Source organism: Astyanax mexicanus, chromosome 11 (genome assembly GCF_023375975.1).
Source record: "Astyanax mexicanus isolate ESR-SI-001 chromosome 11, AstMex3_surface, whole genome shotgun sequence".
In the NCBI taxonomy this organism is placed as follows: Eukaryota; Metazoa; Chordata; class Actinopteri; order Characiformes; family Acestrorhamphidae; genus Astyanax; species Astyanax mexicanus.
Genome location: NC_064418.1, coordinates 24,213,958 through 24,354,446, shown reverse-complemented (window position 1 = coordinate 24,354,446; position 140,489 = coordinate 24,213,958). Strand labels below are relative to the sequence as shown.

The window sequence follows — 140,489 nt, the reverse complement described above, 5'->3', positions numbered from 1 at the left end:
GCTAAAATTTCTCAACGCTACTCCTCCTACAGTTTTCGAGCTAGAACCACCAAACTTCACAGGATGGTAGATCCCATAGCCACTTAAGTTGCTTGTGCTTTTCTAAGCGATCGGAGAACCAGGGTTCTAGCACGGTTCCGTCAAAGTCACTTTTTTCCCCATAGACTTCCATTCACACTTTTTTCAAACTGCTGTAAAAGTCACAATTTTCGAGCTAGAACCACGAAATTCACAAGACATACAGAACTTGCAGAGACGTTTCAGACGATATGCTGATCTCACCGATACGATTTACGGTTTTCGTAAAATTATCGTACGAACTTTCCCCATAGGAATGAATGGGCGGAATGTTGGCCATCTCACACACACCAGCCGATCCTGCGCACGGCCCCCCTCTCTGCCCTGCTCCTCAGTACTGTATCTGTATGGAGAAGAGACTGCTGAACACAACCCACACCAGAACCAATACAACACTACACACACCACACACCACACACACGCACACACCACACACACGCACACACCACACACACTTCAAACCACACATACCCCACACCACACACACACCCCACACTCACCACACGACACACAGTCCACTCCCCACACTCACTCCACACCACACATACTCCACACCACACACACACCCCACACCACACAGTCTACACCCCACACTACACACACTCCACACCACACCCTACACACATTCCACACCACACATACCCCACACCAAACACACTCCACCCCACACACTCCACACCACACATACCCCACACCAAACACATTCCACACCACACACACCCCACACCACACACAGTCTACACCCCACACTACACACACTCCACACCACACCCTACACACATTCCACACCACACATACCCCACACCAAACACACTCCACCCCACACACCACACATACCCCACACCACACACACTTCAAACCACACATACCCCACACCACACACAATCCACACCACACAAACCCCACACCACACACACTTTAAACCACACACACTCCACAGCTCACATACCCCACACCACACACACTCCACCCCACACATACCACACACAATTCACACAACACCACACACTCCACACCACACATACCCCACACCACACACACTTCAAACCACACATACCCCACACCACACACACTCCACATCACACATACCCCACACCACACACTTCACACCCCACACCACACACACTCCACTCACTCACCACACGACACACAGTCCACTCCCCACACTCACTCCACACCACACATACTCCACACCACACAATCTCCACAGTCCACACCACACACACACCCGACACCACACACAGTCTACACCCCACACTACACACACTCCACACCACACCCTACACACATTCCACACCACACATACCCCACACCAAACACACTCCACCCCACACACTCCACACCACACATACCCCACACCAAACACACTCCACACCACACACACCCCACACCACACACAGTCTACACCCCACACTACACACACTCCACACCACACCCTACACACATTCCACACCACACATACCCCACACCAAACACACTCCACCCCACACACACTACACACCACACACCCCACACCACACACAGTCTACACCCCACACTACACACACTCCACACCACACCCTACACACATTCCACACCACACATACCCCACACCAAACACACTCCACCCCACACACTCCACACCACACATACCCCACACCAAACACACTCCACACCACACACACCCCACACCACACACAGTCTACACCCCACACTACACACACTCCACACCACACCCTACACACATTCCACACCACACATACCCCACACCAAACACACTCCACCCCACACACACTACACACCACACACCCCACACCACACACAGTCTACACCCCACACTACACACACTCCACACCACACCCTACACACATTCCACACCACACATACCCCACACCACACACACTTCAAACTACACATACCCCACACCACACACAATCCACACCACACAAACCCCACACCACACACACTTTAAACCACACACACTCCACAGCTCACATACCCCACACCACACACACTCCACCCCACACATACCACACACAATTCACACAACACCACACACTCCACACCACACATACCCCACACCACACACACTTCAAACCACACATACCCCACACCACACACACTCCACATCACACATACCCCACACCACACACTTCACATACCCCACACCACACACACTCCACTCACTCACCACACGACACACAGTCCACTCCCCACACTCACTCCACACCACACATACTCCACACCACACAAACTCCACAGTCCACACCACACACACACCCCACACCACACACAGTCTACACCCCACACTACACACACTCCACACCACACCCTACACACATTCCACACCACACATACCCCACACCAAACACACTCCACCCCACACACTCCACACCACACATACCCCACACCAAACACACTCCACACCACACACACCCCACACCACACACAGTCTACACCCCACACTACACACACTCCACACCACACCCTACACACATTCCACACCACACATACCCCACACCAAACACACTCCACCCCACACACACTACACACCACACACCCCACACCACACACAGTCTACACCCCACACTACACACACTCCACACCACACCCTACACACATTCCACACCACACATACCCCACACCACACACACACTTCAAACTACACATACCCCACACCACACACAATCCACACCACACAAACCCCACACCACACACACTTTAAACCACACACACTCCACAGCTCACATACCCCACACCACACACACTCCACCCCACACATACCACACACAATTCACACAACACCACACACTCCACACCACACATACCCCACACCACACACACTTTAAACCACACACACACTCGATAGCTCATATACCCCACACCACACACACTTCACACCACACATACCCCACACCCCACACACTCCATACCACACACACACTCCACAGCTCACATACCTCACACCACGCACACTCCACCCCAAACATACCACACACTTCACACCCCACAACACACATACCCCACACTCTCCATACCACACACACACTCCACAGCTCACATACCCCACACCATACACACTCCACCCCCACACATACCACACACACTTCACACCCCACACCACACAAACCCCACACTCTCCATACCCCGCACACACTCCACAGCTCACATACCCCACACCATACACACTCCACCCCACACACACTTCACACCACACATACCCCACACCACACACACTCCACACCTGACACAAACCCCACACTCCACCACACATACACCACACCACACACACTCCACACCACACATACTCCACACACCACACCACACTCTCTACACACCACACCACACACTCCACAACACACACACTCCACACCTGATACACACAACTCACCCCACACTCCACCACACTCCACACCACATTCCAAACACACCACACCAAACACACTCCACAACCCACTCCACACCCCACACACTCCACACCACACACACACTACACAACTTAGTAACTATTTGACAAGCCAACTTAAAGTTCGTTCACGAACTTTGCCTTTTCTAGTTATTCTATTATTATTATTCTATTATTATTTATATCTAGGTTACAGCTTGTCTTCGTTTTTTCTACATGTCTGTATTAGTTTTAAACATTTCATGTTATTCAGGCAAATAGAATAAGCCTGCTCGTTGTGCGTTGGGAAACTTGCACATTGTCAACCAGTGTTGGGCTTACTTTGAAAAATCAGTTATATTTACTAGTTACTAATGGAGTTACCTCACTATAAATGTAACTAGTAAAAGTAATTGACTTACTTTAAATTATGTAAATTCTATTATTTTTATTTGAAAAATAACAAACGAAAAGAACCCAAAATGTTGACAAAAATATAATCTAACGAATTTCAAAACATAGAAACGAAAAACTTTAAAATGGTATTGATATAACATAATATAATATAACAGCTGGATCAAACAGTTTAGCGTCAGTCACAAGGAAAGCGCACACGGCATTGCATTTAAAAAAAAAAAAAATAAGATCTTATCAAGTGAAGTAAAATATAATGGTAGTAAAAAATATTAAATTCACATATTTATTGATATTTAAACAAGAGAAATCAGGCAAAATGCGCCGCACCGCACTGCGCTGCCCGCACGCTCTCTCTCTCTCTCTCTCTCCCGCAGTGCGGAGCTGAATTCAGCGCGAGGCTAGAAATAATTTGAAAACTCAGTTTAGTTAAATAAATTAAGATGAGTGAGGACCTGTAAAGTTAATCAAATATTGTCAAATATAAAGGATAGGTTGAGGTTTTGGGGAGCTGTTTCAATTATTTGAAACTGAAACTAACTGAAACTGATATTATTCTGCGCACTATTAGATAGCTTTTGATTGTGTTTTAAATGAGTTTTTATTTTATATTAATTATTTTTTATTCATTTTAAATATTTTTAGTATTTTATTGATCAATTTTTTTTTTATTGATGGGCCCCCAAGCTAAATTCGCCTTGAGCCCCCAAATTGCTCAGTCCGCCACTGCTCAGCGGCCACCCTCTTTCTGTTGTTGGGGTTACTAAGGAGGTTTTAAGAGGTTTTATGTTGCCTGGGAGGTTTAAGCTTGCCTGGGAGGCGGGTTATGTATGTGTTATGGGTTTATTTGTGTTTATCTAGTTGGTAAGTAGCCGTTGTCCTGGTGTTGGTGTGGAGAGTGAATAAGGGTCCCTATCAGTGATCTGCTATTTTAAGATGGAACTGTTGCTCATTGCAGGTATTCCTATCTCTTTTTTTCTGTTTTGCCTGTTATATTCTGCCCTGTTGATGCTACAATACATAATAGCACCTTCCTTTTGCATCAGTAGTCGACAAACATCAACAGATATTACTTCAAGAGCAGTGGTGGGAATAACAGGGTTAAAATAAACAGTTACAGTTACTTTTTTTTAGTAAGGAGTAATCTAACTAATTACTCTGACTGTCACTATAACGCTGTTACCATTTCCAACACCCCGTTACTGCACGTACCTTAGCCGCTCAATGAACTTTTTACTTTTGATACGGTGGCGAGTAACACAAAAGTAACGCAATAGTTACTTTTACTGGTAACTAGTTACTTTTTTATTGGAGTAACTCAGTTACTTTTTTGAAGAAGTAACTAGTAATTATAACTAATTACTTTTTCAAAGTAACGTGCCAAACACTGCTCAAGAGTGAATTAACTACAGTGTTTTAAAGTGTAAGTTACACTAAAGTGAATAAATCAGTCCATAATGTTTTATTAAAACATTAACTTTTACTATAAATAAAGTGATTTTACTTCAGTATGTATTTTCAGCACATCTTATCCACACTGTAGGGCTGTCAGACTGAATCAGTGTGTGTTGATAATCTCTCTGTCTCCTCCAACACTTCTCTCCTGCTCTATATCTCTATGACTCTCCCTGTCCCTTGGCTTCTCCCTCAACCAGTGTCTCCTTTTTGAGAAGTGTGGGGGATGCTCTCCAGGCCAGCTGCTGATAGACATTCCCGTAACTTTCTAGGAAAATACCAGTTGCTATTTCCAGCAGCTCTATTACAGTATCCCACACTTCTCTTACAGTAACTTTCTCAACACTTCCCTTTTATATGCTTCTACGAGAAGTGTGCCTGGAACCCGTCCCAATTAAAGCACTGTGTCATTGCTGGCAGTGGAAGGCCAAACTGCGGCATCCATCCATTGGTTGAAAGCCTTTTTGATGCAGATTTAATCAGTTCTAGTCTACGTTGCAATTGCAATACAGAACAGGCCTGCTGTGCCTCTGTGAAGCGATCAGATGGTCCTGCCCTTCCTGGAAGCAGTAGAAGTGTTGAAGGATGTCATGAGTATGGAAGTGAGAGTGGAGTCTGGGAGATCCTTTCATCATCAGGGCAACAGATGGCCAAATAAAGGTGAGCACCACGCACGTCATTTGCATGTCAACTCCTGGCTTAGTGTATTACCAGCCATGAGGTTTTATGTGAAGGATAATGTATTTACTCCCTGCAGGCTAAAGCAGAGGCTGTGTGGCTCAGTAAACGTCAGCAATTAACACTTGGCACCAGTTTAGGAGTTACGCTTTGCTACAGTAGAAGAAGCGGCCATTAAAGCCCAGCTGACACGAATGATAAATAAACCAATTATTTTTGCATCATCTTAAAATCCACAATCCTAAATGCTATCAAATATGCAAAATATGTAAAATATTTACAAAAAGTTTATTTTTTTATTTATTTATGAGACCTGGTATCGATTCTACACAAAAAAGCTAAGTGGTTCTGAATCAGCGAAAAAAAATCTAAAATCCTGTATTCATAATGAATTATTGTATATGGCATACATAACACCTCATGGTAGCCATTCTAAGCTTGTATAATAACTAAAAAAATACTTATATTTGACATGCATAACAGGTTATGAAATTGAATATGAAGTTTGTCTCTTCCTAAATACAGAACAACATAACAACATTATACAGTATTTATTATAAGGCAACATAAATACTCTTAATAAAGTCACATATATTTTATAGCATGTTGTATAAGATACCAATCATCCAATAACACACTTTGTAAATTTAGACTTTTTCTTTGTTCTATATATGTTAGTACATATGGTTATTATTTAAGCTTTTGATGGTCGTTATAAGGTATGGTAATGTGTGCCATATAATACATTATAAATGCATTCATAATGCATTATGAATTCAGTATTCATAGGAATTGTTGTCAATGCCGTGCCGTGTTGTCAATGCCGTGGAAATGGCGGCATTGTCAAACTAGTAGACATGAACTCCCATCAAGAAAATCAGAAATATTTAAATATATAGAACAAAGAAAAAGTCTAAATTTACAAAGTGTGTTATTGGATGATTGGTATCTTATCAAAAGGGGTTAGTATTATGTTGTTGTTATGTAATCTTTGGTGGTTTATAAGGTTTAGAACTTCTTGTCTTGTAATCAGGAATTGACTGATCAGCAACACAAGATCACAAATTACAAGATCTTTTACACTCTGCAGCGCATCCGTGTGTGTGTGTTTATTGAGGGGGGGTGTATACAGGCTGGGCGCACTCAGCACGCATGATGCACCTATAGCAAAAGACTGTTGATGATTCACTGTTGTCTAGGTTCCTTTCAGTCAGTGGCTGAAGCACAGTGGAAACCTGTAACTTTGGGTTGACATCCCTCAGACATGGGGAAAGTTTCTATTATATAAAACACATTTCTCTACCTGTTCCCCTTCTGTACACACGATTTTAATTGACTTACTCTGAAAAATGCACTCACATGTGTTCTTAGCCCTTGTTGGTTTGTGATTATTGAGTTTAGCCTTGGTCTGAGAACACAAGTCGTTTGAGGAGAGATTGAGTTGAGCCTGGCCAGCCCAGTCTGTGAGCAGGAAATTGAAGTCAGATGATATTTACTTTTTTCTTCTCCTCCCTGTGTCTCGTCCTCCTCGCTGGGTTCTCTCACGTGCTTGGTGGTGGTGAAGTTCCTGTGTATCTAATTCAATTCACCTCTGCTTTCTTATTCCTCTCAGGCCCGCTGAAGCAGCTGTAGCTGTTGGCCTCTCAAATCATCTTATCACATCTGGGGTTATCTGGCCTCACCACCCTTATACCAACTCACCTGCTGTTTGTTCCACAAGATAATAATATGAACTGATGTTGCATAACCAAGATTCACTCTCGCTTTTTCCCATCAGCCTCCTCCAGTGTGCCCCTTTTCTCATCTCCCGACACTCCTTCCAGCGCTGATCAATCTATTTATAGAGTTTCATTCCGCAGCAAGGTTTAGAGAGGCTTTAGAACCAAGAGGTACGGTTTCAAATGAGTGCTCCAATATGCACACACACACAGACATGCAAATCCTCACTGGACCAGAACATAATGTGTGCTTAACAATAGGAACCTGAAAATACACTTCGTGGAAAGAAAACAGTAGGCCATTGTTAAAGAGCTCCGTAAAAGAAACCTACAGATGAAGCTAAATCTCCTTGGTTGCGCAAAGCTATAATGAACATGATTTAATGCATATATGTGAGGCTACTGTTCTGGAATTCTCTATTGTGTAGATATATTTTCAGCACCTCTATCTGTCTCCTTAGCGCCCGCCCCTCCCCCCAGGCTTACCCTCTACCAGTCAGGTGTTAACCCTCTATTGCATGAACAACTTTTTAAACATCATATATATTTTTTAATTGTGCTTTTGTGACTTCAAATTGGTTAAATAATTCAAATTAAAACAAAAATCATAAAAAAAAAATTGGGGGGGAGGGGGGTACTTGGTAATTTGTTGCCATATGGCAACAACGCGGGTTCGGTGAACATGCCTTAAAATCTGTTTTTCTTTCAAAAACATGCTCTTATTGAAGGGAATTCTAAACAATTGTAACATTATATTAATAAAATGTGTAGTATAATTTATTTACAATAAAACACATTTAGTTGTATTCATACATTACCATGAATTTCAATAATAACACTCTAAAAAGCCATTTATATAGGCCTATATTGAACTATCACTTTCCATAACAAACCATTTGCAAAAAATATTTTTTCTGATCAGGAAATTAATATATTTGTTAATATATCATATGAAAATGTGAAAATAGCATGTTAAGAAATTAAATATGTTTTCAAGTTAAAATCATATACCTATCTGCAAATACAGTGCCAGGATAGCCCTGTCCTATGTAACTCAATGGGAGCCCATTAGGACATGTATAGAATGAATGTCACTGTATGCATGTTGTTGCCATATGGCAACAAATTCATTTTTGCCTTTTACAGAGAAAGTATAACTTTATATTTGGATTAAATGATAAAAAATGAAAGCTTACTTACCCCAGATTTCTGTTGAATTTTTTTATGATCAAAATATGTCTTGAAGTTTGAAAACTAGCAATGTATAGGTTCCCACTTTGACGTGACCTTCACAGTGTGGCACATCCACATGGAAAGGGTTGACAAACAGGATTTCCTGATTAACTGATGTCATCAAACTGATAAATATTTCAAAAGTAAAGTCCCATTTTCACACACAATGGGAAAAGTGGTGGATATTATGTCATTCTCTATTGAAAATACTCATAAAAAGAATTTGTTGCCATATGGCAACAACATGCAATAGAGGGTTAAAGTTGCCCATTCCCACTTTAGATGTCTAGCTGTCTTTAGAGTCAAGCTGATAACAGCCCACAGAAATAGAAAGAAATGCCCTAAGAAATATTTCTTATTTTTCTCACCACTGGAAATGCAGGTTGGCTTTACAGAAAAAGTAAAAAAAGAAACAATTAAATAAGAGTTTATTCCAAGTAATTTTAAAGCATTTCTATTAGTGTCATGTCCTGGCCCTGTTTCCTGTCTGTCCTCTTGCCTGTGTGTGTCCCACATGACCTGTGCCCCTGTGTTCTGTCTCAGTAATTTTCCACCTGTGTCAATTTGTTGCTCCGCCCCCTAGCCCCAGGTGTTTCTACTTCCCATGTGTGTTAAATAGTCCTTCTGTGTCAGTGTTTGCGGTCGGTCTTTGCACCAACTCCTGTCTTGTTATTTTCTCTGTTTTTTCCTTGTTTATTATCTAGTTAATTTCCTTGTTTATTTATTCTTGTCTAGTTTAGTTATTCTTTGTCTAGTTAAGCTCCTTGTTTATCACTCCCTGTTTGTTGCTATGTTAGTTTTATCTCACGTTTGTTTCTTGTTTATTTCTTTGTTTACCATTGTTACCCCTCGTTTGTTTTGGTTTACTTCTTTTGTGTTCTCCGTGTTCCTTGTTATTTGTTTATCTTTGTTATTTATTTAATAAATTATTCACTACGCCCTTACCTGCACTTGCGTCCGCCTCCTCGACTCCCTGCCTGGCTTTCTTTTCTGACAACTAGTGGATAACTCCAGAACTCTTTACACAGTGCACAGAACAGCTCCAGAGTCCAAATGATGGAAAAAAAAAAAAAAAAGACCGAACAAAAATGGAGATACATGCTGTGTTTTTCCTTGGACGGTAGCATTTTGCACAAACACACACACAATTCACCAGTGGAATGTCCGTCTCAAGGCCCCTTCCACCATCTGAACGTTCTTCAGCAAGTCCTCACACAAACAAACTCATAGTTTGGGTTGGTGTTGGGTGTCAGTCCAGAATATTCTCCATCAGTCACACTGGTCTTTCTGGCTTGTCTGTTCTTCTCCTGGAAGTGTGTAAAGCTGACTTCCAGCATTAGAGCGTTGATGGTTGTTGGAGAATGCTGGGTCAGTGAGTGATGGCCTTTACAGTACTCTGGCTGACATTCTCATACTCGTTCTAAGGTTTGCTTAGATCAGTTGTCAAACTTTGCTTCTTATGTTTCATTTGTTTGGCTTTCACCACAAGCATGAACCGCTGAAGTTGTATCATCATTTTGTAGTTGACACCATGTGGTTGCGCCCATATTTGGCACTACAGATTTAAGATAAATAAAATTGCAGTGTAGCCTGAGAAAAGGTCAACTTGTAGTGTTTGTCAAAGCAAGCAAACAACACAGAGCAACACTGTAACCACTGACAGACTGATGTTCCTCTATATCATGAATAATTTAATTATGTGTCTTACTGTGACCATCTGCTGGGTTCCCTTTTGCCCTTCACATAGAAAAGTGCCTTCTATGACACCTTAAATGTAATGTGGTGCCCTATAGGTGCCTTCACAATGCAATAAACTCTGTGTTTGATGGGAAAACAAAAAACAAAAAATCTTTTCCATTCATAAATTCCATTCTTGCATCCATTACACCCGTACATATTTTCCGTTATAGCCACGCCTCCCTAGAATGTGCACACCTCATATCATGACGTAGGTTCCCTTTTTTATTTCTCCGCCCCTGACCTTCAAACAGTCTGAATCTGTGACTTCCCTAATGAACACATGAGTAACTGGTGTCATATAAGCTGAGCTTGATTGTCAACTACTGCTCAAAATGAACTTTCTAATATCACTCGACTACACTGGATGTAGTAGTTTGTGTGGATGTTTAACATAATTTAACTAATTGTGTCAGTTCAGTGCACAGTAGCATTAGCTTATTTGAAGCTGTAAGGGCTGGTGCCTGTTCAAGGCATCCACCAGGGCGCCAGAGGGCACTCCAGACCAGCGCAGACCAGGGCTGATTGGCTTATTCCCTAAAGCTGGCTACATCGGCATAGATTCGCTTTCATGAGCTTCAAAGATCCAGCTCTGTGTGGCTGGCTGGTCTTCCTTAAATATTGGTGTACCAGCATGGGCACCAGCCCTTACAGTAAGAATTTTGACTCTTTAAGGACTGGGTAATTCAGAGAATGCAGGGACATACTGGAGAAATTGATATAACTGTGTATCAGGCTCTTAACACATGTATTTACTACATAATGCAATAAAAACCAATGTAAGAAATCGCCATCGACAATCAAGGAAGGGTTGATTGGAAGTTGGAAGATCATATACTCATCATGGACATGAATGCCATTCTTTTTCTTGGCTTTCAGTGACTGACTGTTGAATGATTACTTGGAGTGTTTTCTCCCTCTGTTTGGTTTGGTTTCACACAGACATAAACCTAAATGCACCAAAATGCGCACCAATAACCATGCAAGCAGGCTGTGTCCACCAGGGATCTCAAGTTGTGAAGTTTGGTGGGAGTGAGAGTGGTGGGGGGATGGTGGTGGTTTCACGCAGTTCTTCTTCAGTTGTTCAAGGGGGGGGTTGGGTGGGGGAGCGGGGTTGCCGCCGTTCTCCTTCAGTTGTTCAGCAACGTGTGTTTCAGAACTTTCGAATCGGACAGTTCTTCACGCCTGACACTCTGCCTGAAACTCCACCCTCTTTGACTAGGTCTGCCTAACAACAGAGCGATCTATATTCTGATTGGCTCAACGAGAGTAGATTATAATATACTTGAGACTTGAGAACACTGGTGTCCACTGATTGGTCAGAGCTGTCTGGTGTGGGAGCAAATATAAATGTAGAAAAAATAAATAAATATTACAAAAAGATTCTGTGTTCCAGCACGTATAGCTGTGCTTTTACACTTAACACTGAAACGCTGTGCTATTAAACACAGTGTTTGGACGTGCAGCACAGATGTACACATAGTAAACTGAGCCACACGGCTGTGAGAAGTGAACACAGCACAGACCGTGCGTGCATGGACACAGCGTTTCTTTATAGCTGTGGTAATCAGAGTTATCTGGTTAATATATCAGATTAAACTGTGCTTTATCCGCAGTTTAGTTCAAATAAATTGACTATATTTAATATCTGGGTCTGATCGAGACCAGATTACGTTCTCACCACAATTGAGCTGCTCCAGAGTTCGTTGGGGCCTCTAGGTGGTCTTGGTCCGGTTCTTTTGATCCGCACCCGAGTGCGATTACTGTTTTTACACCTGCCCAATCAAACCACACTAAAGTTACAAACAGAGCAGAGTTTGTTTTAACCAGACCAAACAGTGCTGGTGTGAAAACGCCCTAAATGATCCTTTTCTTGGGCAGAATGAGATTTCATACATCAATAATCTGCTTTGAAAAAGTAATATAGTGAATTCTAAGACATGAATTCAGGGTTAAAATGATGTCGTCATCATATATCAAAAACTGTAATTTAATATTAACTCTGCACTGTTTCATATCCAAAGCCTAAGTTTAAAAAGTTTTGACAGCCCTCACTGAATTGATTAACACAGCGTACAATGGATAAAATCAGTGAAGTTATTGGGAGGTGCACCCACTACCCATAATAAAAATACCCAAACTGTCATGCTCAGCTAAGAGTAAACATGTTTGTATGTTCAGTATTACCTTAATGTAAAATGGGTCCCTCTAAAGTTATGAAACAGTACTGCTTAAATTTGTAAAAAAAAAAAAAAAAAAAAAAAAAAAAACATTTCCTAACCTTAAAAAAAAAACGCTTTTATCACAATCATTTCTGCCTCTGCAGCACCCTCACAGGTTCAACTGTGCTATTAGTGTGAATGATGTGTTCGTGTACTTTGGTAAAATCAATCAATCAATAATACCGCCCCCTACTGATGTCCAACCATCTGCATCTGACTGCTATCAGGGCAATCTGCTCAGCTTAAATAAAAAAAGCAGAAAAATTGGAAGAGTATGGGTGATGTATGGGTTTAGGACGGGTGCAGAAGGGAAAGCTGATTAGCTGATTAGCAGCTTTCCCTTCTGCACTCCTCCTAAACCCATACATCACCCAGTGCCCCTTCCAAACTCTTTCAATTTTTCTGCTTTTTTTATTTAAGCTGAGGAAAAAGTCAGTTAAAATCCAGGTGTTTTGTTACCCTTTAGGGTCTGCAGCTGTCTACATGGACAAATAAATATACTAATACTATATACTGTAATTGTCAAATTTAATCTGCAATTATCTGCTAAATAAACTCATTAAAAACCATATCCACGACAAGTCTTTGTAAACATCTGACCACAACTGTACCTCCCTAGTGTAGCATTAGGGTGCAGATGTTTTTCCTCTGTTTCTCCCACTGGACAGTTAATATTAAATACTCATATCTGCCAAGTGGTCTGACCTTCCATATTAATAGAGCTGGGGAGAGGGTCTTTCCCTGTCACTGTTTATCCTGCTAAATCAAGCAGCATCGGGTGGAGACAGCTGGGGCTCACCACTTAAAGTCACAGGGGCCAGGGTCCAGGACATATATCTCCCCCAAGATCCTCAACTGTAATTAGGAGACTCTAGAGAATATCTTGGGGTGAAGGCCAACTGCTTCAGGTAGCTGTCACATGGATAGCTATTTAGTTTACTGAGCAGTTTAAACTATGTCTGGAGTTAATGCTGAGCTGTAGTTCCATGAACGGTACTTTAATTTTTTAGTATTTTACTTACCAGACAAACTGGGTATGCAGTGAAAAACCTGCTTTGCTTCTGCTAATTTAGGTTAGACTGTGATCTCACTGAAGGCAGTCTGAGACTCTTGAGTGGACAAGTTCGGCTTTGGCTTCTGTCTTGGTTGCAAAGTCTTTGGTCTGACGGTTTTGGATTAATTCCTAAAGAATAGAAGGGAATGCAACCATGTCACCCATGTTTTTATAAAGTCATTGGCTGGAGTGTAAATGAAGGAAAAACAAGATTTGTGTGGGGCAAAATAGATTTTCATTTTTTAAAAATATTATTGAAATATATGATCAATAAAAGGTTATTTAATTTACCAAATAGTGAAAAACTGTTTTTTTACTTTTATATGAGCCATTAACCACCAGGGTACAGTACAGGGTACAATTTATTTTTTTTTTTAAATGTGAGCTAAACAGAGGGATTCTCAAAAATTATAATACTTTTTATGGCCACTTTGAAAAGGGGTTAAAGGGAATGGTGAGTGACACACTCCTTCTTTCCCCCTGTTCTTTAATGGTCAGGACCCTACAGGACAACCAGAGAGCAGCCATTATTATATACAGTAGGTGTTGGGTCATTCTCAGTATTGTAGTGACACTGATTGGCATGGTGATGGTGTGTTAGTAGTGTGTGTTGTGCTTGTTTGAGTGGATCAGGCACAGCAGTGCTGCTGAAGTTTTAAACACTGTGTTCACTCACTGTGCACTATAGTTGATACAAAGTCAGAGACAAAAGCTCTGAATCTGTTGCTGCATTGTTTGTGTTGGTGATCCTCTAGGCCTTCTTCAGTGGTTTCAGGACGCTCCCTTTAGAATGCTTCCACAGATCGCTGATAGCAGGATACTATTAGTGGACTGTTCCCAGTCCAGAGATGTCATGAGGCGTTTAAAAACTCCAGCAGCACTGCTGTGTCTGATCCTTGTAGATACTTGTAGAAGCACAACACACACTAACACCTCATGCACCATTACCATGTCAGTACAGCCACACTTCACCAAGATAAAGAAAAAATAATAATTGAGAGTGATTGAGAGTATTTTGCACGCTTTGTTTTTTAGGAACTTTACGGCGAAAACCGTTCAGAATAACATACATCATTCAAGCTGCATGTAAATTCTAAATGGTCCGTCCACTTTAATTGACATCCACATTGTTTAATTGTAGATTATTTTTCTCTTTACCTCTTTACCTGTGGTTACAGTTCCAGCTAATACTGAATGTGCTGCAGGACCGAGCCTAAACATAGAGCACTCACATAAGTAGTGAACAGTACAGCATACTTTACATAATATTTTATTCTCATGACCATGGAAATCAGCTGCATGTGGCAGTGTGAATAGAGACAATTGTTTCAGTTGTTTTGAGACTGTTCCTCATGTAACAGCCGTGACACTAATGTCAGCCCCTGAATCACAAGCTACACATTATCTTAAGAGCTATTAACTTTTTAAAGACAGACACGTGCCTGTTGTCTTACTTCAGAACACACTGCTTTTTTCTTCCCCAATTTACCACCCAAGTCTTTCGGAAAGTGTTCACTAGATGCCATAATACAGGTGAAAATACTATAAATAGAATTTATAGGTAGAATTTTAACGTTTTCTCACAGAACAGGCAAGAAATACGCAGCTTTTACTAACCAATAATTTAAAATGATCAAAAAGCTGTCTTAGCCACAATATTCAGTTAATATATATTTTTTCCCAGAGCTGTATATATTTGTATGATATTAATTTTAAAGTAGAATGAAGCTAAACGAAGCACCAATTTGAAATAGTAGGCCAGCAAATAGTAAACAGCAAAGGACCCTATTTTATCGATCTTTAGACCAGCCTTCAGTCATACACCACGCAGCATACTTTCAGATTAAGGGATTGTCAGTGTGTCTTTGCTATCATAGCGACGGGAAAAGTGTGGCTTTCATAGCTCTCAACACACAAAAGGTACTGTATGTACTAATTCTTTTAAGTAATCATGGGTGTGTTTTGGGCGTAACGTGAAATAAACCGATCAGTTTGTTACTTGCTATTCCATTCTCTTAAGAGCCAGGTGAGCTCTGACTTTGGAAGATTGCTATTTCAATGGCACAGTTACCATCATTTCATGCTTCCTGGACATATTTCTACTACTGACACTATGGACTGCATTACCCAGAATACCACAACCTCTCACACCTCAGTTACATGCTCCTCTTCAACTAAATATGGACATTACCCCCGCTCACCATCACCTGAATTCTGATCTCTTGCACCTGTGACTAATTAGTGATTCCCTTCACCTGTGTCTGATTGCTCAATGTGTATTTAAGGCATAGCTCCACTTAATGTACTTAAACATTGCCACACAGTATTTACAATATGTAAAGTCCAAATAATATTTATTTATGGAGTGTTCTCTGGTTAATGTAGTTAGAATTTCAAGCACTTTCAAGCTCTTTCTCCAAAATTCCAGCAATTTCCAGGCCTGGAAAACAGAACGTTAAAATTCAAGCATTTTCCAGGATTTCAAGCACCCGTACGAACCCTGTAGTTAGCATTATGCAAAGAAAGGAAAGAGAGAGAGAGAGAGAGGGAGGGTCATCCTACCATCTTAGGGAGCAAGTTAAGTTTATGCATATAGATACACTATATATTTTTTTACGTCTTTATTTACTTTATCAATTAGATTAATAGCGAGTCACATATAATCTCCCGGAATTCAGAACGAGTGCCCCAAACGCGCACTGCACGCAAACGTGCACACAGGCGACAGACTTGTTTTCTCTAATCGCGTGTGGGAAGGAGAGAGAGAAAACAGAGAGGGTTCTGATTGGCCTGTTCTCTGCAAAGAGTCTGTGAGACGGCCAATCAGTTGTTAGTGTGGGCGGGCAGTGTTTTCCCCCCCTCCCGGACGGGATTTGTTCAGTGAGTGAGAGAAAGCAGATCATGGCGGAGGCAATATTAATAATTATTGTAATATGATATGAAATGTTTTTGATGTTGTGCAATTTTTGTGATATTGTAACTGTCAATTTTTGTCAAATAAAGGCTCCCCCCCCCCAAAAAAAAAAAAGAAAAGCAGAGGCAGGGCCTTCCAAAAAGAAAAAAAGATATAAAACTCATTTCACCTCTAAATACTCTAAATTTAAAGAAAAAGTATAATTAATTAATATAAAAGTAAAGTTTCATTATCCTTTGGTGTGTGTGCAAGTTTTTTTTTTGTTTGTTTTTTTTAAATCAACTTTTGAAACTTGGGATGTCTGCTGTAGTAAGCACAGTCTGGCTATAAGTAGCTGTTGGCTGGCTCAGACAGGTGTTGCTGTTACTCCTCAGCCTCCCTGCCTGTAGACTAATGTTATGATGGAAACCCCATGGAATATCCTGTGAGAGGAGAAAAGGGAACAGGTGGAGTGGAGAGGAATGACCTCCATACTGACGAGACCCCGCCTGGTGAGTTTGGTTAGTGAGTGAGCCAATGGATCATTTGTGCAAACATTTCACACCATCCTAGTCTCCCTGATATTCCTTCCCAGGCCTCATCTTGTCTTACGGATAATTGGTGGGTGTGGACACGAATAAGGCACAGGAGTCGCATGATGAAAGGAAAAATAACTGAGAATATTTATATCATTCATTTACCAAATGTCGTCTAGCAATTTACAGGCAGTGGGTTATGTAATTGCTTCATCAGACCCCGTGATTCCATCTATTCGTTTAAATGATGCTGTGTGGTGGATAGAAGCTGATATTACATGATCTTATCGCTCATCTGTGGCTGGAAAAAATAATGATTTGATACTAATGGCTTCGTTTATGTTGGTTTATTTATACGCTTTATCTGTTTATAAGTAATAGTGAGGGCATTTCTGTGGAAAACAAATTTCAGAGCAGTTCCACCGCCTCATTCATGCAGCTATTGGATTAGAAAACTCAATTTGTTAATAAACCTAATTATCAGAACAGAGTCTTCAAGGAATTTGAGGAAATTCAAGGAATTTGTGGTTGTAAAATGGTCATGAAAAGTCATAAGCTAGGGTATTTAAATAAAACAGTTATATTTTTGTTGTTTTTTAAACAGAAGTGTGTCACATTGTTGATAAAAATACTAGAATTGAGTTGTATGTGTATATATATATGTGTTTGTATATGCCTATGTATATATTGGTATTATTTATTTATTTTTCCTTTATGCTTTTCTTTCTCTCTCTCTCTCTCTCTCTCTCTCTCTCTCTCCTTTTTTTTTGTTTTGTTTTGTTTTTGTTTGTTTTTTTTTTTTGTTTGTTTGTTTTTTTTGTTGTGAAGTTGGAAGAGTTGGGCGGTGGGATGTAGGAGGGGTTTAACAAGTAATAAAAAATAAAGTATTTTTAGTCCTCCGAAGAGGGGGGGTGGTGGCGGGGCAAAAAAAAAAGAAAAAAAAGAAGTGTGTCTTTGATAAGCTAAAATGATTCAAATATATGAAAGTAGATTATTAAACAGAATTTTATATATATATATATATATATATATATCTAAATGGTTTTATTTGTTTGTATCTGAGATGATCACCGCTCCTGAAAACTCTCCTTTTTAAAGGTCTACAGTGAAGCCGGGTTTCTTGGGTGCTCAGCACTTCTGAAGCACCCCTGATGAGCGTAATGCCCCAAACAAATCATCATCAGGATAAGAGCTTTGAATTTGCTCTGTGCTTTAATGTATACCATCACTGCACACATAAATGCTCAAACTGGTATTTAGTTAGAGATGAAATGCTTTGTGAAAAAAATTATACTTCATTTATGCTTTAAAGGCTTGTCTTAAGTTATATATTATTTTGGAACCACTAATTTGTATTTAAACTACATTAAACCACTTCTTTGTAATTAAAATGATATAAATTTACACTAAATGTATACAGAGTGTACTTGTCATATATTATTTTCGCAAATATACTTAATACAATTTAAGTATATTTGTGTGAGCTGTCCAACTGAACATTAAAAACATATTAAAAGTGTGATTAAAGTATACATCTAACATCACATATATTTTGAGGCATGTTTATAAACTGGGAAGAACAAAAGCAAGATATCTCATTGCTGCAAGGTCTTTTACCAACACTAAACTAACTTAAATAAACTTTTTAAGCAAAATTTTATAAATTAGAACAGCCAAATAAAGTATGGTTTTTCAAAATATACTGAAATACTGATTAAGCAAGTAAAAATGTAAGTATAAGTAGAAAAAGTATGCTAGAATGATAATGCATATAGATTTAACTACACTATTATTATATTTAAACACACAACTTTTTCACAAGGTACCTTTTATGTGTTATATACTTTACTTTAGTGGTGTGTAGAGAAAAGAACTTTAACAGCTATTGCTTTCAATCACTACAATCACTGATTGTAAAGGCTTCATGGCTAAATTGGAGCAGCCTGGTGGCCAATCTTTATTAATTGCACATTGCACCAGTAAGAGCAGAGTGTGAAGGTTCAATTAGTAGGGTAAGAGCACAGTTTTGCTAGAAACATTGCAATGCACACAACATTATGGGTGACATACCAGAGTTCAAAAGAGGACAAATTGTTGGTGCACGTCTTGCTGGCGCATCTGTGACCAAGACAGCAAGTCTTTGTGATGTATCAAGAGCCACGGTATCCAGGGTAATGTCAGCATACCACCAAGAAGGACCAACCACATCCAACAGGATCAACTGTGGACGCTGTAAGAGGAAGCTGTCTGAAAGGGATGTTCGGGTGCTAACCTGTATTGTATCCAAAAAACATAAAACCACGGCTGCCCAAATCACGGCAGAATTCAATGTGCACCTCAACTCTCCTGTCTCCACCAGAACTGTCCGTCACCACAATAAACTATTGTGGTCTAAAACCAGGTGTTTCAGTTTCACTGTCCAACCCCTGTACATTTACACACACATACATACAGATCAATTTAGAGTACTCAATTTTTTTAGGGTAATTTTTGAATATCTTATTTTACCTAATGTCCATCAGGTAAAACAATAAGCTTTCTTACCTTTAGAATCACTGCAAAACAGCCATTACTGTACTTTTGTGTAGAATAACCAGAGCGTTAAAGACAGATTTAGTGAGGAAATTCACTTAGGAGAGCAGATCATGGGTCATGGGTCTTGTGTTACCTTCTCATGGACAGTTGTCTGTCCTCTCTCTGACTGTTATGACTTGATTTAGTCTTTATTTGCTGGGTATAATAGCCTACAGTTTAGCTTTCTGATTTGGACAGTTTGGGTCTGGAGCAAAACACCCCCTGTTGGTACAAACGCTGAACTCAGCTTTAGACAGAGAGCAAAGGTCATCTTGTTAAAACACAAGAAGTCTTTTATCATGCAGCAGAATGTTGACTGGTAGAACACACTCTATAAATAAAGGTGCTTCAAATGGTTCTTTCAGTAATACCACAGAAGAAGCACTTTTCCCAACCTCTTCTATCTCACAGCCTACTTAAGGCCCACACAGCCATTTAAAATACATATACAAAGCGAACAAATACAAAATAATTGTATCGAATTTCACTTGATTTCATATTAATCAAACTAAATAAACATTAAAAAAGACATCAGATTTTCAGACTCACCAAAAAAATGCCTGATGTTTTTCAGCTACCAAATGCTGCATATCAAGTTAAAGTTGCAAACAGAGGACTGTCTAAACATTAAGCTTATTCCTCTATCTGGTCTTCCTGTTACCGTAAAACATTACTCCATCTGAAACCTCTGGAACATTCTACAAGTCACATCTACAACAGGAAGTGACATCAGCTGGTTCTTCTGAAATCCATGAGAAGACCAGAATTAAGTTCCCTCATTTGTTTTTTTATATATTTGATCTTATTGTAACTATGACTGAGTAGCTCAATCACAACATTCAGTCCTGTTACCTAAATTCATTCTTAGATCTTATTTGATTATTGTTAAAATATTAATTTTAGGTAAATCACTAGAATGTACTCAGTGTCCTCATGCTATTAGCATAGCCTCATTTTAGCTATTTGTCATGTTTTTGCTAATTCTGTGCTAAAAACTCATTACTTTTATTTTCAGTCCTGTTACTCAAAACATGAAAAGTAACAGGAAAAAGTGCCAATAACATGTGTGAGTGCCAGTAACAAGAGTGAATTGCAGTAACAGGATTGAGTTAGAATAATAGGAGCATGTTCCAGTAACAGGATTCAGTACCAGTAGCAGGTGTGAGTTGCAGTAATAAAAATGAATATTTTTCCTCTGGATTATTGATTTATTTATGTAATTATTAGTGAGAGTAAACCAATTTTTTTTATTCTGTTTGGTTCATCATTTATCAATTTGTTTAATAAATCGCATAATAATAAATTTGATAAAATGACCAATTTCAGGTTTGGGTCTTTTTTTCACATAAATATCAATTATTGGAACATGCAGTCGAGCATTTCTTTAAAATAAAGACTTTCTTTGAGAGAAAATCAAAGGAATTAGTGGACTTGCTTTAAAAAAAATTACAAGCAAATAGCTCCCATTCAGTGGAATGGCCCTTAAACATGCTTGATGGTTTAACTCATATTAAGCTACCCTACTTGCTAGTTTTGTCAGTCATGTGACTGTACTATGCCACACCTAAATGTATTGTTTTTTTTATTTATTTACATCCAATTACATTCCTTTTTGTTAAAATGTATTTATTACATTCTTTATATGTATATTGGATGAAAATTTATTTAGCAAAATAGTAAAAATTAAAGGTAATTTTGGCAAATGGCTTCCTAATAGTGCCACTGCAGTCCACTGGTATGAAGAACATTTGGTTTATTTAAAGGTTCTTAACCAATTTACTTAAGTTCTTCATACTCACTTACATTAGTTAGATCCAACTTATGTGTTTAGCTAAAAATAAGAACTGGCATCCACATCGTAATGCAAGCATGTCTCAGACTGCCTTCATTGAGTTTACAGTGCAGAAACACAGCACATTTGTATTATTTTATTTTAGATTATTTTATTTTTGATTTACTCCTGGGAGTTCTTAAATGATCTATTGTATATAGAAACAATATTTTTTACCAAAATCTGGTAGGGGTGGGAGGGATAATTGGTTTATGTAAAATCTCTTTTCCAATCTCATGAGTGTGCAGTAATGAATTTGTAATTTCTGAACCAAATTTTTAATTTCTTATCAATATTTTCTGAATCAGTATCAGTATTGGCCACATAGGCCAGGTCATCAAGGCAGAGAGAAACAGTACATACAGGGGCTTGCAAAAGTATTCATACCCACTTTTTCACACATTTTGTCACCTTACAACAACAAACTTAAATGTATTTTATTGAGATTTAAGTGACTGACCAACACAAAGTAGCACATAGCTGCGAAGTGGAATGAAAATTATATGTGATTTTCAAAATTTTAATTAAATAAAAATGTAAAAAGTGTGATGTGAAAAGTATTCAGCCCCCTTTACTCTAAACCCCCTAAATAAAATCCAGTGCAGTCAATTGCCTTAATACAGTCTATCACTGGTTTTAAGGTGACAAAATGTAAAAAAAGGACAAAGGGTATAAATACTTAAACAAGCCACTGTAAAAACATATGCTGAACTTAATCAAGGCCTGTAGATTAGAGTCAAACACTGCTGTGTAGAAATGTAATTGTAAAACAGCAGAGGGAGCTGTAACTGCAGGAATGGATCTGCACTGTTTTTTTTACATTCATGTAAAGCTTAAACTGTATTAATTTTAAAACCCTCCAAAAGTTACAGGAGAATGAAAACTACAAGCACATCTTTTGATGTTTCAGGATGAAATAAAGCATCCTCTTGAATTGCAATGCTTTCTGAGTAATGAAATGCCCCCCTCTCTCTCTCTGGCTGTCCTGGGCAGTGGGATTTTTTACCCTACCTTTCCGCCTGGAGGATTTGCTGTGAATAATAGTTCTGTGGTCTCTGCACGGTCAAGGCTGACTTGCTCTTGTCTCACATAATGTTCTCTTCAACCCCATAATCCCCTCCTGGCCGGGCATTTTATGAGTAGAATGGCCCTTACCCGTGTGCACTGAACCTTAGCCTCTAACTAATAGGCACAGGGAGGGATATACTCAAAAATGTGAATGTGCTGCACTTATTGAGATTTAGGTTTCTTACTTTTTATTCTGTTTTCATCTTATAGTACTGAAGGTGAGATTGTCACTGTGCATTTTGTGTGATTTTTATTCTCAATAAAATAAAGATGTAATGACTGTAAATAGCATGAACTCTGTGGTTCTATTCCCTTCCATTATATATAAAAAATTATACAACAGTTAGTTCCGACCTCACAATCTGATTGGTTGAGAAGTGTTCTAGCCGTGATGATATTTATGATAACATCACGGCTTTCTTACACTAAACCTGTATCACTCCGCCGACGCGTTGCAGAGTAACGGCGTATATACACACAGGACAGCTTAGAATCATCAACGGCATCAGCGGCAGCGTTAGCTTAGCACAGGCTAGTGCTTAACCACTGCACGCTCGCCCGCAGCGCTGGCTGTCTTTTGTGGAAAAAAGGGAAAGAAAATCGCTCGGCTAATGCCTTCTGACAGCCAGAACGCTAACCAGCCAAGCTAGGCTAAGTTAATGCTGAGCTAAAGCAAGCTACACTAACCTAACCTCAGTCCAGCCAGCTAGCTAAAACCAACACGACCCAGCAAAACAAGCAGAAATGCTCAAAAATGTGCAGCTTTCACCTGAAGACGACTCCATGCAGCAGGAGAGGAGAGTAATAGCGTTATTTCACAGTCCTAATGTTACCATCTTTGCTTATTCCCAATTTTGCTTTCAAGCTAACTGTAGTGGTGTTAGTCTGTATGAACCATACACCGTTTTGTGGTTAAGTTTCAGTTCTGTTGTGGTGGAACTACTTTTTGGCGGAAGGCACAGTCTATATTAAAGCATATTCATTCCTAATTTCTTAAAGTTCTTTTATTTATTTTCTTTATTCATTTTGTAAAAGAGAAACTGTTGTATAAAAGCAATAGAACAGATAGTTGTGTCAGTCCTGAAACTCTGTTGCACACACTAAAGACTCATACTCCCAGCATGCACTAGCCAGGAATCAAACCCAGGCCATCTTTCTGTGAGGCAGCAGTGCTACCGCTGCACCACTGTACTCTTTTGTTTCCGACCCATTTTTGTATTTTTGACTACTATTTTTGCCTTGCCCTTGTACTGGTTGTTCCTCATTGCCTCAACCCCTTAATTCTGTTTTTGACTACGTTTTTGCCTAGCCCTTCTCATGTTTGGATTATCAATCTATGACTTAATTTGCCTGCTCTCTCTCTGGTACGTTGTTTACCATTGCTGCCATTGTGTTACTGACCCTGCCTGTCTCTGAATATCGCTGTAAGTTTGATCTCTTTATTACTAAACTGTGTTTTGCGTGTGTCTGGCCTGCGTGACATGCAGTATATAGAAACAACATTTTCCTCCATATTCTGCCTTTTCTGTGTGTGTAAGGGTTGTCATGTGAAAGGGCAAAAATTAGAGAAAAATTGGGTTAAACTTTAATATGAGCTGTATTTGGATGGGATTAGTTTTACATTGAGAAGTAGCAAGAACATATCAAAGGATTTGGGGTTCTCAAGTAAAATAGTCCCCCACTCCCAACACCACTGGACCCCAGCAAAAAACCTTACACCTCACCACCCCACGCTGTTCACCCAAAGCCTACAAGAACCACAGCATAGACACACTGTTTAAGTTCTCCCACACTTTATATCAATAAAAATATATGTAAAATATAAAACATCTTTTGACATTGCAAAGCGATGAGCAAAGGTGTGGAGAGCTCGGAGCAACGACGCAGAGAACGCGGAGCAACGGTGTGGAGAGCTCGGAGCAACGACGTGGAGAGCGCGGAGCAACGGTGCAGAGAGCGTGGAGCGCGAGGGCAAGAGAGAGATACAGAGAGAGAGAGAGAGGAGCAACGACGCGGAGCGCGAGGGCGAGAGAGAGAGAGAGATACAGAGAGAGAGCGAGATACAGAGAGAGAGAGAGAGATACAGAGAGAGAGAGAGATACAGAGAGAGATACAGAGAGAGAGAGAGAGAGCATACAGAGAGAAAGAGAGAGAGAGAGAGAGAGACCAATGACGAGAGAGAGAGAAAGCGCTGCAATAAAAAATGGCTAGTGGAAGTGATGGCACGGAGACAGACACCGATTCTCCTTATGAACATTTTCATCACCTGGTAAGAAACCCACAATTGCAGTGTCATGAGCAAATGTCTACAATGAGCAGTTTCAAAGAATGTATAGTGATTTCTAGCTTGTAGTGTGGAAAAGAGTATTTATTTGAATATCTCACGAAAAAAGTAAAATGAACTGAACTTGAACTAGTTCAGAAAAGCTGTGAACTGGCACAACACTGGTAGCCATATTATTAGCCCATTCAACTGTTACTAGCATTGACTGCCAGGCAGGTAGCTTAGCTAACATAATCATTACCCATATATTCTGTTGCTAGCCTACCTCCTGCTGAATTACAACATTTGTACACAACACACAGGCCTAACTTATCCAGTGTACATTATCACTTTTCCATCCGTACAGGCTGGCATTTACTGTCACAGGATTTAAGGGGGCTCACACAGTTTGCATTTAATTCATAACCAGTCATTGTCTGGGGGCCCCAGAACAGCTCAGGGCCCTCAGCAATAGTTTATTTTGCTTGCCTTGTTGCAACGGGTCTGAAAAGTAGGGTTATGCATCTAATAGCAGGACGTCTGTAAAATGTTTTATCAGCTCACACAAGATAAACAAAAACTAGTTGAAGAAATTAAAGTTAATTAATAGAAACTTACATCACTACAAGTAATGCTCGCTCAGGCCATGTAATTATGCTGTTAAATTGTTAGATTCTCTGGTCTTTTAGGTTTATTAACAACTCACAATCAACTCTGGAATCTTCCAACTCAACATTTAAAATACAGTTCCAGTCAAAAGTTTGGACTCCTTTACTTATTCTATGTTAACTGTGTAGATTAATCAACAGTGCAATAAAACGGTAAAACAAAATATTCAGCTTCTTCAATCCCCTGATCTAAACCCAATTGAGATGGTGATTGAGGTGATTTGGGATGAGCTGAAGACAACTAAACGGAAAAGCAGCAACTATTATTCAGCACCTACAGGAACTCCTTCAAGACACTGAAAAAACTTTTCCAGGTGACTCTCCCTCATGAAGATACTGAGATTAAAATACCAAGAGTGTTCAGATCCGTCCTCAAAGATAAATGTGGTATTTAGATGAATCTAAAGTATAAAATATATTCTGGTTTGTTTAACACTTTTTATTTACTAAATAATTCTGCATGTGTTCCTATATAGCTTTAATATAGTCTTCAATATTGAATTTAAAATTGATAGATTTTAGAATGAAAAAAAAAAACATAAAAAGAAAGAGAACACAATGAATGAGAAGAGGTTGTCCAAACTTTTGACTGGTACTGTGCAACAGTGAATGATTTGCTGTGTATTACTAACAGATGTTCAGACAAACAAAGGTTCATGTTTACTAAGCATTCAGTGAGCTGTAGGTCTGTAGTGATTTCCCATAACCCCCTTTAACAAATCTTAATTAAGAGAGATGTGCCGTTTCTAAACCCACAAATGATCTCATTAATCAGTTAAGCCTGTTTCCTGCACTGTGATCTTCTGTATACTACAAGTGCATTCATTACACAAGTAAACAGAGCCAAACCCACCTTAATTACTCTCTTTTCTTCCTATTAGAAGGAGAGCAACCTTGTTACCACGTTTATTATGTTTATTATGGTTGTAATCCTCCTTATTAGAGGAGGGGAAAATCTCTAGCAGGTACAATTCTGGCAGTATTATTATATTATATTATAAGTGCTCTGATATGGGAAACTGATGTCATACAGTAAAGTAAAACTACAGTTAGGAATTTTGGAATGAAGATTTATTATTTTTTATGCTGTAAAAGGTCTGTATAATAATGTGTTTTTGGATAGTGCTGTACTGTATATCCTTTGAGCATCTTCATCACAAGTGCATCAGGATTGGAATAAATAAATCCTAAACAGATTTGAGAAAAAATAAAATGATTTTAAAATGAAAAATGAACATTTTGTCAGTCCTGACTCTGAACTTGCCACACACAACTCCATTTTTCGGCATGCAATCAAATCGGACTTCCCTCACTCCACTGATCATGTGACGCTACAGCGTTCCTGCTCTCCAAGATTCTGATTGTTCCCACCTGACCTTTGTGTATATATACACCTCGATTTGCTCTTTGGGGGTTAGGGGGAAGACAACAGAGGTTAAGAAGGAGTTTCAAATGCAGCATGCATATACAACTCAATGGGACCTATTGTATTTCACAAAGAACAACAAAAAGTAGATTTTAGCGGAACTTTAAAGTTCATTTGTCATTGAGCCTGTGAAATAAGAACGATTTTTGGAAAAACCTGAAAAGTCTACACTTCAGAATCATCTCATTTGTTTTCATTTAAATTCAATGTGATGGCATGCAGAGCCCAAATCAGGAAGATTGTGTCACTGTCCAAGTCGCAGAATAGCATAATATTGCAATGCATATTTTTTTTTTTTTCAATATTGTTCCACCCTTGTATTAGACACTTTGGATCATGGTACTCTTTTTTAACTATTTTATTTAATCATTTTTTTAACCTTCTTTTAATTGTTTTAATTATTCTTATGAAAGCATTTCTAGGGTGCTAGACGTCAACAATATATCAATGCTTTAATTTTTCTTTTAGTGTTTCTATATGTTCTTGTATACAGTTTTTATGTTTTATGTGTTTATGTAAGCACATTGAATTGACATTAAAAGGCTCTATACAAATAAAAATACCTTGTTCTGCCTAAACACAGGGTTAGCAATAATGACTTTTCTGACTACATGTAAATGTTTTAAGTGATGTACTAAATGTTATAAATCCATACTTATTTTTTATTTTTTGTATATATTCTTACAAATGTGGGATGTACTGAAATAAACACCTTTGGCTGAAACTAAAAGCACAAAAAATGAAACATTTCACCATTAAATTAAATGTAAATGTAAATTAAATTTGTATTTTTGTCTTTCTTTTCAAAGAAAATGTTCAGCTTAAATTATTAAGTATTTTCATATATTTGGCTGAACAATGACTACCGGTAGTTTTCTTCCTAATGTTATTTAATGGAAATGATCAAAACTGCTGACCATCTCTGCACTCTTATGTAATAAAATAAGATCCATACCAGTATCATTATTACTAAATAAGAAATGACTCTTGATATAATCTTCAAATTCCTATTTAGGTCATTTCCCGTGGAGCTTATCTAAATATACATGAAATATTCATGAAGATTGATTTAGTCAGTAAAAACATAAACACTGCTGCCTCAGCTTCCCTACACCGGCTCCACAGTGATTTACAGACTTTATATATTATATGTGTGGAAGATCTCAATCCATCGGTTTGGGTAATTTCACCTGAATGCACATTGCTTTAGTGTTTCAGTGTTTTTATTATTATCAGTCTGTCATATTATTATGATATTATTAATATGGTGTGTTTTAAGTATTAATTGGAAACATATTTATATAGAACATACACATATTTATGACACTTGTTTTATTTTATTATCTGAATATACAGTATTAGTGTCATACTGCATAAATTGTATTACAAATTTCAGACAAACAAAGACTTAATTACGCTTTAGACACTGTGTGTGTTTGGGTGTGTAACAGGGAAAGGGATGAAATAAATACAGGGGTTGGACAATGACACTGAAACACCTGGTTTTAGACCACAATAATTTATTATCCTGGCGGACAGTCCTGGTGGAAACAGATGAGTTGAGGTAAACATTGAATTCTGCCGTGATTTGGGCAGTCGTGGTTTTATGTTTTTGGATACAATACGGGTTAGCACCCGAACATCCCTTTCAGACAGCTTCCTCTTGCGTCCACAGTTAATCCTGTTGGATGTGGTTCGTCCTTCTTGGTGGTATGCTGACATTACCCTGGATACCATGGCTCTTGATACATCACAAAGACTTGCTGTCTTGGTCACAGATGCGCCAGCAAGACATGTACCAACAATTTGTCCTCTTTTGAACTCTGGTATGTCACCCATAATGTTGTGTGCATTGCAATATTTTGAGCAGAACTGTGTTCTTACTCTGCTAATTAAATCTTCACACTCTGCTCTTACTGGTGCAATGTGCAATTAATGAAGATGAAGATTGGCCACCAAGCTGCTCCAATTTAGTCATGAAACCTCCCACACTAAAATGACAGGTGTTTCAGTTTCATTGTCCAACCTCTGTATATGTGTATTAGATCATGTGGCTCATAGCATTCACTACCATATGTCTGTCTGCCATTTTTATAGGTTTAATATATTAACTTTACACATGTTCATATCACACTCACACATGCACTTCTGATATCCGTTACTCATATATCTGATCAGGATTTTACTTTCTGCTCAGATTCAACCAAACGCAGCAAGGTCGGTTGGACATGGCTGAACATTACAGATGGACAATGATGCAAAACATAATGCGAAAGCAGCCCAGGAGTTTTTTTTAATGTACAGAAGTGGAATATTTTGCAGTGGCAGAGTCATTTGCCAGATCTGAACCTGATTGAGCAGTATTTCACTCACTTAAGACAAAACTAAAAGCAGGAAGATCCACAAACCAGCAACAACTGAAAACAGCTGAAACCAGCAACCTTGTGATCTAAGTAATCGTGGTGGTTCATAATAGGAGATGAGGTCTCATAAATACTCAGGAGCGAGTCCGTTATACGTTAACAGGAGAATTTTATAGTCTATGCGGAATTTGACTGGAAGCCAGTGCAGTGCTGATAGTACTGGACTAATATGCTCAAATTTTCTAGTTTTAGGAAGGACCCTGGCTGCAGCATTTTAAATTAACTGAAGTTTATTTAAGTTACTGCAGGAACATCCAGACAGTAGCGCATTACAATAGTCTAGCCATGAGGTAATAAAGGTATGTACAAATTTTTCTGCGTCATGCAGTGATAGGGCATTTCTTAGCTTGGCAATGTTACGGAGGTGTAGAAAAGCTGTTCTAGTAACATTAGATATGTGTTTATCGAATGCTAGATCTGAATCTATAATAACGCAAAGATTTTTAGCTGCTGAACCAGGGGTGACAGAGAAGTTTGCTAAATTTAACATTAAGTTTGATCATTTATTTCTAGCAGCTTTGGAGCCTAATAGGAGAACTTCTGTTTTATCACTATTTAATAGGAGGAAGTTGTGAGACATCTATGATTTCATATCTTCAGTTTTCTTTATTCTCTGTTTATCATCAGGTTTGGCTGATATAAAGAGCTGCGTGTCATCCGCATAACAATGAAAATTCACAAACTGATAACGATCGGTTAAGTATGATTTGAACCATGATAAGGCAGTTCCTGTTAAACCGACCATGTTCTCTAATCTTTCTAAAAGGATAGTATGATCTATTGTAGGAAAGGCTGCGCTCAGATTGAGAAGTATCAGTAGGAAACCATAGCTCTGGCTGGTGGCACGAAGCAGATCATTTGTTATCTTAACTAAAGCTGTCTTAGTGCTATATAATGAGGCCTAAATCCAGATTGAAATTTTTCATAGATCTGGTTTCGTTGCAGGTAAGAGCAAAGTTGTTGGGCCACAGCTTTTTCCAAAATCTTAGAGATAAATGGTAGGCTTGAAATAGGTCTATAGTTAGACAGTACACTAGAATTAGGATTTGGTTTCTTTATTAAAAAAAAAAAAATACTGCAATTTTAAAGGCTTTGGGTACATGCTCCAGTTCGACTGATGGGTTTACTATCACTAACAGCAGTTTAATTATATCTGGTAGTACCTGTTTTAGTAATTTTGTGGGAACTGCATCAAGTGTGCAGGTTGTGCAGGTTGATGAGGAGATCATTTTCTCTAATTCTAGCTGTGGAACCAAAAAATCTTTTTTTTTTTTGTTTATTTATTTATTTATTTATTGCTACAGATGCAACAGACAGAGGCTGAGAATCCTCTAGCGATGTTTTACGTTTCTTTAAAGAGAGAAAATGACAGCCGGAGAGCAGACAAAGGAGCCAGACAGCAAAAGAGGCAGAGAAAAAGTGGAGCATGTTGACATCACTGAGCTAGCCTTTTAGCAGGCCGAGAATGCCATTACTTGTCACTCTGCTCTCATTGTTTCAGCAGCACAGTCAGAGCAGTGCTGTTTGTGTCCTTCAGGTGATATTGAGCGAGCGTGATCTAGCCAGCACGCTGATTTAAGTCAATACACTCTGCTCCCTCCCCTCTGCGCCCATCGGCCCCCGTGCAGTCCAAATCAATTTGGCTCACAGTGTAAATGTGATGAGAAAAAGCTTGTACATCTATGGGACAAATGGCTTTTGATAGAGTTCCAATGTAAGCCATTTGGGTCCTTAAATGAACGATATGAGGGATTTAACAAAAGTATTAGATATGCTCTGCTGTCTGGTGGCAATATTATTATGATTATTTCTTTGTGTGCTGTATTGGCTGGCACAACGCCAGCTGTTGCTTCTTATTTTTATTTTCTCTGTATGACCAGCTGTCAGTGAGTAATGCTGCTCTTTTACTTATAATAGCAATGTGTATACTGTGTGTTTAACTCCTAATCAACACATTTATGTGAGGCAGAGATTGATTCAATTGGGCTTTTTTGGGGACCAATTGGGTCCCATTTAGAAGACTACATAGTCACACAAACATTTAAATCGGGCCAAGGTGGGCAATCACATTGTCCTGGCTTATGTCCCCTTGGTGGAAACTAAGTTGAATCTATATAGGCACACTGGGAATTTCCACATATCCACCCCATGTGTGTAACCCCTTAAACATCAAGTGCATTTTTATATGCCCTCACTATGAAAATAAGTACAGTGAACACAACAGTCTTGAAATGAAAGTCCATTGTGGGAACTAGCATTGTTTATATAACTACTATGTAGATGTGTGAGAAAAATCTATAAATGTATGCTGTAAATAAATGTTGGCACATTCTAAAGCAGCAACACACCAAGTAGCACATCTTACAGCAGTTAGTATTTCAACTGGCACATACTAAAGCAGTTGGCACACCAACCAACACATCTTACAGCAGTCAGTATTTCAACCTGAAACTCGTAAAGCAGCTGGCACACCAACCGGCACACCAACCGACACATCTTAAAGCAGCCACGCTTTAACTGGCACATTTAAACATAGTCAGTAATTCAACTGGCACATCATAATGCAGCTGCCACACCAACCAGCACATCTTAAAGCAGCCAGTATTTGAACTGGCACAATTAAAAGCAGTCAGTATTTCAACTGGCAAATCATAAAGCAGCTGCCACCCGAACCGACACATCTTACCGCAGCCACGCTTCAACTGGCACATTTTAAAGCAGTCAGTTTTAACCGTCACATCATAATGCAGCTGCTACACTAAACAGCACATCTTAAAGCTTTCAGTATTTCAACTGGCACATTTAAACACAGTCAGTAATTCATCTGGCACATCATAATGCAGCTGCCACACCAACCAGCACATCTTAAAGCAATCAGTATTTCAACTGGCAAATCGTAAAGCAGCTGGCACATCAACCGACACATCTTACAGCAGTCACACTTCAACTGGCACATTTTAAAGCAGTCAGTATTTTAACTGTCACATCATAATGCAGCGGCTACACTAAACAGCACATCTTAAAGCAGTCAGTATTTCAACTGGCATATTTCTAAGCAGTCAGTATTTCAACTGGCAAATCGCAAAGCAGCTGGCACATCAACTGACACATCTTAAAGCAGCCATGCTTCAACTGGCACATTTAAACACAGTCAGTAATTCAATTGGCACATCATAATGCAGCTGCCACACCAACCAGAACAACTTAAATCAACCACGCTTCAATTGGCATATTTAAACACAGTCAGTAATTCAACTGGCACGTCATAATGCAGCTGCCACACCAACCAGCACATATTAAAGCAGACAGTATTTCAACTGGCACATCCTAAAGCAGCTACCACACCAACTGACACATCTTACAGCAGCCACACTTCAACTGGCACACTTAAACACAGTCAGTATTTCAACTGGCACATCCTAAAGCAGCTGGCACATCAACTGACACATTTTACAGCAGCCACACTTCAACTGGCACATTTTAAAGCAGTCTGTATTTCGACTGGCACATCCTAAAGCAGCTACCACACCAACTGACACATCTTCCAGCAGCCACACTTGAACAGGCACATTTTAGAGCAGTGAGTATTTTAACTGGCACATCCTAAAGCTGCTCTCAAACCAACCCACACATCTTACAGCAGCCACACTTCAACTGGAACATTAAAAAGCAGTCAGTATTTTAACCGGCACGTTCCAAAGCAGGGGACACATTTTAATCCAACCAGCACGTCACAAATCAATCAGAACACCATCAAGCACATTCCAAAGCAGTCGGCACACAAACCCATATTTCAACTATTACATTCTAAAGTAGCCGACGCACCATAAGGCACATTTTAAAGCAGATAACAACATATCTTAAGGCAACCAGCAAACCAACAAACATATACAATAGGAACCATCACAGCATTTAGCACAAGCTGACAGCACACCACTCAAACCACTCACAAACTGATATGCCAATTAACACATTTTAAAACACAGATAGCTTTTAGAAAGTCTTCTTAATCTTGTAAACCTTTTAATTTGCACTCACTATTTGCATATTGTGTTTGAAGGTCAAGAGCAATATGATAAGATGCTCCATTATCTGGTGCCCAAACTGCCAAATATAACTGCCAAGATAACACCACACCTGCCCAAGGACTGACTTCATTAAGATTTTTGTTATTGTATGCAAAAAAGAGCCTGTGCATGGTTGGTGCATGCAAAAAGACTTACTTTAACTAACAAACTAATGCTGGATCTTGTGAATGAATTTTAGCCACTTTTACTTTCAAAATGTCTTCAGCTTTAGCTTTAGCTTGTGAACAGATGATGTGATGATGTGAATTCTCTTATACGATATGGAAATCTATAGTTCCTACATGTATAGTTAGCAAGGTGGGCAGGGCCTTAGGGCGAAGCGTTCCAAAACCAGCACACTACTTCCACCACTCATGTCTCATAGTTGGTTTTAGGTTCCTACTTTTAAAAAAGTGAAATATTATGGCCTATATTGGACCATGAAGCGATATCTTGGATTAGTGTGTCATTAACAAATTGAGACGAGCATGTATATTCTTCTTGGTGATTAGTATGGAAACACCTTTTTACATCTTAAGTTAATAATAGGCACCTGACAGAGACATCAATAATACCAAGCAGCTTTTTTGCTGAAATTTTTAAGTATTATGTTCAAAAAAAAAATATTTCAAATGTATACATTTTCTGCTAACTGTGTTAATGATATTAGTCACCACACTGGCAGATGAGAGGTGAGGGTATAGATATTTGCCACTTTGTGGAACTTTTGTGGTTTATGTGATGGAGTGGCTGTCCATTATTTTTGAACATGGTAACCTGAATCATTGGAGAAACTGTAGTTTAATCAATAAATAAAAAAGAAACAGGAAAAATACTAGTAATATATGGGCCATTTCACTGAATGAGTGCCATTTGTTTGTTGGAAGTCTTCCAAATTAAACTTATTTTTTATCTTTTTTCAACTCTAAATCTAATAACACAGATATTTAACTATTCAAAACATGTACCCGTAAATCTACTTTAATCTACTGAATTACTTTATTTTACAAGGTTTCTAAGCCGAAGATGGTTACATTTTTATCACTATTGCTACCAAAACTCATGTGATGTTTAAAAAGCATGTTTAAAATCAAGTCTACTAATTCCTTTGGTTTTTTTCTTGTTTATTTTAAACAAATGGTTAACTGTATGTTTAAATAATTCATATTTATGAGATTTATCAAATTTATTATCATGCAATTCATTAAACAAATGGATACATTTTAAACCAAACAGAGTTGGAAAAAAAGTGATTTACATTTTTACAATAATAAATCAATAAACCAGGGGACAATACTCATTCCTGTTACTGGAATTCACTCCTGTTACTGGCACTCACTCCTGTTACTGGAACTCACTCCTGTTACTGGTACGCTTTCCTGTTACTTGCTCTCACTCCTGTTACTGGCTCTTACTCTTGTTACTGGAACTCAGTACTGTTACTGGCACTAAATACTGTTACTGGCATTCACTCCTGTTACTTTTTATGTTTTGAGTAACAGGAATGAGTTTTGAGTTTTCTTCCCAAAATGTGTTTCTTAAAAATAAACAAATAACATCTAAGAATCAATTTAGGTAACAAGAATGAATGTTGATATTGGCCTCCTCAGTCATCATTACAATAAGATTAAATTTACAAAAAAACAAATGAAGGAAATTAATTTTGGTCTTCCCATGATCTTCAGTAGGACCAGCTGTTGTAACTTCCTGTTGTAGATGTGATTTGTAGAATGTTCCAGATGTTTCAGATGGGGTAATGTGTTAAGGTAACAGGAATGAGTGAAAACCCAGGGACACAGCTAAAATGTGTATTTTAACTTAAATATCCTTAAATATATTTTTTTATAGCATACATGGTATTTGGAGTTACACAACAATGCACAAGAAATGTAGGTCTGAAGGATCTTAAAAAATATATTTGAATTTTATAGTTAGAGAGTCGGGACAGGTAACACATGCTATTTTTTAGTGTTGTAGTTGTAGTTTTTTTGGATTTTTAAAATTACATATCTTACTTTTTCAATTAGGTCAATGTACAATACACAATGTTTAATAATAAAATGTATTTTAAAGTTATTTTGTGTGCACATTTTTACATGTAATTTCCTGGGGATTGAAATGGCACTGATTAGGTGGAATGGCCCTGTTATTGTTATTAGTTACCACACTGGCAGATGAGAGGTGAGGGTAATGATCTTTGCCACTTTGAAGAAAGTTTATGTGATGGAGTGGCTGTCCATTATTTTCGAACATGGTAACCTGAATCATAGGGAAACTGTAGTTAGTTGAATCAATTTGAAAAAGAAACAGGAAAATACTAGTAATATATAGAATAATGGAGTTTAACCTACAATTGCAATTAAAGTCACACAGGCTCGAGGATATGCTGTACTATTTTTTTTATCACATTTTTGACTAATAATTTTGCTAAAAAAAAGTACACACAGACAGTGACTGCTGAGAAATAAAAAAAACTCATTGTTTGATCCGGTACCAGCTGTCTGGTACTTTGCTGTCTGACTGGCAGAGCGGCTTTACAGCAGCAGCAGCAGCAGCAGCAGCAGCAGCAGCAGCAGCAGGGTGCGCCTGGCCTGCCCTCAGCCACAGTTGCCTAAATCTTTTCCCACCCGTATTCCTCACCTCCGAGCCACGCCCCCCGGGCGCCGTGTGATTGGCTGTGGTTCAGACTCCCGGTTCCACTGATTGAGAGCTCGTGAATACCTGAGTGCAGAGTCCTATAGAGTCCCGCCTTAGCGGCACTACTAGCCAATCCCAGCCGAGGACACCGAACCTGGAAAAGCCCAGCCAATCGTAACAGAGTGGGCGGGGCGTGTCCGAATACGGGTGAGAAAAAAAGAGAGCGAGACCCGAACGGAACGCCCCTCCTCGCTGTACCCGGGCGCGGGTGACGTCACGGGCTGTGGGAGAGGAGAGCGGCGGTGAGGAGGGAGCTCGGCTGGGCAGGACTGGAGCTGCCTGGGCCCGCAGACCAAAACCTGAGGAAAACTGACAGAAAACGGATTAATATTCCAGTGCCCGAGTCCCCCGACCAGCAGCTAGTTTAACCAGCGGACCAGCCCGAGTCTGAGCGCCGCTCTCGCCCCTGAAGCCGAGCAGGAGTCAGGAGTTTCTCCAAGGTAAGAAACAGAAACAGGAGGAGGAGGTGTAGGAATATCAAACTGTGGACAGGCTCGCTGAAGAAGTTACTCACCCGCTCGTGCTCTCTGTCCACAGCGCGAGCGGCGGAGCGCGTGTTGTAAAGTGAATGAAAGTGCGAACTATTTACAAAACAAAGCGCCTGAGAACGTCTTCTGACCACAGACCACACTTTTAGACTGGTCTCAGCTCAGTGTGGTGGTCCCCTCTCTCGCTCTCTCTCTCTCTCTCTCTCTCTCTCTCTCTCGCTCTCTCTCTCTCTCTCTCTCTCTCTCTCTCTCTCTCTCTCTGTCTCTGTTCGCTGTTGTGTGTGTGTTTGTTTCTCAGTGAATTAGTGTTAGATATATATTCTATATTAACTGAAATAATACAGCTGGTTAAAGGGAGTAATTGTGTTTGATACGCTGAGGTTTTGTTGGTAGACACGCTCTCGAACCCTGGAGATGACAGCAGCGCTGTTTCAGTCTATTGTGTGAACAGTAGTAGCTGTGAATCTCTCTCGTGTCTCAGGAGGCTGTTGTCACACACTGCTCGCGCCAGCAGCAGCAGCAGCAGCAGCAGGTAACCTGTTTCAGTCTCAGGACCGAACTGGACAGCGCTTTCCAGCTTTCCTGGATATTCCAGTACTGATGAAGGAACAGCACTTTTCTCTGTCTTTAGAGGAACAATGGAGTGTTACACAAGGCAGCAGCAGCAGGGGAGCGTGTAGGCTACTAAACACCAGTCTGTATATTAGTCAGCTTTCCTCTTTCCTCAGAAAGGAGATGAAACTTCAGGCAGATGTTGTGTCAGTGAATGAAATACAAGTATGAAACCAATCTGTTTCTCAGGTTAAGTGTTAGAGGGGAAACTCCAGCGTTTTTTATTAGTCTTTTATTTTTTCTGTCTCTAACAGTGGTTGAGATTTAGTTAAAGGAGACTTCTAGCTTACAATGCTAGCGATAGGGGGAAAAGTGGTGACCATGCAAAAAAATCATCAATCTATTTTTACACGATTTTTACACTATTAACAAGCTCAAAGTAGCCAGCCCTTTAGCGAGGTGGAAGGTGGCATCAGTAAAGCTGCTAAATGCAGGATATTTCTGAAAAGAATCTCAACACAAGCTTTAATAAAAGAGAAATAAATTCCACAAGCCACAACAAACTCAAAGCACAAAGACTGATTGGGGCACTATCATAACATCTACCTGTTTTTTTTTAATTGGGTAGGATGAGTTCCCCTCTATCACTGCCAGTACCTATGCCAATGAATATGTTTACTATTACTATTATTCTGATTTTTCACTAGCCTGATTTTGTGGATCAGATACAGTCACTGCTGAACTGAGAACAGTCCACCAAACATTGTCCTGTGTGAATATCAAAACTACATTCTTATAATATAATATAAAATAAAATAACCACACAGCACAGTCACTCAGATTCGATACATCAGCTCACAGATGCCTTGTGCTGCGGACATCACCCTTTGAAATGATGAGGGGAAAGAGAGTGTCATCTAAATTTGCTGATGCTCCCAACAGGCTTACAGTGCTATAGAGTTATAGAGTTGCCCATGCAAAGGAATCACAATTTTTTACACCATAAACAAGCTCAGAGTAGCTCCACGCATTATTGGTAGAATTCCCTGAGGGCCCTGACATTTAATTCCATGAAAATGCATAAATATTATAGAGATATTTTCAGCAACAGCTGCAGTTCATGCATTTGCACTAATTTCCATTAATTTTGCGATCTATTCCCCTCTTTAGTTGATTTATCATGACTCCATTTCCAGATGACGGTGCTCAGAGAACTAGCTCAAGGTACTATGTGTATGCTTTCAAAGTTAATGGTGTACAAATAGTAATTTTGGACATGGGCAATGCTATACCCCTGTCGCTAGCAATAGTAAGCTGTTGGGAGCATCGCCTAAAAGTGAATTTCAGAATGCTGTGGGTGAAAGGAGGTGGGCTATTCATATAATTGACATGGCCTAATTAGTATTGGATAATTGAGATATCAGCTATTATGTTCATTTGTATGATTGTTCACATGTATACCAGTATATATTCTATTCTATTCTATTCTCATTATGTCAGTGGCGTTTGATGGTGTTAAAATTATAATATTGGTTACTACCATAATGTTTGGGCTGATATGTCTTCCACAAAAAATCCTTATCAACAGGCCTGGTATAAAATTTATTACATTTGTCTAATTTTAAACCATATTTCCATATTATTTTTTTGTAATGCTAAGTAAGGTTGGTATACAGGTGCTGGTCAACGAATTAGAATAATATGAAATAGTGCAAGCATGAAATTCTTTGAATGCATTTTTTGTGCAGAAAGCAAATCAGGTGTTCACCGCACCTGTCCTACTCGTTAGACTAATCACAGAACTCGTTACCTGGAAAAAAATTTGCTCAGCTGAGCTTTCCAAAAGGCCCATTTAGGCCATTTAACTGTGACACTGTTGTTTTATTGAATTAGAATAATGGAGAAACCGTTTCATTGAATTAGAATAAATGCTCGAATTTTTGTTTTCTGTGAAGAGTGTTCACTGTGCAGTATAAAGTCAGGGTTGAGTAGAATTTCTAAGTTGTAAAATCAATCATGGGTAAGCAGCGCGATCTCTCAACCGGAATAGTGGCTCAAATTCAAGCCCTTCGCCAACAAGGCTTGACCCAAACTAAAATTGCTGAGCAGCTCGGCATCAGCCAGTCTTCCGTCTGCAAAGCTCTCAAGAAAAACTGCAGCAAGCGCACCAACTGTTCCGGCGTCCGAAAAACTTCTGCTCGCGACAACAAGCAGCTGAGAAAGATCGCAGTCAGCAACCGGTTCAAGTCCACTTCCGAGCTCACCGACTTGTGGAACAAGCAGACCGGCGCTGACGTCTCCAGATCAACCACTTACCGTCGTCTGCGCGAACTCTGCTTCAAATCTCGCTTTCCAGCAGTAAAACCGATGCTGAACAAGAAACAAATGGAGAAACGGCTGAAGTGGGCCAAAGAACACGGCGAGTGGACTGCTGAAGACTGGCAGAAAGTGGTCTTCAGTGACGAATCACGCTTCTGCATCTCCTTCGGTGACCAAGGTCCTCGTGTCTGGCGTCGTGGTGGCGAAACCTACAACCACGAGTGCGTGAAAAGATCTGTCAAGTTTCCCCAGAGCGTTATGGTCTGGGGATGCATGTCCGCTCGAGGTGTAGGGAAACTCTGCTTCCTCAAGAAGACTGTCAATGCTGCCGTATATCAAGATGTTCTGGAAACGTTCCTGATTCCGACTGTTGAGGAACAGTTCAGCGAAGAAGACTTCATATTTCAACAGGATCTTGCACCGGCTCATGCGGCAAAGTCGACCAAAGATTGGTTCACTAAAAACAGCTTGAAGTTTTGGCATGGCCGGCCAACTCGCCTGACCTCAATGTCATTGAAAACCTTTGGGCCATCGTCAAGCGGAAAATTCGCGACAGAAAGCCTACTACGCTGGACCAACTGAAGCAGAACATCGCCACTGCCTGGGAAGCTGTGAGTGCGGAAACTTGCGACAAGCTGGTCAAATCGATGCCGCGGAGACTTCAGGCAGTCATACAAGCCAAGGGGGCAGCCACAAAATACTGAGAAAGTGATGATTGTAATTATAATAAAAATTATTCTAATTCAATGAAACGGTTTCTCCATTATTCTAATTCAATAAACAACAGTGTCACAGTTAAATGGCCTAAATGGGCCTTTTGGAAAGCTCAGCTGAGCAAATTTTTTTCCAGGTAACGAGTTCTGCGATTAGTCTAACGAGTAGGACAGGTGCGGTGAACACCTGATTTGCTTTCTGCACAAAAAATGCATTCAAAGAATTTCATGATTGCACTATTTCAAATTATTCTAATTCGTTGACCAGCACCTGTACTCCCAGTTTTTACATTTTTTTTATTTTATTGTTAAAATATTGGAATTTGTCCAATTTCTGATTTATCTTAAACAGAATATTTTTTTATCCAAACCACTCTGACTGAATATGTTCACATCTTAATGATAAATAATGCATACAGTACATTTTAAAGACTCCCCTTAACAGTGAGAAACATGTCCATGTGTAATGTGAATTTAGATTGGATTTCTCTTGTGCCCAGAGGCAAAGTGATGTTGAAGTTGTATCATCTGAAATCATGTCAGATTAACTCATTAATGCACTTTTTAAATCTATCAGTATCAATGGTAAATGTTTAGGAGTTTAGGAGTTTGATGTTAAGAGAAATAATACATTTATTCTGAAGTTGTTTATTGATGTATAAATAGTAAGTATGTCATGAAAATACACAGATATTACATCCTCATTTTACACCCTTTATGACTGCAGGTGATCACATAGAAACCACATACCATATATATTTTTTTGTTCACAGTTAGTGCAGCTGTCCTCTAGGTACAGTGAGAGAGTTAGTTAGCAGGACTAGTTAGTTGCCTGATTTCACTAGCTGTGCCTGTGCAGGGGGGGCTTTCCTTGGCTGTACTTCCCCAAAGATTGCATCATGGGGGCACTTTCCTCAGGGTAGCTTTTAGCCTCGCATCCACTGAGGTTTTCCCTGAGTTTGGCTAACTGGCTCACTCTTTTAGCTCCCTTTCTGTGGACACTGGCAAAGGTCCAGGCAGAGTGATAAGGCTTGTGTAGCAGCTGGTATCACTGAAACAGAATAATGGCAAGAATTGTGTCAGAATACTCAATACAAGTATCAACACTACTGTATTCTCCACTGTATATAGGATTAGTAACGCCTTTGCTGAAAATATGAAGAGCCTGTAAATGCAGTTTAATATTCTAGGGGACCTTTAGGACTTACTTATGTACTTGAAAAATGTATTCAATTTGACAATTTAGTGGTTTAACAGATTTTTTGAAACTGGTATATATGTCTGATTCCCAAGAGAGTATAAAATGATAGTGTGTCCTTTATGATTATAACATCAGAGTTTTTTTGTTGTATTTTTTAAACTCTTGGCTAAATGTTTGCTTGCCTTAGATTGGGAACCTCGGGCCACGTCAATGGAACACGTGGTCACTGCCAAATGCCCTTTATCTGTTTATATGAATCATTTTGTTGCGTGAATGTCAACATGTGTTAGGCGGCTGTCTTTTGTTCTTTTCTTTACTTCTCTTTCCACTTCCTCCCTCTCCCTGATATACTCTCAGAGCTCCTTGCATTATGGTAATTGAATTTTACACCAGCCAGGATTTCACCCGCTCAGCTTCCGTGCTGTAAGTGAATCCAATAGCCGACCACTTTGAAGACAATAATCCTGTTTTTCATAGTTTTCTCAGGAAACGTCTTTGGAGAATTAGTAGAACTAACCTGCTTATTCAGAGTGCATGTGGGTGTCCAGGCAAAATGTATCTCTCTGTGTTGGTATGGCTGTAATTTCTTGCGAATATGGAGTCTAAAGTCAAGTGCTGTAGTTCGCAATATATCAGATAGAGATTTCTGAAGAGGTTCTTGATGCTTTTATTAAAAGGCAAACATAGAAAAGTCTTGACTCTGAGAACTGTAGGGAACGACTGCAGAGGAGAACTGTAAAACTGGAGAGAAAACAAAAACACTGAAACTCGCATTGGTGCAAATGTTTTGCACTAAAGCTCTACTGAGAGCCAGCAGGTCAGGGCCGTATCCAGGACATAATCAGACGTTTCCTGGCTGAGTGCAGTGTTTTATTATTTCATGTAACTGTTTGCTGCACTCCAGTCAGACTTAACATGGCCTCGTTTTCATGGTCTCAGGTGAGCAGGTGTGGGTTTCCTGTGTAGTCATTGTTGAACCACACCCGCAACTGACATTTATCAGATTTACGTTTTCTCAGATTTGAGGGTGGTTACTGTTAGTGTAGAATGTGAGTTATGTTATTAAAACTCCTGACCTTTTCACTTACATTTGTGTCATGAAACCAGCATAGCCAGCATACTTAATGAATCTCTGAATGGTACATTGCACAATCCTGTCCAAAGAACTCATCACTCATGACTTATCACTCAGGATGCAGTCAGGCAAGGATTTGATGGTTTTATGTTCAGTCATTTTATCCTGTGTATTAGAACTTACTACAGGTATTATGGGTACAGTTGGTGCTCTCTGAACATGTAGTACTGCGTAGCTTTTTTCAATATTATATATATGGAATAAAACCTTACATTGCACCTCTTGCATTTTTAGCTGAGTTTAATATAGGAATGAACCAAAATTAATTTTATTTGTCTGAAACTTAACCAAATTAAACACTATTCATGACCTGCTGTGGAACATTAATACATTTAGTTAACCCAATGTTTTGTATGACATTCATTGTTTATTACTTTTTCTAAGTAGATTTTAAGGTCCTTAAGTCATTTGAAGTGACTCCTCATGTGGTGCGACGCAAAATAGCAGCATTTTAGCAGTGAACAAGTATCTAAGTTCTGTGGCTAAAATAGTGATCGCTGATACAGTGTGTTTAACCTAATGGTATGTTTTAAAACTTTTCTATCAGGTTTGCGTGATTTACACGCTAAATTAAATTACTAATTACATTTAAGAAAGCAACTGTGACATGCTAGAATAAAAATGAGATCAATATTTACAAAAACTCTAAATAAAGCAATGCAATCATTTAGTAAAAAAGGGAAAAAATTAAAAAGGAAATAAGTTTATTTTAAGAAAAATCATGGTTGCACCAAATGTCATTTTTTTAGGCCACAGACAATTGTTTTCAATAAAAAACTCCAATCTATAATTTTAATATGAATTTATGCTCACTTAACATTCTTAGTGTTTGAACAAATTCTATGTTTAAATTGGCCTGTTGAAAATCCTCATACAACAATGACTTGTATATCACAAAAAAACTTAAAATCCATAACATTTAAATCAGCATTTAATGACAGACCAACAGAAGCAGTTCATATTAGCTTTGAATGGACAGTAAAAACTTGTGTGCATTAAAAAAAGAAAGGTTGTTGTTCAAATGTGGGCTCTACATTAATTATGAATTGTTTGGGCCAAAAGACAGTCAGCACAAAATATAAAAACATTGATTTTCATCTCCATTTTCTCCCTGAGTTAACTCCATTTGTTGCCTGTAGGGAACTGTGTGGTACACTGTGCTGTGTTGAGAGTTTAAAGAGGTTTAAAAGGGTTTAACCCTGCCGTGTTCATTTATCTCATGGAGCATGTGATTTTAACCAAGACTGTCAATATTCCAACAACGACCTGCATGTAAATGTGGTCAGAGTTTTGAATCTGATTGTCAGGTTCACCTCAGGTTGACCTAAAAAGCCTCAGAGGCTCAGCTAGGAAATGGTCTTAAATCCTCCACATCTCAGACCCCTGAAACTGATCTTATTTGTAGCCCTGCTGTTATTTTGGGTTGAGCTTCAGAATTCTTGTCCACTGCAGCCTTTCAGTACCAGCCACCAAGTTCCAAACAAAGAGCTGTTCAGTATTCTGATGCCTTGTATGTGTGTGTGTGTGTTTCCAGAGGGGTTTGCTTCACAGCCAGTCTCTTGAACTGTGTCTGCTTTGTTTGGGCTAATTTTGACACTACCCATGATATTCAGAGTTTAATATAATTCTGAGGACAGTATCTTCATCCTTTAATTATTTTGAGCCAGCATATGTGAACTCAGGCCACGTATCTTATCTGCTTGTACTAGACATCAGTGTGAATCAGTGAATGTGAGTATCAGGTTGATACAGTAGGGTGTTAAAGTTTGGGGACCAAAATGCCATCAAGTTAAAGATTAAATGTGCAGTGTTTTTTTTAGAATAACAAAAAAGAAAAAAGGTAAAGCAAACATTTGGGTACCTGCCTTGCATTGTCAGTACTTGTCGGTATTTAAAGAGAACTCTGGAGTGAAATAGACTTTGGGTGTATTAAAACGTGATTAAAAGTACTTACTTTTGTTGAATAGCCCACCTCCGGTCTCCTGCAGCTTTCTGAGATGCAGTATTTTGTGCACTTGGCCCAAACAGCTTTTAGAATCAGTGAGATGGGAAATATTTTGCTGCCGCAAAAAAAATGTTATCCAGTTTCAAAGTAGCTCCACACCTTATTTGTAGAATCTGAAGAGTCCTGACATTTAAAAAGAAGCATTTAGAACAGGAGTGTCCAAACTTTTTTGTTGGGGGCCAGAAGGAGAAATATATTTGTAGTCACGGGCCACACTCTGTAATAAAACAAATAATGAAATATACCACTTTAAATAATACATTTTCCTGATTATTTCATTTACACACCATTTTACTTTACTTACTATCTTTGTTTTTGACAGTATTGTGTAAACTAAGATTTTTCAAATTGATGTTTAATTTCATGATGTCTCTTAATATTAAACTCCTTAATTACAGCAACTTTTAGACTCTTTGCCCTTTTTCTGCACTAAAACTGCGCACCCTCTCCGCTTTTAGACTCTTTGGCCTGTTTTTCTGTGCTAGAAATGCGCACACTCTCCGCTTTTAGACTCTTTGCCCCGTTTTTCTGTGCAAGAAATGCGCACTCTCTCCGGTTTTAGACTCTTTTGCCCCGTTTTTCTGCGCTAGAAATGCGCACTCTCTCCGCTTTTAGACTCTTTGGCCCGTTTTTCTGCGCTAGAAATGCGCATTCTCTCCGCTTTTAGACTCTTTGGCCCGTTTTTTCTGCGTTTCTCCGTTTTTTAAAAGCCACATCCCATAGCATAGGTAAATCTCCGGGCGGCGCCATCTTTAATTTAAGTCACAATAATTCAACCGTTGAGCATGAATGAATGGGTAGGATAGTTGAGCAGTGCTAAATTGGTTACTGTCGCTATAAGAATGCAAAGAACCAACAGATTACATAAACTTTGCTCAAAATGTTTTACTATTCCTGCTCAACGGTTGACTTATTGTGACTTAAATTAAAGATGGCAGGCCCGGAGATTTACCTATGATATGGGATGAAAACAGTGGCTTTTAATAAACTTCTGGTGCAGTTTTAAAGTTTTAAATGACTTGTTTTAAATGTCAGGGCTCTCCTGATTCTACCAGTAAAGTGGAGCTACTTTAAGCCTGGATAACGGTGGAAAAAGCAAACTATGCCCCGTCTCACTCATTCTAAAAGCATATTTGGGCAAAGTGCACAAAATACTGGATCTCAGAAAGCGGAGGTGTTATATTCTACAAAGGTAAGTACTTTTAATCATGTTTTAATACACCCAAAATCCATTAAAGGAGTTTGCTTTAATAAGCAAGTATCACAAATTATAATCACTTTGTTTATCCAGCTTGGCTTTTCACCCATTTTACTCTCACACAGTTTTCTATTTCCGGTACAATATTAAACCTTCTTGCATATTCTGCTCTTCTGGAATCTATCAACAGATTTTTAGTGGTGTTTAGGCTAGCTGATTGTGAGAACCATGTAAATAGGCCACCTTGCTCCTCTTAAAGTACTCCATTGTTGGTTTTAAAGTGTGTTAAGGATCTTTATACTGTGGTACAATCTATTCTCTTTCCATTTTTGGTCTAATCCATTTTTCCCCTCAATCAGTAAAATGCTCCCTGTTGCACTGGCTGCAATCGATCCATCCCTGGGCTTAACATTGGGTGAGTTGTTCTGCATCCTTTTTCTCCAAGCATACTCTAAAGAGAAAAGGTTATATTTTAAATTCATCAGTTCACAGGTCATATTTCCAGAATTAATTAGAAATTACATCCTCTTTAAGGCTACGTTCACACAGCAGGTAAAAATGACCCAAATTTGACATCTCCCATTGCTACTAAACCCGATACACGTTTGATTTGTGTCTGAACAACCAGATCAGAATCAGAATGCATACAGCTTTTATATCAAGGAGAAAGAAAGACTGTGAGTAGAATAAATAACAGACAGCAGCATTGAGAGAGGGTTTCACTGGGGGGATAGATAATATCTTTTTTTAAACAAATTTAGAAAGCACATACCTCAACCGCTGAGTGATTCTAATGAAATGGCCAAACACAGTCCACAATATGTGAATGCTTTCACATATTGCTTTAAAGGAAAGCAAAAGGAAAATAAAAAGTTTAAAAAGAAAAAAAAAACAACTGGAACTACCTGATGGAACTCCTGTGTTGCTGGTGAACATGAAACTGTATTCTCATTTGAAGCACTGATCTTTTGCACATGTTTTAAAGCATGAAATATTCAGACAAATATTGGATATAAAGAAATATTTTGTGACTAAATATGATTTGGGCCACATTTACCGGCTTTAAATAATGAAAAAAGTAGCTAGAATAATTGAATCAGTATCAGCATCAGCTCAGGCTTTTACAGCATTCGTGTCTTGGCCCACATTTCCTGCTTTGGTTGTGGTTACTGTGGTCGTGGGAGACTCTACAAAGTGGATTAGATTGTAAGATAAGATCAGTGTCTTGGACAGATACATGCAGCTAATGCCAAGAAATGTTCTAGCTACGTTTTAAAAAATGTTGAATTGGTGTGTTTCAGACATGATTTGTATAAAATTATAGTGTGTGCCCGTGGGTACTCGCGTCAGGCCTTGAATTCTGCAAGGCAAGTGTTTTGTGTGTCTCTCCCAGCTAGCTTACTCAGAACTCTCCATGGCTGTCTGTCTCAGAACACCAGCTTAAATATACTTTTAACGTCTCTATAAAAGGGTGTAATTACAGTGTTTATGGACTTGGCCATGTCTTGCAAGAAGGCAGCCTAGCCCCAGATAGTTTGCGGTTCAGGATTTTTGTAAGTGTTGTGATTTATCATATGTTAGCAAGTTAAGGGTGCTCATTTTACATTAATGGATGGATTTCAACAAGATGTTTGAGTTTAAAAATGTGTGTAGTATGTAAATACTGTCTAAATCCCACTTTTCACTGTGGTTGTTTATGATTATAAGAAACCGAATCAACTGAATGTCATCGCCTCTGATTTGTAATTTCACATGGTGGGGATGTCGCAGCGGGAGAGAGCAGACTGTATTTGAAACGTCACGTTGCAAAACAGATTTTGTGGCTTGGAGCGGGAAATTGCTTCTTTGTGACCCGCCTGCCCGTGTTAAATTGTAATCTTTCCCAAAATAAGAGTCTTCTGAAGAGAGGAGAGGCCCCTTTCGGGCCCAGGGGACGAACAGCCCTGTCTAATAATTCAAGCAGATGATGGTGGTCAGAGGTCAGAGTATTGTTATTTTTACCCTAATCATTTGCAGCCTTGAGCAGCCATTAGCAGTGAAGCTGACTCGGTGATACGGGCTGTGTGGAGCTGAACGGCTTGCTGTAAGAAAGAAGACTTGCACAGCACTGCCTGTCTTGTTCTTGCGTGCAAGAGGAATTGTCCCTCTGCTGTTGGATTTGTGCTTGTGTGGATGAAAGTGGGTTTCTGTTAAAGCTATCAGGGATCATTACTCCCAGAGCTTTGCTGTTTCACCAGATCAGCAGAAATCTCGCATTGCTGTTGAGGTTGTCTGTGAATTCTGTAAGCCTACATGTGCTAAGATAATGGATTTAAATATGATTTATTTTAAAATGAGAACCTTATGTACAGGCTGTGTTACCGGCAGACAAGACGAGATGAGACGAGTGAAAACATGTATACACATACAGTGATTTTGTGAGAACACATTTGTAAAAGCAATGGGGAAGCCAATAATATGGTGTTCGGAGGGCAGTGAGGGTTAAGGACCCAACAGTGGCAGCCCGACAAACCCGGGTGACAAACCCACAACCTTGTTGTTAATGGCCCAGTGCTGAGCCACCACTGCCCCACTACACTGATGTGTAGCTTCTTTGTTAATTTTGACTGCTCGGTCATTGTTTGTTAAGTAAATGAGGGAAGAAACCCTATTGGTTGGTCAGGTACATGCCAATCTAAACTTTAAATTTATTTACTTGAAAAAATATTTTTAATATTTCACTGTATATGTTTTCATTTTTGACATTTTCTCCCCAATTTACCCAACCCACTTATTAGGCATCCCCCTATCAGTAGTGATGCCGCAACACCAGGAGGGTTAAGACTAACACATGCCTCCTCCGATACATTTGAAGTCAGCCACCGCCTATTTTCACAGCGCACTCAGAGAAAAGCGCAGTGACTCGGTTCTGATACATCAGCTCACAGATACCTTGTTCTGAGCTACATCACCTTTTAGAGTGATGTGAGAGCACCATCTACCCACCCAGTGAGAGCAAGGCCAATTGTGCTCTCTCAGAGCTCCGGTAGCTGATGCAAGCTACATGAAGAGGTTTAAAACCATGTTTTTTTTTTTTTATACTGTTTACAAGATTTATGGCACATACTATGTTTAAATGCGTCTCCAGTTGGTCGGACTGAATTGAATTGCTTTGTGGGACAAAATCTGCAAATTTACTCATTGCGTGGCAGTTATTACTGGTGTTTCAGTTTTACTGGGAGGTGTTCATTCTGAATTGAATCCTGAATCCTTGTAACAACTTGCATTCACACCTACTAATCAAATTCGTCTTCAGTTAGTTAGCTTGCAAACTGATTGCTGTGTGGGATGAAATATGCAAATCAGTCTTTTACCTGGCAACCGTTTGTTGATCTGTTCAGCCTTTTCCTGTGCTATTCTAAAGATGATTGCTACTTCACAGTTCACCATTTTGAATGACCTTGTGCATGACATGCCCTTGTGATAATGCCCTCTGTGATTATCTTATGTCTTGAAGAGACTGGTGTGTTCACACTGCTATAACAGGTGTCTCAAATTGGTCTTAGACCACCTCCTAAAGTGGTTTATGAGATAAATTTTGTGTCTGTTTTAGATTTATACTCGAGACGCATGAAGAGACCAAATTCATTAGACCAGGATATAACTGTCCAGTTCTAGTTAGCCTGTGCTGAATGCAGCCTCAGCTTTCTGTACTTGGCTCACAAAATTAAAACTAGGGGTGTGCCATATCGTATCGTATGCGATAATATCGGCAACTTTTTTGAATATCGTAAACGATATTATATCCTGAAATATCGTGCAATATCACCCACCCCTAATTATCACATCATGGAACTTCTTTTTTGCTGTTTTTAGCAAAATGGAAAATCCCACTGTTCGTATTTCCCATTATATATTTACTAGAGACAGAATATATCTGTCCAGTAGCATTCATTTTACTTCAGTTCTGTATTTATAGAGATATTTGGAATGTAATATTCGTATCATGACATTCTGGATCATTGGCTTCTGTTACAAATCTGTAGTGTATTTATGTTTTAATTGAATGTTTTGTCATATCGCCAAGAATATCTTTATCGCAAAAATACCATGAAATATCGTGATATTATTTTAGGGCCATATCGCCCACCCCTAATTAAAACCCAAACCCAGGAGTTCCAAGAAAGTCCTAAAAATGTGGTGATGCCCTTCTGGCACCAACAGTCCTGATTGATTTTAGCATAACCTAAACCTGCTGTCCTGTATATGCCTGATTCTAGGCATTGCACTGCTGTTACACAACTGCCCAGTCCTTAAATGACTATTGGATGGGTGTAGGTCTTCCTTATAAAGTGCTCAGTGGGTGTGCATTCTGTAGCATTAGCAGTCAGCTGTACTAAAGACAATATTGACAGTGTTTTCATTAGTAAAGCGAAGCAAGTGTCCTAATGTATAATAATGCCATGAGAAAATGTGTTTATAGATTATAGCCCTGTTCTCTTTTACCCTGTGGTGGCCGTGGCGCTCCAGTGGTTTGGGGAAAAAGCAGTCTGAGGTTGTTTTTCTACACAAGGGAGCTAATCTGCACGTTTGTCACTATTACTGGCTAATTAATGGAATTCTTGTGAGCGATTACTCGGGGGGATTTAACTGGGAATTTGTCCCTTCGCTGAACCTCTCTCTTTTGTATTCTCTGTCTTGAACTCCTATGGTAACATGAAGCATCTCTGTCTGTTTTGGCTGCCACCCACTACCTGCTGGCAGCCCGGTATCTTCTTCACATTAATCAGAATAAGCCAGCTTCCAGAGCATTTTTTCTCTCTCTCTCTCTCTCTCTCTCTCTCTCTCTCTCTCTCTCTCTCTCTTTTGAATTTTCCTATTCTCTCTGTCCTCTGAGTCTCTCTTACAGCCTTCCAGGTCTACCGCTCACTTTATCCAACTCTGCTTGAATCTTCTTCATGAATCCTGTTTATACCTACTCATTTCATGCCCCTTATCTATATCAAATGCAGATTCTTGATTTAAGGTGTTAAAATAATATATTTGGTAATCAAATCTGTGTGATTTAGGCTACAAATCAATTTATTTTATAACATAATCTATAAGAAAACTACAGTAAAAACACTGTTTTGCAAGGTGATGTCATTTTATGTTGTGTTATGTGCACCCAGTCATCCTTTCCTTTTGTATTAGTCATCATGGTGATGTGTGTTATGGTCATGTGTCTTATGATGCAAGTGGGGTGGGGTGGGGATCTGGTTGTTGAATATCATCTACTAAGAAGAACATGTACAATAAAATGTCAGATCACCTCCTTCAGTGGATTAAACAATCACATTTTATTTTGGATTAAATGTGTCTGTTTACCCCTACATTTTGATACAGATAATCCTTATAAACATATAATTCTGATACCTCTGATACATATGGCATATATTTCAGAAAAAAAAACATGCTGTCACATGGAGGTTTGGGCTTTCAAATCAAATTAATTATAGGAATTATCGTCATTTGTCAAAAACAATAGAAGAAGAAAAGAACCAGTGTTGTGCCAAAATATGTCTCCCTTTCTTGTGTATGCACCTAATGCAGCAATATAGGTATAACAGATTACAACTGTGTTTCCTGTATAATGTCACTGTAGATGTATTCTTTTAAATATTTCATATATTTCTATAAAAAGAAATAAAAGGAATCTCAGAGCAACCTGATACAATCATTCTGGTGCATGATTTGCATGCACTCAAAGGAAGTCATATTGCGGTATGAAGGCAAAATTCGCCACAAAACCTTTAAAGGCAACTCACTAAAATAACTACATGCTGATGTCTGATTCACATCTTCCTAAAAAAAACAGTGTGGAATATATGAAAACAACTAATATAGGTGATGATAGGCCTGTCACAATAATTGCAGTATTGATTTATCGCACAATAAATGAACATGACCTCAGTAATTTTTGATAATCGTGAAACCGTCTATTGTGTTTATTTGTATGTTTGTTCACATATATAACAGTGAACAGTATTTAAGCCAGTCATGCTTCAACAACTGTGACTCCATACACACAGTGTGGACTAAAGTAGGTGAAGAAATAAGTATATAATTCCCTAACTAATTATAATAAATTACTAATAAAATGTTTGCTGTCTTTTTATAAAGTATATAATTGCTTTTTTATGCTATTGTGTTGTAATTATGTCAGTGGCGTTTAATAGTCTTACAATTACAAAAATGATCGTGTATCGCAATAATTTCTGGGACAATACATTGTTCACAAAAAATTCTTATTGTGACAGGCCTAGGTGATGATAAGAACAGAATGTACAACAAATCAGAACAATGTGGACCAAATGTATACACCCTTAGTCACTTGTATTTGCCATCATGGTAATGAGTGTTAGGATGTAAGCTTTCTGGAAGGGGGTTTGCTTGTCAAAAATCACATGGTAAGATATATGTGTATGTTGAAATGTGTCAAATTACCTTAAGTGGTTTAAGCAATCTGGACTTTAATCTGGATTAAATGTGTCTGTTTACACCTACCTTTTGATTTGGATAATCCATGAGCAGCAGGTGGGGTTTCACCTGCAGCACCGCACAGTCTGCCACGATCAGGACCACCTGAGCTCTACCTGCCAATGCGTCCTTCTCTACCACCCAGCTGGAATTGGTACTCATCTCCAGAAGAACCTGGAGTTTTCCTGTCATTCAGCAGGAAAATAATGTGCGCGTTGGCGGCGCATATTGACAGTTGGGATCACCATTGACAGTTGGGGTCAAACTTGGTGCCGTGATTAACTTGCGCTGGCCGCCAAGTGGTCCAGCGGTCTAAAGCGCTGCCACTATGAGTGGGAGGTCGCAGGTTCGAACCCCCGCTCATGCAGCCTTGCCATCAAGCTGCCGGCACTCAGAGGGAGCACAATTGGCCCTGCTCCCTCCGGGTGGGTAGATGGAGCTCTCTCCCCACATCACTAAAGGGTGATGTCTGCAGCACAGGGCATCTGTGAGCTGATGTATCGGAACCGAGTCGCTGCGCTTTCCTCCAAGTGAGCGCGGGCTGCTCAGACATGCTGCATCAGCAGCTCGAAAAGGAGCGGTGGCTGACTTCACATGTATCGGAGGAAGCATGTGTTAGTCTTCACCCTCCTGGTGTGTTGGGGCATTACTAGTGATAGGGGGAGTCCTAGTGAGTAGTTTTAGTCAATCCTCAGATAAACAATTTTAAAAGTCTTTAAACACCTAAATTTAGTAGTCAGGAACTGCTGAATTGTAGTTTAAATGCTGGAAACTGGAACAGTGTAAATAAGTGTCTAGTTGAGGGTCTCTGAGGACTGGGTTGAGAGCCCCTGTTTTATACCATCACTAGGCAGTGGGCCTAATCTCCTTTATGAAATGGGAGTTGCTATCCCACTCACTCCCAGTCACTCCTTTACTCTCTCTCACTCTCTCAGTCATTCAGACTTTGCCTAAATCCTAAATGGACATTATGAAGTGAGGTGTACTTTGGTAGCTAGAAAGACACAAGAGAAGCTTGGAGAGTGTTGTTAGTGACAGCAGATAAGGTTGCACGCCTTTTACTGCCCACCTACTTTTACCAGAGGGGGGTCATTAATTCATTCTGTAGCCATAAACACCCTCCCAAGGTCTCGTTATGGGGCAATTAAGGGTCGATCACAGCCTTGCACCCTCTCTTAACTGCATGGCTGGTTTTGAATTTCCACTCTGAAGTGGCCGGTGTTGAACTGAACTGGCTGGCGTGAGATGGTGAAAGGGAAGGGAGAGGGGGGGGGGGGGGGTCCTGGGGGCGGGGCAAGAAATTTAACACCAGCTTGAAGAGCAGTCCAGGCAGAAAAAGCTTTGCCCTGCTGGTCCATCTCCCCTGCTGATTAAACTGCTCATACAAGCATGAATCACAGTACATACAGTAAGTAGCCGGTGTCTGTTTGAAAGCGCTGAAATGACAGTGTATTAGAAAGAGACAGGGAGAGAAAGATTAAGTGTCTGGCTTGTGGACATGGGTGGCCTGAGGAGTGTGAGGGAGTGTGTGTGTGTGTGTGTGTGTGTGTGTGTGTGTGTCTGTGTGGGTAAGCAAGCGAAGAAGAAAAGAGCCCTAACCAGCCCCAGAGGTAAAGGTCATGACCACTGATTTGTGCTGTCAACCCAAAGAGAAAGCGAAGAGGAGATTGAGTTAGAGGGAGTTTGAGATAAAGAGAGAAAGATTGGGGGAAAGTGGAAAATGGGGGATGGGATGAGAAAGACTGATGCAGATACACACACACACAGCAAATAGAGTGAGAACTGTGAAGTAATTGGAGGAGGACAGAGGGGGAAAAAGAGATGGAAATACAGAGCTTTTCATACTGTTACTGTCAGACTGTGCTGGAAAAGCTAATAGTGCACTGTTGTTGTTTATCTCAGCGTGGATTTGCAGTAGTGTTTGCGTCTCATTAGTTTGATCAGCAGACTTTGCGCCTGTTTTCTGCTTGGCTGGGCCAAGTTCTAAATAAAAGGAACGAAGACGACTGTGTACAATTGGCTGTTTGATTTTGCATGCGTTTGCTGTGACCTGGAGAGTGAAGATTTAGAACGTTTTACATTGAAGTCCTGAGCTGCGTTCAAGCTGCATTAAGTAAAGTATGTTTTCTAATTTGAGAAATGTATTTGAATGTACCACATAATACATTTAATGAGTATTATACCTTTTTGTTTATCGTAGCTACAAACAGTATCTTTATGACTTATTGGATGGGGCAGAAAATACCCAGGTGCTGTTTTACATGCCCATGTACAACTATGACTACTTTTAGACCTGACACTTTGTGATTTTAATATTTGGATTGTATTCTAGTGAGATGTTAGCCACATGGTAGTCAAATGAGTCTCTGGTTAGTCAGACTGAAATCTTCAGATTGTTGTGTGGGTCAGAATATTCAAATTTGCTTTTTGTGTGGCAGTTTTTACAAGGGATGCAGCAATGTGGGAATTCTAGGCTGGTACCGATATCCGATATTACACACGCACATATCTGTGGATGCCCATATACACATTTATGACAGAGTAGGAAACCCCAATATAATAAAAATAAATAAAATCAATTAGTTATAAAGCCAACTGTAGTAGCATGTCTAGTGTTGCTTGATCCTTTTCTGACATACAATATATACATCAGCAGGTATCTGTTTGAACAGCCAATGATGTTTTAGAAATAGCAATATTAGAAACAGTATAATAGAGAAATATTCACAAAATTTAATTGTCTATTGGAAAAGAGGTCTAGAAACATTGATAAATTATATGTGCTATGTACTGGGAGGCGGGCAGGATAAAGTCCTGTACAAACTGATCTAACAACTGAAGAGCAGGGACGGTGTGTTTCTGTTCCTTTCACTTTTGTAGAAACGAAGCCAGAACTGTCCTCCATGTTGTTAGATTTGCAACCTAAATAAAGCTAGTGTGTTTGAAGTAACTTTTTTTTTTTTTTACCAACGATAAATACATGCTCACTTACGGCTTTTGATGTCTCCTTGGCAAAGAAAAGGCTTCCTTTAGTGGGTTGGTTGTATATATAAATCTTAGAGAAAATATGATATATATAAGTAGTAGAGGTGTGCCAAAAAATCGATTCACATAAGAATCTTGATTCTCATTTACTACGATTCAGAATCGATTTAAAATGTCCCAAAATCGATTCTGAGGGGCGGGTTTTAGACTGATTTTGGGCTGGGTATTTTTGTTGGACCTGGCAACCCTGGGGATAGCGCTTGTCCCTTCAAACGGAGATCTTCCAGACCCACACAGAGCGTAGGTGTTTGAGAATCACCGGTAAGATGGCAGAACAAGCACTATATTACATTAGATTAACGTGTAGTTTCAATGTTTTATTGCAGAATGCTTCATAACAAGCATAAAAAAGATCGCTAGTAGTTAGTTTCAGTAACTGTTAGCTAGCTAATTAGCTAACTTTCCAGTTCCACCTTAAATAACGCTACAGGTGGCAGCGGGCTGCAGCATTTAAGGCGGAACGGAAAAATAACAATAAGCTAATCTGAGCTAATTTCAGCTCCTCATCACAGAGGAATTAAGGAATGGACAATATGAATTAATTTCTCCACCTCCTGCCCCCTTTCTGAAGAAATACAACGGCCTAAAATTAACTAGTTAATCAGCAGCTGCTCCTGAACTTTAGCGCTCCACTGCTATCGTCACATCAGCCCAGCAGAGTCACCTACACACCACCGCTAGTAGCCTGGTAATAAAGCAGTGTTATTTATTATTTATTTATTGTTCATTAACGTCATTGTGATATCCCAGTGATTCCTCTGTCACTGAGGACCCAAATTTCTGCACATTTTATTGTTTTTGTAACACATTACTTGCTCCAGGATCAGTGTATATTATGGAGGGTTTTTTTTCAATAAGATTCATAAGCCAGAAGCAGAAATTTTTATAATTCAAATCGTTTTGAATCAAAAATCGATTTTGAATCGAATCGTGGCCCCCAAAATCGGAATCGAATCGAATCGTGAGATAGTAAACGATTCCCACCCCTAATAAGTAGTCATGAGCCTGCTGCTTTGATTATGATTGTCTTTCCAGTGTTTTCTAGTCAGACAACAGCTTTCAAGCTTTTCACTCTGAAGCACTTTCAAAGACAAAGGCTAGCAGTGCTCCAGTATCATACTGTGACTGTGCTTCTGAAGTAATGCAGTTTGTCTTCAGTAGTTTTTGTGTTTCACAGTTTTAGAAGGCTGAGTTTTAGAACAGGCGGTGGCACCTGAGGAAGTCAAGGTACCAATTAACTATGTTTGCGCAGTGGGATTGTAACATGATGTAATCTACCTGACTGCAGCCTTCTTTCTCTCCAAAATGACCTTTGAACATGGGCGAGGTTATGATTACAAGATTACTGTTGCCAGGCGACAGTTTCTAAGGAAACCCATGTATTACACCCTTGTGGCAGTTCTTGAAGGAGACGCCACCTCTGAAACTCCTCCTCACCTTTTCACGAGCTAGAAGAAGAGCTGTCACATTCCTTCGCTTCAGAGGGCTTCTCTCCACACTTTACCTTCTGACCATCTGCTGTGGTTTCACTTCTCTGAGCTGCATCGTGTAATTGAGTCTTCCCTCTGCAGAGATGGTGGCAGTCAGGTCCTTGCTGTGATCAGGTGAGATTCACACTATGATCAGTGAGGTGGCTAATGGTGGAGTCAGCTCATTTAGACCTTACCGTGATGATCCAAGCCTAGCTTTAGAGCTCCAGTAGGCTGACTAAGCTTTGGTGACTCAGTCAGAGCTGGGCAGGAGCGGGCTTAAGTACCAGTCAATTACCAGAAAGAAGAAGCTGACTGTCAGCAACTTACTAATGAGAATATACCCACTGTTACTTTCTGCTTATATGTGCGTCTGTGAAGCTGTGAAACTTTCACAGACCGCAGTGGCTTTCAAATGTATTCCTACCTCATTTTGTCTCCTTAACTATAAGTAGTGCACTCCACATACAGTCATGTGAAAAAATTAGGACACCCCATTAAAGAGTCCGCTCTTTATTGAGAAATGTTCACACATCAATGTCCAAAATTGTTTTTATTTATTTCTCGAAAAGAAAGTAATTTAATTGCAACTAAACAACCAAAATTAACATCGTTTTACTCATAAAACAAAAGTTATGAACAAAAAGGCATATTATAACAGAGGAAAAAGTTAGGACACCCCACCCTCTAATAACTAGTGTTGCCTCCTTTGGCTGAAATAACTTCAGTGAGACGCTTCTTGTAGCCACCCACCAATCTCTGACATCGATCTGAAGAAAGTTTGCCCCACTCCTCAATGCAGAATTCTTTCAGCTGTGAGATGTTTGAGGGGCGTCTTGCATGCACAGCTCGTTTTAAATCACTCCACAGCATCTCAATTGGATTAAGATCTGGACTTTGACTTGGCCATTCCAGGACTCTCCACTTCTTAGTTTTTAGCCAGTCCTTGGTGGATTTACTGTTATGTTTTGGGTCATTGTCATGTTGCAGGGTCCAGTTCCGCTTCAGCTTTAATTTGTTTACAGATGGTTTCACATGTTCCTCAAGCACCCTCTGATACACAGCAGAATTCATGGTGGATTCTATGATGGTGAGCTGGCCAGGTCCTGCTGCAGCAAAGCATCCCCAAACCATGACACTTCCACCTCCGTGCTTCACAGTTGGTATGAGGTTCTTTTCTTGAAATGCTGTATTTGGTTTACGCCAGACATGTCTTGTTTTCTGGTGTCCAAATAATTCAACTTTAGACTCATCTGTCCAAAGAACATTATTCCAGAAGTCCTGGTCTTTGTCTGCATTATCTCTGGCAAACTTCAGTCTGGCCTTAATGTTTTTCTTAGAGAGCAAAGGTTTCCTCCTTGCACACCTCCCATGAAAATTAAACTTGTGTAGTCTCTTTCTGATAGTTGAGTCATGCACTTTCACATCGACAGTAGCTAAAGCCTGCTGTAGGTTCTGTGATGAAATTTTAGGATTTTTCATGACTTCTTTTAGCATCTTACGGTCTGCTCTGGGGGTGAACTTGCTTGTACGGCCAGACCTGGGCATGGTCACAGTTGTTTTGAATGTCCTCCACTTGTAAACAATTTTCCGGATGGTGGAATGACTGATGTTAAAATCTTTGGAGATCTTTTTAAATCCCTTTCCAGACTCATAAGCAGCCACAATCTTCTTTCTGAGGGCGTCAGGCAGCTCTTTGGATCTCACCATGGTGCTCACTCTTACTTCAACAGTCAGGGACACACCAAACTACACTTCTGAGGTTTAAATAGGGTAAGCCTCATTCAACATGCTGGGTAACGATGTTCTGATCATGGAAGAAAATCATTGTGGAAAGAAAGAAATAAGAAGTGCCGTTTGCAGTTTGTAGCCACAAGCCATGTAGAAACACAACAAACGTGGAAAAAGGACTGATATCACTTGAAACTAAAGTTAATTTTTTTGGCCTAAATGCAAATCGCTCTGTGCAGTGGAAAAAGTAACACAGATCACTACCCAGAACACACCATCCCCATTGGTAAACCTTCAGCAGGGACTGGGAAACTGGTCAACAGGGACTTGATGGGAAGCTGAAAGGATTTAAATACAGGTCAGTCCTGAAAGAAAACCTGATGGAGGCTGCAAAAGACTTAAGCCTGGGAAGAAGATTCACCTTCCAGCAAGACAATGACCCTAAACATACAGCCAGAGCTACAGTAAAATGGTTTAGATCAAAGAATGTTTGTCTTAAAATGGCCCAGTCAAAATCCTGAGCTAAATCCTATTAAGCTTCTGTGGCAAGACATGATAACTGCTGTTCACACAGATGCTCTCCATCCAACCTGGCTGAGCTTGAGCTAATTAGCAAGAAGAATGAGAAGAATGGGCAAAGATCTCAGTCTCTAGATAAGCAAAGCTGGTAGAGATATTCCCCAAAACGCTTGTGGTGAAAGAAGGCTCTATTAAGTATTAATATACTTAATACTGAAAACTTTTAAACATCAAACTTTTAAGATTTTTACTGGATAAAATACATTTGCATAAGTTTGTGGTTGTAAAGTGGCAAAATATGAAATAATATAAATATTTTTTATGCCACTATGACATTGTTTCTTTATTTGTGAACAAAAATATGACAATACATGTAAGCCAGGGGCTGTGAGTGTTCCTGCGAGCTAAGCACTACCACTATGATCCGGAGATCACCAGTTCGAATCCTGTTCATGTAGCTTGCCATCGGCTACCGGAGCCCTGAGAGAGCACAATTGGCCTTGAAATTTGTTTATATTGGCCAGAAAATGGGAAACATTATGAAGAAAAATATAATAATAAAAAAATACAGTGAGGAAAATAAGTATTTGAACACCCTGCAAGTTCTCCCATGTAGAAATTTTCATCTTAGGTGCATGTCCACTGTGAGACATATAATCTAAAAAAAAAATTCCGGAAATCACAATGCATGATTTTTTAATAATTTATTTGAATTTTAATAGAAGCTTTAAAATGCTGCACTGACCTGCAGGGAATATGTGTGGGGCCTTCTGCAGTGAATGTGGATCTGACTTGAACCAGTCTTGTGATTGTTTGTTTGCATGGACAATACAAGCCAGATCCTGCTGGTCATGAGGATTATCATCATCATCACTCACTGCGCTGTCTGCTGTGGGTGGTAATGCCTACTATGACTTATTTCCAGGACACACATGTCAATGAGGATCACATCTTTGGAAATGTAGTATTTCATCCATCTGGCACCCACAGTCAGGCCTGACTCCAGTGCTAATAATTTACACCACCTTGTCATGATCACATTGGCTAGTTTTTAGCCTCGTTCACAAGATAATACCTTATAACTTAGAAAGGTGTGGGAATTCCCAAGCTGTCCCCTGAAGTAACACTTCATGATCAATGTATATACTTCTGTTTGAAATATCAAATAATATTAATTAATTACAAAAGATAATTGTAAAATGTACTGTTCACTTATACTTAACCAGTACAAACTGATTGTTGTTGTTGCAAGCTTTCTACTATTGGCTTAAATCAGGGGTGTCCAGTTTAATCCACAAAGAGATGATGGACCTAAAGATTTGTATTGCACATCGGTCAGAGCACACACCTGATTCTAATAGCTTAATCAATTTCTCTCAGTCTGTAAACAATCGATCTGTTCTGCTTTTGTTTTGTTGGAATGGAACTTTGTGTCCACAGCAGCCCTTTGTGAATAAGATTGGACAGCTCATCTATAAATAGATCCTTTGTTAAACCGTGTGTAGATGCTTGGATTCTCAGATGCTCTAAATCTGTAATGATGATAAGTAAATGTAATTACATAAAGCTGCTTTTTTCAAAATGATTTATTATTTTTTTTGCCTTGGTTTGAATATGGACTAATCTCAGAGTTCACGTTTCATTACAGAGAGTGTAATTAGTTCTTGATAATGATAGATGAAGTGTAGCTAATTTTATATATAAATCACTTTACTAATCCTGTGATTGGATTGCGTTTTTTTTAAGAATCCGCTGCTACTAATGCATTTTATCAGAATATCATAGAAGTGAAAATGCCTTATAACATCGTGATATAATATTTGTAACAATATATTACAGTCAGTCCTAGAGGAGATGCAGAATAAAGGATCAAATTCACAAAATATGCATATAACAGCCGTAACATTATGCCCACCTCCCTAGAGCTGCGTAGGTCTCCCTCATGCCAACAAATCAACATTAAGTTTTTCAGTAATTCATGGACTACACAGGTTTGTCTAAACTTTATATGCAGATTAATGCAATGCCTTGGTGCTTTATGAATTCTGTTCACTGGTGGTCCTTCCTCGATTCCGACCGTTGCATACCCAGAATACAAGATCTATCTACTGTTTAGGAGATGCCCTGGCCTAGATGTTAGGCCATCACTATTTGACATCTGTTAAAAAGCTACTTAGATCTTTATCATTTTCCATTGTCTTGTTTTTTAGCACTTCAAGAACTGACATTTCACTTACTACCAAATAAATTCCACTGGTTCCATTGTAACATTGTAAAATAATTAATGTATTGACCAAGGCCCTTGAACACACACCAGTTTACAGAACGACAGTGTGGACTTTGGGATAGGCTGTTTCCCTGGCTAAGTGGTGTTAACATGGCTGTGGAAATGACTGGCATGATACAGGTTGAAAGCAACCAAAGAAATCAGATTAGATTGGAGGGTGCAGCAGCTGATCGACTTAGTTGGCTAAAATCAAGGACCACATTATTTGTCATCTAATTTATTAGTCAAGTAGGAATATTGTCATGTTTCTTTTGCTAGCTAGTAATTTAAATAGATAATAAGTTATATTAATTATACTGTTACCTAGAAATTTTACCACAATTTTTGACTTTTTTTTTTTTTATAATGTGGGAAACCTGACATGTGTTGTGTTTGTTTTCTGCTACTCTGCACACCTTGTTTTAAAGTATACATCTTTTGTTTGAAGAGGAAAGTTCAAAAACAGGGAATTTCTGATTAAAATATTCCATCTTTGTAATCATTGTTATAGCAAATGCATAAAACAAACTTGAGCTAAATTCAGAATCTGATTCATAAACAGAATATTATTTTGTTTTGAAAATATAGGCTATGTTATTTGAGTGGAATACCTTTATATCAGAATCTAAAGGTTTGGAATTCGGGTAGATGGTTGATGGTTTGAAGTGTAACAGCATATTCAGGCTTTTTTTTTTTTTCAGCAGAAATAAAGTGTGTTGTAGACATAGACATAAACATAACATAGTTGCATTAGAGAACACCCTCTAGAGTGTAGGTACATTTTACTCCCTGTAGGGTTCAGATGTTTTTAGCGGTGCCCCAATGAGCCTTAATGCTAATTTAGATTCCACTGAGTGCTGTGTGAGTTGGACTAGTAGCTGCCCACCCCCCATTGTCTTTCATGTGCTCTCAGAGGCCTTTAGCTGTGTTGGGCAATGTAGCCCCCTGTGTTTTCAGAGTTGTACAGCCCTCTGGCCTTGACTCTGGTGTGTGTGTGCTTGCGTGTGTGCTTGCGTGTGTGTGTGTGTGTGTTTCTGTGTGCTGCAGTGTGAATTGCATCTTTGCTGAGGGTGCAATACTGCTCTTGTTTATTTATGAGTTAGTTACTCAGAGGTAATTCCTAAAGATGTGTAGAGGTCAGTGGGGTGTTTTTGTTCTTTTCTCCCTCTCTCTCTCTGACTATCCCACTCTGTCCCTCTGTCACTAAAGGCCAATTTATGCTTCTGTGTTTAATCAGTGCTGTGCATGTGTAGCTGCATACCCTATGCTTTAGAAGTGTAAGAAAAAAAATCAATATATCAATGCATTGCAATATACTGAAAACAGTATCAATTTATAATTATTAGTTTTCATTTAAAGATTGGTGTAAGACAGTGGTTCATTTCGTTTTGATATATGACATTGTTGTACTCTGCTCTTAGATCCCACTGTTATGACGGCATAAAAAACTAAGCTAATTACAATATATCAGCTTTATTTCAGTTTCTTAATATAGTGCAATATATTAAATGGTAACCTCAGTATCATAATTTACACCTGTCATTTTAATGTGGGAGCTTTCATGGCTAAATTGGAGCAGCCTGGTGGCCAATCTTCACTAATTGCACATTGCACCAGTAAGAGCAGAGTGTGAAGGTTCAATTATCAGGGTAAGAGCACAGTTCTGCTCAAAATATTGCACTGCACACAACATTATGGGTGACATACCAGAGTTCAAAAGAGGACAAATTGTTGGTGCACGTCTTGCTGCTGCATCTGTGACCAAGACAGCAAGTCTTTGTGATCTATCAAGAGCCACGGTATCCAGGGTAATGTCAACATACCACCATAAAGGACCAACCACATCCAACAGGATTAACTGTGGATGCAGGAGGAAGCTGTCTGAAAGGGATTTTCGGGTGCTAACCCGGATTGTATCCAAAAAACATCAAACCACGGCTGCTCAAATCACGGCAGAATGAGGTAATGTGTACCTCAACTCTCCTGTTTCTAAGTTGCTATTGCTAAGTTCTTGCCGATACGCCTCCCCTGATATGTTCCTTCCCAGGATTTTTTCCACCTACATATTCTTGCGTTTGTGGTTAAACTGCAGTCACACAAGTATAAATGCCCACAACAGCTTAGGCCACATGCACAGGCTACGTTGACCTGACACAGAAGTATACGTCAGCCTTAACACTGACCCCCACCATTGCTTTCTGCATTGGTATGTTGAGATATGTGCTGACGAAGCTATAGGCCAGTGGGCACTGACTGGACAGATGCCAGGGGGCAGCTTTAGCTATGGGGGATGTATATCAGGGCTAGCCACTGTTGCCGTTGTGGATCTGCCCTGTGTTTAATTAAGACAACCACAGTCTCCTGGCTGTGTGCCTCGGTTTGGGGCTCGTGTGTTGGCAGAGGAATTGTTTTTTATTATTAATATTTTTTCATACAGCAGGAATGACACATGCTTTAATGTTGTTTACAGCACTTGTTTGAAATCCTCATAGAATAAGAAAGCAATAAAGAGATAATGGCTGATATTTCAGTGACTGATGGAGTGATGAAGTATGTGCGAGCGCATCGATTGTCCGAGCTGTGAAAGAAAGTATAATCACCTGAAAGGGTAATCGTAGGCCGAAGGCTAGACATGAAATGTAAGGATCAATCTAACTGTGAACTTCAGTGCATTAGGAGGGTAGAAACGCTGAGAGCTGCGCGAGAGCAAACTCTCTGAGCCAGTCTGTGTGAATGACCTGACCTGAACCTGCAGGCCTGACACCAGAGACTTGGCCTGTAGCCAATTGCCTTTTCATACTGAGTACAGCCAAAGCCTGGCATTCAAACAGCCCCAATACACACTGCGTTCTGTTCTGTTTTTTTTTTTTTTCTTTTAAACGCGGCACTGCTGTATTGTCAATGGCTTAATCAGGCGGTCCCAAATGCACTCACCTACAAAGCCTCCTGCAGTTTTTCCCCCCACAGTGATTAATGCACTGCCCTTTACCGTGACATGTCTCTTGTTTCTGTGTGTTTGTGCTGGCAGTTAGATCTGTCACACTTAAAAGCACTTATTTGAACCAGTTACAGGGACGCACTGGTTGCCATTTTGCTCAGAAACACGCCTTTGTTTAATACAGCCATCATGCTCTTGTTTTCGCTCCTGCTCTTGCTCTTACAGTTTCACTAAACCTCATCCAGAGACTCATCCAGCTCTGCCTGCTGCTGAACGCCATCCGTACCACTGTGTACACAGGAAGTGATGTGTTCCCTGACCTCTTCATTTCCTGTACAAGTATATGTTTGTCCATTTGGTCAAATGTCACATTCCAGCACTAGATTTGGCAAAGAATTCACATACTGTCCTCTGCTTTCACTCCCTTTACCTTTCCTGCTTTTTCTTCCTGGTCTACCTCTGCTTCTGCTGTTTGTTTAATAATGTTTCATCTTTCAGACCCTGGGTCCTTTCAGGACAGTCTGAGATAAATGATGTCATGAACCATTCTGGTACATTTTCTGTACGTTCTGTTAGCTGCAATGTATATTACAATATATACTGATGATTGAGGATATTATTACTTTGGGGCTGGGTAGTAATGTAATTTGCAGATTAATTTTTCTGAGATCCTTTGAGACACTTGGAAGTTTATCTATGACCTTTTTTTTTTGATGTTCATATCAATATCGACATTATATTGTATTGACCAAAATGAATAAACATATTGTGATATTAATTTGGGCCATATTGTACAGGACTAACTATACTGAAGGGACTCGGTTATGTACAATATGTACTTTTGCGATTACTAGACAGTCATGATCAGACAATAATACATCATTATACACTGACATGCCAGAAATCATGGGATAATAGTATTTAAACTGATCCTGCATGTCTCACTGATGTCTCATTGTGGATGACTTCTCATCATCTGAAATTCAACCCCAGCAACACTGACCTACTGTTTATCGCAGGAACTACAGGTCTTCACCACAATATTTCCATCTCCTTCCAGAACTCACTGGTCTCTCTATTGGCAGAAGAACAAAGCCTTTAAGTAGTTATGGGTGACCAGTTACTGCAATTCCTATCTGGTCTTTTGCTGCGATTCACAAGACCTCTGCAACTGATCCAGAATCAGCAGCTTGACTCGTCTTCAATCTTCCAAAGTTCCGTCATGTGACTCCTCTGCTGCGTTCCCTCCACTGGCTTTTTAGGTTATGGCCCGCATCAGATTCAAAACTCTGAAGCTGGCCTAATAAGCCAAATACGGCCTTACAATCTAGCGTTGAATTTTTTTTGTGAAGTTACCAATCAAGCACTTTTGGCTCAGGATAAGGATATCTGCTAAATAAATCATGAAATGTTGAAGAAAATAAAACGTAAAAAAAAAAAAAAATTAAACAGTGAGCTTGAACTCATCGTCGGTGATAAGTGCAGCCAAAGGAACTCCTTGATAGCTCCTGTAGTGCTGGAAAACATGAAACAAAAGCGTCACATTAAACATTGCTCTTATATATCAGTATATCAGTTTAGCAGAGTGAAATATGTAGACAAATGTTGGCTATAGGTTACTTTACAATGTAAAAACAGTCTAAAAAAAAACATCATATTTGGGCCTGTTTTTTATTATATTCAGTCTACAAAGTCCTATTCCAGAGAGCTGTTCATTTATGAGGCTGTAGCCTAACCAGTGTGTTATGTTACATTGGTGACTAACAATGTTGAATACCGCCTACGGTTGTATGTCTTATAAACACGGTTTAAACCTGACTCTTGTAGGGTATTGAGTAAGCCTAATTGGAGGGCACATTAATTGTGTGGCCTGGGGATCAGTGGAGTAGAACAGTAATTACTGAGTTGGGTGCCTGACTAAAGCTCTTTCCCCCGTCCTGCCCAGTGAAGTCACGAGAGTTGTCACATATTGAGTGCATTTGCATTATGCTGGTTTATTAGGCAGGGAGAAAAGAACAAGGACAGCTACTTAGCCTGGCCCCCAGCTGAGAGAGGCACACTACAGCGGGGTGGGTAGCATCGCAATGAACAAACTCTCACTCCTCTCTCTCTTTCAGCAGAGCTGCTTGATCCAGGTCAGGCCTGCCACCCTCATTTCAGTGTTATTGTTAAAACCACCTCAGTTCTCTTTTAGAAATGAACAGGGACATTCAGCCAGGCAGCGGCGGAGAGTCGTTTTTATACATTGTGAAAGTGTGAGTGTTCCATTCTCATAAATCCCCTCTGTACCCCTCCTGCCAGCTCTCACTGGGCTGGCACATGGTTTAACAGTGACATCATCTGCAGGAAGATAAAGATGGAAAAAGAGATGGAGAGCTGTGGCCAGAAAAACAGGGGACGGAATCTAGCATTGGAAGGAACTGTACAGTGACTGTGGGAAGAAGCACTGCTGTGTAATAGGGCAAGACAAGCCCTGGGCTGATTTAACCCTTAGAGGAAGTGCTGGACAATATGGACAACATTTCTATCACAAAATATATCTTATATTTTCAGTCAGTATGATGTGCAGGGGTTGGACAATGAAACTGAAACACCTGTCTTTTTAGTGTGGGAGGTTTCGTGGCTAAATTGGAGCAGCCTGGTGGCCAATCTTCATTAATTGCACATTGCACCAGTAAGAGCAGAGTGTGAAGATTTAATTAGCAGAGTAAGAACACAGTTTTACTCAAAATATTGCAATGCACACAACATTATGGGTGACATACCAGAGTTCAAAAGAGGACAAATTGTTGGTGCACGTCTTGCTGGCGCATCTGTGACCAAGACAGCAAGTCTTTGAGATGTATCAAGAGCCACGGTATCCAGGGTAATGTCAGCACACCACCAAGAACGGTAAACCACATCCAACAGGATTAACTGTGGATGCAAGAGGAAGCTGCCTGAAAGGGATGTTCGGGTGCTAACCCGGATTGTACCGAAAAAACATAACACCACAGCTGCCCAAATCACGGCAGAATTCAATGTGCACCTCAACTCTCCTGTATCCACCAGAACTGTCCGTCGAGACAATAAATTATTGTGGTCTAAAACCAGGTGTTTCAGTTTCATTATCCAACCCCTGTAATTCTCCTATATCAGTATGAACAGTATAAAAGCCACCACCCTTAGTGTATGTAATCATTTACAGATCATTATCAGTAGCTTTACACTATCTGTAATAGAATGTACAGTTGGGTCAGTGTTCTGCTGATGATATCTTCAATATTCATATTAAAGCATATTTGTATCATCGGTACAATAAGATCAATTATCATGATAAAATGTCATATTGGCCATCTCTTCTTAGAGGTATAGAATATCAAATCCAATTTATACATATAATGCTTTTTACATCTGATGTTGTCACAAAGCAGCTTTACAGAAATATGATATCAGGACAGAGAATCAGACTAAACATTGAACATAAAACACAGAAACCAGAGTGAGAAACAGAGGAAAGAAAATCCCACTCGGAACTGGAGGAGAAAAACCTTGGAAGAAACTAAGGCACATGTACCTTGTACTATATCAAGGCTAGTATATAATGGGGGGCTTCCTCTGGTTAGATGACTTCTAAATGAATGTTAAAAAAGTCATTATATATCCACATAGGTCTTATATAATAAGGTGAATTGTAGGTCTGCACAATATATCATTTAAGTATGCGCAATAGTCACATCACAGTCGTGTGATGTCACCTGAGGTAATCAAATCAAAGACGTCATGTAACAATATTTTGATTCCTGACGCAAGTAATAGATATACAGTCTTGTAATTTTCTGAGTGGACAGCGCTGTCTCTGTACCCGTGTGAGTGACAGGCTGCTGCTGCCTGAGAAGCGTGAGGAGGAGTGGGCGTAATCGCATGGTCTCCACAAGGCTGGGCACGTATTTGTGAACACACTTATCAAAAGCTGTGCACCTTAGTACAACACAGTTTTGCGCAAATAGCTTTTAATCCCAGAAAACGATTATTGTGGGAGGTGGGCTGTGATGTCACTGGTCCTGCATTGTTTAAAATCACGATATATATTGTGAAAAAAAACATTGCAATGTCAGATTTTTCCAATATCGTGCAGCCCTAGTGAATTGGCACACTGGCAGCGAAAGCAGAAAGAACATTCCTAGTTAGAGTTCATATAAACTTTGATGTCATCGGTAGTGGAGAGTGAGCAACTAGTGGCAAAAACTAGATGGCGGGCAGCTGATGGGGAAGCATGTCATCCAAAAACTTCCAGCCGTCTGGTCAGACAGTTGATAAGAGAATTGAACATCCAAGGGTTGAACATCCATCGGTTTCGGGCTAAAAAGATGGGCATTCAGTAACTTGGGGAAAAGCAGAAAGGTGGGATTAGTTTTGATTGGATTCATGGAGAACAGACAAAAATGTAACATTATCAGAGTGTGGTTAATGATTCCGGCAGATATGAATTTAACAGGCTAACTAAAGAAACAGAGCCAGACGGTAACATAGACAAGGTGGCACCCTGAAACACTGGCATCCGCCCACTCCACCGTCCACAAACCTGAGTGATCGCATGCAGTGGGTTCTAGTTGACAACAGCATCAACGTATCAGTTTACCACAATTCCCTATGTCAATCAACCCCTGGATCTCCACCAATACATGTTCATATAGAAAATACATTAAATGGTGGTTGAACATGTGTATAGACCATTTGGAAATCTATTTGCATTACCTTACGTTAATTCAGTGTTTCTCGTTCCTGATCCTGGCTCCCCGCTGTCATGCACAATTTTGTGGATTTCCTGTTTTAATCCTCTACAACTTTTAAGTGCTTTTTAATGGGCTGATCATTTGAATCAGGTTGCTGGCAGGAGACATCTCTAAAATGTACAGAAGGGGCTTTAAAGTGCTTTAAAGTGTCTCCCTCTACAACCCTAGTTAAGACAATATGGGATAAAAAAAGAAATAAACACACGCACAATCACACACATACATACTACTATCTATACACACATGATTTTTCTCACTGCTCACAGTATTCTTTTAGACTTAATTTACAAAAAACACAGCCTAATGTTGATCATTAGTCCTGAGGCAGTGTGCTGTCTTCTTTGGGCTCGGAGGCACCTGGAATGGACCATTACATGTGAAATAAATTGTGATCAGAATTGTGATCAGTTCAATCCATATTCCAGAGCTTCTCTTTTTAAAAAATATTTCTAAAAGGACCATCCAGACTGTTATCAGCAACAGTGGTTGTGCAGCTTCAGTGGTTCCCACTTCTAGTTAGTTTAAAGTTAAAATTTATTAAGTGGCTGCTGTGGAATATTTGGTGTGTATCATCTGTTGTTTCTATGTGGGTGCTTTGCTTTTGATAGATGTAGGCTGTATGGCGGTTGATGTGGTGTAACTAGGTGGTTGTTATGGTAATCATATTAGAGCTCTTTCACTGGAGAGCTTAGTGCTTTTGGAGAAAACACTGTTATGTTACGTCTGCTGTCAGACGCCCATGTTGGCCACCCACGCAGGGACTAATCAGGCTGTATCGGACCTCCGGTCATAAATGCCTGTGATATAACCTTTACCCAAATTCAGATCATCGTACTAAAAAGATTTATCTGATTCAGTGATTCTGTATTTTTACATAATTATTTTTGTGCTTAATTAGATCAGCTAGTAATTTGATTAGAATGGATATATGGATGTGTAGAGATGAGACCGTGAGTGTTTTTCTGCTGTTTCAGCAGAAGCAGAGCATCTAGTCAGTCAGGCAAGCTGTGCGTGGACATACTGCCAGACTGTGCCCTCTAGGAGTCCAGAACACGATCTGCTATCGAAGAGCCGCTTCCTCTGTGCTCCCATAGTCTCTAATCCACAGAGCCACCAGAACTGTCCAGAACAGTGACACACACAGTGATTGCGTAACTGCCACCCTGCAGTCCCCCTCTGGCTCCTCCCCAGAGCCAGGCTGGTTGGGCTGATAGGACGGGGTTGCATGCTGTCGCTCTGTGTGCTGTGCTCTTTTTTTTTTTTTATTAGCCTTTTCTCAGCTAGTGAACCTGATGTGTTAAATGCCCTGACCTTCAATGATTAGCAGGATGGTGCCAACAGCTAGTGCTGCTGTCTAAACCACAGAATCAGTTTGACAGTGAAATGCATGTTGGTGTTTGCCCAAATGCCACCTCGGAATCATTGGTCTTTCATGTTGTGAAAGCCCTCAGTGAACCTGATCTGTGACCTGAGCAATGTAGCTTTCAATCAGATCATATTAAAAAACAGAATATACAGTGGCATTCAATGGCTTCCCTGGGTTCAGAGCTCAGTTCACTGAAGAACCTTCCTACATTCTGTCTCCCTATACTGATCACTGATTGGTAAAAGTTGGTACAAAAATTGTTTCAAAAGACTGAACCGTCTAAAAAATAGTGTTTTCACACTGCAGGCAAACTGGAAAATGTTTCAGTTGAGCCAGACCGACACCAATCCAGTTCCAGTTTGGTTTGCCCTGTCTGGAAAGACAAAAAAAAATGCAAAAATTTGGCCAACCCATTAGATTTGACCTAAAGGCCCTGTCCCACTGCAATTGCGACGAAATATCCACTAAAGTACGTCCAAATTTATCAGAAAACACTGCGTCCACTGAGTGAACGCGCTGCGTTCAAAATATAAACGCACTGCGTCCAAATTACGTCCATATTCCGTCTAAATTGAAGTTGGACGCCGACTTCCAAATTTGTACGTCAACTTCCACTTTTTGGACGTCGGCTTCCAACTATATATGGTTGTTTTTTCTAGTGAATCATCATTTCTTCTTGAGCTACAAGAGAGAGCACATCTATTCTCTTCTACACAACCATGGACCACAGATTCCTTGCAGTGATTGTGCAGCAGCAGAACATACTCCTCCATGTGCTGGACCAGACCGGGAGGAGGAGGAGGAGGCGGCAGCAGGAGAGGACTGTATGGGTCAGGCCTTGGATTGTACGCCGGGTGGAGTTTGGACTGTATGACCGGCTGATGGTAAAGCGATGGACGGCAGAAAAATATTTTTATGGACGTCGACGTCCACCTGTACGTGCTGTCCAAATATCCACTAAAATACATCCGTACTGCGTCTAAATATCCACTAAATTACGTCCATATTAGTCGTCTATTCCGAAAATTTTGGGAGGTACCAAAACCACTTTTGCATCTAAAGTGGACGGCAACATCTAAACTATGTCCACTTGGACAGTGCCGTCCAAATATCCACTAAACTACGTCCAGATTGCGTCTAAATATCCACTAAATATCCACTAAACTGCGTCCACTGAAATTTGGACGTACTTTAGTGGATATTTAGACGCAATCGCAGTGGGACAGGGCCTTAAGATCAAGGGCTCAAACCTTTTTATTGTACCATGTACAGCAGTTTTAAAACTTTATACAGTCCCCTCCAAAAGTATTGGGACAGTGAAGCCAATCCATGTATTTCTTAAGATTGTAGACTAAAAACAATTATGTTAATATTAGAAAATATATTCTGCGAGAAATAAACAACATTTTAGCTTTTATTTTCAGGCGTTTACATCTGGATCTGATACACAGTTTTCAAAATAGCACCTTTTATGTGAACCCACAATTTTTTCCGTTCAAACCTATTAAAGGCCTCTGGAATGTAATCAAGAGGAAAATGGATGGTCAAAAGCCATCAAACAAAGGCGCCGCTGGTGTGGTCCAGCGGTCCAAAGCGCTGCAACTATGAGCGGGAGGTCGCAGGTTCAAACACCCCGCTCATGTAGCTTTGCCATCAAGCAGCCGGCGTTCAGAGGGAACACAACTGGCCTTGTTCTCTCTGGGTGGGTAGATGGCACTCTCTCCCCACATCACTAAAGGGTGATGTCTGCAGCACAAGGCATCTGTGAGCTGATGTATCAGAACCCAGTCGCTGCGCTTTCCTCCAAGCACACTTCAGCAGCAGCTCGAAAAGAAGCGGTGGCTGACTTTACATGTATCGGAGGAAGCATGTGTTAGTCTTCATGGTGGTTTTGGGCCATCACTTGGGCCAACAAAGCTTGAATTTTTTGTGCAAGGAGTGGGATTAAGTCACCTAAATGCAGCGTGATAGACTTGTGGAGAACTCTTAAAACTTTAGTTTTGTTGTTTCTAAATAAATATTTAGATATGTGTTGTCTCCTTTTCCCTTCCTGCATCCACCCCAACTCTCTCACTACTTTGTTTATATATCACTCTATATTCCTTGTAGCCCTCATCCTTTCATCTCATCATTCCTACATTCACATATTTCTAGTTCTGACTTTGCTCTCTATTCCCAACCCCTTGCCTGTGTTCCTCCTCTTTCCCTCGCTCCCTCTCTCCCTGAAAGACTTGTCTCAAGGCCAGTGATGGAGGGCTTTCTCCATCACTGCTCTGCCTTCACTATTAACCTCTTCTGACTCCTTTTCTCTTTTTTCAATATCTCCAGGTAATCTGGACCATCCTCACATTTCTCCTTCTGTCTTAATGCTTAAGTTTCTGTGCCTGCATCTCTATTTCCCTATCTAAAAAATATTTTCTGCAAGTAAATGCTCTAAATGACAATATTTTTTTTTAATATGTAACAAATGTTGTCAGTTATTTATAGAATAAGTAACAATGTTAATTTACTCAAATGTATACCTATAAATGGTTAAATCAAAGAAACTAATACATGCCACTGTGTTCTGACATTTGATTTTAACAGTTAAAGTCTGTTTGCGTAACAATGATTTAGTATATTTGGTGGTAGCAGCTTCAGAAACCTGTGGTTCTATGTTTGATCCCTGATCTATGATCCTCTATGGTGAATGTAGTGTCTTTCCCCACTGTCCATGGTGATCTTCGATCCAAAAATACAAATGGTAAATAAAATATGGCTAAAATTCCTTCAAGTCTGAGTGTATGAGTGATAGGGCTGCAACAATTAGTCAATATAATCGACAATGTCAATTATATAAAAATGTCGACTACAAATGTTATTGTTGACTAATTGTTTAGTTGTAACAGTAATGCATTACTCAACTTAACTTAGTCTCCAAAAGTGCCCAAACACAATAAATTACATATTTACTCACTAGTATCAGTACTTCACATGTTTAAACAACATCTAGATATTGAAATGCCTTTTAAATCTCATATTCAGCTGGTCATATCATTTTTAGAGATGCAGTGCATGGCAGAAATAATCACTGACTAATCGAAAATATAATCATCAGATTAGTCGACAACCAAAATAATCATTAGTTGCAGCCCTAAAAAGTGAAGAGTTATCTGTGGTGTCTTGTGATGGACTGGCCCCTGACCAGGGGGTATTTCTACTTTGGCTTTTTCTGCAACCCCGACCAGAAAGAGGTGGATAAGAAGATGGATAGATAGCAGGTTGGATGTATGGTGGGCATGGATGGTGTTTTATTAGAATGATGCTAGATATGTGCTCACCTCACAAACAAACAGTTAGCTGTTGTACTGTAAACTGGCATAGAATAAATGCATTCAGATTTTCCTGGCACTGATTAATTTATCCCTCAGCTTTGAAAGATTTCTGTCTTTAAACAGAAACCAAAACTACAGAAAATATCACGTCTTGTCTGGAGGTGTGTGTGTGTGGATGAAATGGCATCAGTGTCATTTAGTTTCAGGCGAGTCCAGAAAAGCTGCCCACTGTGTTTTCTGTTTACTGTATGATGTCAGTGTTTTTGGTGTCTGCGCTGTAAGACCGATTGAGTCTCTTTCATTTGTGTCCCGTTGGCACAGAATGTTCCAAAACTGCCTATTTTTTTCTCTTTTTTTTTTGTTTTAAATAAATCTAGTTCCATTTTTAGTTCTCGCAGAGCTTAAACGCCGTCTCTCCTCATGCTGTGCTTTCATGTTGTAAAGACTTTGTAATGTTGGGTTTCAGGAGTGTCTTTAGGTTTCATCAGATACTGTGTGGAGCAGGTGAGTGGGAGGTGAATGCTAGCAGGCAGGGACGAGTGTCTTTAAAAACTGGTAGCGGATAGACTGGTTGAATTGTTGTGTAATTCTAGAAAAAAAAAAAACGTTTCGTTAACAGCAGTTCTGTCATGTCTTGCCTTGGTGTTTAGTGTGTGTCATCCTGTAGTGAAATATTTGCTTGTTCAAAGTTTATTTGTACATTATATACTGTTAAAATTCAGCTCACTTTTTGGCATATGCACCTGCCTCTGTTCAGCTAGGCCAGTATAAAAAAAAAAGCAGTGTAAATTCTTGGACTGCATTTTCAGACTGGCAGTGGAAGAGACTCAATAATCAGGAATGCCCAGTGGCATGTGTTTAAATAAGTGAGCTGAACTACACGTCTGGCTATTAAAAGAATTTGGGATGTGCACAGATACTTAAGTAGTCTAAAACCCAGGACATGACTGGAAATGAGGAGAAAATACTGTCTTTACGTTTTGCCCATGACTACTTCTGTTTTGCTGATGTTTTCTCGTGCATTTAAAATGCATTTTAAACACATTTTAACAAGTTGGCACATCACCCACTGAGCAGAAAATAACCTATTAAGATGACAAGTCCTTGCAGCCTTGTTGCAGTCCTTGCTCCGTTTGGTCATTAGCTACAATCATCCTCCGCTACTTATTTGACACCAAAATGTACTGATTTACATTAGAATTCTTTGAATAATAATGTGTATTTTTGAATGTTGGCCTTCTAAAGCCAATGCTAAAGCTGTATTCCAGTGCTTCTCAAACTTTTAAACCATTTACTGTCTGTGATCAAACTAAAACTTCCAAGTACCAACTACAAGCCGTTTTCACAGGAACACATATACCACATATATACTTCAGTTGTTTTTTACCTACTGTAAGTTAATATGTTAAGTTGTTTGATTGATTTATTGTTCCTGGTTAATACAGTATTCCTACTGAGGATTTATACAGAGGAAAACAACATGAGCGACAAACAGTGAACTGCAGTGTTATCTTATTACCTTATTTAGCTATTAACTTTAATGCAGAAACGGTTGGTTCCTCACAGTTATGCTCTAGGACCAATGAAACTGATATTGAAAATTATAAACCGGTAGTTCTGAGAGTGAAGGACTGAAGTGTAGCTTACATACAGGATAACAGTTAAAGCACTAAATCCAAACAGAACTTAATTTCAGTCCTTAATATTTTAATACGACAGGATTAATTTTTTTTGAGGTCATCTAGTGAACCACCATTGGATGCTTTGGTACCCATACCACAGTTTGAGAACCACTCCTATATTCCATTTACTTCAGACGTCTAACAACATGGGAATGATGTCACATCCAAGTTAATAAGTTAATACCTCTGAGTTCATTATTATGATAATTAATTGTACATTATTTTAAAACATTTCTAAAAACCAAAATCTAAAAACAAGACTTTAAAGTTTACCACAACTGGTTTGTCAAACATTTATTGGTGATTTTGTGGTGAATCCAACCAAAATATGCCCTGCTTTTTATGTCTTAGATGATCTTTTTTAGCATTGTTCCAGTTCAGCATTTTAGCAATATATGTTGATAACAGAGAATTGTATGGTGTTTTGCATACAAAACATGAGAACTACCATATTTTTGCACTAAAAGGTGCAAACAGATATTAAGACACACTATCAATGAACGTCTATTTCTGGCCTACATGTCAATTATATTCACCTCTGAATGGCAAAAGGTCTAACGCTTAGCAGTTAACAGCTAATGCTGCTCCAGACTTAGCACTTAGCGACTAATGCTAATAATGCTCTAGTCCCAGTACTGGAGAAAAACTTCACTGAAGCTCCTGTGTAATTCTGTACTTCAGCAGAGTGGCTTTACAGCTTTTTAAATCCTGACTGGTAAAATTCATACATAAGGTGCACCGGATTATAAGACACACTGATGTTTTTTTGGGAAAATTAAAGGATTTTAAGTGCACCTTATAGTGCAAAAAACTGTAGTATGTTTTTAATTTCATGACTGTTCATGAATACACAGAGTGTGGAAAGTATTACCAGACTTAAACTAAATAATTGCCCGGCCACAAGCCCTACCCTGTGGCTCATTTTTTCTTTTTTTTCTTATTTGTTGTTGTTTTCTTTTTCCTTCCCTGTGGTTAACTGGATATGTGACTTGAATGTCACTGAGAGTTACTGCCTGGATATAACACAGTAATTGGGATGCATATAGTGCTTCATTAAAAAAAAAAAAAAAGGAGAGTCTAGAAACACTGCCATAATACATAGTACAGACAATACTGGTTCCTGTCCCATGAATTTTGCCATGTCACATAAAAGCCAAGGAACACTGCACTTTCATGCTGTGTTTTGCATTAAATGTGGATGTCTGGATGATTCCTATCAGAGTCACTTAGCTCTGTTTGCAGGAATAGTTCCAGAAGCCGTCGGTCACAATCATTGTCCACTTTCCACACCTTCTATGATATATCCACCTTTGTACACTTTTTGCGTTATAAAGTCCTTCATCAAATCCAAATGGCAAGACGAGTGGGACCAAGAGCTTAACAATAAACTGCATGAAATTCAGCCTTTGTTAAGACAGACAATCAACAAGCACAACTCAAGATCAAATGAGACAATCTACACAAGGTGCTGCACAGGTCACTCAAATCTAACACAAAGACACTTAATAACTAATGATGAAATACCATATTGTCAACTGTGCAAGGATGAAACACATCTTCATCCACTGTCCTGTATGTAACCATATAAGACAATCTTACTACCAAGAAAAGAACATAAAAGACCTTTTGAAAAAAAAAAAAAAACACCAGGGAAGATCTTATCGCATCTTCACCTCAAACACCTAATTTAATACATATCTAGCAAAATGAATTTACCTTATTGTGCTAGAACCTTTAAACAACTTTGCTCTGTTTGAACATATAAATCCAATTAGTGTATTCCAAAAATAGCTAAATATGTGCTGAAGTGGCAATAAAACCCCGTCAACGAACATCTATGATGTATTGCTAGTACACTTGTAACACTGTGGATTGAGAAATGTTGAATGTCCCATCCATCTGTTATATATTGTTTTTCTATTTTGTCCAGCCCTAGTTTGTCCTCTAAGTGGATTAATTCCAATTCATTAGGATTATATTGATTTGTGTCCAAAATCTGGTCATTCTAATTAAGTGGAAAACTGAAATGCCAAACCTGATATAATATCTAGGCTTTATTCTCCCCTGCTAAAAGAGTTCTCATAGTCCAGTAAATCTGTCAGGTACTCTGAGGGTTGCTGCTTTATGCATGAGGGGTAACTCTCGCTCTCTCTTTGTGTGTGTGAAAAGAGAAAGAGAGAGAGAGAGAGAGCATTGGGTGGGGCTGGGGGTGTTCATCAAAGGGAATTATTCAGCACAGTGAGCAGAGTGAGCGCTCCATGGTACAAAGGGAAGGTGAAGGACATTCTCAGTGTGAGACTGCAGTCGCTGCACAACCTGGCTCTCGCTCAGAAGTCTGGGGAGGAGAACACGAAACGACTGGGGGGAAACGGGCCAGCCTTGTTATACCTCTCCTCCATCCAAGTCCTGGGATATAAATTCTCCCATGGCTGTTCTCTTGCTAGCCTCTGTCTTGTCTCTACATCTGTGTACAAATAAATGTTCCACGCTATTGTATTGGAATCTCTCTCTCTGAGGATTAGCCTACGGGAGGAGAAGCTACGGTAGGTCTGCTGTGCCCAGGCCGGCCTATTAAAGAAATTACCCACATTTCTGCACTGCCTCGGATTATGCCTGACATGCTCCAACTGGGGTACACACTGCATGTGGAGTAATGAGCGGGAGATACAGACCTCCATGTGGCCCTCTCGCAGGGGCTCGTCTCCTGGAACTGGGGGAATGAAATTAAGCAGATCTGCTCCTCTTTCCGTGCTGTCTGTCAGGAGAGTGGCATGCGAGGCAGCGGAGAGGAGATAGGAAACTAGTCCACCCGCTCGAGGGGTTTATGGTGGATGCGCAACATGTCGTTCGCGCCAGAATTTAATTGGGCATGGACTCAGCAGTGCATCTGGCATGCTGTGTGTAAATAATTTCAGATATCATGAATGCAGATTGCGTTAGGGGGAAATGCTACATTATGAATGAGTGCCAAACCAGCTCTGAAATGCTGCTTAATATGCTTGAGCTCGGAACCCTATTTTTCATATGGTTGATTACACAAACAAAACTGGGATGAGACTTTCCTGCAGCTCTTATTAAACCCCAGTGTTCTCTGTTGGTAGGGGTTATTTCAGAAAGTCTTTCCAACTCGAAGTGAAGTGAAAAATAGATGTTGGCTTCTTGGCCTTATTGAATGGAGCTTCTTTTTTACAGTCAGATCAGTATTTGTCGCACACAGTTGACACAATTGACACAGTCATGCCTCCACCCTCAGAGTGCTGGCTTTACTCACACTGTAATTGTTGATTTTCGGCAGTTTCAGACTCATGTCCATACACTACAGGACTTTAAAAAACTCTGAAAAGACTTTTAACAGACTAAAGCCTGACACCCTCCCACATCTAAAGACTCATCACAGACTTTTTACTTTGGAAAGAATGTGGATCATTATTTGCAAGACTGCATCTGCAACTATTCTTTCTGAGATTATTTCCCATCAGGCCTCTGGTGGAATTTACATACAATACATATTACATATTTAGTTACAATAAAATAATTTCACAACTTTTGTCCCCATCAACAGTTTATTTTTCTGCCACACTGTTTGTTAGTTCTTGATATTTTTAATAGAATACATTTTGTGTTCAACTCTGCCTATAAGCCCCCCCCCTTTTTTTTTTGCTACAATCTTGTATAGCAAAGTGATGTGTATTTATTTAATTGTTTGTGTCAAAAAATAACACTGCACAATAAGACAAAGTGGTGCAAAATTAAATACCTTTAAATAAATAAAATGACTTTAAAGTGGGGCGGCACGGTGGCGCAGTGGATAGCACTTCCGCCTCACAGCAAGACGTTCTCCCCGTGTCTGCATGGGTTTCCTCCGGGTGCTCTGGTTTCCTCCCACAGTCCAAAGACGGCACGTTCAGGCTAATTGGATGTCGGATACAAATTGCCCCCTAGGTGTGAGTGTGAGAGTGGATGTGTCTGTGTGTCTGTCTGTGTCTGTTTGCCCTGCGATGGATTGGCGGCCTGTCCAGGGTGCATCCTGCCTTCCGCCCGATGCCGGCTGGGATAGGCTCCAGCACCCCCCCGCGACCCTTAATGGATAAAGCGGTTGATAATGACTTGACTTGACTTTAAAGTGCTGTGTTTAAAATACTGTACATGTTAAAGTAAAAAGTATATAAGACAAATATATGTGTTCTTTTTTTTAATCTTGAAATATATTCTTGCCATTTCGGCCTTCTGCAGCTCTCCAATTGGTTGTTGACATTGTTCAAGTATCTATATATCTGAACCTTTATCTGAACCCCAGGACGCGAACCCAACTGACTAAAACTTCCTAACCACCTTACACTGAACGATTGTGATAACGCGACAACATCTGGACTGCAGCTCAACTCTAGCCAGACTCTCGTGATTTTATCCCGACTTTAATAATTTGTCTGCTACTGTGAAGGTGTAAGGTCACAATAAAATACCTACAAACAAGCAATATTACACCTAAACATCCATTAAAGCCACTAGCTTACTCAGTTACCGGCTGGAGATGCTCCAGCTTTATCAGTTAAGTTTTGAACTTCTTGATGTGAAACCTAATCAGCAGGTGCTGATTAAAATGATTTAACTGTAAATGGAACATGGAGTCATACCTCCTTCTCCCAGCACGCTGGCTCTGCTGCCTTGCTCTTCAGCATTTCTACACTAAAATATCTCCAAACAAACAGCAGTTTAGTCAAAGCAGAGAGCTGAGACTAAAGATGCTGTGGGTTCTATAACTGGAATCTAAATCGCTGATGTGTCTCATAGATAATAGAAACCAGTTCCCAGGTCCACTGACAGTTATAATGTACATACTTATTCCATAACAGTGCCTTGATCATGTTTGACAGTGAATGTAGTATACGTTTTTGAAAAACCTTTAGTTATGCTCCTACACTCCAGTTTACCTTGCTTTCATCATAAATTCAGTTCCTAAAGAATTAAAGCAATATTTTTTAATATTAATAACAACTTTATGTAGCACTTTTCATACATAAAGTGCATCTGAAAGTGCTTTACAGCATCAAATAAAAAAAACTATGCTTAACAATAAAAGCAGCAAAAGAAAAAGGTAAGTTAAGTGTAGAATAGAATAGGCAGCACAAATAAGATACAAATGATAATAGTAGAAAAAAAATATATATATAAATGGGTATGAATAAAACTAATGAAAGTAAATATGTCTGAAATAACCTACCCATCTCTTTAAAAGCATTTCTATAAATAAATGTGTTTCTTTATCTCTAAAGTGTTTTAGGGTTGTGGCGCATTGTCTACTTGATTTTTGGAAACCAGCATTTGATGACCACAAGTTGGTACATATTCTGTCTGACATTTAAAAATTTATGAAGGATTCATTTTGAACAATAATTTAAAATCTATACTTCAGTCACACCTTGATTTTAAACGGTAGTTAAAAGACATATAAAATAACTAAAAATAAAAATGTGTAATATAAGAGTGCACACATGCCTGGCTGTGAAGGTGGCACTGTAATATTGTATTTATGTTTCACTTTCTTTCTAAACAAGCCTGTTTCTTCTAGGGGACATGTGTTCACAGGCCCTGTTTGATTACCTGAGGCTTGTTCCCTTCCTGGAAAAGTGATGGCTTCAATCTTCCTCAGCAGAGATGTAGCTCAGCCCTTTCTGTTCACAAGGGCCTTGTTTGGCCCTGTCCTTTGTCTATCTCTCTCTCTCTCTCTCTCTCTCTCTCTTTCACTCTCTGTGTTTTTCTAATCTCACGCTTGAATCGCAGCACCGTGCTTCATCATCACTGTACGTCTGAGCAGGCAGGAATGAGGCAGAACCTGTAGACGCTTGTTCTATTTGGATGGCCTTTCAGGCTGTGACTTTTGAACTGAAGTGAAAACCGGTTTTCTGTGTGCCTGAAAATGTTTACATGGGAAGCTGGCGTTTTCTTTCTCTTGGATAGATTTGTTTAAGAGAATTAAGAGTGTCTGTGTTTACATCTGAATAATATATATATATATATATATATATATATATATATATATATATATATATATATATATATATAAATAAAAATACGTATGTATACTTTTGTGTAATATTCAAGACACATAGCCTATATATATATATATATATATATATATATATATATATATATATATATATATATATATATATATATATATATATATATATATATACAGCTCTGGAAATATTGTACTTCACTATTGTAAGTCGCTTTGGGCAAAAGCGTCTACCTAATGTAATGTAATGTCATTAAGAGATCACTTCTGTTTCTGAATCAGTTTCTCTGATTTTGCTATTTATAGGTACATGTTTGAGTAAAATAAACATTGTTCCATAAAAGAATATGGTCATTTAGAGCATTTATTTGCAGAAAATGAGAAATGGCTGAAATAACAACAAAGATGCAGAGCTTTCAGACCTTAAATAGTACAAAGAAAACAAGTTCATATTCATAAAATTTTAGGAGTTCAGAAATCAATATTTGGTGGAATAACCCTGGTTTTAATCACAGTTTTCATGCATCTTGGCATGTTCTCCTCCACCAGTCTTACACACTGCTTTTGGATAACTTTATGCCACTCCTGGTGCAAAAATTCAAGCAGTTCAGCTTGTTTTGATCACTTTTGATCATCCATCTTCCTCTTGATTATATTCCAGATGTTTTGAAATGGGTCAAATCAAAGAAACTCCTCATTTTTAAGTGCTCTCTTATTTTTACCAGAGCTGTATATATATATATATTTAAACTCTGAGCATGCACTGGTTTCCCATAGTGCTCATAGCTGAGGGGAAGAGTGAGAGTGTAGTTCTCCCAGTGGAGTAGTGGGTTGAGACACACTTGGCAAAAACCTCCAGGCTGCTCCAAGTTTTCATTCGTTAGCATCTCATCAGCAAGATATGTGTGTGTTTGTGTGTGAGAGAAGAGCCTGAAGTCAGACTTGTTCACATGGCTGTAGCTGCTGGAGGGAGAATTGGAGAACAGTTAGGGTATGGAGCTTTCTGAAGGATTCAGGGGGATCTTAAAATTTACCAATTCCCCCATTTTCTGCATGGCTTCCCTCAGAGCCTATAATACTGTATCTTGCCTTTAGTACCTCTTTGTTATTGTGGGCCTGATTCTGGTTGATAATAGGTGTAGGTATATGGCCATAACATGACACTGCCTCCACCATGTTTAACAAATGATCTGATTGTACTGCTTTTGATCATCATCCTGTTCATTCCCTAAATACATTAAAATTTAAGAACCAGTTTATTATACTCTCTGTACTTACTCATAAAACTCAATATGTGCCATCAGATATTAAACAAAAAATCTACGTTTAACCACTTGCTTCTAAGTAGCTTCTGCCACTTAGTTCATCTCTCATTTCCCTTATGAAGCAGAAATCTTTATTGCCAGTTTTGTTTCCACACCCCGGTTTGCCATCTATGGAACATAATAGCAGACAAACACAGCATACTACAGAAAGTGCAGCAGCAATAGCATTAGATGCTACCCAACCTAAAAACTTCAGCATCTTTCTAAAAAGCTTTGTAAATCTTGAGTTAATATTGGCAGTGTGTTAGATAGATGGAGCCAGCTTAGATCCTAGAAGGACTACAAGACAGATTCCGATCTGGCTAATTTTCTAAACTGTTACATACTTATGTTATCTATTAAACTGAAGAGTACAGATCTCCAGTTTGAAGAGTATATATTTTCTAAACAGTTTGGCTTAACAAGCTAGCTGATAATTTAAAAAAATCCACATTAGCTGGTTTATAGTTTGCAAATAATGAAAAAAAAAAACATGACCAAGTGCACTCATTTGTGCAGATCAGTGTTCTTAACTCATGTGGCGTTTTGAAATCGTGGTGTCCTTTTTTATGCATAGTATTATTTAATACACATTGTTCCTGTAATATCGGTTTAATCTCTTTTGTAATAAACTCTGAGATACTGGGTGTGTGTTTGAACTAGAAGGCTCATTATCATTATTTGGTTTAAGGCAGTGGACATGTGCCTGACCTGTTTGTTATGACAGGTGCTGAAGTTCTCTGTTGATGTGAAGTGGACCCATCGCTGCTGGTAGGAGACGCTCGGATAAGAGTACATGAATCATACAGAGCTTGACCTTGAGCGCCGTTGAAGCCTGGAGTGATGTTAGCGGGGAAGCCGACCTGCAGAGAGTATGAGGTTAAATGCTCACAGGCAGAATGATGGTTCTGCAACGAGACACTACCAGCAGGACACAACCTTTCCAGTGTGCAAACGGCCTCTAAACAGGGTCTGTCTTTGCCTCAGGATCTGTTTGGTTTCCGTCCACGTCTGATTAAAAACACCCACAACTCAGGAAGAAAGTACACGTCTGCTGTTGTGATACTGCAAGAGATTTTATTTACACATAAGGTGCATTTTCACAGCTGTAGTTTGTTTCTTTGTTCCAGATCAGTTGATGAGTCTTGTTTTTTTTTTCCACACAGGCACAAACCTAAAGCACCAATAAACCACGCAGGCACTCCTCTCTCTGGTGTGGGAGCAAGAAGGTAAATATAACAACAAGATTCGGTGTTCTAGAGCAGCATGTATATTCCCAAATTTCTCCAGCACTAAGGCTGGAGCATTAGCATTAACGGCTAACTGCTAGCGCTAGAAACCCTGAGTGTTCCAGTAAGCCAGGGTGATATTAGCTAGCGGTTCATCCCACATAGCTTGTTTTAACACTGTAACAGTTTTAACACTGCGCAGGCTACAGTCCGATATACTTCACGCGCAAATATTGGCAGTGTGTTACGTAGATGGAGCCAGCTTAGATCCCAGAAGGACTACAAGACCTGGCTAATTGTCTCTTGAACTGTTAAATACTGAGTTATGTTATCTCTTGTCTATTAAACTGAGCAGTATGTTATTGACATCTGTAAAATGAAAACTGCAGTTTGAAGAGTTTATATTTTCTGAACAGTTGGCTTGTCAAGCTAGCTAAGGGTAGACATACTAATAAAAAAATCTGTATCAGCTGGTTTATAGTGTGTTAATAAAAAAAATTGTGTAGCGGTTCATCCCACATAGCTTGTTTTAACACTGTAAAGGCGCAGGGTACAGTCCAATATACTTCCCTCTGAACGGTGAAAGCGCTAACGTGGTTAGCGGCTAATGCTAATGCAGAAAATTCAATGCTGCACTTTTAAAACAGTGTTTTTTTGATGAGATGTCCAGTAGGAAACAGAGTGGCTCACCTACTGTACCGCGGAGCTTTTTAACTGTACCGCGGAGCTTAGCTACTGTACCGCGGAGCTTTTTAACTGTACCGCGGAGCTTTTTAACTGTACCGCGGAGCTTAGCTACTGTACCGCGGGGCTTTTTAACTGTACCGCAGAGCTTAGCTACTGTACCGCGGGGCTTTTTAACTGTACCGCAGAGCTTAGCTACTGTACCGCGGGTTTTTTAAATGTACCACGGGGCTTAGCTACTTTCGCGCGGACCTTTTTACTGTCTCGCGGAGTTTATCCACTGTCCTGCGGAGCTCTTTAACAGCAGGACAGTAGGTGAGCTCCGCAAGACTCAGATGCACATTTATGGTTATAGTTTGACTCTATAATAAAACTATTTAATCATGTCTAACAATGTTTTGCTATCATGTTGTCTGGTTAGCTGAATGGTCTTATTTGGAATCTAGCTTTTAACCAAACACATATATCCAACTACATTTCCAACCATGTTTCAGGTAACTGATAAGAACCTCAGCTGTTTAGCTTGTTAGCTAACTTATCTAAACCTATCTGGATAGCAAGGAGTTCAAACACATATATATCCAACCACAGTTTGTGCTTTAACATCTATTACATTGGTTTTATTTGTTATATTCGTGATTTTAGATTTGAGGTGTTATCTATATGGGTTATTTAACACCATAAACATGGTATGTGCTATTGTTTTTTGCTTGTTAGCTAACATATCTAAACCTAGTCCAAACATGATATAACATGACATAACTATTCACATTTTGTTGTTGCTCTGTTGCTCCAGCTCCAGTTGCTTAACTTTCTCAGACACAAATATTTATCTTTAATGCTTATTTCAGTTAGTTCTGTATCTCAGTGTCTTTCATTCTTGTCTATAGTGGGGTATATAAGTAGGGTTTCTGTCAGCCAGAATAGCAAGTGTTCTCTGGTGAACAGTATGTTATTCTGCTAACTAAGCAAATGCTAAGCAGCTTGTCTGTGCTGTTTTGCAGCAGTTAAACATTTGTAAGGGGCATACTAATGTTTAACATTTATATAATGTTTGATATAATAGTCTGCACAGTGAACTGAAACTTAGTTTTTAATCCTCATAGCAGGATACGATGGTAAAAAAGCTATTTAAACAGAGGACCACATGCTCTACTTGTGCAGCTTACTCTAACGTCACCCCATGCTTTTAGTAATACTCTAAAAAAACAGGAATAGTTTGAGATAGTATGAAAAAAGTGGACACCACCCAACCTTATTTTCACCCCTTTTTTTTTTTTTTTTTTTTTTTTTTTTTTTTTAAGCTATAGCAGACCCTTAGCAAGTTTTTTCTCTGATTTGCTTGGGCCTCATACAGTAAGTCTTAAGCCCTATCTGGACAGGATTAGTTTCTCAGGGGGTCTTAATGTAATTTTCTCCTTAACGGGGGTCCTCTGTGATTTTATTCCCATCTGCAATGACCATGTACGTGTTTCTTAGATGTCCCCTGAAAAAATTACAGGCAGTTTTCCGCTGAACTCCGTGGTCCTCCGGTAATTTTAGTCCCGCCTGGATGCACATCTCTGAGTGTCGTCTCCTTGTGTTTTATAAAATAGCTATTTGTCCACTGCCACACACTGTAATTACACTTTGGGCACCTGTTTCCACGGAGATCCATGTAAACACAACAGTGAATGGATATGGAGGAGCTACTAAACACGATGTCATGTGACCGAGAAAGAAAAAAAAATCACTGGTCCTCCTGTTTTTAATCTGTTTTTAATTGCAGTTTGGATGCAAGAGTTTTATTACTAAGAAGAAGTGTAAAATATTTTTCACAGACGTCCCCCTGAGAAACTAATCCCATCCAGAAAATGAGTCCTCCTTATTTTAACTGCTAGCAAATGTTTCTATGGCAATTTTTGACCCTTACTAATATGAAATATTTTTGAAAGGCAACAATGGAAAAACAATATAGTGCATTTTTTCCATGTTTTTTCTCAACCTTTTTATCCATAGAGCCTGAAATGTAGTGTCACGCTTGAGGCGGTAGTTTGCATCCAGATGTGGTGTGCACCTAGGGGAGTTAATTGGGTTGTGAGATTTATTGAGTGACTTCAAAGCAAGTTGAAATGGGAATGGGAATGGTGCTACGGAAAGGAGAGACACATGAGAGAACAATTAGCATCACATGACTTTTGCTGGATTTATTAGCCATGTTTGAAGTCATCAGTAATTGTGATTACAGTGATTAGTTCAGAACTGTAGTAGTAATAAAAAAAGAATTAATAAAAATAGTTATATTGTTACGCCACTTAAGTCTGTTAAAAAGTTTCAGGTGCCAAAATCGGTTTGTGAGTTGTGACGCTTTTATATAATATAGTACCTACAGTACTCAACTCTACTCAACCCTACTTCATTTTTGATACTGGATACTAGGGCTGCAGCTATCGATTATTTTAGTAATCGAGTACTCTACTTAAAAATCGATTCAATTAGTCGAGTAATTGGATAAAACATATTTTTGATTGAGTAATTAAAAAATACACAAGAGAAAACAAGACATTTCACCTAATAATGAATGACCAATTGATTTCCTTTTTTAGATAAGTTAAATTCACAACATACATTTCCAAACACAAATACAAATAAATAAAGGAATAATAATAATTTAATAATTAGTACTTTAATAAATTAAGTTTAGTTATTTTTAACAAGGATTTCTTGTAAATATTAAAACTATAGGGAATTAATCAATAAAAAAGGCATAAACATTTGCATCATGTTGTGCATCTTAGCTTCTGAACAGCAGAGATGTTGCCAGTTCGTCTCACTAAGCTGGTGACCTGTATTAGTTTATAAACTCCTCAGCACTGTGTTCACTTAATTGTCTGTTTTTATAAACTAACCACACATTAGACAGTTTTTCTAATGATCCGAACTCCACAGCTCTGTCGTTATGTTATTAAGGTACATTAATGTTAATCTTATTAATTTGTTATGAGTTATGGCAAGAGCGAATACACGTTGCCCAGCCTAAAATGCTGTATTATTATTGCCATTTTTCCACGTAAGTTGTCGCTCTTTTCCCTCGCTGCTTCAAAATACCCTCTTCTCGACTAAAACCTAAGCCGCCTCCTCCCGCTTCCTGTATGCCGGTGACGTAGTGCTGAGCGCGTTGTCACATTAAAAGCGCGAAGTACCGCGCGCTGAGTTTTTTAATTAAATAAAAGATTACTCGAGGCACAGAATATTACTCGACCAATTTTTTTAATCGAGTAACTCGAATTACTCGAGTAATCGTTTCACCCCTACTGGATACCTGGTTCCTTTTTTACTACCACATCGCCACACAGTAAAGACCCTTTCACACAGAATTAAGTAAGAATTTTCCAGATGGAAAGAATGATTGGAACCTTTACACAGAATCTGAAGTGTTATTTGCCTTCTGTGCTCTTTAAACTGGTCTTAAAATCTCCATGGTGCTAATAAATGTCTACTCTTTCCTTTTCTCTTCTTGCAGTCTGCTTTGAGATCTCTTTTGCTTCTCTTTTTAATTTCCTTCCTTCACATGAGTGCAAATAAGCCAGAAAAGCTACAGTCATTGCAGTCTTTTGTGAATGTGATCAGACTAAATGGACCGAGACAAACTTATGTAAATGTAGACAAACAGCTACATATATAAAGTTTCTCTAAAAAAATCACCACCGTCTGCAACCATAACAACAGAGCTCTTATTGGTCAACTTGATTTAATGCATCTGACATTGCAGAAAATTGAATTAAACAAATTTAGGCTCCAATTGAAAAATGTATGTAGCATTATTGTCTCAGTTTTGTACGACAACATTATTGTAAGTATTCTTTTTCTAACTAAATGTCTATTTTTTTAACTTTACCAGTGGAGAGGGCAGATGAGATTGAGTTCCAAATTGTCAGTTTACGGCTTTTTGTCTCAGGTAGAGTGATTAATTTTTCTGGACAGTGAACTCTCTGCAAGGTTCACATCATGCTCTATCCCTAACTGGGCTTTCTTGAAACCTGGTACTGTCAAAGTACCCTGTTCCAGATACCAGGTACCAACTGTGCCTTATGGAAAAGTAGTTTCAAGTAGATTCAGTTCAAGTAGTGTAGGTTCCATGCAGTGAAAAAGTGCCATATTAGCCTATGAAAGTTGGGCTTCTTCAGACTGGTAGGACCTGACCTCCTTGCAGTCTTGAAAAGCACACATGCACATACACAAACATATGGGAAGATTTGCAGCCCTCTCCCTAGGGAAAAGACAGATGCTGTATCAGCATGCTTCACATCAAAGCTGTTGTTTGCAGTACATTAGGCATTTCCGCTGTAGAGTCTTGGCTTTTTCAGTGTCTGCTTGGGGACATGCTTTAGCACCCACCCGCTCACACGAGCACAAAGCACAAATCATCAGAGGAAAAGCTCGTTTCTGAGCATTCTCTAAATAGAGATTTCAAAAGGGCAAAACAACTGAAGAGCATGAGCGAGGCAGAGGCGGCAGTGAGAGGAGTCAGGAGTCACAGCGGGGAGCTACAGAAAGCCTGTGCAGTACATGGGCCTCTCAGGAAGTGTAGAGGATGACTGAGAGGACAAGTGGGCTTTATGGAAGTTAAAAGCTGACACGAGGAGAGGGAATAAAAACCTGCTTTTAAATTTTGGTGAAGGGAGGACTTAGCGTGGCTATGTTCACATTATAACTTATATTAATGAAATAAATGTTTTTTTAGATTTGGTAATATTTTTAAGCTTCAGATTAATTAATGTAAGTGTCCTGTACCTGTCTGAAATATGAACAGATTTGTCACTGAAACATCATGAATGCACACTTTGATACATTTATGTACATTGGCTTATTGCCTATTGTGTCTGGTCAGTCAACTAATAATTTATTTGTAACAGGAAAGCACTACATAAAGTGCTGGGGACAGAAACGATATAGAGGTGGAATAAGTGCCATTCATATACTCAGTTCACACTTAGCTTGTTCTTTGTGCTTTGGTCACCATATTTTCTTACTAAACTTGGGCAAGCATATTCCACATTTAAATGTTTTCTGGGCAAGAAACAAGATCCACATTTACTGAAATCAGAGGTAGACATGACATATATATCAAAAATCCCTAATTAATCAACTATTTGGAAAAATAATCAACAGATTATTCGACTAACAAAATAATCATTATTTGTAGCCCTATTGTACAGAGCAGCTTACCTCCTTATAAGGACTTTAGTCTGTTACAGGCAAAAGGTGCATGAATTTCAGTCACTTCACCTTGGTAATTTGATTTCCAAACTATGCCTCAATCAAGAGATTGTTACAAAAAAATCTAAATATCACAATAACAAGGAAAATGTTGTTTGATTTAATTGAGCATAATTATGTAGTGAATCAGGGATGGGGTGCTTTCAGACACCTTTTCATGGACTAAGTATTGTCTGTTTAAGCTATTTCTGTTCTGTTTCATTTGTTTTTAGATCTTTTGGACATTAATTAATAATTAATAATTTACACACAGTCATGAGAATTATTGATTGCTTATTTTAATGCAAGCTGGATGTAGCGTTTTTTTTTTTTAGAAACTGCTAAAGTTGCTCAGTTCAGGCTCTGTGTTTGAGTTCTCCTCTGTGGTGCTTTCATGTCACAGACTGGATGAGGAGAGGTCACGTGACTACAAAGGTGGTAGTATGTTTTTAAGGAGACAGTACATGAACACACAGGGGAGAGTTAATTTACAGCATGGCTGTAGTTCTGGAGATTTTAGAAGATGTAAGTTTTTCATTAACTGTATATTAGGGGTGGGCAATATTATATCGTATACAATATATCGTGACACAGAAATATCATGATATTAAAAATCCATATCGTGATAATAGGGCTGTTCTGTCTTAAAAGTAGTCTATTATTTACTGTGAAGCTTTAGGTGTATTTATTGTATAATTGTTTTAGTTTGCAGTTTATATGCATGCACTAAATATTCTGCAATATTATTTGGTGCATTATCTTATTTTATGCTATATTATTTATTTTGCCACATTATGATTATACTGTTATATTATTATACTATATTCCTGAAATTAATTAATTATTTTTTCTGTTTTCCTATATCGCCAAGTATATCGTTATCGCAAAAATACCCTGAATTATTGGGATATTATTTTAGAGCCATATCGCCCACCCCTACTGTATATATATATATGTGTATATATATATATATATATATACACATATATATATATATATATATATATATATATGTAATGTGCTTTTGCCAGTAAAGCCTTTTCTGACTGACTCTCTCCCAAGTCAGTCTGAATGCCCTGCTCTTTGTGCTGCCTGCTCGACACCCTGCTGCCATAGTAATCCAGAAACAATAGCTGTGTGCTGGAGGGATAGCAAAGAAAAGACAAGTATAAGTGATGTGAGAAAGTGCTGAGAGTGGGGAAAGGGATCTGTGTCCAGCAGCTTTACGCCTCTGTAGGACTTGGTCAGCGAGATGAGCGTGAGAGTGATCAGACCTCTGACACGCACTTTGAGGATACCCACGTCTCTTGTGCAGTGGAGGAGTTGGGACAAAAGAGGGGTGACTCAGTCAGAATGGAGCGGCATTCCTGTTGTATCCTAGGATATGACTGACTGACTGGCTGACTGACTGGTCAAAACAGTGATATTTTTTTTTTACTATATATTGTCCTATAAGTATTTATGGACTTATAAACGATATTTTTTTTATTTGTAACATAAATATCATAATGCAGTTACTAGGCCGATCACTACAACTATTAGTACTGAATGTAAATTTGTAAGTTATATTATTGTAATTTTAAGACCATTATATGCCACTAATATAATAATAATTATATAGTGGTATAGTAAAGCTATTACTCCCCGTTTACAGAGCAATTGGCTTTTAATAATTAAGAATATAAAGATATTTGAATTGGAAAACAATATCGAGGTGTCAGGCCTAATCCCAAGTGCAATACAAACACAGGTGATTTGGTCCACATTTTGGGTTTATGGTTTATTATTATGTAACTTAAGCCTCACAGATTTATTGATAATGCCTACTTAATCTATACAAAGTATTGAAACTTTGGAGGGAAAATATATGATACAATTAAGTTTTATCCTCATCTGGAGAACTATCCAATGCAGGGCTGCATAATATATTGTTTTTGCTTTCATAGTATACCACAGTTTGTTCTGACCCTGCAATGTGATTGGCTGAGATTGTGGTTGGCATTCTATGAGTGCCGTTATCAGCTGGTAATGCACTGTAACCTATGCTCTTCATGTATTACTCCGCCACATGCAAGTAACCTAGCATCGGTGCAGCGCTTACAAGCCAAACAGCACAGCTACAGACAGAGCTACAATGGAACTATTTTAACTTGCGGATTGTTTATAACCAAACAGATTGTATTTTCTTGTCTGCTTTAACTCTTGAGGTTTGTATTATTTCTTAAATACATATCGCAGGAAGTGCAATGTCATTGTCAAATTAAATCAAAACCCATCCTGCCACACACTTTTTACTGCTTGATTAAAAAGTATAAAGTGTATTTTTAAAACCTGTTCTCATTTTAATAAATTATATTATATTGTCTTGCAGACAAATAGTGCATTATTAATATCATGACATGTTGGATCAGTGACTTCTTGTGAGTTCTGGTGAAATCTGGTAAAATTCCTGTATTCTTTATCTTGCAGTATGTATTAAAGAAACGTTTGGCAATGTCATAGACTTTCCCAGAAGCTTGAAACCCTAGTCCAAATGTTTGTTGACACTCATTTAGCTACTTTAGGTTGCACCCATTGCTAACACCGATGTGCAAATGCAATTACACCGCTTGTCCAGTAATCATGGATAAGGATTGCTAATAGAATATGACTCACTGGAGCAGATAACTGTGTAGAATAGCTTCAGCTGGTATTTTACCCATTAAGAATTCTGTTGTTTTGGACAGTAAGTTTATTAGAGTATTGCCTGGGTTATTACATATATTTTGCTCACTAAAGTTATATACTATCATGTATATTATTTATCCTACACAGACTGTTGGAATGAAAATCTGATCATATCACATTGTTTGTTGTTATTTATGTATTAATAATCAGATTATATATTACTATTTTGTCAGTAATACTACTATATTGCATTGACCTGTCTGCATATCAGTCATGGGTTTCCTGCACTCACTGAAGCTCTGCTATTGGTTCCTGTGTTGAATGAGCAATAACAAAAGCAGCTGACTCCCACCCTCACCAACTGAAAGCTTTTTTCCTCCAAAGCTCAAAGAATGTCAGTAAGCTGTAGAGTTATGTCAAAGACTTTGGGCGGTGTGTTGGAGGTTTAAGATTGCAGAGGTCGTTTCAGGGTCAGAGGCTGATCTAGATTGTTCCTCACAGATTTAAGGTCCATGTTAACAATAGAGATTCTGTTGTGTGTAACAATAATGAATTCATTAGCCGAGAGCCCAGACTGAGCCATCAGAGAAATAGAACCCGAGGAAAAGCACTGTGCTCCAGCAATTTCCCTCCAGCGAGGAGATGTAAATAAGCAGGAGACTCATTAAACTGTGGAAATACTGTGTGTGAGACTGTACGGCTGTCAGCTTTGTGTTTCAGAATCTAATTCAGCCAGTGTATAAGTCCTTGCAGATCTCCTTTTGTTGTTTGCAGTTTTTCTGGCACAGAACTTGATTTGTAAGCAGGGTCCAAATATTAGCCTATAGCACTTTTGGATGGCAATTCCAAATGCGTAATGTTTTCTGTTCCACAACCAGCTTTTCTGTGTGTCTGAGGTCCTTGTCTAGTTTAAACCTCAAATTTGTGCCATGTTTCGTACACTGACTTTTCAGATCTGCATTGAGCTCATCACACTTTCTCTTTGTGTGTTGGTCAATCCAATGAGTGCTGTTAAACAAACCCTTCTACCAGCAGTAACCAATCGTGATCACTTTTAACACCACTGAATTATTAGTTTAAGGGTGTTTTCTCCCAACTAAACTAAGTCCAATTGAATTGATTAAAAGGTGCAGGTGTGAATACAGTAATTGCACTTGGATGAAAACTGCATGAGAATAACGAGAGGAGGTGATCCAAACAAACTCTAGAGTTGTTCCTTTATGGTTAGAACATGATCTGACCATGATCTGTTCAATATCCAATAAGGATGAACCCATACCACTTTCTCTCTTCTGATACCGATGCCAGATTTTCAAGTATCTGCCAGTTAGGCCTGTCACAATAATTACATTATCGCCTTATCGTTCAATAAATGGACATGACCTCAATCATTTTAATAATCGTGATATCACCCATTATGTTTGCACTTACAAAATGCGCTTACGTATACTGTGACTGTGGACATGGCCACCGTGACCCGGTAGTGCAAAAGCACAGAGAAACACATACACAGGGAGTGAATAAACTCAAAACGTACCTTTATTAGGAAAAATGCCCCCCATCAACACCCAAAACTAACATAGAAACATAGTACCAGCTCAGTGCGGCTCTAGTCACTAGCAACAACACCACAGACATGCTGTTGGCCTCTGCCAAACACTAACTAATAGCATGCCTGCATTTCAGTAACTGTTTCATTGGATCTGTGCTCTCGGTTAGGATACCGAAACCCTGTGTAATCACAGTATCAGCACAGGTACAGATACTGTATAGTGTATGCAAGTTGCAACACTAATATCAGGTAACTCTGCTTGTGTGAGGTCAATAACCCCTGTATCCAGTTTATATGGTCAGTGCTACCGATATCCCCAAGCCCAATATCCTCATGACATGTCTATAATTAATATACCGTATGTAAACATCCAATTACAACAGTAGCAATTTCTTTAGATGCTCCTTTTGGAGTAGACTTTTTTATGTTTGGATAGATTGACGTGTAAATTATATATATATATAAAAAAACAGGTTCTGTTGCATTTATGTAAAAAAAAAAAAAAAAACTTTCATTAAGCAAGGCCCAAGTCTCTGGAATTTTATGAAAGCTTATTTATTTCTTTATTAAATTTTCACCCCAATTTAGCTAAGCCACATAACACATCCTTGGTCAGTTTTGCTCTCTCAGGCTCCGGCTGCTGATCGCGAAGCAGCGTGACCCAGTATTTAAACTCACGATTCCTGGGCCTTAGTGTCGTCGTTGAGCCACTCAGAACCGTCTTTAATTTGCATTGTTTGAATAACATTTTAATCTTCTATTTCTCTTGCATTATTTGTAAGACTGTAAGTCTTACAAAACTCTCACCAGCTTTCTGTACAAGCAAGCTTGCGTCTGTTTTTCCCAACATTTAATTAGAAATCAATTAACTTTGTCGCCTTGGGTTTCACACAAACATAAATGATTAACAGTAACTTTCCAAATTCCCAGCAGACGAGGAGCCACCACTAACCTCATCAGAGACACACTGTTCAGCCCAGAGCTGCAATAGCAGAGGAATGCTTATTACAATAAATGAAATCCAGAGATACGTGACAAGTGCTTATTTATGTTTAGACACATAGACCAATACATACCCATACTATTTGTTAGGAAGGAATGCATGCAGTTAATCTGTAACCTTTAACACAAATTAATCAAGTGGCAAAATTGACAAAAATTGCCTGTGACGCATTAGCAGTTTTGTTTAGCGATATACACAGCAACACTTACTGTAGAGTTCAGAAGGTAGATTAGCTTTTATTTATGCTGTTATTATTAAGTTAATTCTCTCTTTTATTCTCTCTCTCACACACTCAGCTGATGGCACATTTCCTCTTTTTTCCTCTGTTGAAGGTGGAATATGGAGCTACACTAGTGTTTATTTTCTCCATTAAAACTCTCAGTTAAACTCAGTTACTCAACACTTTACAGTATTCTAGTTTAAAAAGCATCACCCTGAGTACCTACCCTGAGTAATTATTATAATACATTAAAACTACCTTGAGATATTATAATACAGTAAATCTACCCTGGTATATTATAGTACATTAAAAAAAGATCTAGTTGGCCAAGTGTAAATCACACTACATTGTTATTTTTATCCCCTTTCAAAAATTAAAAAAATGTAATCATGATTAATCTATGATTAAGTCACAGAATATTGTTGTGATTAATATGGTTATTTTTTAAGGGATTGGCACCAATAACGCAAAACTAAGTGTTTCTAACACTGATTCTTCCATTTACATTCACATACCTATTATCTAATCTAATTAATCTTGATTAATCACAGAATTTTATTGTGATTAATTTGATTATTTTTTGTAATTGATTGACACCCCTAGTTTTAAGATGCTTTACTATACTTTGCTTAGTGCTGCTTTTTTTCTGCACAGTCGCTGTGCAGAAATCTGGGTTCCCAGTTGCTTCTTCATCATACTCTCTTGTATGTTTTGCATTTGACAGGTTTAAAATAAATGTTTCTTTATGCACGTTGAGCCTGATTCCTGCTCCAGTTCTTATTTTAATGCTTTCTTCTCCAGATCCCTGCTGTAATTCATCACATTGAGGCGGATCAGAGGGAGGCTGTACTTTGTGTGTTAGGTTAATTAACTGGCCGAGCATCAGCGGGAGGTGTGAGACTGGGAGATGCTGGTGGAGACTGGTCATTAACGAGAACAGTGTGAAAACCCATGTCTCTGCTTAGCGAGGGTCCTGACCTTATTCCACCAACCTATTCACACTGCGCCAAATGAACCTGTCTCTCTGCTCTAAATTGTCCTCTATTAGCCGAGTTCAGTCTCCTTTCAGAAAGAGCGGTTCTGCTGGAGTGCTGGCTGTTTGATGAATGGAGAAGAATGCGATTATTATCTAATGTGCTACACATGACGTGGTGGATGTGAGGTAGAAAGAGAAGAAAAAGAAATCTGGGGGTTTGAGATCCGTCTTCAATTCTGCTTGACCTGAATGCTAAACATGAAGGGACTGCCCTTCTTCCCTGCTCCATTCTTTTCTTCTGTCCTTTCATGCTTCCCCTCTTTTCTGGGGTTTTGTGTGAGGAGTATAAAGCTCAAGAGAAGCTGTGTATGAAAGTGCTGAGGCGGCCAAATGGGGCCCCGGTCTCTTCTACTGATTTTAAACTCCCACTGAGGTGGTACACCGGGCCAGCTGGGCTTTAGGACAGTTTGGAACATCACTTCCTCTCCTTTTCTCTCTGCCTGGTGCTCTTTCACTCGTTTTTTTGTGTTGTTCTTTCCCTATTATACACTGTGTAGCTAAGCACATAAACTTCTCATTCAGCCAGAGACAAAGACCGAATTCGGCAAAAAGAAAAAAAAGGGGATTACTGGAAGTAGAGGTAGCCGATATGGTCCTAAAATAATATCATGATAGTATATATGATGGTATACAATTTTTTTTAAATTAATTTTAAGAATGTACTACTGCAACAGCAAAATCTAAAAATCTGTAAATGTCTGTCTGTTTTATAAACAGTAACAGTAAATTAATAATGCAACAAAGCTAATGTAGCAAAACAAATCTACCAAAATGCTAAAGTCCAGGATATTTAGTGTATGCATATACAGCCCCAATTCCAATGAAGTTGGGCTGTTGTGAAAAAAAAAAACATACATAAAAACAAAATTCAATGATTTGCAAATCCTTTTCAACCTATATTCTGTTAAAGACACTACAAAGACAAGACATTTAATGTTCAAACGGATAAACTTTATGGGTTTTTGCACACATTCACTCATTTTAAATTTGATGCAACACTTTCCAAAGAAGTGTAAAGATTTTTAAGGTTGTACACAATGACAACTTCATTAAAATTAGGGTTGTAAACTACAAAAATAAACAGTTGTACAAAAAAAACGTGAATAGCAATAAAATTCAGAAACAGCAAATTAAAATCAGAAAATTACTGTCTCCATATATTGGGTACGATATGAAGAGGCGCACTCCTACCTAAAAGTGCTCTAAAGTTGTTACTTAGTTTGAGCTCTGACCATGTGACATGTAACAATCTTGATTCTAGCGTTTTGCACATCCAGATTGATTGATTGAGTATAATTTACCTGTGGTTTGAGTCTAATTGCCGTTGTTGTCTGAGAACACCTCTGAGTTCCTGAATAATTGCTTTAAATTCCAGTCTGTCAACAGTATACTCAGCTCTTATAGAGCTAATTGTTTGATACAGAGACTTTATACAGCAGAAGAAAAGTCAGTTTATTATGAGTTAATGAACAGTTTTAACTGACAAAAGGAACTCTCTGAACGCAATATTACCTACACTGAACATCACACACATGCACACACATTTTAGGTTCAACTGTGTATTATTTTAACTATATGGTTGCAGGACTGAATGAACTCAATTAAGTTGATTTTAATATTATTATTAGTGCCAATATTAAGTGAGCAAAATAGATTTGAGTGTATGATGCATAGTTGGAGATATTGGTTTGCCAGGATGAAAAAATATATATTAGTAACTTTATAAGGGGTGTTGTTTTTTGTTTGTAAACTTTCACAAGCATCATAAACTCTCTCTTTAAGCCACAGATGTGTCTAGAGTTGTCATGCCAGCAGACAAGCAAACAAATTGGCTCGGTCCCACCAAGTACAGGTTTTTAACAAACGCCTGAAAGATAGTAAGTCTTTGTCCGATATGGTGTTTCAAAAGGTTCTGTGATCAACTCCCCATTCGTACAATTAAAAAATATATATATATAAAAAAAATCATAATATACTGCCTCCAAGAACCCTTTTTTTTAGATGACTGATAGTGGATGATTTTTGAGAACTCTCTTTTAGTGTAGATAGTGTAGATTTTGATTATTTTCTGGTAGTGTATAACTTTAAATTATACATATTTGCTGTCAAAACAACTTTCAAAATCCTTATTGTGCTTCATCTTCATTATTGTATGTAGGTCTGCTTTGGCCATTATGCTGAATTTTGATACAGAATTTGTCTGGTATCTGCACCTCCAGCTGAGCTTGCATTTCTTGGCTTTTTTCTGGTCTGAAGCCTCAGTTTATGCCTCTAGAAAGACGTTTTCACTGCACTAAACTTCATGACAAAAAGCTTTCTCTGTGTTACAGCAAAAATATATTGTATTTTTCACACTAAAAGGTGCACCAGATTATAAGGTGCACTTTCAATAAACATCTGTTTTCTGGTCTATTTTGACGCACCATGGCATTTTATATGAGACTAGTCAGGATCAGAGGTGTCGCCATGTCATGTTTTCCTTCTAATTCAGCAAGCTAAGTAAAGAAAGCTGCAATTCTTAAACATATATATATTTCAGACGAGTCAGACAAGTCAAATAAGTGCTAAGAGTTCTCTCCTGAAAACTATTTATTTGGGTGATTAAAGCACTTCCATTTATTTACAGTCAGCTTAGAATGACAGATTTCCACTTAGGCTGGAGCATTAGCGCTAGCAGTTAACCGCTAGCGGTTAGCGGCTAATGCCGTCTGACAGCGCTAAACTGAGGAACCCTGAGTGTTCTGGTAAGCCAGGACAATATAAGCTAGCAGTTTGTCCCACGTCGCTTGTTTTAACACAGTAAACACGCAGACTAAAGTCTGATATACTTCCCTCTGAACGGCGAAAGAGCTAGAGCTGAGAGGTTAGCAGGAAATGCTAGTGCTGCTCCAGCAGTGCTCTCTGTGGTTAGCAGCAAGCTACAGGCTGATAATACTTACTAGGGGTGTGACGAGACACTAATATCACGAGACGAGGCGAGACACGATATTGGGTTCACGAGAACGAGACGAAATTTAAAAATAAAATTTGAAAGAAAACGTCAAAAATGAAAAATGGCTTGAAAACTAGAGTTTTATTTGACAAAATCATATAACAAACTTAACAGACTGGTTTCTCTCACACATTGATTCTATAAGAAATAGAAATAAGAATAAAAAAATAAAAATAAAACTTTTCTAGGTCTTATATAGTGCAAACAATAAGTGCAAACCACAATCAGTCATATTAAGACTATGGTTTGTGTTTTTTATCCTAAATTTCTTGTAACTTAACTATGCATAACCATAACCAGTCATATTAAGACTATGCTTGAAGTGCAAACAGAGACAGAACATTTTTTTTAATACAGTACAGAGTTAAGGGATTAGTACAGCTGCCTATGAAACAGTCACGTGTAGGATTTACTTACAGTATTTATATATGGTTTGTGTCTTGTTGGTCACTCTGTTACCGTTTATTGTTTCCACTGGAAAACCAAAATGCAGCCAGACATATGCAGCCAACTTAAAAGTCGCAGAAGCATCTTCTATGCAAATGCCCAAATTTTCCTCTTCTGCTGAGAGCTGCTCTCACTGCTCAGCCACCACATTCGCTGCTATCATAATTGTGTTGCCAGATCCCTCTTAAAAAGTCCACACTAAACTGTATTTTTTCCCCGCGAGACAAGTTTAAGATTGACGAGAAATATCGTCACGTTTATCTCGAGATCACGAGATCTCTTCACACCCCTAATACTTACCTCTGGACGTCCAAATATCTAGCGCTTGGTGCATTTATCAGCTAATGCTAATACTGCTGGAGAACTAAACTGAGTTGTGGCTTTACTGCTTCTTACAGCCTGACTGGTAAAATTATACATAAGGCGCACCGGATTCTATGGCTCACTGATGATTTTTGAGAAAATTTAAGTATTGAAGGTGCACCTTATAGTGTGAAAAATACGATGATTTCCAAAAATTGCATTAGTTAGTTTCAATGCAACAAAATGTGTCTGTTTCATATACTGGTGTTGTTTTGTTCATGTTCTGTTCAAAGAGAATAGTCTATAGGCTTATTATAAAACCCAGTCATGTTAAATGAATACTGGAATACGAATAAGAGTACAGTGTGGATCTTGCAGTTTTAGTTGCAGTGTATCCTTTCCTTCACTGTTAATTAGTCCAGTTGTTGGATTATAGGGCTTGCAGAGTGGCCTGCCCAATTACATCTATAGTAGAGGAAACATTTCCTGCATGTTTATTGTTTTCTCTGCAGTTTATTGGCTGTGACTCATTGACCGGCACTCTCTGATTTAAAGTGGGAGCATTTTAGCGAGTAGAACTTTAAAATGTACAGGACAGAGGGCCTGCAGGACCTGGACTTTTGAAGGAGACACTGCAGTATACTGAAAGCACGCAGGCACTTTATGTGACATGCAGTCCTGCTTTAATGTGCCTGTGTGTGAGATCTCAAAGAGAAAGCAGAGAGCTGGACACTAGCCTAGTGGATGTTTTATCTATATTAAATGCTTTAATCCCAGAAGTGAAAGACGGAATGTGGGACTGTTAAGTGCTGCTGGGCTGTGGGAAACATTCTCAGCCCAGGAGAACGGATCTGCACAAGGTCAAACTGGTGGCTTCTCTCTTAGCTTGACACAAAACAGTTAGGACAGTGCTTTGGTCAGAGTTTTAAGCTTCTGTAACCACTAATAAAGTGTGCAGCAACAGATTCAGAGCTTCTGTCTCTGACTTTACCTCTACTAGGTGGAGCAGCTATGGGTGGAGTGTCTAATGGAGTGAAGTAGTGCTGGGTGATTTTCATGATAAATTTGGTTAATTCGAATGACATTTTTAATGAGATTTTTCAAATAGAGTAATCACAATTTTACATAGATATTTTATGTGTTTAATTTAAAATAGCCGAAAACGCTACTCATTTCTGAAGTGTTTATCCTTTTTACCTTGGTTACCAGCGCCTCCCACTAACTTGCGCATATTTTCTAAATATTCAGCTTCGAGGGCTGAGCTCATACTGAAAAAAATTCCAGCACTGTTCCAGCACTTTCAACACAAACACCCGGTGCAATAAAGCATATATTTAGCTAGAAATAAACCCTACCGTTTCTAGTAACTGCAGCATTGGTCATTGCTCTCCGGTGAGAACAATAAAAGTCTCTTCTGTGACTCGTTTAGTGCGTTATTTCTCTATCGACTCAGTGAGTCGACTCAACCCAAAGTGTCTGAACACCAAACACATTTTTCTTTCATTATTTTACAGGTAAACCTAGTTTTGAACCATTTATTTGTTATCTGTAGTTTGATTTTTAGTAGGGGGGAAAATAATCGATTATAATCGAAAATCGGATTTTCTGTGAAACAATCAAAGAGTGTTTAAAAACCCCAGCAGCACTGCTGTGCCTGATCTACATGTAGCAGCACAACAAACACTGCTAACACACAACCATCATGTTAATCAGTGTCACTGCAGGGCTGAGATTAATGACCCACCACCCACATAATACTAGCTGCTCTGTGATGGTCTCTCCTGTGGGGTCCTGATTTTTGAAGAACAGGGTGTAAGGAGGAAAATAATTATAAAGTATGTAGAGAAACATATACAGAAATACAGTCTGTAATCATTATAGAAATATATGGGAAATTCTGAGTGGAACTGAAACGGTGGATCATGGGTGTAGAATCAAGTAAGTGGTCATAATTTTATGCTAAATTGTTGAATGTTCACATCTGTACCTACTGCTTTGTAGATATCCTTTTTGACACATGTGGGAGTTGTAGTGGAAACAGCTGTGTTTTTAGATACATTCTCAGTTGGGATTGGTATTTAATGGAAGTACTGTGTTGGTAGTGTATTTTTCGGTTGTGGCTGTGGATGTTATCCAGCTCTAACTTTCCTCTAAATGGAGTTAAAAATCATCACTTGCATGTGTGTGTGTTTCTATGCAGTTAAGCCTACATTGAGCCGGCTGAGATTGATTGCTACTGAGCAGCTTTCCGGCTTGTGAACGGATTTTCAGGCTTCAGGATTGATGCGTTTCCCTGTGGCAGAGCCATTGCTCTTCTTAATGATCCTCGTTATTAAGCAGGCGGGCTAAGTGGCAGACATATTAGGGTAGGCGGGGCTCCCTCCCACTACTTGGTGGCGTGAGTCTCATAGATTACGCTATTGTTGGCACAAAAACCTAAAGTCAGCATACAGTGCGTGTGTGCAGAAGACAAATACTCTCGATTCCCTCAGTCTAGAACTGTAGTAGATTATCTGCAACAACTAATCAGCATTATCTTTATTGGCAATAATACAAGGTTTTTGGCAACAGGCATTACTGCTTTTGTGGCTTGATGATGCTTGTGTTTCTAATTTATGCAGGAAAATCTGACCCATCAGCATCATTCCAGTGAGGAAAAGAATAATCAGCATAATCACTAGAGGTGGGAATCACAGGGCATCTTATGTTGTGATATCAGGATACTTTGCAATTGATAATAATGATAACTTCATCGTTAGGGCTGGGTAATGTTTTAAAAAAATATATACCTATACGATACTTTGACGTGATTCAGATTAATCAATCATTTTTTCGATATCTTTAATTAAATTATAACAAATCAATGCAAAAAGCAACAATTACTCTCAGACAACATACTGTCTCATACTATTTAAAGTTGTTTCTGTGCGTCCTGCGTTTCTGTGCGTCCTGCGTTTCTGTGCGTGCTGCCCGCGTGTTTCTGTGTGTCCTGCGTATCTGTGCGTCCTGCGTTTCTGTGCGTGCTGCCCACACGTTTCTGTGCATCCTGCGCTACTGTGCGTCCAGCGTTTCTGTGCGTCCTGTGTTTCTGTGCGTGCTGCCCGCGTGTTTCTGTGCGTCCTGCGTTTCTGTGCGTGCTGCCCACACGTTTCTGTGCATCCTGCGCTACTGTGCGTCCTGCGTTTCTGTGCATCCTGCTTTCTGTGCATCCTGCGCTTCTGTGTGTCCTGCATTTCTGTGCATCCTGCGTTTCTGTGCGTTCTGCGCTTCTGTGCTTCCTGCGTATCTGTGCATGCTGCCCGCACGTTTCTGTGCGTCCTGCGCTTCTGTGCGTCCTGCGTTTCTGTGCATCCTGCTTTTCTGTGCGTCCTGCGCTTCTGTGCTTCCTGCGTATCTGTGCGTGCTGCCCGCGCGTTTCTGTGAGCGTCCTGTGTTTCTGTGCGTGCTGCCCGCGTGTTTCTGTGCGTCCTGCGTTTCTGTGCGTGCTGCCCACACGTTTCTGTGCATCCTGCGCTACTGTGCGTCCTGCGTTTCTGTGCATCCTGCTTTCTGTGCATCCTGCGCTTCTGTGTGTCCTGCATTTCTGTGCATCCTGCGTTTCTGTGCGTCCTGCGCTTCTGTGCTTCCTGCGTATCTGTGCATGCTGCCCGCACGTTTCTGTGCGTCCTGCGTTCCTGTGCATCCTGCTTTTCTGTGCGTCCTGCGCTTCTGTGCTTCCTACGTATCTGTGCATGCTGCCCGCGCGTTTCTGTGAGCGTCCTGCGCTTCTGTGCGTCCTGCGCTTCTGTGCGTCCTGCGCTACTGTGCATCCTGCGCTACTGTGCGTCCTGCGTTTTTGTGCGTCCTGCGTTTCTGTGCGCGCTGCCCGTGTGTTTCTGTGCGTCCTGCGCTTCCGTGCGTCCTGCATTTCTGTGCATCCTGCGCTACTGTGTGTCCTGCGTTTCTGTGCGTCCTGCGTTTCTGTGCGTGCTGCCCGTGTGTTTCTGTGCGTCCTGCGCTTCTGTGCATCCTGCGCTTCTGTGCATCCTGCACTTCTGTGTGTCCTGCGTTTCTGTGCATCCTGCGTTTCTGTGCGTCCTGCGTTTCTGTGTGTGCTGCCCGTGTGTTTCTGTGCGTCCTGTGTTTCTGTGCGTCCTGCGCTTCTGTGCATCCTGCGCTACTGTGCGTCCTGCGTTTTTGTGCGTCCTGCGTTTCTGTGCGTGTTGCCCGTGTGTTTCTGTGCATCCTGCGCTACTGTGCATCCTGCGCTACTGTGCGTCCTGCGTTTCTGTGCGTGCTGCCCGTGTGTTTTGGAGTGTCCTGCGTTTCTGTGCATCCTGCGCTTCTGTGAATCCTGCGCTTCTGTGCGTCCTGCGTTTCTGTGCGTCCTGCGTTTCTGTGCATCCTGCGTTTCTGTGTGCCCTGCGCTTCTGTCCGTCCTGCGTTTCTGTGCGTCCTGCGTTTCTGTGCGTCCTGCGTTTCTGTGCATCCTGCGCTTCTGTGCGTCCTGCGCTTCTGTGCGTCCTGCGTTTCTGTGCGTCTTGTGCTACTGTGTGTCCTGCGTTTCTGTGCGTCCTGCGTTTCTGTGCATCCTGCGTTTCTGTGTGCCCTGCGCTTCTGTCCGTCCTGCGTTTCTGTGCGTCCTGCGTTTCTGTGCGTCCTGCGTTTCTGTGCATCCTGCGCTTCTGTGCATCCTGCGCTTCTGTGCGTCCTGGGTTTCTGTGCGTCTTGTGCTACTGTGTGTCCTGCGTTTCTGTGCGTCCTGCGTTTCTGTGCGTGCTGCCCGTGTGTTTCTGTGCGTCCTGCGCTTCCGTGCGTCCTGCGTTTCTGTGCATCCTGCGCTACTGTGTGTCCTGCGTTTCTGTGCGTCCTGCGTTTCTGTGCGTGCTGCCCGTGTGTTTCTGTGCGTCCTGCGCTTCTGTGCATCCTGCGCTTCTGTGCATCCTGCACTTCTGTATGTCCTGCGTTTCTGTGCATCCTGCGCTTCTGTGCGTCCTGCGTTTCTGTGTGTGCTGCCCGTGTGTTTCTGTGCGTCCTGTGTTTCTGTGCGTCCTGCGCTTCTGTGCATCCTGCGCTACTGTGCGTCCTGCGTTTTTGTGCGTCCTGCGTTTCTGTGCGTGTTGCCCGTGTGTTTCTGTGCATCCTGCGTTTCTGTGCGTCCTGCGCTACTGTGCATCCTGCGCTACTGTGCGTCCTGCATTTCTGTGCGTCCTGCGTTTCTGTGCGTCCTGCGTTTCTGTGCATCCTGCGCTTCTGTGCATCCTGCGCTTCTGTGCGTCCTGCGCTTCTGTGCGTCCTGCGTTTCTGTGTGTCTTGTGCTTCTGTGCGTCTTGCGCTTCTGTGCGTCCTGCGTTTCTGTGCGTCCTGCGTTTCTGTGCGTCCTGCGTTTCTGTTCGTCCTGCCCGCACGTTTCTGTGCGTGATGCCTCCGTTTACGTGCGTGCTTGCTGGCCACGCGCTTAAAGCCTGTATTTCTGTGAATGCTGCCTGCATTTCCGTGCGTGCTGGACACGTATCTGTGCATAATGCCTACATTTCTGTGAGTGCTGGCCACGTTTCTGTGCGTGCTGGCCACGCGTGTAATGCCTGCGTTTCTGTGCGTGCTGTACACGTTTTTGTGCATAATGCCTGCGTTTCTGTGAATTTCTGAGTGCTGCCTACGTTTCTGTGAATGCTGCCCGTGTTTCTGTGCACGCTCTGCATTTCTGCGCATTCATTGCAACAAAAAAAATTACAAAAAAAAAAGCGCTGTTTTTTTTTGTTTTTGGTACTCTGTAGTTCCGAGACATTTTGGTTGGTGCCTTTTTGGTATCAAATGTCAAAACCCAGCCATAATTATAGTACTGTGATTCTGCAATACTCAATATATTGTGTTACTGTAGAGGATAAAATACTCCTAAATAAGCAAATACCAGAAATAACAGATTTATTGGTGTTAGTTTCACACCGTTGGTTTGATAACCAATATTCTTTACCGCAGATTTACCCAATTTATTTGATAGGCGCCACCTTGTGGAGTAATGAACTTATAACTAAATAAGTCTAATTGAGGAGGCAATTCCAAGGTGCATATTGACATTACTAACACAATATATTGTATCATTTTCGATTGCGATACATATATCAATATTTTGTCCCACATATTGATTCTAACAACACTGCTAATGCTTTGAGCAACTAACCCTTTCATTTAGACTTCACCGCCACCAAAGCTGCAGCTTACTTTCTCTAGAATGATCTATGTCTGGGTCACACACTACACACTTCAGCATACTTTAAATACTACATTAATGAACACACTACTAATGACTGTGCATCATTTTCTACCTGTTAGCCAGAGTGAGACACAGAAAACAAGTGTGTCATCTCTGAGCTGATTTATTACCGTAATATTAATACAAACATTAAAAACACATCACATTTTTACTGCACTGATGCATGCTTTGACCCCAGTTAGTTGAGACAGTCTATTGGAGGATGTTTAGTGCCTCACTTTAGTGCCTCACCATAGAGTTGTTTGTCATACAGGAAGAACTATGGATGTTGAAGCATGTTTTATACCAGAAGCAGAAGCCTATGCTTCTATATTAATGTAGTGGTGTAAATAAACACACAGGCAGCAGCAGTTGTGAGTCAGTGAGGTGCTATACGTCTGCCAACATAAACATTACACATTACCTGAGCATTTCTTTCCTCAAAGCTGCATCTCTGTTTAACAAGCCCACTGCCACTTTCTCACACTGTTGCATTTTGCATGTATGTGTGTGTGTGTGTTTGTGTGTGTGTGTGTGTGTGTGTGTGTGTGTTGTGGCTAAATTTAAATCGTCTGTGTCCTAAATATGTCTGTATACATACAGTGGTTTCTTTTTCACAGTGTGCCTCCCTCCCTCTTTATCTAGCTTCTCTCATTTTCATTCAGTATGGGGAACACTACAACTGTTGAGAGAAACACTTTCACTGCCATTCTTTTCACCTTCAGACTACAGGAGAATGTCCAGAGTGGGCAGCCAGACTCATCTATAGATCTCCTCTCTTCCCTAGGAGAGAGATGAGAATGAATGAGGTCCTGGCTTAAAAAAAAAAAAGACTCAAATGAAACATACACTGTGTGTGTGTGTGTGTGTGAGAGAGAGAGGAAGAGAGAGAGCCAAAGAGAGGGAGAGAAAGAGAGAGAGAGAGAGAGAGACTGCTCTTTCCTAATTGAAGTGCGGTTTAATGGCTGCCTTTAAAGAAAACGAGGGCTGCCTTTGAGCATTAATATTTGCATTTATGAAATACAATCCGGCTTGGATGGCCTCGGAAGGCTTCCTGAAGGAACCTCTCCAGAGGTAATGGAATCTTTTATCTGCTGTAATTGTGTGTGTGTGTGTGTGTGTGTGTGTATGCATGGTATAGACTAAGTTATCTGCTTCGTTGTGGAGCTAGGCTTCCTATTGGAGGTGCCATATTATTAGAGTAATATAACGAGATAAAAATGAGGTGGACCTAAATTTGTCTTTTCACTTTTTACTCCTTGCTCTGCTCACAGTGTCCCGTCTCATATGAGGCCTCACTGTTATTGTGGCTAATGTCCCTCTTGTGAAAAGACAGGGAGTGTCTGCGTGAGCAAATTTTGAAACTCAAGCTTTCAGTTTGACAGCTATTGTCTTTAAATGCACACACACTCAAGCACACCCGCACTCTTACACTCATACACACTTACACACTTTTCACTCTCTCTCTGTTGGCTATTTTTATCTCCACGCCTGAGGTCTCTCCCAGCAGGAACGCAGGGTTTTAGGTGTGCTTGCCTGAAATACCATCAATTCTTAATCACCCTGTTACTATTCAGTGCATATTTTGAAAAATCTATTAACCATTTTATTGAGGATTTTATTATATTCGTCTATTAACCTTTTTCATTTAAATATTTTCATTAATAATCTTCTAAAAACACTTAGTGTACACTTTATTGCATTACTTTGACCTGTTTACAATCAACTTGCTCTGTGTCTCAAAAAGTGCCCAAACACAACAGATTACATATTTACTCACTAAACGACTGTTCTCTTTCCACAATTTAACATCTGCTGGACGTTTAAAGAGCATTTAAATCCCACTTTCAGCTGATTAATTTATTTTAAAACAATGGACGACATAACAAATGATTGTGACTAATCAACTAATCGAGAAAAATACTCATTAGTTACAGCACTAATATTATCCCTGCACTGGAAATGGAGTATTAATATTTGTAGTTAAATACAAAACTTTGAACTTAAGCCCTATTCGGACGGGATTTGTTTATCAGGGGGGCGTCTTTCGCACTTCTACTCAGTGCTAAAACTCTTACACTGGACTGCAATTGAAAAAAAGGAGGACCAATGAGTTTCTTTTGTTTTTTGGCCTTTTTCGGTCACATGACATTGCGTTCAGTAGCTCCTCCATTTCCACTCGCTGTTGTGTTTACGTAGATCTCCGTGGAAAAGCATGCCCAAGGTGTAATTTTGGTGTGTGCCAGTGGACAAATAGCTATTTTATTAAACGCGAGGAGACGAAACTCCGGACAGGACTAGCTTTACCAGAGAACTACGGAGTTCAGTGAAAAACAGTAGATAATTCAGCCTGTAATTTTCTCAGAGAACGCCCAAGAAAAACACATACATGGTAGTTCCGGACGGGAATAAATACACAGTGGACCCCCCTATAAAAGAGAAAATTACCCAAGGACCCCCTAAGAAAATAATCCTGTCTGGCTAGGGCTTTAAAATGGTTATTGCTTGTAATTAGATATGCATCGAAATGAAACTTTTTGGCCAAACCCAAACAAAATCTAACATTCTTTTGGCAGATTTAATTAATTTTGGCTTAAACTGGACATTTTTCAACACTTTCCAGAGACATCCATGGCTGTGTCCCAAACCACGCTTTACTTAACCATCACACGCACTTTACTTATTGTATCAGTGAACATGCTACTAATGGTGGTCTTGAAAACACCATTTAAATTATAAACTTGCAGGTACATGCAGATAGATATATTTCTGCATTCATACTGTCATCAGTTATACTTGCCACAATTACAAATCTCCCTGCCCTAATTCTGGCCTTCAGATTTGTTCCTAAGTAGCAGAAGCATGCACATATTTAATCTAATGTTCTGAACAGAATGGAGGGAAATAAACCGTCAAAAGTGTGCAGAAGAGCTATTTTTATTTGCTGTACTGGAGTACCTGAGGCTCCTCTATTAATAGATGATGTTGATGTTCATTCCTGCCTTTATCTAATACATCACTGTTATAATATCCCTCTTGCCACTGACTAGCGAGACAGGAGGGACAGTAACTCACTGCCACACTGCCCATACTCTTTATAGTCCTGCTGTAAAAATAAACACACAAAGAAACCGGAGGCATAATTGAATGGTGGAGGGAATAGCTGAGCAATTAAAGTAATGATGGATTGGCCAGCTATCAGTGGAGGCTGGGAGGTGAGGAAAACGCATTATAAAAATTCATAGACGAGCACTGTAATAACTGTTGCATGAAATGGAACATGGAAATAGCCATGGAAATGTATGGGCCTGGCTCTGCAACTGTGTAGTGGGCTTCTGCCCACATGATTACTTGGCTTCAGACAAAGGGCAGACATGATTACATATGCTCTATTTAACACAGCCGTGGAGTCAGGTACGCTCAGTGTCTGTGTATCAGACAACGATAGACAGACAGACAGTTAGACAGCCAGAGAGAAATCCAAGATCAAGTCTTTTTTGTATACATTGGCTTGCCTGAAGTAATGGGTCAGGAACTAGTATTGTGTCCTAAGACTTTTTATGTCATGTCTCCTGCATTGGGTAACTTGTCTGTTTGCATGGACAAATCTAGCCAGACGCTGCTGGTTACGATCATTACCACCTACTGCACTGTCCACTATGGGTGGTAATGCCTGCTGTAACTTAATAACAGTACACAGGTTACTCTGCGGATTGATTTAATGATAAAAGATTTCAGAAAGTCAGAAATTTGCTCAAATTCCGCTCAAATGCTGAGATTTAGCCTCACTCGCAGGATAGCAACACACAACTTATACAGGTGAAGGCTTTTCAAAGCCTTTTTATCTAGGGCTGCAACTAATGATTATTTTGGAAGTCAACTAATGACGATTATTTTTTCGATTTAGTCGATTAGTCTACGATTATTTCTCCATCTCTAAAAACAACAGAAATAGCAGAACATGAGATTTAAATGGAATTTAAATGTCTGAATGTTGTTTAAACATGGAAAGTACTAATATTTAGTGATTAAATATGTAATCTGCTAGGTTTGGGCACTTTTGAGACACAAACTAAGTTGACTGTAAACTGTGTGAGCAAACCATTTACCCATTTCCCATTGCACTTCTGTCTTTAGCACTTTGTGTAATGGAGTACTGTTACAAATAAACGATTAGTCGACAATGAAATTTGTAGTTGACAAATTTAAATAATCGACATTGTCGATTATATCGACTAATCGTTGCAGCCCTACCTTCATCATCAATTTTCATATATTAGGGATGTATCGTCAACATATAAAATTTCACATATCAATTTTTGAATATCGTGAATGATATTATACCCTGACATATCGTGCCATGTCACCCACCTCTAATTATCACATCAGGGTACTATTTATTTATTTTTTATTTATCTATTTTAATAACAGCTCTTGGGTGTAAACTGGATCGTGAGATCACTATTTCGTTCCACCTCATGTACCACATGTGATGCGGATGACAATAAAATCTCCTTGAATCCTTGATTTTCCCATTATATATCTACTAGAGACAGATTAAATATGTCCAGTATCATTTATTTTACTTTAATCCTGGATATATGGAGACATAAAAAGTGCATTTATTAGTATCTTGACCTTCTGGATCATTGATTTCTGTTACAAATCTGATAAAAGTCTTGTATTTTTTAATATCTCAGTGAGGGATGTGTTATCATATCATATGCAATAGAAAAATTACATTTTCATTATGTTGTAGTAGTGTATTTTTGAAAAAAATATGAATTCAGTGTTTTGTCATATCTCCAAGAGTATCACTATTGCAAAAACACCATGAAATATCGTGATATTCTTTTAGGGCCATATCACCCACTCCTAGTTTACATATATTTATGTTGACACATGGTTTAACATTTTGCTATTAATGATATTTCCTCCTTTTAGTCCCATCAGCCTTTGCTCTCTCCACTTATCATTTTTTCTGCCCCTCTTTCTCTCTCCCTCTCTTTTCTCTGTGTCTGTAGAGAGACTCGATGAAAGATGACAGAGGAGGTGATTGTTATAGCCAAGTGGGACTACACCGCTCAGCAGGACCAGGAACTTGACATCCGGAAAAATGAGCGCTTGTGGCTCCTAGATGACTCCAAAACCTGGTGGAGAGTCCGCAATGCCTCCAACCGCACAGGTTACGTCCCGTCCAACTATGTAGAACGCAAGAACAGTCTAAAAAAAGCTTCGCTGGTGAAGAACCTGAAGGATACTCTGGGTAAGTGAGCGAATCAGAAGTTTGGTTTTGTTCTGTTGTGTGACTTCCGTAAATGTTCTGTTTAATTTAAGAGAGATGTGTGCTTGTGTATAATTTGAGAAGTAGAGCAGTCCCCTAAGCAGGTATTCTGTTTGAGATAAATTTGGTGGTTAGTGATATTATCCTGCCATCACAATGTACTGCTGGATTCTGCACCCTGTACTCCTCTGGCAGGTACATATGAATCTCAGTCAGCGTGCCCTATTTCACTCAGCCGTGTTCAGGAGATTTATGTAGTTACGCCTCTGTGTGCTCAGCCATCCTCCTGGGCTCCTGGAACTTCAGCGTTTTAGAAATTGTTTCCTATTGGACAAAGCATATTACACCCAGATCAACAAACAGCATGCTTTACTCTAATGAGAATAAATGTAATGGTTCTATTAAAGTACTGATGTTTCATAAGGTCTTTATGCTGAATTTACACTGTCATGCTTTAGCAAGCTACCTGTCAAGCAAACAACCCACCAGACACACCAACAATACTAGCTGCTTTCTTCAGTGATTATACATTGGCTTGCAAAAGTATTTATACCCCGTGAACTTTTTCACATTTTCTCACTTTACAACCACAAACTAAATATCAAGAAAATAAATTTAAAAGTGATAGAATAACACAAAAGAGCACATGCTTGTAAAGATAAACGAAAATGATGAATGGTTTTCATAAAACGGATAAAATAAAAATCTGAAAAGTGTAAAAAGTGCAAAATTATTCCCTTTACTCTAAAACCTTAAAGAGAAACAAATTGCCTTCAGAAATGTTTTAATTAATTTATGGAGTCCAGCTCTGTGTAATTTAGTCCTGTTCTGTGAAGGCCTCAGTGGTTTGTTAGAGAACACTGGTAAGGAAACACCATCATGAAGACCAAGGAACTCACCAGACAGGTCAGAGATAAACTTGTGGAGAAGTAGTCTAAAGCAGTATTATTCTATAAAGGAGCACTGTTCGATCCATCATGCAAAAATAGAAAAACATATTCTGCAAACCTACCAAGACATGGCCGTCCACCCAAACTGACAGATCAAACAAGTAGAGCACTGGTCAGAGAAGCAGCCAAGAGGCCCATGGTCACTCTGGAGGAGCTGCAGAAATCCACAGCTCAGGAGGAAGAATCTGTCCACAGGACAACTATTAAGTTGTGAACTTCACAAATGTGGCCTTTATGGAAGAGTGACAAGAAGAAAGCTATTGTTGAAAGAAAGAAATAAGAAGTGTCTTTCACAGTTTGTAGCCACAAGCCATGTATGGGACACAACAAACATGTGGAAGAAAGTGCTGTGGTCAATTGAGACCAAAGTTTAACTTTTTGGTCTGAATGCAAAGGGCGATGTGTGATGGAAAAGTAACACTGCTCATCACCTTGAACGCACCATCACCACTGCGAAACATGGTGGTGGCGGCATCATGCTGCGGAGGTGCTTTTTTCAGAGTCAGAGTTAATGGGAAGATGGAGGGATATAAATACAGGGCAGTTTTGGAAGAAAACCTGTTGGAGGCTGCAAAAAACTTGAGATTCACCTTCCAGCAAGACAATGACCCTAAACATACAGCCAGAGCTACAGTGGAATGGTTTAAATAAAAAAAATATTCATGTGTTCGAATGCCTTCTGTGGCAAGACATTAAAATGTTCACAGACTCTCCATCACACCTGGCTGAGCTTGAGCTGTTTAGCATAGAAAAATGAGAAAAAAAAATTGTCTAGATCCGCAAAGCTGGTAGAGACATTCCCCAAAAGACTTGCAACTATAATTGCAGTAAAATGTGTTTCTATTAAGTATTGATATATAGGTGCTTAATACTTTTCAGATTTTTATTTAATTAAAATTACAGGTTGCACACTTCCATAAAAAAAGACTGGTAAGCTTGGTGCTAGTACAAATGCAGAATTAAAGTTTAACCCATATTCTTCTTCACAGAAGTAGCTCTCCACACCTTTTCTCTCAGTATTCAAAACCATTTATATTTCCTAATTGTTTCTTGAAGGACCCATAATTCGTTTTTTATCATATAATGCTGCAAGACAGAGGTGCTCAGTCCTGGTCATGGAAATCTACCACCCACCACCTTAAATATTTAAAGGCTTATGAAGTTCTTCATTACCTGGATCCAGTGTGTTAGCTTAAGGGTTTGAGCTAAATTCTGCAGGGTGGTAGATCTCCTCCAGGGCACGGCTTGGGCTGAACATGAAATCCAGTGTTCGTAATTGACACATTCTAACCCCCCGTCTATATTGGCTCTCCCTGAGACTCCTGGTGTAATAAAGTACTTGGTCCAGTACACCATGATTTCTGCTCTATTCATGCTGCAGCGCTAGCGTTCCAGTCCACAGCATTCACATATTCATGCCCTCTTGCAGTGAAAAAAATGACATTGTTATATTTTTTAAGAACTGGGATTAGAAAGTTTGGATAGAAACTATACACAGATTACTGCAAGTGTCTTGACGTCCCTCATGTCATACAACCAGGATTACCGAGGATTTAGCTTTGTTGAAGATATTTACCAAACACAGACGCATTATGGCGTGAAGATTTACACCAGACTAAAGCCTTGGAAAATGATACATACAACCAACCGCAAAGCCTGGTAATTCTAATAGAATCCGCTATGCCAGGTTGTACAGTGTGAGGTTACCAGAACATTTGCTGGTCATTTTTATTCTTGCTCTCGTCATTGCTTGCTGGTCGTTAATTGACTTTGCTAATGAGTCGTGAAATACTGGAGGTGATTGATAATTCTTTGGCACAGAGGAGAGGAGCAGAGCTGGGGGACTAAGTGTGTGGAAACAGGATTAATGGCTTCTGATGGGCTAAAATGAAATAGCTCTCATTACACAGCATGTTGGAACAGCTAGACCAGCTAAAGTAGTGGAGTTGGTCTAATTTACATGGAAGGCCATACTTACTGTAGAACTGTTAATGAATCTGGGCTTAGCATAGCTTTGTATTAAAAAATGAGAAAAGAAGAGATTTCTTTTAATAATTTTGTAAAACCATTGTTGTGCATAGACACTGACATGCAAAATGTCATAGAATGTGGGACTAGTATCGTGTCCCATGACTTATGTTATTCCCCTTGGAAACTTAAGAACGTTTTACTGATCTGTAGGATATGTTTGTAGGGCCTCCTGCATTGAATGTGGATGTGATTTCTAAAAGGGTGGTTTGAATTTTAGCCAGATACCGCCAGTCACAATCATTACCACCCACTGTGCTGTCCACTGTGAGGGATAATGCCTTCTATGATGTATTCCCAGTACACTTGTAACACTATGGGAACACACTTGAAGATCAAGGATCAATTTTAAATGCCACACAACTTCGGAAATGGTAAATCCTATTCATCTGTCACCCATGATCAGGCCTCACTCGATATTTTACCTTACCACGGTGGCTTAGTGGTTAACATGTTCGCCTTCCAGCATTGGGGTTTTGGGTTCTAGTCCCTATCTCGGTGGAGTTTCCATGTTCTCCCAGTGTCTGCATGGGTTTTCTCCGGGAACTCCAGTTTCCTCTCACAGTCCAAAAACAAAGATCAGGTAAATTGGATAGTCAAAATTACCCAGAAAAATTGAATACTTTAAATTGATCTGGTGTGTGTGTGCTATGAATGTATGTGTGTGTGTGTGTGTGTGTGTATTTATGTATGTATTTATGTATGTATGTATGAATGTATATATGTTTGTATAACTGTGTGCCCAGATATGGATTGGCACTCTGTCCTGGGTAAATGCTGTAGTGCTCAATGCAGTCCTCAATGCACTCCCGTAAATTGTAAAGCGTCCTTGGGTTTCTAGAAAGGTGCTTCATTCATTCATTTATACATTGTCTTTTCATGAACGCACTGGCCAGTGTTTAGCGTCACTCACAATACCTCAAAACTGTTACATTTTTTTTTTTCTCATGTTTTTAAATCATCCTTTGAGATATCGCTTCATGATCAATATACTGTAAATTCTCCTGTCACATGACTTGTGATTGTTAGTGTAATTTCCGCAGAACTGAGAAGCCAAGTAGAAGTGAATTTTATACACAGGTTGAAATGTGCAGATTTCGTTGCATCTTATCTCATCTTATCTTAACTAGGTTGTGCCAGAAATGACTGTTAAGTCTTCTGGACGCTGACAAATTGAGGTGCCTACCTGATGACCCCTGTGAAGAGCATGTAGCATAGTGGAATGTATAGTGTATTTGTGATGGGAGGATTAGGTATTTACTGCTTGTGTTATGTGTTGCTGATCGGATCAGAAACAGCCACAACAATCTAGTTGTTAGGAGTAGGTTCTTCATGTTTGGGTTCAATGTTGCTGATCAGATCATACACGGCCACGGAAACCTTACAGTTAGGTGGAGGATCTTGTTAGTGTGGTGTAGGTAATAGTGAGGGAGTGGGAGTGTAGAGTATAGTGAAAAGAAATGGGCTCTCTGTGTAATTCCAGATGTGAGGTGTAGGATTTATCATCTTCCTGTATTTGTCTTCATATTTTTATGTGTATGAAACAAATCCAGGCTTCTCAGAATTCCTCGCATTTGCTTGGTGCTGTGAGTGGTTGTAAGAAAGCTCCCTTTTGACATCAGCCTGTAGGAACATGAGGCACAGCATGTTTCTAGCTGCAGTTCTGACTGTTTGAGAACAGCAGTCATGTCTTCACAATCCTGGTTCACTTTGTTATACTAATTCTAGTCTGAGCAATGTAAGCAGAATGAACTGGGCTTTTTGGGCACTGAATTGAACCAATGAGCAAATGGAAATTATACTTCTAGGGATGGATTCCCAGACAGGGATTAGGCCTGTTTTTCCATTCAGTGTACAGTCTACATTTAGAATGCTGTGTAGTCCAAGACTGGGCTTAATTATTGTTTAATTAACCGCCCCATAGAGTTTGCTTAATGAGTAATGGATTAGAAACCATATGCTGATCTACAGGTTTGAAGTAAAGCACTTCAGCTCAATTTCTTTAAGGCCATTTTGATTGTAGTCTTTGGACTAGTCCTGTCATTATAACAGTGTTTATTTATATATATATTTTAATGTTTTATATATATTTCTTTAAAATGTATAGTTAAAAACAATATAATCATGACCACTAATATAATCATAATATAATAGCATAATCTGAGCTTGTAAACGTTACGTGACATGGACAATAACATAACAAGGACTCTAACAATTATTAAGGTCCATATATTGTATGATAAATCGATTCTGCTTGTTATTAATATTATTGTAATAGGCCTATCTTAGGCTGATGAAGGCAAGGATTTGGGGCACCACCCAATGTCCATTTCCATTTTTATAGATTCTTATGAGTTCATATGAAGTGTGAAGAATTCAAATGACCTTCCAGATTGAGGAAAACGTATTGAATGTGTTTACTCTGGGTGTAGACTCCAAGATGGAACCTCTCATCATTGGTTGTCAAGGTTGCATGTCTGCTCCTCCTCTTTTCCACTTCAGTGCAACGGCCTGTCTGTCTTTTCAGATCAAAGAATCAAAGCGTGGTACTTCAGGCGTGTGCACACATGATGCACATACACACTTACACACACACACACAGAGCATCATTTACATAGTTCATGTTTGTTTCTGGTTTGTCATTTCTCTGGAATCACCTGCAATACAATATTGACTTAATGCATATTTTAATAGTTTTGGCTTTAAGCCGTTTTAAAACCAGCTGTAGCACATAGTTGTTCTTTATGTTCTTTATGTACTTTAAATTTGGCTGCAGTGTACAATGTTATTGTTTTTTTTTTGGAGTTTAAACTTGGGTCCACTAGGAAGCATTTCTCCTAAAAGTTTTTGAAAAATGTTAAATGCAAAAAAAAATGGGAGGAGCATTTGAAAGGGGCATTGGGTGATGTATGGGTTTAGGGGCAGGTCAGAAGGGATAGCTGATTGGGCTGAGAAGTGTGCCTCTTAGAGGTGTTCCATATTGTATCGTACGGAATAATATCACCAACATTTTTGAATATGGTAAACATGATTATATCATGCCATATTGCCCACCCCTAATTATCACATCGGGGTACTACTTTTTTGCTGTTTTAAGCAAAAGAAAAATTCACACTGTTCTCATGTCCCATTATATACAGGAGCTGGGCAATAAAACTGGAACACCTGTCACTTTAGTGTGGGAGGTTTCATGGCTAAATTGGAGCCGCCTGGTGGCCAATCTTCATTAATTGCACATTGCACCAGTAAGAGCAGAGTGTGAAGGTTCAATTATCAGGGTAAGAGCACAGTTCTGCTCAAAATATTGCAATGCACAAAACTTTGTGTGACAAACCATAGTTTAAAAGAAGACTAATTATTGGTGCCCGTCTTGTTGGAGCATCTGTGACCAAGACAGCAAGTCTTTGTGATGTATCAAGAGCCACGGTATCCAGGGTAATGTCAGCATACCACCAAGAAGGACGAACCACATCCAACAGGATTAACTGTGGACACAAGAGGAAGCTGTCTGAAATGGATGTCAGGATTGTATCCAAAAACATAAAACCACGGCTGCCCAAATCACGGCAGAATTCAATGTGCACCTCAGCTTTCCTGTTTCCATGAGAACTGTCCGTCAGGACAATAAATTATTGTGGTTTAAAACCAGGTGTTTCACTTTTATTGTACAACCCCTGTACATACTAAACACAGATTTTTATCTGTCCAGTATCATTTATTTTACTTTAATACTGGATATATTTGGAGTGCATTATTAGTATTATGACATTCTGAATCATTGATTTCATGACAATTTTTGTATATTTTTTTTATATCTCAGTTAGGGGTGCCATATCACATTGTATGCAATAAAAAAAATATTTTAATTTTGTTGCAGTAGTGTATTCTTGAAATTTTTTTTTTAAATTCAGTGTTTTGTCGTATTGCCAAGGGTATCGTTATAGCGAAAATACCATGAAATATTGTGATATTATTTTAGGGTCATATCACCCAACCATAGTGCCTCTTATAGCAGTGAGATGCAGATGATTGGACCTCAGCAGGGAGTGGCATTATTAATTGACTGATTTGCATATTGTGAGTGTCTATGTTCCAAAGCAAACGGAAACATCAACCTAAAATATAGCACAGTTGAACCTGTGAGAGCACTGCAGAGGTGGAAATGACTAAAATAAAAACATTTCGTAAAGGTTAGGAAAGGTTACTAAAAATTTAAACAGGACTGGTATTTTTTATTACTTCAAAGGAACACATTTCAGCTATTAATGCAAAAAAAATGGTTGAGGGTTTAGTGCCTCTTTAAACAGTCTTAGACATGAAGACACACATACTGTGTCTGTGGGTTTTCATGCATAATTTACCCAGTCTAGTAGAATAGTGGTCTTGTGTGCTTGTGTCCTGCTTTGCCCCTTGTGTAGGTAGGAGGCAGGCGGCTCACTAAATGCCTCTTTTAACTGGTCTTTTGAAGGTACAGCTCACACAGAGCTAACGCTCAGCCCCCTCACCCTGAAAGCTTTACGCAATCCCACTTGCTGAGTCTGAGTGGTCAGGCCAGGAATGGCCTTAAACAGCTTTCTTGTTTGGGTGGGAATGATTGGACCTGCTGTAAAATAAGCTTCTTCACTGCAGTTATCAAAAAAAAGAGTATACATCATGTAATAACATCGAAAGTTTATGTGGATTTTCATGCATAAATCCCTATTCACATCTCGTGTTAACATGCATGTTCTGTGACTGCTTAAGGGTCCTTAGCCCAAATCAAGATGAGGCACCTATTGGTTTGTTGATCCATTCCTGAGTATCAAATTAACCCATTAGCTTGGAGCAAGCAGATAGTGTGGTCTTGCGATTGTTACATATGTTTCAGCAGGGGCAGTGACATGGTTAATGTGGATGGTGCTTTGATGCTATTGACACATAGGGTTTTTATCAGTTTATTTTATCAGTTTTTTTTTTCACTACAATTCATATTTTGGGGTTTTAAAGAAGAATTGGAGCCATTGGCAACTTTGTAGATATTGCAACTGCTGTAATTTATATTTAGCAATAGCAATTGCTGGAATTTTTTTTCCCCATTTAAGTAATTACTACTTACTACAAATCCTTTTTTTGGAGTAAGTAGAGATATACAGATTTTTCTAATTCTTTGTATTTCAATGTGTATTCCCTGTTTATATCTGAGTTCCGCTTTTATTCCTTAATTTTGGAATTCCGATCATGTTCACTGCATGATATAAATCAAAAGGCTCTAGACACATCAGAACGCACGTAAGCGTTCACACTACAATAATAAAGTGGTCTTATGGTAAATGCCAGGTGTGAACAGGCCAGGAGTGTATGATATAGACAAAAAAAATGCATTGTGCAATAATGCAATAAAGCTGGGATTGTATATCCCAATATTGTTGAGAAAGATGATAAATTAAGATTCTCAATCAGTTTAATAAGTTCCTCAAAGATTTAGCAACTACTGGTTTGGCTGCACCAGCTTTTTTTTCGCTGGGTTAAAGAAGTAGTTTGGTTGGTGTGTTTTCACTGTGGACCTCTTCCTCACTCTGCCTCCAGTCTCATTATGTCACATGAGCATGGTCTGCAGTGCCAAGAACTTCCTCTGTTGTTGCATGTGGGTGAGGTTATTTGAGGCTGAATATTTACAATGTTATCACAGTTCTTACATTATGTTTATCGAGAAATATATATTGATAATGATAAAAATAGGATTTGAACAGGACCCAGAAATGCATGAACTTGGAAAATAACACCAGACACACTTCTCTGAGTCTGTCTGCAGCAAAATGCTCTAACCTTCCGAGAAGGCTTTTCATAGCGTCTTAATGAGTCTCGAGGAGTGAGCTTTCACTGTCAATTTGCAGTTGTGCTGAGACACTGCAGAACAATGTACTTATCCCTTTCCCACCTGAGGTGCATTTGATGTCTTTTTTCTGTTAAGAGTTGTCTGTAGCTTTCCTCTACTGCTCAGTGTAGCCTTTATGTGAGTCTATAACAATGCTCTAGTGCTGATACAGAAGTCTGGCTTCATTGGGCTTAAGCAGAACCTGCTGATGCACTTTCTATACCTTCTGCTGACAGTGAAGAAGCAGATATACGATTTTTATATAAGGCTCAACACTGTGTATCGTGTTTGGATGAATGCAGGAAAATGGAACCGTGACTGGATGTAGGTAAGGATTGCTACAGTGTTAGAAAGAAAGATTTACTTTGAGGTTTTGGAGCGACAGAGATAAAGATCAGTGTTACACCACAGAAAATAGTATAATCCTGCTTTGTGGACAGTTCTTGTGTCAATTCAGCCTTTTTCTTTCTTTTTTTTCTTTTTTTTATTTTTTATACCCAAACTGCTTTGTGCCTTAAAGGACAATTGTGTGTTTATAGTTTTAAGATAAGCCAATCCTTTGTTAACCCCACAGTGGTGGAAATTTGCAATATTGTCATGGCAGTTATATATTTATACAGTGGTGTGAAAGTGTTCACTACGTCATGATTTCTGATTTTTTTTGTATGTTTGTCACGTAAACGTTTTAGGTTCTCAAACAAATTTAAGTATTAAACGACACAAGTAAACACAAAATGCAGTTTTTTATTCACAAATGGTGAAAACATGGAACAGTGGTGAAACAGGAGACCAAAATTGCCTTAAGAGTGCAGCAACGACTCATCTAAAAGGTCACAAAAGACCCACAACAACATCCAAAGAACAGCAGGCCTCACTCACCTTAGTTAAGGTCTTTAATGACTCCACACTTATGACTCTACCATAAGAAAGAGACTGGGTAAAAGAGTGCCAAGACAAAAAACACTGCTGATCAAAAAGAAAATAAGGTCTCGTCTCAATTTTGCCCAAAAACATCTTAGTGGTCCCTAAGACTTTTGGTAAATTCAATTGTGGACTGAAGATACAAAAGTTAAACTTAGGTATATGTGTCCCATTAAATCTGGCATAAAATTAACACCCCGTCTTAACAAAAAGAGCATACCTAGAGTACAACATGGTGGTGGTAGTGTGATGGTCTGGGGCTGTTTTGCTGCTTCAGGACCTATAAGACTTGCTGTAAAAAATGTAACCATAATTTCCGCTATCTAACAAAAAGTCCTGAAGGAGAATGTCCAGCCATCTATTTGTGACCTCAAGCTGAAATGAACTTGGGTTCTGCAGCAGGACAATGATCCAAAACATACCAGCAAGTCCACCTCTGAATGACTGAAGAAAAACAAAATGAAGACTTTGGAGTGGCGTAGTCAAAGTCCTGAACTGAATCCGATTGAGATGCTGTGGCATGACCCTAAAACAGTGGTTAATGCTCAAAAACCCACAAATGTGGCGGAATTACAACAATTCTGAAAAGATGAGTGAACCAAAATTCCTCCACAGCGCAGTGAAAGACTCATTGCAAGTTACCATATATGCTTAATTTCTTGTGTTATTGCTATGGGTGGCTGAACCAGTCCTTAGGGTAAGGGAGGAAACACTTTTTCACACCGCAGTACCTAATGTTTCATAATGTAATGTAGTTTAAAAGAATTTCTTCTCACACGTTCTTCACTGCAGTCCACATACCTCCTACACTAGTTTTTCTTCTTCACACTCTTCCTAACACACTCCAGCAAGTTCTCAGTGACATTTAAAATTGGTGATTGTGTTGGAATCTGTCATGCCATCCCTTAACCCTTCTTCACTCCTCAGCCCACTCCAGTACCCGATAAATGCAACGTTAGGTGGTACTTGACAAAAGAAACCCCTGACTTTATCTTTCCATCTGCGAGAGCGTTTTCAAGCTGCCCAAATTTGGCAGAAAAACTGTCAGTCTAAAAAGAATCTGACAATTACGTCTGTGTGGATTCAAATATTTATACAGTAGCAATGTAAAATTTGACACACCTTCCTTTTAAATATTTTTCATTCTTTCTTTCTTTAATTTATTTTCTACATTGTAGATTAATATTAAAATCAAGAAAACAATTAAGAAGCACACATGGAGTTGCGTAGTAAACAGTAAAAAATGCTTTACTGAGATGGTGATTTGAGGTGATTTGGGATGAGCTGGAGCTTCACAGCATGAAGGATAAGCAGCAGCTATTGTTCAGCACCTCCAGGAACTCCTTTAAGTTGCTGAGAAAACCATTCCAGGTGATTCTACCTCATGAAGACACTGAGATTAAAATACCAATAGATCTGTCCTTAAAGATAAATGTGCTACTATAAAACATATTCTGGTATGTTTAACACAAAATAAATCTACATGTATCACTGTATAGTTTTAATGTCATCAATATTAAATTTACAAAATTAAAAGAAAGAAAGCACATTGAATGAGAAGAGGTGTTCAAACCTTTTAACAGATACTGTATTTATTATTCAGATACATTTGTAAGGGACCCATTTCTCACGCCATCAACTATGATTAAAGCGATTTTTTGTTATTTTTGTAGTGCTGCCTAAAACCATGACTTATATAGATATAGTGTTTCGTCAGTTCAGTGAGGCTTGTATCAGTTTCATTGCTAATCCAGTACAGTAGATCAGTGCATCAGTATTTTTTGCTTTAAGAAAATTATGTGCCTTGTATTGTCAAAACTGAAAGCCAGAGAAGCCTTTGGTTTCCCACAGATTTAAGGTCAAGGCTGTGGATAAGCTTCAGATTAAAGGGATTTACAGCCGTATGTAGAACAACAAGCATAGTAATACATATAAAAAGTATTTGTGGAAACTTATATTCTGTGCTGACATGATTTGTTTTGTGTGTGTGTGTTTTGTCAATGCTTTCTAAGTGGTCTGTATAAAGAGCTTTCGTCACTTGCGGTCCTGCTGTCCTGCTTCGCTCCTCAGTTCTGCTTTACTCAACAGCTTCCTGTCTCTATGGGACTGTTCAGAAGGAACTTGGAGATACTGTTTCATATAGTGTCATGTCAAAGGCTACACACACACACATGCACATATGTGGAAGGCCTTTTTTCCTCATCCTCTCCACCTCTTCCTCCTCCTGCTCAGAAGTTCAGCTCACGTAGTTGCCGATCTTGGTGGGTTGCGATTTCTATTTTCAGTTTTCCCAAAAGCTTTTTCTTCTGTTTGTGTTGCTGTCTTCATTCCCTGTCAGCTGAAGCCTCAGAAGTGCACGCAGCTCCCAGAGAAACACATCCTCAGATCACCAACAGAGGAAAAGTTTGACTGCTACTTTGTTTGAACTGTAAACTGCTCTCTGTTTACGCTGGGCCAAGCCCTCCCTCTGCAGACTCCTCTCTGCCGTGTGCTGGATCAATAAAGCCAACTTCTCTTTTTATCTGGGTTTTTTTAACATCATCTCGTAACTCTTAATGCTTAAAAGCTAAACCTAACAAACCAGTGTCTATCACTGTTACTCCTCTTTCTTTTTCTTTTTCTATCTGCTTACTAGAAGAATGCTTTAGAGTAGTTCGTACATGTACTACTTTACTTAACGCTCTATATATATCCTGGCAGAAGGCCCATACTTCTACTCTTCACTCTCGTAACTACAAGTTCTCCTCTCTCAGTAGTGCTGGCAACCAGCACATGTATACATATGTATACATTTATATTTACATTAATGGAATTTGCAGATGTTCTTATCCAGAGCGACTTTTAAGAAGATTTATGACTAGTATCGTTAGACCCCAATCTCTAGAAACTCTATGTGCAACCAAGGTGGTGGAACAAGCTTCCACTGCGTGTCAGAAAAGCAACTTAAAGAAAAGTAACTTACAGTCTTCAAACGCCAACTGAAGAATCATCTTTTCAAGATGTTCCTTAACTTATCTTAATTTAAAAATAAATAAATTATCCTAGTATTCTAAACATTATCAAAGCTTGGTCTATCTCTTCATCCTAGTCTCTACAAACTAGACATGGATATTTTGAAGTTAATAACGAAGCACTGTTGTAAGTCGCTCTGGATAAGGGCATCTGCTAAATACCTTAAATGTTAATGATCAAGCAACTGTTCAAGCACCTCTTGATAGGGAATGTGTATAAGGCATGGCAAGTGCAGTAGAAGCTTTAAGGAGAGTCTTCATTTCACTATTGAAGTTAGTATGTAATTCTGCTGTTTAAACACGTTGGTACCATGACAGTAGAATAACCTGGATGCTTGCCGAAGCCATGCGTCCTAAGAGATGGCGGTGGGTCAATTTGACCTGTATTTGAAGCACTCTAGAAGTCTCAAGGTATAGATGATTTGAATTTCTATTTATTGTACTTAAATAACTTAAATAAATTGAATGTCAGTTTTAAATAGATGTGTCCTTCACGTTAGCATGAATGTAATCAATACATCCAGCACTAGAGGGCAGTTTGGAGTAAAGTGCTTCTAATGACAACAAACAAAAATTTCCCTCATTAGTTTCTTCTTTGTGGTGTGCATATATGTGGTGTTCCATCCATCCTTTAACTTTCAGACAATATTAAGTCAACTTTTATGTCCAGTATATTCTTTGGATTCACAAGTAAAACATGAGCACTTCAGCCCATAGATATTCTCAAAGACCTTCTTCATGTTGAGGAAGGCCTAAGGGTCAAAACAGTCTAATAGAGTCTAATAAATATACTGGACATCATATAAGGGTTGTCCGATTCCTCTCCTCATCTTGACTTGTTCGGTGTGAACTGGGCATGTGAAAGTGTGTAGGAGGACAGCATGTTTGTTAATTCTTTACTCTTATTGGTTTTGCATGATAAGCTTCTTCAGCAGTGGAACTGACCCACAGTCTTCCACAGTGGACAATGTTGTCCACAAGCTACAACAATTCAAATGTACTGTACTTATCTTCTAATATGGGCATTCTTGATCAGCACCAATATATAATATTTAATTAAAATGTGCAAATTTGCTAAAGGTGTAACAAGACACAATAAAAACAAAATCATTGCAATATAATAACCTTTAAATATAGTATGTTTAAAATGCGTCTTTTGCCTATTGACCATGAGTTAATATGATAATATTGGAGAATACATGATTGCACAGTAGGGAATAACAACAAGCATATTTTCAAGTACAACATTAGTTCAACATCCAGTTTTAAAAAGGGCTTTGTTCTCTCAGCTGCAATGGCAGTAGGAGGTCAGTGGATTGCAGGTTGAAAGTTTAAATCTGTGAGCTTCTTCTGGTCATTCAGTCTATTCACTTTGGCTCATCCTTACTTTTCCATTTATATGCATCATTATTTTACAGTTCTCTGGATACAGATAACAATAAACATGGTGACGGTGGAAGAGGTTGTGATAATGCACTTCCAACAAAATTGATAAAAAAAACTGAAAAAATGCCCCTTTTTAGTTTCTTCTTTGTGGCGTCCATATAGCTGTGTATATATATATAGTGTTTTTTTTTCTTGTACTTGCGGTGACAGTGCCCTGAGGATTTCTAGTGGTCCTGCTTTGTTCTCTCTATCCTTAAACTTCTGGAGAATGTTAAATCAACCTTAAAATAATGGGTCCTTTGCCTTTTGATCATACTGTAAATAAATATGATAATATTGGAACGTATGTGATTTCACACTATGTTCAACATTAGTTCAAGATCCAATTTTAAAAAAGGACATTGTTCTTACAGCTCATTTACATCTCAAACCTCTTCTTATATCCCTACTTTTTATTCATTACACCAAACACCAAAAGTGCTTTTTTGTCACTTGCAGCTGAGCTGATAATTGGTTGCTGACTATTTGGTGCATCCCTAGTAAAAAAGCACCATAAGTAACTGTCAGCTGGAGTCTACAGGTTAATTCTCGCTGTGGAGAAATGTGCATTTTTTTCTTTTGGCTGACACATCTAGTAGGACTTTGACCACTAAATGCACTTTAGTGGTCAAGTGCTTAGCAGTCTGGGCTGGGCTGATGTGAAAATGTCTTTTCCCCTGATACCTCTGTTTGTGTGTGTGTTAAAAGCCTCTCAGGCTGTGTGATGGCCTCTTGGAGAGTTGTGACAGACATCAAATGTTCCCTTGCGTCCTCACATCTGTTTCTGTGTGGGTCACTGCCGACCAAATAGACTTTTTTCTTTCCTGTCAGGTCTTGTCAGAGTGAACTCCTGACATGTCTGTCTTCACCTCTTCTCCCTCCACTGACTAAACTCGGCTGCCCCCGCTGCCTGGGAGGCCCTGTGCACTCTCCTGGCGTAGAGGAGGAGGCTGGGGTTGGAGTCTTTGAGGAGCTGGCAGGCCTCGGCTTATTCTCCACGCCTCAGTACACACACCACGCACCCAGCGTTAGCTCAGCACACACACACACAGTGTGATTTTTCCTTTAGTTCAGGTACAGAGGACAGGAGAAAGTGCAGAAACACATCTCTTTTATGTTGCCTGAAACTGGTGGAGAGACCTTTTTCATGCTGCTGCCTGTCAAGCCTCTGAGATGAGAGAATGTGTCCTACTTAGCACGAAGCAACGTATCTGTCCCATTTACAGGGATTTAAATAGACACAGGAGATGTATTCATGCCACGGAGATGTGTATTTCAAATTATTTACATGCTCCCCCGTATATCTGATTGACGTGGATGTGAGAAATATACAGAGAGAAGGAGAAAGAGAGAGAGAAGGAGAAAGAGAAAGAGGGGGAGAGAGAAAGACAGATACAGACAGGCATATGTGTGTGTGTGTTTTATAGGTATCTGTCAGTTTCTTTGTTAATTTTCCTGTTTTTTTATTGTTAAAGGGGACATATGATCAGTGTTGGGAGTAACGGCGTTAAAACTAACAGCGTTACTAACGCCGTTACTTTTTTCAGTAACGAGTAATCTAACTAATTACTATGACTGTAACTATAACGCCGTTACCATTTCCGACACCCCGTTACTGCACGTTACTTTAGCAGCTCTATGAACTTTTTTTTTGTTGTAACTTTGGTTTGCCCTGGTTAACCCCTCTTCTTTCCGGTGAACTTGAGCTTCTGGCCGCTGTGCCTGTGTGTTGGCGTGGTGAAGTGAGGCACAGTTGTGACGATTTGCTGCTCTAATCAATTCAGTGATTGCCGTGGACAGCCCAAGTTCCGAATTAAGGAAGTTAAGCTCTTTTTAGCTGCTCCGGTTTTTGTGGTGCTGCTGCTTTCTCTTTTAGAGCTTAGATTCTCTGCCCGAACCCGACCTGACCCAAAGACCGTCCCAAAATCGGGCTCCTATTTTTATTTTATATAAAGCTCTGGTGTGATAATCACAATGTTGCTAAATAACCAATTATTATTGTTCACTAAAGCAAACGAAATAGCGAAAACTGAAAGTGAAAAAACATTTGTGTTAACTGAAACTAATAAAAACGGTAATTAAAAGGAAAAAACATAACTATCTCGAACTGTATTTTGTGTTTATAAAACTAACTAAAACAAACTAAAATTACTGAATTTTCGTGTTTAATTTATTTATAAGAGCTGTTGTACAGCGGAGTTGTACAGCGGGCGGTGTAGCCGCAAAATACGACAGAAAACACTGAAAAACTGCAGAACTATGTATGGGATTACAATATGAGCGCAAGGCAGATGAAAGAGAAACAGGAGATACAGTATGTGAGAACATTTACCTGTGAGTAGCTCATTCCAGAACAAGCAAATATCTCTCTCTCTCTCTTTCTCTCTCTCTCTTTCTCTCTCACGTTTATTAGATTGATCTCTCTGATGAGATGTGTGAAAACTAATAAAAACTAGCAAGCCCACCCTAAAAACAAATTAAAACTTACTGAATCAAACTATAATAAAATGAAAAATGTAATCACGTAGCTCTGGGGGCACGTGAACGCCTCCGCGTTTGACTTGCAGCACTGTGTTTAGCTGTTCTTAAAAATCATTTTAATTAAATAATAGTTTTATGCTATGTTTCAGTGTTAATTAACATAATTCTGATTATATTTCACTCATTCAATCAGCCCGAAAACAGACAGTTTATGGTTTGGGTTGGCTCGGGCTGATAATGACAGTTCATGGTTCGGGCAGAATGTGCACGGGCTCGGGCTGGGTCGGGTCGGATTTTTTGGGCCGATCTAAGCTCTATTCTCTTTTGGTGAAACTGTTATATTAATACCATTTTAACGGTCATTAGATTGTTGTTTTTGTCCATTATTTTGTTTTGTTTATATATACATATTTGGTTTGTTTAAATCCATCCCCAGACGCGTTTTTCCGTTTTTTCCGTTTTTTTCAGTATTATATGTTTTAGTAATTTTCTTTGGTTCTGTGAAGAATTTCGTTTTTATTTTTTGTAATTCGTTAGATTATATTTTTGTCAACATTTTGGGTTTATTATCGTTTGGTATTTTTCTAATAATAGTAAATACATAATTAATTTCCTTTTTTTTTGACAGGCGAATAATAAAAGTAACGTGATAGTTACTTTTACTGGTAACTAGTTACTTTTATAGTGGAGTAACTCCGTTAGTAACTCAGTTACTTTTTTGGAGAAGTAACGAGTAACTATAACTAATTACTTTTTCAAAGTAACGTGCCCAACACTGCATATGATACCTCTTTTTACACAAGTTAGAATAAGTTTGAAGTCTATCCAAAACATGTTCATAAAGTTCTTTGCACAAAATCACTTACACACAAGAGCTCCGACCAGCTCTTTTCTTACCAGTTTCAGTCCCTTTTAGAATGAGCCTTTTAAGGGCTCTGTCACTTTAATGCAAATGAGTTGTTGCTGGCCACACCATGTTTACACTAAAAGTTTACAACAAGTTATTGTTAGCTTGTGCTAAATGGCAAAACACAATCAAGCCAGTTCATGCTTGACTGTGCTAGAAGTACAAACTATTAAAAAATTATTTGACAGTACTTCATATCATCCTCTTCTTTCAATGGACAGTAGGTACAGGTACTTAAGATGAAGTCTGCTGCATAATCCTGTTTTGCACTGTCTAAGGTTCTCAAGCAAAATTATGGCATTAAATAATGGCATTTCTTCAACTGATCTAGTAGGTGGGGCTCAACAAAACGTGAAAAAGTTTTTGTTAACTGAAATAAATAAAAATAGTAATTAAAAGAAAAAAAATTTAACCAACTGGAACTGTATTGAGTGTTTATAAAACTAACTAAAACGTACAGAATTTACAGATAAAATACCCTTCATGTTTAAATAACAGCAGAAAAAAAACTGAGAAAGCTGCAGAATTCTGTATGGGATATAAAAGCCCTCTCTAAAAATGAATTAAACCTAAACTGAATTGAATTGGGAAAAGTCAAAATGGAAAAAAAAAATATTAAATTAAAAAATATATAATAACATCAAGTCAAGTCAAGAGGCTTTTATTGTCATTACATCAGGTTCATTTCTTGTGTGAGTGTGTTCGGTGTGTGGTGGGTGGGGTGGGGTTCAGCTCTGTCTCTGCGTGTTGAGGAGTCTGACTGCCTGGTGGATGAAGCTGTTACATAGTCTAATAGTGGAGACTCGGATGCTCCTGTATCTTCTGCTGGACGACATCAGAGAGAAGAGTCTGTGTGAGGGATGGTTGGGGTCATTCACAATGCTGGTGGCTTTGCGGATGCAGCGTGTGGTGTAGATCTCGGAGATGGAGGGTAGAGAGACTCTGATGATCTTCTCAGCTGTCCTCACTATCTGCTGTAGGGTCTTGCGGTCTGAAATGTTGCAGTTTTTTTTACATTTCCTCTGTAGAACATGGTGAGGATTGGAGGTGGGAGAAGTGCTTTCCTCAATCTCCGCTGGAAGTAGAGGCGCTGCTGGGCTTTCTTTGTTATTGAGCTGGTGTTGAGGGACCAGGTGAGGTTCTCTGCAATGTGAACACCGAGGAACTTTAAATGATGAATGATGGTTTCATTTATTAAGTGAACCCCCTCCCCACACCCAACAAATTAACTGTGATTAACCAGTCCAGACCAGTCCTGATTGTTGCCAGACCATCAAACATGAAACAGCTAAAATATCTCAAAAAGCAACACATTATGCCCCAATCTGAAGAATCTGAGCTCTGATTGTGTTAATTCCACACCCTGTGGAATTAGAAGCTAACAGGCTTCTGCTGTTACCTCAACAAAGCCCACTGCTTGTGAATTCTGTGACAATTTCCTGTTTTAAACCAATCAAAAAGCTGGAGCTCTTTGTCCTGCTCGCAGTACCACAAACTACAAACCACAAGGAAGATAATGAACCTATTCACGATGAGAACATGCTGACCTTTTGTGAGGAAAAGTAGGTATTTGTTTTGAGGAAATTGATGGTGACTTTACCAAAATCGATAAATCCGTCAAATTATACAGTCCAGTTAAAATATCATGACCACCCCCTTGTTTCTACAGTCATTGTAAATTTTCTTTTAGTTCCATTGAACATATAGAAGCACTTTGTAGTTCTAGAATTAAACCATGCAAACTGTTTTTCTGTGTACTTTATTATCTTCCTGAAGTCCACAACAGAACAGCTATTTTTTTGGATGGTGGGTCATCATCAACAGAGGCATAGTGGTGGTGTGTTAGTGTATGTTGTTCTGGTACTCATGGGTGATACAGCTGTGCTGCTGGAGTTTTTAAACACTCATCACCTCTGCACTAAGAATACTGTCATTTATTAAACAAAACAATAGTAGTTAAGAGAGAAAACATCTGAAACATGTCTTACATGGAGGAGATTTTTGGGTGGTTTTGGGTGAATTTCCACCTTCTTATAGGCACAGCAAGAAAAGCAGATTGTTCATAAGAGGAGGGGAAAAGGGAGGCTGGAAACAGGGTAAAAATGTAAAAATGTCCTCTCTGTGGGCTCCTACCTACTTACTCCACAGTCTGCTATACTTCTGCTACAATCTGGAGTTTCTATCAAATCCCTCCACAGGTCCACTTGAACAGCAATCAGCTCTCTAGTGCAGCACTTAAAATCACTGCTTGCCCAAGCTTTTGTGTCCTTGGAACTATAGGAGGAATAAATGATAGATGTTAGGGAAAATGGAGGCAGCACAGAAACTTTGTAAATACATAAAAAAAAAAAAAAAAAAAAGTTTTAATCAAATAAGCTCTGATGAACAGCATGTTATGAATTATTAGTAGAGGACTTGTCACTATTGATAAACATGGTACAATGAGCTACAGTAGGGCTGCATGATACATGATTTAAGCATGGTCATCGCATCATGTGTGGATGTTCAGTAGTCACATCGCAGGACGTGCAATTCATTCAAACCCGTCATGTTGAGTCATGTCATGTTACTGTTTATCTAGAAGTAGATAAACAGTAATATTCTGTTTATCTACAGTGAACAGCGCTGTCTCTGTGTCTGTGTAAGTGACAGGCTGCTGCTGCCTGAGAAGCACAAGGGGGAGGGATAGGGGGAGAGCTTGTAAGCATGAGGTAACCGCATGGCCTCCACATGGCTGGGCATGTGCCTGTAAACACAGCAGCAGACAGCCTGTCGAAAGCTGTGCACCTTAGTTCCACACAGTTTTGCAAAGATATTTCCAGTTACAGTCGACATCATGTTTTTAAACCCAGAAAAAACTTTTCTCTCTCTTATTTACCTTATAAAAGACTATAAATGCCTGTTTAAAAGGCTGATTATTGTTGTTTTGCTGTTTTCTTCGGGCTTTGAGTGCTCGGCTGACTCTAAAGTGAGCATTGTTTAATATTGTGATATATATATATATAGTTGAAAAAAAAAACATTGCAATAGTAATTTTTTCCATTATTGTGCAGCCCTAAGCTCCAGTATAGTAGCTACATCTCCTGAGTTGACCCTTAGAAGTCACATCCATTTAATTCTACTGTTGATGACTAATGATATCAATACATATACAGAGTAAGTTACATAATGCTTTCCATTCTCTATTGATGGGTTGGAGCAGGGGTGGCAACTCGCTTGAGATAATAGGACACATTATATGCAGTCCCGTTTCAAGGCAGCCTGGTTAGATTTGTTCTTAGCTTGATAATATAGAATTTTAATATTAGCACATTATGACTAAAAGGTGTTGAGCAGACTGAACAAAGCCTGACTGACTGGCTTAAAAACTGTTAAAAGCACTGCTGACCAATAACTGACTGACTACAACTTTAAGCTTTACATACAGTCTCTATTTGAGCTGCAATACAGCAACATTTCCTAATTATTTCCAAGCTATCAAAGAACTGTGTGTGTGCTCAGTGTTTCTTCTGACCTTACAGGTTCTCACAGTGCTGGAACCGTGTTATCTCACACCTCTTAAGAGTGTCAGCTTGGAGAAGTAGCAAAAAAGGACCGTGATTGACATTTAATCACACAATTCACACAGTATTCCAAGTGTATGGATATAACTTCTGTTGTGGAAGTATCATCCTGTATACGGTACACAGTTTTAATGCCAGTTGCTTTGCTGAAAAAAGAACTGGTTTAACAGTTTGGGACCCAACTTTTACAGATACTGATATTTTGATTGATTCACCCTATTTAGATTGACCATCTACTGCCTTGCCCTCAGCTCAAATGGGGAGTCTCTTTTGCTTTGCATCTGATTTTAAGTCTCTGTTGTTTTGCTCCCACATAAAATATTGATTCTGATTGGTCTCTCTCCATGATTGTGCCTATAGGTCTTTGTCTGTGTTTGAGGGAGAGTGGAATTCTTTAAATGTGCAGCCGACCACATTTAACCCTTTCTGACCCTGCATGCTAGAATTCTTCTAGAATTACCCCTCAGGGATCCATCCATCCATCCATCCATCCATCCATCCATCCATCCATCCATCCATCCCTCCATCCATCCCTCCATCCATCCATCCCTCCATCCATCCATCCATCCATCCATCCATCCATCCCTCCATCCATCCCTCCCTCCCTCCCTCCCTCCCTCCCTCCCTCCCTCCCTAAGGACATATAACACTATTTGGGAGCTGTTGTCCATCAGGTCCATTAGAATAGACCAGGGAGGGGTTCTTAACCTTTTTAACTGCACGCCGCCTTGTATTCTTCAGAAAATTTCACGACCCTGCATTCAGGCACAAACATTTTCTATGCATGGCTTACTAGGGCTCAGGAACAGATGCAAATCATCTTTCACGTTGAGATGGGCTCTGTATTTGTTTTTTAGATCGTACAGAAAATTCAGATTCACAGAGAAATGTTGATCCAAAGGGGAGGATTTTTTTGAGTGCCATTGAACTGCTGGGAACTCCAGAGATCCAGAAATCAGGCAGAGAGCGTTCTTCACCACATACCCCACACTGCAGTCGTGCATCCTCTCCTGTGCATCCTCTTACTTTTCATCATATTTTTAAGACTTGCAGAGCCTCAGTGTGTATGTGTGAACCTATATCTAGATTGAGATCGAAAAGTCGAGTAAAACGGGGCGAATGAGTCAGTTTGAATCAGCGAAAAGATACTTTATTAAAAAGTGACCGAATTTAAAGCGTGCTGTTTCCTGAATTAAGCCTGAGAATAAGTCAGTTTGATTTGTCTCAAGTTTAGCTGAGAAAACGTGAACCCCCTGGAAGTATGTCACGAACCCCTGGGAGGTCCCGACCCCCAGGTTATAAGAACCCCTGGAATAGACCATAAACCAGCCAATAAACAAGTTTATTAACCAGTGAAACAGTACTATTTTTTATAATAATTTACTGTGATGTAGAACACTTTTTAATCATGTTTTTTTATTGTTTAGGGATGTTTATAAAATAATAATGTCAATATGAAATATATAAAATATTACACGCAGACTTCCAATGTAATGGCCTCTAAAAAAATAAACTATTCATAATTTTATTTAAATGAATTTATTTGCTATGTTGTTTTTTTATTAAAATATAAGTCAGAAAGTCAGAAAGCAGCATTCCTGCATTGTTCCATCACTGGAGATAATTCAGGTCTAAAAAAAGGTTAATGTATCATATCTAAGGACATTACAAAGGAATTTTATTGCAGTATTTTGACAGACATATAAAATGCATTAGTAGAGAAATGCAACAGCTTGTAAAAACTATGCTATGAAATGATCCCATTTACATTATGTTGCAGTACATTTTCTTAAACAGGACTTAGGGTCTAGAAAAAGCTTTGCAGTACAGATTTAATTTCATTCCGTGGTAACAGCGTTAGTAAGGTCAGGATGTTGGATGATCGCCAGTCCACCTTATCCCACCTCCACAACTAATCCCAAAAGTATTATATAATCCTATCACTACAGACAGCACAGTTATACTTTTTCATTTTCAGTTGCACCTGGCATTAGGCATGGTGCCAACAGGCTCATGTTTATCTGCTCCAGAGAGTACTACTGGCAGCACTTCTGTACCAGGACTAGAGTTGTCTGTGTGTATCTGTGTCAAAAGTGGGTTGCAGTTAAAAATATGCAGTGTATCTTTTCTTGTTCTAATGTAAATGTGTTGTCAATTTAAAGTGTAAAATTCACACTTGTAATTCAAGTTCCCCACGTTTCAAAGTGTCGGTGTTTTCAGTAAGAAATTACAGTGCAGTGAAAAAGCATTGCCCCCCTTGCCCAGATTTCTATTGTTTTTTATTTCATACATTCATTTATTTCAGATTATCAAACAAACTTTAATAAAAGAAAAAGATAATCTAAGTAAATACAAAAAGCTTTGTTTTGAATGAAGATTTAATTTACTAAGAGAAAGAAGCAATCCAAACAAACCTGGTCCTATGTGAAAATGTTATTGCCTACTGAAATTACTCCAGAAGGGCATGGACAACTCATCCAGAAGGTAAAAAAAAAAAAAAAACATCTAAAGAAATGCAGGTCTCACTTGCCTCAGTTAAGGTCAGTGTTAATAATTCAATAATAAGAAAGATGCTGGGAGAAAATGGTATCAATAAGAAAGTTTCAAGACAAAAAAACTATTTACTCAGGCTATCTCTGTCTGATAATAAGTTTGTTTGATAATCTGAAAAATGTAAGTATGCTAAAAAAAAACAAAAAAACAATAGAAATGTGTAAGGAGGCAAATACTTTTTTCACAGCACTGTTAATAATATTAAATAGTTATTACATTTATATTATTTTTCGCTATTTATTGTTTCCAGCCTTCCGCACTTCCCTTTCCTTACTTTTCACTATACTAACCTGCTCCTCCTCCTCTATTTCAGGCCTCGGGAAAACGAAAAGGAAGACAAGCACACGCGATGCCTCTCCCACACCCAGCACAGACGCAGAGTACCCCTCCAACGGTAGTGCAGGAGGGGGTGGAGTGAGCGGAGCTGAGCGGATCTATGACCTGAACATTCCTGCGGTGGTGAAGTTCTCCTACGCGGCTGAGCGAGATGACGAGCTGAGTCTGGTTAAAGGGGACCGGGTGGTGGTGATGGAGAAGTGCAGCGACGGCTGGTGGAGAGGCAGCCACTCCGGCCGAGTCGGCTGGTTCCCCTCCAACTACGTGCGAGAAGATGTAGCGTACGGGGATGTGGACGGGAGCTACGGGGACACGCTGGGGGGCTACCGCTCGCTGAGAGTGGGGCAGGGAGCAACTGTGGCTAATGGGCGACCAGGAGGTGCAGGAGTCCCGGTGCTCCATGTGGTCCAGACTCTGTACCCCTTCAGCTCCGTCACTGATGAGGAACTGAACTTTGAAAAGGGCGAGACCATGGAGGTGGTGGAGAAGCCGGAGAACGACCCCGAGTGGTGGAGGTGTAGGAACAGCAGGGGGGTTGTGGGTCTTGTGCCCAAGAACTATGTGGTGGTCCTCAACGATGGGGTGCCCACCAGAGGTCCTGCTTCGGGCCCTGGGTCCCCTCACATTGGTCATATGGGGCCTGCGCGCACAGGCAGGTTTGCTGGCAAGGATTGGTACTACGGCAACGTGACGCGGCACCAGGCAGAGTGTGCGCTCAACGAGCGAGGAATGGAGGGAGACTTCCTTATAAGAGACAGCGAGTCATCGGTGAGAAAAAGTATTCACTATTTAATAGAAACCAGCAACAGCAGGCTTTATGCTCCAATAGATTTTTAAGTGGTGTTCTTGGCTGGATTTAGAGCCTAATATAATATGGGTTTTGCAGCCATCTAGTGGTGCAGTCTTATAAATGCAGTTCACTCCTAACATGATCACTGTCTGAATAAACCTGGCAAATACTGAGTATATTTTAGCTTTGTTCATTTGAGGAGTAATAATCACTACGCAGTGATTTAAATTAGTAGTTTTCCTAATCAAACCATATAATAACAAAAATATTTGCAGCAAATCTTGAGTTCAGCTCAGTTGCTTTCATTAAAAAGTCACAATTAAATTCATCTTTATTGTCATTATAGTGATACTGGGTTGTATAGAATAATAAAACACTATTAGACAAGATCTCTCTATATATATATATATATATATATATATATATATATATATATATATAGTGTTAAGGGGCATTAGTGCAAATACAGAGATTAAATAATTAAATAGACATTAGTGCAAGGCAAAACACAAGGTACACAGACATTAAAAACAAGTATGTACATATGTGATTAGGGTGTAGCTAGTTTTAACTGTAGAGATTAAATAGTTCAGTAATACTGGATTGGGCTATATGGTTCATATACACCGTAAGTTTGCTAGTGTTAAATCAACATTGTTAGTGTTATATTAACACTGAAAATGTTAAATTTAACACTAACAGTGATTTAACACTGGTGAACTTACTGTGTAGTGAATCAGTTCAGTCAGTGGTGGATTAGGGTCATTGTGGTCCCTAGGCTACACTTTAAGTGGGCCCCCAACTCAAACACTTCTACGCACACACACTCACACACATAATGAATAATATTATTCATTAATTTCACTTAAACATTAATTGTATTATTCACAACAATAATTTGGATTAATCAATCAAGATTTTTAAATCCTTTTAATGTGCTGAGATACTGAGTGTAACTGAGAGCTTTAATTGAGCAAATGAATGCTAGTGTAGTGGCATATTTCACCTTCAACAACCGGGAAGCTGTGTGTAACAGGAGAGACAGAGAGAGAGTGTTCGGAAGGTGAAGGGTGGATTAAAGTAGCGGATGGCTAAACTTAGTTAAAGTTTAATAGTTTTTTTTAATTTAAAATGTGAGGTGAGGCATGTTCCTTGTGAATCCAAGGCCAAGTTTAATTGAACATGTAGCATTTTTGTACTTTTTTTTATCTAATGTTGCAGATTATAAAGCATCCCAGCAACACAGACTGACGAGAGATGAAAATGGAACTGAGCTGAACTAAGTTACTGATCAGATCATAAACGGCCACAGCAACACAAAAATAGTGAGGGGTGATAACTGAATAGGCTCATTTTAACAAAATACTGATGAAGCAGTTGGCCTACCTGATAGGGCTTGTGGTGTAGGCACTTAGAATAAAGGGTAAAGTTAATAAATAGCTCAGGCTTTAAGTATAACCTAATTGTTAGGGATGCAATTTTTTCTCTTTTTTCTCTTTTTTTCTTTTTTATAACAAACAAACTCCAAGAGTTTGTCTTTTTAGTGTTTTAATGTTTTAATATTATATTCTCTCTCTCTCTTTCCAGCCCAGTGATTTCTCTGTGTCTCTGAAGGCAGCAGGGAAGAATAAGCACTTCAAAGTGCAGCTGCAGGACGGGGTCTACTGCATCGGCCAGCGGCGCTTCAACACTATGGAGGAGTTGGTGGAGCACTATAAAAAAGCGCCCATCTTCACCAGTGAACAGGGAGACAAACTCTACCTTGTGAAACCTTTAGCCTGATCTCAGCATTCTCTCCTTCTCTCTCTCTCTCTCTCTCTCTCCCTTTCTATTTCTCTCTAATTCTCTGGACTTTTCTCGATTTCACACCTCGTTCTAGTACTCTTGCCTTCTTTCCCTTCCCTTTTTTCTTCCTCCTTGCTCTTTTTCTTTTTATCTGCCTCCTTCATGGACTTTAGTGAAGCCTCGGGCTGGAGACCTGGATCCTCTTGTGAGCGAAGAGGATGATGTATATTTTGGTGAGGGCCACATGCTTCCTGACTGGCCTCTTGTCAAGTAGCGAAGTTGAAATATCCTTATGGCTGTTAGAATTCTCCTTGTATGGAATTCTGACCTCTGTGGAGGTCCCAGTAATAATAATAATGAAAAAATCTGATCTGATGTCGCCTTCACTAAGTGACCACTGTTAGCACTCTCTATGCCTTTGGTTGACAGCTCCTGTGCTCTGTATCTGATTTATAAAACAGTGTTAGTTCATGGCTGCATCCCTTCTGACACCAACTTTACGCTGTTTCTGACATTTAGTTCGCGTAACGCATCAGTAATGCTGTCCTTGCTAGAAACACTTGGGGTCAGCTGTAGTGGGAGATCTGTAGTGGGGGGGATTGGGCTTGAGGTTATAGCATGTAATGATGTTCAACTGTTCAGATATTGCTTATACAATTTACATACATCACTTCACAGCAGTCTTTATTGCACTGCCTTAAGGGCAGTGTGTGAAGTTCAGAATGGGATGCAGCCCACTCAAAAGGGCCAGTCTACAGGCCGCCTCAGCTCCTCTGCATGTGCCCCCACTGCAGCCGACTGTACAGAAGCAATGGACGCTAAACCGAAAGCTAAACCAACGTGGCTCTTTCATTTTGGACACTGTAGCTATACTGTGCGCTCTCTCTCTCTCTCTCTGTCTCTCCATCCTGAGACTGTTTCAGCCTTCAAGCTGAATCTTCCAAATGCTGAATTCCATTTCTCTGACCTGGTCCATCAGGTTTTACTTTTCCCAGCTCATCCAGGGTTTACCACACAATCCTGATTCATTATTCATGGGTTCTTTAGGTTCAGGAGGTTTACTTTCCTCAACCCTGACCAATTAAGTAAGAATTAAGGACAGGTGGGGGGGGGCTTTTTCGTGTGTGGCCAGTTCAGGAGTTTGAATGTGTGTCTCTCTACAACCAAATGTGCCACCCATCTCCAGTCCTGCTCTGCTCAGTGTCTTACAGCTCCTAAGCAACTCGTTATCAACAACGTTCTGGCGCATCTTCTCTTCTGTTGTCGCAGTAACACACACACACACACACACACAAGGCTAGCTGATTGTGAACACTAATTTAAGAGTAATAATACATGGAAACTGATTATTCTTCTCTTCTTTTTCCAGGTCTGTCTGTTTACCAATAAAAGTGTTGATCAAAGGGTTTCTCAGCTTTTTAAAAAAAAAAAAAAGAGATAATGTTCTGAATGTTATTGAACAGTTATTTAATTCCTCTTTCCACTGTATGTAAATAAATATATATAAATATATTATGAGAAAAGATAAGGTGCATTTATGAATTGTTTAGATCCAGCATTACTGTACTGTACTGAGGACAGGGTGGTGAGAATTAAAATACTTTTGTTCAATAAAAGTTTTGCAGAATAATGAGATGAAATTGTTGTTTTATTTATTTATTAATCAATGAATTCAAGATCCCTACATGCAGAAGCTCAGTAAATATGGAAATATTGTTGCATCATAACGAAAGGAAAGCATGCTTTCTGCATTGTGTGGCTTTATAACAGAATTCAGAACAGAATTCAACACACACAGCATCAACCTCAGAACCCTGTGATCAATTAGGGATTGCATGCCTTGCTCAAGGGCACCTCAGCCCTAGGAAATTGAACTACACAACTCTGGTTGTGTATTGAGCTCCCACCAAACATCATGTTTGTCTAGGCAAGCTAAGAGATACAGAACTGTAATGTTACAAAATTTTACACAGTTATTTTTCCAAAGTTTCCAAAGTTACAACCCCAATTCCATTGAAGTTTGAACATTGTGTAAAACATAAATAAAAACAGAATATGATGA

The 140,489-nt window shown here is 39.3% G+C and overlaps 1 protein-coding gene across 3 annotated transcripts; it reads left to right on the top strand.

Annotated features, from left to right (window-relative positions):
* Nucleotides 1–36,601: 36,601 nt before the first annotated feature.
* On the top strand, nucleotides 36,602–140,070 carry nck2a (NCK adaptor protein 2a). Of its 3 annotated transcripts, none has more exons than XM_049484855.1 (5): nucleotides 36,603–36,839; nucleotides 84,103–84,165; nucleotides 111,564–111,805; nucleotides 135,830–136,620; nucleotides 138,230–140,070. In XM_049484855.1, the coding sequence occupies exons 3-5, from the start codon at nucleotides 111,580–111,582 to the stop codon at nucleotides 138,422–138,424; spliced, it is 1,212 nt and encodes a 403-aa protein (XP_049340812.1). In that variant the 5' UTR covers nucleotides 36,603–36,839; nucleotides 84,103–84,165; nucleotides 111,564–111,579; the 3' UTR covers nucleotides 138,425–140,070. The 3 variants fall into 3 exon arrangements, with proteins under 3 accessions (XP_049340813.1, XP_049340812.1, XP_049340814.1); XM_049484857.1 differs by lacking the exon at nucleotides 36,603–36,839 and adding an exon at nucleotides 56,654–57,157; XM_049484856.1 differs by lacking the exon at nucleotides 84,103–84,165 and having other exon boundaries at nucleotides 36,602–36,839.
* Nucleotides 140,071–140,489: the final 419 nt, after the last annotated feature.

Coding starts and splice junctions, on each gene's coding strand:
- nck2a (XM_049484856.1), top strand. CDS start 111,580: ATGACAGAGGAGGTGATTGTTATAGCCAAGTGGGACTACACCGCTCAG. Junction 111,806..135,829: donor GAACCTGAAGGATACTCTGG/GTAAGTGAGCGA, acceptor CCTCTATTTCAG/GCCTCGGGAAAACGAAAAGG. Junction 136,621..138,229: donor TAAGAGACAGCGAGTCATCG/GTGAGAAAAAGT, acceptor CTCTCTTTCCAG/CCCAGTGATTTCTCTGTGTC.